Genomic DNA, 105,391 nt, shown 5'->3' on the forward strand with positions numbered 1-105,391 from the left:
ATGTAATTTATAATTTATATATTCTGTATTCAGTTATGAAGGCTCTAATTGTTGCTTGCGAGCTGCAGTTTAGATGCTTGTATGCGCCCGGGGCTGTTGATGGGACTGTATGCAATAATGGGCGTAGCTGCGGGAAGTATATTGTTTTGTTTTGTTTTTTTGTTGATGAGTGAGTATAGGGGTGGGATTTAATAAGTTTTCTTCGTCCCACTCCTTTTTCAGGCAATTTTTGTTTTTTGTTTTGTGCATTTTATGTTCAATATAGGTATTTGTTGTGCCTGGAAATGAACAAATAAATGAATGAATGAAAATGAATTTGGAGTTGTGGTTGCTCGTTTTCCTTTTGTTTGCTTTGTTCATTTGTCTCTTTTAATTCTATTTTTTTTTATACTTTTTCAACATGTTCAAAATAAAGATTCAATCAATCAATAATGCCTCTTTTTTGTTGTTTCCAGAGCTTAATCCAACATAATTATTAACATACAGCTCGCTTTTTTTTTTATCCAAACCATAGCCAATGGTATTTAGTTTATTTCAAAAGATGACTAAATAATAATTCCTCACATTTGAAAAGCTTGAATTTACGCAAAAACAAACACGCTTAAAGGATGCTCATTTTTTTCTGTCATATACTGTTGCAAAGGCAGATGGCCAGTATGTGCCAAGTAATCCCTACTTGCCAAAAGCTCAGGCTTTAGACTGCTCTGTTTCAGATATTAGTGTGAGAAAACCTTAACACGTGCAAAGCTTGAATCAAAGCATTTTTATAATTTTACTTTTATTAAAATTATTAGAAACATGTCCAAACAGCTGATGATGAATTTTCTGTCTGTGCACCAATCGATCAAATCATCAGACCCTTGTGTCAGCTATTTAATGTGCTGTTACAAGCAATGAAAGGAATCAACTACTGGTTCCAGTTAAAACCCGGAACCAATCCATTATGAGTTAAATGCGTGAAAGCTTTTGCACACCAAAGTCACATCCAAGTCTGTTTTTGTACAGTAATTAGAGTCAGGTCCAGGTATTTGAATTGATGATACAAACCTGTGCAAGCTTACTTTTTTTCCTCACATGTAAATCCAATCAGTAAACAACATGGGGATCAATAAAAAAAAATCTGACCTATAGGAAAACTCAGCAGTGGCACTGGTGTTAATAAATTCTTGTCAATATCCATAACAGCAAGAAGTAAAAGGAGAAGCCGAAACCAAGACATCTATCTAATCGAGGTTCACTTTGTACTTTTTACTTACTTTGTTTACCCATTTTTCTTAGTCATCTGTTGCCATTTACTCCCGATAATAAAATACAAGTCTACGGTGTAAACACCAACAGTTGCAGCTGTGTGGAGGGATTCACAGGAATGTGTCAATTCCCATTAGAGCTGCTGCTTAACTGACTGTGAAACTCTAATTGTACCCACCAGCTTGCAACCAAGCAGGCCCGACTCACAGAGAGAGACAGAGAGAGAAGGAAAGTAAAACATGGGCACATGTAATGAACATGTATGAATGCCTTTCTTTGCTTCTGCATACATTTGTCCAAATTACAAACAGTGAAAGTGATCAGGCAGCTGTGAAGCAGGCAGAGCACCGTTCCCTCTGTGGTGTGATAATGAGGCACTCATCAGTCCCAAAATGAGACGAACATGCCTATGACAAGGAGGTCCAAATGATGTCAGTGTGCTGCGCTGCTGTGCGTGATAGCTCCACTGGGATGAAACACCCAGACCGCAGTGACACTAATGGGTAGGCATGGGCCTCCATCATTCCCCAGGGAATTTAGCCTCATCACAGCCGAGCAGCACGGCGTTTCTATTCACAATGGCTGCTGGATCCTCTTCACTCGGGACACGAGAACACGTGTCGCCAGAACTCACTCAATCATTCAGTCAATCAGCTGGAGTGACTTATGATGGTAAATTATTGATTAGTGCGTGTGCACTTTTGCATGAAAAAGAAATTATTGCAGGGGGTATTTATGGTTGGTTTCAGCGCCTCAGTCATAATTTCTACAGGAACTGGAATCAATATCAAGATATTTGCTGAGATCTGGGTATATATATATATATATATATATATATATATAATGTGTGTGTGTGTATAGCATGTGCAGATACCAGATTTTAGGTAAAAACTGAAATAGATGAATTGCCAATTAATTTATTATTGTATTCCTCAATTAATCAGTGAACTCTTTTTTTTTTTAAACAAATGTCAAAGAAACTTGAGATGTTTTCTTGTTCCTTCATATTTTCAGCGCTCAGACCGAGGTCTAAAATATCTTCTGTTCACCATCATATAGCATAAAATATTTCATTTGAGAAACTGCACCCAGAAAATTGTTGTTAATGTTGTAAGCTCTAAAGTTGCTAAGCATGCTATATTTGTATCAAATATCAACTCACTGATGGATTACTGAATCATTTACTCCTGGTTCTAATGCCTAGATTCATGCTCGGTTGGCCTTAATTGTTGTAATGCCTTCATATTCCCATTTCCAGATTTTAGCACTTAGTTAATTCAGAACATACAAACTATGAAATGTCACATAAATGATTGTCAAGACTTAGAAAAAAGAGACACTTCTGATTAACCAGAAGCGATCTTTACACTGACAGGTCCCTCTTTCTAAACGTCTACTGAGACTAGCCATCTCCCACCCTGACTTCAGCTTCACTTTGCCGGAATCGTGTTATTGTTTCATCTCGAAATACGTGCTGCTTCCCTAAACAAGCATTACTCTGACATGACTCAAATGTACCCTTGATGAAATGGCAGTCTCTCAGGTTCAGACCAGTTCCTGAAAGAAATTATGTCATCATTACAACAAGTGACACAGAACAAATCTTCCTTTCTATGAGGCACTTTGTTCTGGCCTGTGAATGTCCACGGACGGCTGCTTAGAGAAGGCGCGTTGATCACTTCTCACAGAATAGCCTGCGTTTTTCTGCAGCCCACAGAGAGAAATTGGTGGCATTTTCCCTCCAACACCCAAGCTTTTCCCATAGCCCCCGGAGCAAAGTTTCCCGTCGCTGGTTTTAGGTCAGCGTGCAGTGTGACTGACTGGTGCTCTCACAATAACTCTGGCCAACGTGTGTCATGATAATCCCTTAGTTATGCAAATCTCCCCGTCTAGAGTCATTTGTGATGAGTTTGAAAGTAAAGAAGGCAGCACAATGTAGGTCGCTATCTTGTCCCGATTTCTCCACATTTGTCAAATGAGGCTGAAATGTCATGTTAGCAGCACTCCAGTAGCTGTGGATTAAAGCCTCTCTGAGCTCAAACTACAACCTGATCAAGAGACTACCACAAAGCACACTAACTGTCTGGGACGTACATTTTTGCCGCCAGTTTTATGAATTAATGTAAACTAGACATAAGGCAAGGATAGAGGGATATTGTTATCGTCTTAACCAGATTAACTATAGTCTGCTTGGAGTGAATAAACATTACTAGAAAGTGTGTCAGGCTTTTCAGAGCAGTAAGCGCAAGGCAAGAGCTTCAGACAATAACACAGGGGTCATTAGCATTGCATTAATTTGGCCAACTGAGCAGGCAGCGAAAGTGTGCAGTCAAGGCATGTGTGTCTGGGTGTATGTATGAGTGAGAGTGTCTGGGGATGAGCAGAGGAGGGGATGAGGAGGAGGAGGGGTGTTGTTGCATGATGGTGAGTTCCCCCTTTACTGAAGCTTTGACCAAGGGGCAGACAGACGGGGGAGGAGGAGGTGGAGTGGGAAGACAGGATTGTGTGAAAATATGTTTGGGGTTTTTTCCAGCAAATGAATTGTTTTGACTGGTGGAAAAATGGTGTGAGATGAATTCTGTGAAATCTCAGGGGGGGCCCTATCATAATCAGATTCAGTCCCATGAAGGGAAATTAGACTCAGCAAAGTGACTGGTCAGTCAAAACAACACAGAGTTGTGACATGAATATGAGGGGAATCAAACATGTGGGAAGCAAATCAGCTTATGGGGGATTGTGCGTGTATCCAGACAGCGATTTCATCAACACAGGACAATAAAAAGCAGCTGTCAAGTACAGTAGAGCTGTCTATCTATCTGTGGGAATATCCACTATATCTACACCATGTGATATGTGATGATCGAAGCAAAAAAGATCAAGTCCAAAGACAATATTCGCAAATAAGTGCCAATGATTTGTTTTTTGTGTTTTTCCCCTCAGCATCTTTAACGCGTCACGGTACGTGTCAACCCTTTGATTTGACAGTCGTTCACCGGAATATGTCCCACACCTTTTCGCTCTCTCTGACGATCACCTAACACGTAAAATATCACCCAGAACAGCGCGGCGTGTTATTTAAAATAAACCACTCCTGCACACTCCCACCCCCCCGAGAAGGAGCTAAAAGAGGGGCAGTTTTTATATCGGCATCCTTCCAACGTGCCACAAAACTCCTGTCAGTGAACTGTAAGCCACACGACACGTGCTTATTATGAATGGTCTAATTTAGCTCACCTTACCTCCTCCCTGGGCGGTGAGAAACACAAAACCCCTTCTGTGTCTTCAGCCTCCCGCGACAGAGCGAAGCCGTGAGCTGCGGTTATTCACGTGGAGTCCCCGCTCAGAGCGCCGAACCTCTTGCACTTGCCTCCGATGCCTCTCTCAGCCACCGGTCCTCTCCTCTCTCTCTCCCACCAGTTCACCGACATACAAACACACACACAGGCGGGGGCGCGCAGCAGCACCCGGAGGCGTGCGCACGCCCATTGCGCGCACTGCAGCGCCGCTGCTGATGTATGGTGGCCTAAAGGCAGTGAACCATTCCAGAAAACTGTCATACAAATACATACAATAGTGCTTTACCCCCCCTGAAGCCTCAAAATCATAGATGGACAACATCTGGACAAGCTTCTTTTTTTAAGTTTTTCTTTTAATATAAAAAAGCTAGACTGTATATTTTAAAGGCCAAACGATGATCCTTTTTATTATTATCTAACAGCGGGGAGTGGCTTTTTCATTTAACTGTTTTCTCGCTGTTTGCTTTAAAAAGGCGCCAAGTACAAGAAAAGCTCAACGCTGAAATACGTACAATTTTTCCATTAATCGGGCTGAAAAAAATAAAAGATTACGTTTAAATAAAAAAAAAAAAACTAGAGTCTGATTCACATATTAGTCAAATATAAGTGCTTTCACCTTTCAGGGAATTCCAGCTGTTCTGGAAACTAATTGCTTAAAGACAGTTTCATGTTCTGAAGCATGACAGTTTTTCCTGCAGGCAGGTTTGCGCTCATAACCATATAGCAGCAGCCCGTGGGATCAACTGAGACCTTTGCCGGATGAGGTCATGTGACGTTAAAAGGCACACTTTTATCTCAGACTGCTCTCTTCTATCACTGCACATTACACACATGCATTATCTGAGGCTTAGCAATGGTATCCATCTGTAGCCGTGGAATCACACAAAGAGTAAGTGACGTAGTTTTTACGCGGATAAGCCCGGTTTTGGCAAAGAGACAGTTTGTGGTCTGCCATGCAGGAGCCGGTTGACTGAGATTAGCTAAAATTAGGTTGTGGCATAAAATGAAAAGGGGTTTATAACGTATATGTGAAATCACCTGAGGGAAAAAAAAACCCCCAATTATGATCGTAAAAAGCTTAAAGAGCTACAGAATCACCTTTAAGCTTGAAAAGCGCAAGTCCCCCACCGCAGTACACTATTTTCCAACTTAGCCAGCATCCCCTCTTTAGTTATATGCGAAGAGTTTCTTTGATTTGCTTATATAGTGTTAGAAAAAGACAGAAAACTGAGGCGTGATTCCCCAGTGGGAAACGCTCCAATATCCTCCCCGTCATCATCTTAAGGGGGCCAGGCCTGGCCCCCTTAAGAATTCTCACCAACATTTGCCTCCCCACACGGGGAAAATACTGTAATTGTCATTGCCTCTTATTTAAAACTGCCTCCAGACATGTCTGCATACGTCTTGAATCTCATTAAAATATTCTCTTAATTTCCCCCATGCACATTATCTGTAAAATACTCAAAGGGATTTTCACAAGTTCAAGGATACAGCACCACAGAGGCAGAGTATATAACACTTTGAAAGTTGCAAAGTGAACGCCGTCAAGGCTTTGTGTTGAAAAGCAAAACCCATTAGAGGAGACGCTGTGTCTGCCTCACTGGCACCGCCAATTACGGTGCCTTTTACTACAGTGGATCCTTGAAGTCCTCTGCTCACTCAGATGCAAAACTTTACGGCACAGATACTGTGCGGGAGAGAAAGTCATCTCTCTCCGTGTTTACGCCACTATTATTCTTTATTCTGTACAGATCAAACCGTGCACGGCACCAACAAGCCAACCATGAAACGATGTTGTCCACATCAGAGGTAATTATTAACTCACACAGCTTGAACAAAGGTCAGCAGCCCGAATCCTATAGGAAAACACAGCAGTTTAAAAAACAGCATCAGACATCAGATGCTCCATTTTTTCCAAAGTTTTCGAACTTATTCACAATTTGTAAGTGTAGTCAGTGCCAGTGCTTCAAATAGGGTGTGACTGAATGCAGTGCAGTGGCATTTGTTTGCACTGGTTTGGTTGTTCTCAGGTTAAAGCTGGGATATTAATATATTATGTGATTGGTCCTTATCTGGGAATGAACGGGGAAATTTATATGATTTGTTATTGCTGAAATAAATGTTACTTATTCATTTATTTCCACTGGATATTTTTATTTTAAATTTCAAGTAAGTTGTTGACCGTCATATAAAGAGCCGATGAACCCCTAACACTGTTCCTCTGCTCGGTGTATTGGCTGTGCATCACTCTATCAGTTGCTTTTTTCCCCTTTCAAAACATTGCTATCATGTTTTTGCAATTGAGCAGCTTAAATCTTATCTTAACATCATTCGTCGGCTCCAAAACTAATTAAGTACTAATGAGCTGGGTTTATTAGCTGCAGATAAATGTGAGGTGTAATTGAGCAGCAGCCACTTGGAGGATAAACTGTTGTTACATGAAAGCAAAGATGAGAGAAGGCAGTATCTGTCGAAATCTCCTCAGGATCCATTTCGGGTATAGACCAAAGAAACATATTCATATTTACAGTCTGGAGGTTTGGCCAAAGGTGCAAAAGAAATCAAATTACTGATGTAATTACAGCTGCGGGACAAGTTCATGAGTCAGAGCTGTTTACATCAGGGGAGGATGCATTTCCTCTCTGTCTGCTGTGTAATTACATTACATGACTTCTCTGTATTGAGAGGGAGCAGCCTTTAAAGCCTGTCTAACCATGTTAATACACAGGGGGCAAAAACCTGATGGGAATTCACAAATACAACATAGGGACAACCTGTGGATGTTAGTCTTCATGTGACTTCATGGCCATTCAATATGGTGTTCTGGATTTCCCATTAGAAAGCTACCTTTGCTCATTTATCACTATGCTCCTTGTAAAATTAGTAAAATAAGTTGCTGCTGAAATAAAAGAAAAAAAATTCTCTTTGTTGTGGTGACTCATTCCAGCCACAGGAATGGGTTTTTTAAACTATCTTAAAGGCTAAAGAGGACTTAAAATGGTTTTTAAAAAATCCCTAATAATAATAACAATCATAAAATTAAACGTAAACTTAAAATTCTTATTCTGGGTGTTTAATCCTTATTTATGTTTTACTGTGCCTACGTGCAGCTCTGCTCATCCTTTTTTATCCTTTTTCCTGTTTAAGGCCACCTTCTTTGCTTCCCCTCTCATTGATATCACACAAAGAGCCAAGAGTACAAAAAACCCTGAGTTTCAGAAACTGAGTTTTGAGCAGCCTAAGCTTCTTCTTTTTTTTTTTCTTTTTTTTTACAGAAATGACTTGTGCATACACTGATCTTATTATCTGAAACTTATTATCTGAAGCATCCACCACTTTAACAGTATACAGTTATGGTCAGTAGTTTTCATACACTCATGGGAATCATGGCATGAATGTCATGGAAAAAAGGCTTTTAATGATTTCTTTAAACTGTTTAAATTGTTATTTTTTTTCCAGGATAGGATACCACATCTTTAATTACATATTTAATGACCTTTAAAAAGAAGAATTGGGTGCACAAATTTGAATTTATTCTCGATATTCCCTAATCCACTCAGGGTCAAAGGTAAACACACGCACACCCACCGATATTTGGTTAAATGTCCTTTAGCAGGTTGCACCTTGACAGAAGACTTTTGGTTGCCATCAATAAGCTTCTGGCATAATTCTGGTTGCATACTTGAGCACTCTTCTGGGCAGAATTGGCTGAGTGTATTTAAAGTGTTTGGTTTTCTGATAAAGATCTGGCTTTTAAGCACATCTACATAATGTCAACAGGGCTGAGGTCAGACTGTTGGGAAGGCAATCCCAGCAGCTTAATGCTAGCCTGCTTTATCCGTTTCTAAACCAGTTCGGAATGTGTGTTTGGTATCATTGTGCTAAATTCCTTTCAGGAATTTAGATGCACTCTAAACTTCTAGAATGGGATTTACTTGTACGAGTCTTCTTGTTTACATACTAGACGTAACACAAAATCCTTGCTTTCGGTAGAATCTGCATAAGGCGAAAGTAAACAAAACATCAGCAGCTGGTATAGGTGGAATAAGCAGCAAAAGGCTGTTTTTGTACACAGGAAAGAACTCATGCCTTTTCCTCAGATTCAGATACTGCAGAATAGCTCGCTCCCAACACTACAAGCAAAAGGCTGAAATTACTTTAACTATTTAATCCAAGAAGCCAGAGATGATTTTCATGATTGTCTCATTTCTACTTGCAGTGAAAAATGTTTATGAAACTGTTTTTATGCTATATTCATTCAGCGCCACCATATTGCTTTTATTTGCTCTGCCCTTTTGCTAAATTCTAGATAAAACAACATATTTGAATGACCTATAAGGTGTACCATTTCAGACTACCAGTGACGCTGTTTGTTGTGTCCTCTACTGTTTTTGGCCACGGATATGTTTTCATGCGTGTAAGCAGTTGGTGGAGAGCTGTGTCAGAGCACTGTGTTTATGCTGCAGGGAAATGCCATCCATCACTGGCCAGAACTTTTACCCAGGTGCCTGAGCACAGCCTTGTACAGTCATCTCGTCTCACATTCTTCTCTGTTATGACAGGCAGCTCAGGGAAAGGCCTTCAAATTATATTCCCATGGAAAATACACCCCTATTTTTTAAAAAAAACAACAACATATATTTGAGAGAAAAAAGCGCACACTCACACTGACCACACGTATATCTCTCCTCGCACTGCTGCTCAGAAGTTTGGGGTCACATAGAAATGTCCTCATTCTTGAAAAGAAAGTGTGTTTGTTTTACCATGAAAGAACATTAAATTGCATTGAATTAAATGGTTAGTTTACAAAGCCAAGATGTTTTTCCTAATTCAAGTTTATCATGCTAAAATACTAGTGGATCATTTATAAAAAAAAAAAATCCAGTTATACTGGAACAACTGCAAACTCTTGGCTGAGCTTCTGGAGCATCAGTATTTCTAAGTTATGACTGTAATCTTGAAATGCCAAAACACAAAAAGCCATCACAATATTCCTGTTAAGTATTCCTGGGGAAATGAAGGCTAATCCATGCAGGAAATTGACATCAAACTGAAGATTTCATACAATGATGTGTGCTCTTCACTGAGCTGTGCCAATTGGCTAGAACAGAATGACACGAATAGAAAAAGAATGGGGAGGCCTCGGTGCACAACTGGGCAAAAATAGACAAGGAACGGGAACCTCAGACGATGCTGGTCCTTTAGGCAGGATTGGAAAGAAAAAGCCATATCAGCGACCGGCCACTGAGAGAAGTGATTAAGGCTGGCCAGCGAGTCCAGATACTGGGAAGAAAGTGTTACTTACACACACAGATCTAACTTAGAGGCATTTGGGCCAAACAAAACACCATCTGTGAGATGCAGAACAAAGGAAAAGATGCTTTAGGGTTACTTGAGTTCATCTTTCAAGCATGGTGGAGGAAATGCAACAATTTGGCTGCAGTAATGTGTGAAATCTGTGCGGGATAAAAGGGATCTGAAACCAGGGAACAGCTTGTGGGAGGCACTTACATGATCGAGGGTTTAAATGTCTCCAGATCTCCTCACCAAACTCACAGCTAGGATGGGAGTGCAGAATTGTGTTAGAACAATTCTTTAAGTTACATGTAAAGAAATAAACTACTCCTATATTAAAATATATATCCTGTTCATGTGTTTCCATGGAAAATGTGAAATTTTCTGTTTGTGACCTGAAACCTTTGAGAGATACTGTATTATGTGCCCAAGTAACAATTTTTCAAATCAGAATGAGCTAATCAAGCCAAGCACCCTGGACAGTGAGCCAAGAAAGTGGGGGGTGAATATCACTTCAGATCTCTGCAGTCGTAATTACGCAGTCGTTGAGTACTTGATAGCCTCTTCCCTCCACCTCCTCACTTCCTGGGATGAAGTAAAGAGAAGCTGCGGCTTTCCTCCGATCACAATAATCTAATCTTCATACAATTAGGAGGCAGAATGCAGCGCAGTTCAGTAGTGGGTTTTAATTACACTCTCAAACATTCTTTACATGGGACCAACAAGAGATGAGTGGAATTATATTAATCTGGGTTATATCTGTGTTGGCTGCAGGCCCTCTGGGAGTAACCGACACAATGTCGTATCAGTAATACGGTACGTGACCAGGTTAGGCGCCGAAATGGACGCCTGCAATGCATTTATGTGCAGCAAAAGTAGCAGCGTACGAAAATCATTTTACATCCCAGCCAATCAATAAGCAGCCATCTGTTTTAATCCAGCCCATCAGATAAACCCTGTGTGATTTCAACAAACGGTACAGTGCAGTAGAGTCGGGACTAAAACACAGCACTTCAAGGTGGAAAGGGTGAAAGAGGCTTTTGAGAACAGGCATCAAAGGGAAAGAGGGCACACTAAAGACAGAGGAGAAAATGTGAGTAGCCTGCAGGGATTCCAGAAAACTGAACAATAAAAGCACACAATGATAAAAGCGCTTGAAACAACTGAACTAAAAATACTCTGCAGTTTAAATAACACATAAAAATTCACGCTTTGTGACAGTGAGGCTCTAGCTGGATCCTTATCACAATTTACATACACGTGACAAAAAAAACAACATAAAAAACCCTTGACCCCTAGGGCCTCTCTGTTAGGCTGTGTTGGTTTTTTTGCAGGTTAAACATACTGCAGAGACTTTGAGATGATGAAGATGGCTGTGCGGATGCAAGTTATCTATGATAAGAATGAAAAACTGTAGAAAATATTCCTTAACAGCCAGAGGACATTTTGGAGTCTTAAACAGCACTTCATCAACAAAATACCAACTGAGTGACATGTACAATTAATCCCAAAGCCCACTGAAGCTGCTGTGGTAGCCTAGCACCTTACTAACACACTGAGGTGTTTTCCCCATAGACATCTTTATTTTTTATCATCATATGTAAATTGTACTGACATACTTTATAGCTCTGTAACGCTTCATGTGGGCCCCTCGTGTATCAGTGTTACTCTTATCAAAATACAATTACACAGTTTAGCAGTAGCTGTATTTGTTGTGCAAATTTTAGTTATTAATTTTAGACTTTGTTTCTTAACAATGCAGTTTTACAAGTTATACATTTACTCAACAACACATGAAGTCCATCTATATATATATATATATATATATTCTTTTTATGTGAGAATATAAATACTGGTTTGTGAGGATGTACTGGTTTTCAGTATTTTAAACAAAAGTAAATGATCAGTAAATATCCACATGGTGGGAAGATCATTGTTAATGCCACCGTTACTAGCTTATCTGCGAAATAAAGTCTTTGTGTTCTATGTTTGAAAGGAACATCAAAGGAGATAAAGTTATCAGAATGTTAAGTTAGAACATCGACACCACTTTTACCAATATTTATCAAGTCCCAGCAGCTAGTTAGCTAACGTTAGCTTTAAGTCTTAAATTGAGAACAGGTAGTTTTTTTTCCCAGGCAGATTCTGGATTTTATTGCCTTTTGAAGAATCCAGACAAATTTCAGTCTTTAGTTCAGTCTTTAACCTAAGCCAATTGTCGGCTGGAGATAACTGAGCATCTGCAATACAAAATCGGCATTCATTTTGGCAAAGAAGTCATTTAAATGTTAAACTAATGCCATCAGCTGCTGTAGAATCTCTACTCAGGGAGCTTCTAAATCGACAAGCCATTTAAAAGATCTTCTTTAAATGCTATGCTAAGTCAAGTGTTATACATCGGATAAATCTTCATTGCCACAGATGTTGGCACATTTAAACTAAAATCACATCACAGTGTCAAGTGAGAGTGAGGAGGTGGCATTTGGCATGTTGTATACATTATCTACTTGTGCACATACATAATGTTCTTCAGAGCTACAGGGCAATAAAAATGACACTTGGACCTCGGTAAGTTTCCAGGTTCGTGTGGACCAGAAAAACGTGGCTCGAGTGGAATCTAAAACTTGGACGAGTAAAAGGGCAGACCATTATACATATCAACCCTGAGCCTGGCCCAGTCAGTCATCTTCTGGGTGGAGCTTTTCTCTCGGGTCAGGAAACGAGCTGCCTTCTTCAGCTTGTGCTCATTCCTCTCTAGGTAACGTAAGCCCTCAGCCTGCAGTGCGTTGAGCTTCTCTTGGCGGTTCTCGTCTAAGGAGAAATCTTCGCTCATGTAGGGGTTGAAGCGAAAGTAAGTGTTTGGAGGAAGGAAGGCGTCGAGCATGGCGTGAACCTCTGGAGGGGGAAGGAGAAGTAAGAGTGAGGTCATATAAGAGAGAATAAAAAAAAATTAAAACACAATTCACTTCATACTGCCTTACGAGGGGCTAGCAAAGTCAAACCTTATCTATCAGCGCTGTTATAGGATTACAAGTGTCACTGTGTAAGCGCTCAGGGCTAGAGTGTGAGGTAACACCAAGTGAAAATGTCTAGCCTGTCTATCACGGCTGTTTTCATCTGCCTTGCATGAGCAGTTTAAAATCAACATCCTACAAATGCAAACAAACAGGCAGCGGGTAACAAAACAGGCCTGAAGCACCCAAAAAGGTTTCTGTCTGAGTTCCCACAGTATTAAAACCAACCGTCTCCAAGGCTCTGCAAAACTCTACAAGGAGTAACTTATCTGGAGGTGATCTGGAGAGTTTTTATAGAGCAAATCAGTGTTAGACTACTGTGTGCTGAAAAGTTATACACAGAGACAAGAACAGCTTACTCACAAGAGATAATGCATGTGGTTAAATCAGAGATGAACCTTGTTTTCATTACTTTAATAAAGCACTCGTTATTCAAAATTTTATACTGTCAATCATAAACAGTTTGGTCTTGTGCAGTGAGCTGGATGCCAACTGCTAAAAAGTGTTCTACTATTTTCCCTCTGCAGAAAGGATTAGTTGTTAGATAGTGATATCATCACCTTCCTAGTGAAAGTCCCTTTTACCTTTCACCTACCAAATATGGAAATCCAAACACAAAACAATAACACAAAGACTCCAGAATTGCTGCAAACCTTTCAGACTCGTTTCTGTGTCTTGTAAGACATCCATGTATTCACCAAACAAACTGAAACATGCAACCTGTTTGCTTAAACACAGGATACTGTGTTTAAGCAAACAGTTTGCACGTATATTGGATGTACAAGGTCTTTATAAAAGGAACAGCTGTTTCAAGAACGAGTGGCCCAAGGTCATTTTTCCAAAACACGTCTGAAGATATATAAAAAGTAATATTCTCCATCCTTGTCACTGAAACCCTATTAGATCTGCTTTATCTGTCCGCAACAACAAACACAGCTAAGCTTGATACACCAAAGACAAACTAGGAGGCTTGCGAGCACTAAAGCTTTTGAAAAAGAGGAAATCTGTGATAAACACTCTTTCTAATCTGCTGTTTCTAAATAACAAAAGCCCGCAAGAGAGCTAGGAAAGGGATTAATCCCAAAATACAGGACGAACAAGTGCAGAGAAGCATCTAGGTCACACACACACTGCACCACAGCAGCAACAGGGAGGGGAACAAGCCAAATTTAGGCACAGCAGAAGTGCCCATGTCTAGAGGTGATAAGGAGACAAAGAGGTTGCCGCTACAAAGGGCCACAGTGGGATTTATCTAGAACAAAGTCGACTTGCGGTGCAGTGTTTTCTAAAAAGATACCATCAAAAATCCTAAATCTCCCCCTTAGAAAAGAAACAGAAACAGGGAATGATCACTGCTAATGTACATTTATTTAATCTTCTTGTGTAGAGGAAATACTATAAACAGACCTGAAACAACACTGCAAACAAAGGCAGTTCAGTTCACAGTTTTTTGTACTGCAGCCATCTTTACACTATGACTTAATCCTGTCACGGCAAGTTTCAGGCTTTCATCACTCCTTGGTTGACACAGGTGTGCTTTAGAATTTAGTTGTACATTTAGCAGCTGTCAAAGCTGTGAAACACTGGCGATCACAATAGGTCGCCATCATTTTGCGGTGCATCCTTACCTTCAGTGTCTGTCGCACTGCTGATGACGTTGGTGAGTTTTGTTTTGAGGCTTGTATATGCAGCGTTGCTTTTGCCAGTAGATTCAAAGCGACCCGTACCGAGCGAGACCACACACTCCAGAGGCGTGTCAGGCCACAAGCACTGGCACTCATGTATAGCAAGTGCTGTGGGGTTGTTAATCAGTAGACCTCCATCCTGTGAAAAAACAACAACAAAAAACCCAAAAGTGCTGTTAGGCAACCTGTTTACAGGCTAGGTTTGGTGTTTCATGCCAACACCAAAGTCAGTGAAACCAAATAATTGGGGTTTGAAACCTTTCATGGATTTTAACAGTCAATAGACAAAATTTCAGAAGAACATCTGATAAAATGAAGAGGAAAAATAAAATCAATCAATCAATCAATCAATCAATGTGCAGCTTTAGTGCTGCTTGTAAGTCTATTAAACAAAGAGTCCCAGCATTTCCCCTCCCCTCACAGTCTCAGTCAGACTTGCTTTGATATCGAACAACTGCCCATGAGTGCTTTCGCTTTGGATCCATATTGTACCCAAGGCAGTGGGGGAGTAACTGGAGAGGCTGCAGAATTGTTGAATAGGCATGAGGCTGAGGGGCCGCAGGGCTGGCACCAGGATCAAACACACAAGGGCCCGTTCTCATTAAGGAAGCCGAGCTTGGGGGGGTTGGGAGCCGCAGGGCCCCAAATGTCTAGGGACACAGTAGAGCGAATGGTGCTTGTTTACATGGCCGTGTACACACATGTTTGATCGAGAGCACATGCTCAGTGCATACAATAATGTGTGCATTTCTGATAGCGTGTGGCATACGTACACACACACACACAGCAATGGGGGAAAACACCTCGCGTGTATAAATTTGAGAGTGCGATATGGAAAACTGTTCCATTAATCCAACATAAAATTGCAAAGCTCTGGCTATTGTAGCTGGACTGGAGGAAAAGCTCCCGTTACAACTGAAAAACTTAATGTACAAGTTCTCTACGAAAACCTGGAGTGCTAAAGAGAATTGATTTGGTATTAGATAACAGTAAAACAAGTTTAAGGGTTTACTGACACACTTGCAGCTCAGCTATGATTTACTTAGACACAGAGTTCTCTGCGTCAACTGCACTGTCAGCAGCTGATAAAAGCTGTGCTGACACAGATCAAGCAAGTCTGTGTCATCAGTTCATACTATAATGAGAAATGCAAATAAATACAATTTAAAAGACACATTTTCCATTAAAAAAAAGAAAGAAAGAAAGGCACACAAAACCTCCCAAAACATTTTAATGATATTTGAGTAGAAACAAAGGTTATGATTGATCTGTTCAGTTTGGACAAAGAGCCAGCTGCCTTTGTATTAATCATAAAGGCATTCATTGACCACAGATATCATGAGTTACAGGCTATAGCTGGTGTTGTAATAATGAATCAGATGGATAAATAACTTCTGGTTTTATTGTCGTAAAATAAAAAGTGAAAAAAAAATCTTCATTGGAAGGTCAAATCACAGAGTAAGGTGGTGGATAAAGACAGCTGCAGACATGAGCAGTCATTCCTATTACACTAATTTCAAGTACTGCACACTGCCTGGAGGATGCAAAGACAGTAGTTTCTACTGTGTTCTACTGTCCCGTGGATGAGTGCATGGATTCCCAAAAAATGTTCAGGCATTTGTTCGTCCACACGGAGCTTAGCTGGGCTCAAGCAGACCCGTGCATACTCACAGATGGGGAAACTAACACTTTGCTGAACTCGCATTACGTTTCATTCCTATCACAGTATTGATATAATTATGATTCTGTTATGATTATTACAGTAGTTTATATATTGCATGCCAATTATTAATGATGACATTGATATCAAGAAAAGAAATCAAGAAAAAAAAAATCCCTATAAAAGCACAAATTGTGTATTTAATCACCATATTATGGTCTCAATTTTTCTGTGTGTTATTTCCATTATTCAACTTGTCTCTTTGCTTAATTGTTGCCGCTCTCCTCGGCAAGTTTCTTCAGTTTCACCAGACTTCAGTTCACTTTATCTTCATTGAAGCAACACCACGAGTAGGCGTGAAGTACTGACTCTGGTAAATCAATCTGGGGAAGGAATTTATTTAGACTACCTACATGATTCAATAAAACATCTTCATTTGACACTAGTGTGTTAAACCCATTGCAGGAGGAAGCTTTACACAATGCTGCTAACATTTTATTCTAACAGTTTGTATAGTTCACTTTTTCAGGCATTCTCTCATAAACAATGCAGGGGGCTAATACCACACCAATAAGCAGATCAAGAGAAAACTGACTAATTTCATGACATCTCCTTACTTTTCTGTGATAGTCAACTAAACTTTTTCAGGTTTTGAATACCTGCTTGGACCTAGCATACATTCTGAAGACATCACCACAGACGTATTTATCAAGGACGAATGGAATAACTGAGAAAATGTGACACATGTTCAGTCAAAGAGCCATTAGAGGTCAATAACATCTGTACAAAAGAATGGCAGGATAACCTTTGCAATAGTTCTCTATGGTTTTATGCACAGAGTAAGTAAACCAGCTGACGTATAACAGGTTAGTATTGGTTACTAGGTTAACTGGTTAAGTCACAGCCCAAGTGAATACTGGACTAGACCATTAACGATAAAAATGGGGGAAGGGGATTTTTTTTCCTTTATTTAAACACAAATTGATTTATATGTCATTATGACCCTGATGAAGGCCACAAGCCGAAACACGTTGGTCAGTTAATAAAGTTGTTCCTCTTTACCTTCCTGCATCCTCTCCATGCACCTTGGAAGTAGGTGAAGTTGTGCCAGAATTTTTTGTTGCTATTTATGCACAGAGTGACAGACATAAAGATAGAAAGACACTGTCCAAGCATTAAACTACTGCAGTGGTTAAAATTTAACTAACATGAAAAACTACAAAGACACGTGTGTCTAATAATCTGTTATGATAATGTGTAATCAATCATTACTACGATGATCTAAAAGTTAGTTGCTGAGATAATAATTAGAGCCAGAGCCTCAGAGAGCACCATTTAACTGGCTGAGATGGAAGTCATACAAAGAAGGCTTCACTCTGTGACAGAGCATAGAAGAACTGCTGAGGTGGCCGTTTGTCCAAAGCACATCATTATGCACCAGTAGGTTGTCTGGCAGACCGAGAAATGAATCACATAAAAAAAAAAAAAGAAAAAAAGAAAAAGAAGAAAATGCCTGGATTGGATGTGCCCGTAATAGAGACTTAGGGGAACTTGCTGCACTGGGCACCAGTCAAACCCAGCTGGTAACAAAACAACTAAGCAGTTTTCTTATCACTCACCCCAGTGTGAGAGGCTCCATTTTCTGAACTCTGCGGCAATGATGGCAACAGTCCGGGTCCAGTTATGGCTTCTTTGTGCTTAATAGCTGGGGGCAAGTTTCAGAGGCGCAGTGGTCGCGCTTGCACACAGTGCCAGGGCATATAACTTTAAAAGCAGACTGTGCAATGGTTGTCTGAGCGAGGGACTTAATGCTTTAGCTTGTCTGCATCTCAGTGCACCTGCTGGACGAGCCCAGAGCGGGTAAAAAAGGTCAAGGCAATTATGAAAAATATGTTTTTGATAGAAAGACCTATTGCACCACTGAAAGACTGCTAGGCTTTCTTTCTGTATTCTCTCTCTTTAAAAAAAAAAAAAAAAAAGTCATTTGTATAGTCATCTTTTTTACGCAGGTGTCCAAACAGGCTGGTAGTACCCCGACTTTCCAACAGAAGCACTATTTAACATTATTACTGCAAAAACAACTTTTTAACCATTTAAAAATAAGTGAAACTGTGAAAAGAATGTTAAGAAGAAACAGACATGACTATATTAAAGACTATAATGTAGTGTGTTGCAGAAAAATCTAATGAAGTTGGCATGCTTACTAGCTACTGCCTGGTTGCATTCTAATGTAATTTTCTCAAGACATCATACATATTGTCCATCTGTCCAACACCAGAGGAGCAGACTTGCCCAGAGATCATGTTGCCTTTTTATATGCTCTACTATTTTGACCTCTTGTCCTACAGTCAAGGGCAGGAAGTCGATAAATTGAATGGCAAAAGCTAGAACCAGAAGATGAGCGAGTCAGCTAGAGTTTGATTTTAGCCTTGCAAAGCTTCCTGTACTTATGCTTCCTGGAATGCTAGGCCAGGTGAGTTTGCAAGTTGAGACTGCATAACTTCTGCAGCCAATCATCACAAGGTTTGGTTGTTGGATTATTTGAATACGACAGTACTGTAAGGCAATGGCAGACACAAACAACAGTTGCTTTGACAATAATTTTACACATTTTTTTTTTTTAAAGTGTTGCTAAAAGAAAAAAGTAGCATTACTTGGGATTTGTTGCATGCTATTGCAGGACAGCAGCAACTCCTGATAGACTAAGATACTCTACACACTGTTTTTATCAAAGTCCAACCGATAGAGGACTTTTTATACTAATAACGAGATCTGGCAATTTAAAAATTCAATACTCCAATGTACTGGACAACAATTTTTTTTCCACAAATTTCCCTAACAACTCTTACACGTATTATTTATTCACTCGTTCACGCTCTGCCCGAGTCTGCTCAGATTAGATGACTGTTGTGTTTGCAGCTTTCCAAACCAACAGTAAAATCGCAGAGAACCCTCTGGTGGACAAACTGTGCAACATCAACACTTATAACATGGTTGAAAGGTGAAAAGTCTTTTTTTTTTCTTTAACTTTTTTCATTTTCATTCATTGGCCAATGCAAATACCAATACTTTACCTTTTTACACTGGCCAGTACTACATTTTCACACAAAGATTCTTGAGGCCAGAGCACATCTGGATGATGAATTAAGCTGAAACTATGATCCACTTGGGACAAACTGCAAATAAGGCTGCATGCAAAATGGCACCACTCAAGCCGTCTGTCAAACACGCAGCATGACGCGAGGCAAAGGTCACTTCCATTTACGAGGATTTAGAGCTGTAATGCTGCTTATACTCGAAATGACTCAATGTCACTGTAAACAGGAATGCCATGTGTCTACAGACTAATGTCCTCAGAGAGTACACCCCTGTCAGTAGCAATCATTTAACCCCCTTTGAGGTTAAATTCTCTATCAGATAAAGAGGAATGCCAACTCTGAATTCTGGCTTTCATAGAAGCTTAATGATTTCCTGTGACAGTGTTTGAGTCTTTCTTCCGGTGTTATGCGTTAGTTACTACTCTGAGGATCAAAGCTCGTTTAGCCTCGCCTTTGCCCTTCAGGGTCTAATGGCTAATTCACAAATGTGCTCATCACTTCTATGAGTCTGTATGCAAATATACCAAGTTTTCACCTAATTGGGGCTCCCACACCCAAGGGGACATTTTATCAAAAAACCGAATGGCTTTTAAAAGATGTTGTTCTTACAGTATATTCTGGAATAAAAATTTCTCTCAGTTAAATGAATAATATTGAGATTTGCATGATTTATTTACACTGCTGCTTAAAAAAAATGTCTCCACTGTCATTAACTTTTGGGAGCTTATCTTCATTGTGTCAGTTTAAGCTGCATTATAGGGGGAAGAGCTGATTTGAATAGCAAAGAGGTGCTATCGTGAGATCACTAAAAGTCATTTCACGCCCCAATGTATGTCAGCTCCCATTAGCAGGGACAGCAAACTTCATCCTATTCATCCAGCCTGTGCGCCTCTGCATCCCTCTCCCTCTCTAACCCGTGGGTAAACCTTCAATACTCATTTGTGGAAGGGTTCATTATGAACGACCACAACACAGAAAAGGAGGGAGCGTCAGCTTAAATCTAAATGAGGTGAACCTTTTGAAATAGAGCCTGGTGTAGCATTCAAATCTCAGCTCCGGGGAGAAGCTTTAGTCATTACACTTTCTTCTTTTGCTCCTCTGACAGGGATGGACTGAGGAGCACTAAGCTCTGTAGTAATTTGTTATGACGCCCCGCCAATGAGGCTCCCTTCTCACAAATGATTAATTAGGGAAGAATTACATAAGTCATGGACATCCAATTACGTCTGTCACAATACCAGAATGTTTTCCAGAGATGGTCGTTCACTTGATAAGCAGATAATTAGGCTGCCAGGAAAAAACAACAACAACTATGAATCTTCCAAATCAATTCATACCATTTGCACACAAAATGAAGCCATCCCAGTCACTGCCTGTGCAATCAGAGAAATAAATCTGCTCATTGACCAAAATGAATTCCCCAAATGGTTTCCAATACACATAAAAAGCATCATTGTGATCTGCAAGGATGGAACTGAAACGGTGTGAGCACCAGTCCTAAATGGCGGCCAGGTCAAGTCAAAGGGCTTCATGCCATATTAAGTAATTCCATGGACTAGCTCTTCACTTGACCTTATAGCTTTATGGGCCCCTCAGGTCACCGTGACGTTCAAATCATCTTCCCAGGCTATAAACAGAAGAAGGACTCATCTGTAAGGGTGCCAGCTTTGCCCCCAGGCAGCCAAAACAATTGAGATATACTGCAGACAGTTACCTTTTCCCACACGTTCTGTGAATACATGACCACACATGAACACCCAATATTGAAACAATGAATCATCCCTATCGACTGCAGCCGCTGAGATTAAACTGTGACAATTCATGAAGTGATATAAATGCCTTCAGAAGCTCTCTTCCATATTTACTCAGCCTAAAGTCACTCTAGGCCTTATGCACATATTTGACAGATTCATATTAAAAAGCATGATTTCAAAACTCATCCCCTGGACAATTTAGACTAGATTCCCCTGCTGTTTTGCTAAGAAGATGATGGAAGACACACCTCCGTGACAATATATTGCAACGCGAGGTTTAAAGCCGTGAATTCTTTCCAGGGTCTGCAGTAAAGAAGTCATCTGAATGTGATGCGCAATTGTGAAAAGGCGAGGGAGGTCAGAGACGAGGAAGATTTGCTGAAGCTTCCACACAGCAGTCAGTCAACATAATAAGTGGACCAGCATAATCCTCAAACAAGTGTGCCAGCTCAATCGAGTGTTTGTGCATGTGAGAAAAAGTGTGTTCTACAGAACAAAAGAAAGGGGAAAAAAAAGGCGATTTGAGGAAACAGAGGTGATGTGACAATCAGAGGTGGGTGCTAACAAGTTACTCAAGTGCACATAGCTCAGAAAGTGTAACTTTCAACTAAAATGCACTTGTTAGAGGAGTTTTAAAGAAGCATAGGTTTCACTCTCACTCGAGTCATTTTTTGCAGAATTATCACTCCTACAACTCTATTATGCTTGACTATGTTACTAATTTTACTATTTATCTCCTGCCCTTCTATTAATGATGACAGAACAAAATAACAGCCAAATTATTCACAACATTGTATAATATTGCATTTAATTCCATTTAATTATAATTATAGCACTTTTGAATTTATCCAACACCACTGGCAGGTCTGATTAACAGATAACTGCAGTGCAGTAAGTGAATGAGTGAGCGCTGCTCTGAAGTCAGTGCATGTGAGAAGTGAAGGAACAAATATGCTGTTTGCAGAGTTTAATAAAATTAACAATGAAATATCACCTTATTATGTCTCATTGAGCCTTAATGAGACAGTAGAAAATAATATCGCCAATCAAAAATGTCAGATTTACTTTCTTATTTGGCTATGAAAGGTTTTCACATATGCCTGCCTATCAAATCAGAATTAAGCAGCTCTCATTGTGCCTCACACTGCTGCGCTCATTGCCATTATTTAGTGTCTGTTTTATGAGTTGCTGTACTTGAATCAAGTGAACTGTGTGGCTCGCATCAGTCTGTGTTATGCTGAAACCTATTCACACCCTTTTTTGCTATTACAATAACAAACTGATTCATTTAGTTTAAAGCTTTATTTTCATATTGTATTTTATTACAGTAGCCGAGATGCAACGTTAGATAATTTTAGCTTTTTTATCGTTGTAATTTTATTACGCTGTCTGAAACAAGACATTGATTCTCAATGGGATTACCTGCATGAATAAAGGCTGTATCAAAAAATAAATAAAAACTAAAGACAATTTGCATCTTTTGAAACGATTACTTTTGCTTAATTATGTGTTTTCATAAGGCAGCTCTACTTAGGTACATTCTTGGAGCCACTCAAGCCACCCCTGTTAAAAATGGGAGATGGGACTTATCCTCAAAGGACAAAGATCCTGAGTCAGTCTCAGAAGAGGAAGCTGTCTGCAGCATGGCTAAAATGTGAGCTCCATCCTCTAACAGTCTGCAGGCCAAGTTCCCAGGGCTTAACATGGGAAGAGCAAGCAGGGATGAGAAAGAGTTTAAAAGCTCTGATTCACACCCTGAATCTACAACATCTCCTCTCTGCTTCATATGAGTTAGTGCCATATACAAATATATCATTTATGACCAATAATTCCATCTCCAGAGGCCTTTAAGAGGGGAAAAAAAGACAAGAACAATGAACTAAAATGTTAGGATCTCTTCAGTCGTGCCATTTAATTAATTGCAAGCCCCTCTGCCTTTTTCACGTCATTCATAGTCACAGATGCCACATTTAATGCCTTCCTGTACTAATTTATGTCTACTCCCTCGTTCATTAGTGACAAATACGTATGGGAGGGCTGATGTGACCTATTCATTTTTGGCTGAGTGAAGCCTTTCGGCTGAGCATGGTGCCACGTTGGGGCTCCAAGGGGTCACACTGGGGGTGGTGGTCCACTAGTCCAATGTCTCCCATCAAATGCTGGCAGGGGTGGGCACAAAACAAGCTCCCATTCCTTCCCATCGCCTCAGGAGACACCATGGCAACTAGGCCAAAAAAAACAAACAAAAAATGGGTCCTCCTCACCATTCCTGGCATGCCCTGGCATCCACTGTGAAATGTCTGAAGTCTTTTACTTCTGTGTTCTTTAGAGTCGAGATAACTGGCGAGCTTTAATGTGGAACATGCGCCTCCTCTCTCGCTTCATCTCATCTATCCTCCACCCCACCTCTTTTTCCCTTGTTCCCCCCTCACTAAAGGATGCTCTCCACGGCTATGGTAGCGAGTGTGAGGCTTTGATAATGCCATGGCTCTGCTTCAAAGGTCTCGCTCCAAGTTACAATTTTCCCAGTGTTGGTAGAAAGAATCTATAGAATCTAGGTGCTTCTCCATCAGGTTTCCATTCCAGCCTGCAGACTCACAGAATCATCAACAAACACTCATCTGTCTTCGAAAGCTGCTTGAGGAGTCCAACCTTCGTTCAGCACATGCCGTTACAACTGTTGCGTTCGCTGTCACAAAAGGTTGATTGTTGGAGGGCTTGAATTAAGTGGGAAAGTCTGTGGGCGTCGGTGGAAAAGAGCGAGATGACTCTCTCTCTAGGGAATCCTGACATCATACACACAGCATGTTATGTTCACAACTGGTCTCAAGCAGGCACCAAATAAGTCATCAGACTGGGTGGCATTTTGAAGATGGTCAAACATTCACATGGAAATTAGAGTGCTTAAAAGAAACCGTATATGAACAGGAGCTTGTTACAAGTCCTGCTCTTGGATTTTACTGTGTAATCATAATTAGAAACTCATTAAAATTACATCTGAACTATCATCACTCAGGTTTCCATTAGCTTGAACAAAGTAGTCTTTTCTTCAGCAAAGAAAACTGACAAATAGATGAGGATAGAATTACTAGCTCTCTATAAAAAAGTCATTTTTTTAAAAAGTATTTCTAAAGTGCTGGTAAACATCTGCTGATCCTCTTCTGCTTATCCTTCTCAGGATTGGAGCCCATCCCAGCTCCCATAAGGCAAAAGGCGGGGTACAGCCTGGACAGACCGCTGTTAAGCGCTTTGAGAACTTTTCCAAACATCCTGGTTTTATTTTGGATGCTTCTATTATTTTTATTTTGCACACACAAAATTTTTTGGTTGGAACAAAATTCCAAAATTCTTAGCCTCCCAGATGCTAATAGTTAATTCTGTACCCTTCTTGCTGGATAATAGCCTGCAGTTATGTACTAGTTTTCAACAAGTTTCACCTGAGTGACCCAGCCCATTCTTCTTTGGCGAACCTCTCAAGCTACTCCAGATTTGTTGATCTTCTGGCATGAACCTCAGGTTTTCAGTTCACCCCACAGATTTTCATTAACATTTAAGTCAGGGCTTTGTGCAGGCCAGTCAGAAATGTTCTCTTTTGTTTCTGGAGGTAGATCTTCACCAGTAGCGGCACATATTTTGTGTCATTGTGTTAAGAGACAAAGCGATGAACTGGACCGCGTTTTGCTGCTGAATGCTGGAGATTTCCCTTTCAAAATCTTCACATATCCTGCATTCTTCTTGATTCATTCATTGAGCAGATTCCTGGTTCCAGATGCCCTGAAACATCTCCACAGCATAATAGTCCCACTACTGTGGGGACGCCGTTGTTTTGATTGTACCCCTCTCCTTTCTTTCTCCAGATATAACCAGTCTACATAATCTTTCTCCAGGTTGTTCTTGGCATACTTCAGTTTGACTTAAAGGTGTCTCTCAGAAGTAGAGTTTTGTTTTTGCAGCCCATTCAGGATTCTAGTGGCTGTCATCTTCGAGACTACAACACCTGTCTCGGTCAAGTCTTTCACTAGTGTGTTGGCAGTTGTTCTGGGGTCTTTAGACACATCTATCACCGTTTTTCTTGACAGAGTCTTTGAAATCTTTCACTTCCTACCTCTGCTGGGCTTGTTCTGTACTGTGTAGCTCTCTTTTGAATTTCTTCATGATACTTCACACTCTAGTTGACATTTGGAAACACTGTGACTGTAACTTCATATAACCATCTCCTGTTTTTCAGGGGGCTAATAATATTGACCCTGGTAATTGAGTTTTTTTCTGATATTGTGTGCAAACAGATATCATTTATTTTTTCTATAGAAACTAGTATGGTGGGAAATGCAATGTTGAAAATCCCTTGCTAATAATTTTGTCCTTATCTGTGAGTCTAACTTCATATGATGCCTATATCAAAATCAACATAATCCGAATTTACCAAAAAGATACCATGAAGCCTTTGATACACTAGGATTAAATTAAATTGACTGATTTGGGCAAGTTATTCTATCCTCTTACATCTCAATAGATCTTAAAATTTGAAATGAGAAATCAAAACACGGAATTCGGGTGAGGTAAATGTCAGCTTAAACAGCATGAACTCAGTGTCTCAGGAACCACAAATAAGGTGTGCTTTAAAATATACACGTTTGGTAGCCAGACATATCCTGGTGTTACATACAAATGTAAGTCATCTTCAGGATAGTAAATACAAGTAAAAACACTCCCAAAACTGCAAGAGCTGTGCAAACGCTCCGTATGCACATGAATTCTCAGTCAAGGCCTTTGAATATTCTTCAGAGATTTATTAGGTTAAAATTAACCCTAGCTCTTCTTACCAAGAGCTCTTTCTAATTTTACTCAGTTCTTCAGCTGGAATTTTCTCTTGACAGACTTGAAATAAAAATAAAACAGCTGTAACTGATTTCATGTCAGATGTGTTAAATATATTAAACTACTGATGGCGTCTCATCTCAAAGTACGAGGCCTCCTGCTGGCCGCCAACTAAGTGATTTTGCAAAAGCAGCTCCATAATTAGATTGTCTGTATTTTCTTTCCAATGAAGCAGATGTAGCAGTCACACAGTTTTGTGTGATGAGGGAAGCTCTGGATTGGGATAATTTATGCATCAGAGGGAGACCTGCTAGACGACATGCTGGGGAAATCTCCCACTACAGGTGGGTTTTCATCATCCAGTCTCTTTCATTCTCTCTGCACTTCATTCACCTGCACACCTAACACAGCTTCCAATTAGGAGTGCCGGAGCTCGCCCGTGTGGGATATTGCCTTTGATGTAAACACACTCTCATTCACGTGTGATGGATCTACACTAAGTTCATCAGAGTCTGTTCATCTGTGTTTTTAATGTAAATTTAAGGAGATTCCCACACTTGTATGTGGCAAATCAAACACAGGCTACGTCAACTGAATACTTAGACTGTAGTGGAACATTATTCCCCACCTTTTCCCACCTGTGTTTTTGCCTTTTTAAAATAAGCAGCATGACTACTCTAAATAAATGAAACAAGACGTTTACCCAGTTTCTGGTGTGACTTTCCTCATAAGGTTTCTTATATCGTCTGTGCTTTCTGCCATTCCATTTGCTTAACAGAGCAACCTCTGTTTTCCATTACAGAGGCTTAATAATTTTGCTGATTTATTGATCAGCAAAATGGCAAAATGGACTGGCGGTTTGTTATGTTGCTGATGGCTAATGCGAACCTGTTTAATGGAGATGGATTTAAGTGCGTCTCACGACGACTCTACCCCTCATTCTTCTGTCAAAATGTACCTGACTGGAAATAAATACTAACAGAAAGGAAATAGAGTTCCTCCCTCTCACTTGCTCTGCAGAGAATTTTTCTCATTAGAATTCTCAAAATCCTTCGAAACTCTCCAGCATTGACACTGACTGTGCGGGGCATGTTAATCTAGAAGACCAAGACTAAAAGCTTTAATACTGCAGCAGCGGACTGCAGTTGAAAAAAAGAATTTGCATGAACACTAAATATCAGCGCAATTCTCAGCTGGCCAGCAAAGGTCTTTCGATATGGCACGCTGTGACAACAATGACTTCTGGCTGAGTGCATGAAGTACGTGTAACACTCTGACTGTCAAAATGTTGCTGAACAGAAGTAATTATAGGATGTGGACTAGAAAAACTTTACTGGAAAAATCTGTTTTCCCTAAAATGACTATAAACCCTGAACTATTGGTCAAATTATACAAACTGTATTCATGTTGAACCAACAGTACAGTTTATATGCCAAATCTGAGGCTATTCGTCTACTAAAACTAAGCTAAATATGAAAGAACATTTAAAACAAAATAAAATAAATAAAAATAAAAACAAAAATACTGGCGGCCACCAGTGGCCCTCAGCCTCCAAGTAGATACAGCAAAAGTATAAATTATAAAATCCTATGTTGCCTCATTCTCGCATTCATATAAAACCAGCTAAATTAAAAACTGACATAAATAAAAATGTCAGTTTGGCGAAATTTGTCAGTACAGCCAGTATCAGGAGGATTTCTCACTTCGTAACAGCTGTGAATGGGACTGACCTGGTGGAGATCATTCCCCAAAGGGAACTCCTGGAAATACCCGGGGGCTGCTGATGTGGCACGGATGGCCTGCCAAAGCTGATGCTGGCAGCCCCCAAGGTAGTGTGAGCACATCCCAGGCAGCAGGTTGTAGTTCCTAAAAACATATGCCTTCAGAGGAGTGCCCCGATTCACAATGGTGCTCACAGCTGCCACCTGTGGGTGAGGGCATCAACATACAGGGTGACTTTCTTTTTCAGTGTCAGGTTGTAGTTGAACAAAAGCAGACAAGAAATGCAGGCATAATATCTAGGTCGACATTCTGACAGATCAATTTTATGTCATCACTGAGCTCTGAGCCTCAGCGGAGACATGCTGACATCTGAAAAGCATATACTCTTCTTTAGGCCCACTTTCTTATGGCTTTAGAGCCTATTTTTATCTGTCAAGCAGAACAGTAAAGAGAGGGAAATGGAGAAAGAAGGTTTCTGAGTAATATACAAGTAAACAAGGTGAGGCAAAAAACACGCTGGGGGAATAATGAGTCAGACCATCTCATAAAGCTCACCTTGGGGCAGTCAGGGTTTCTTGAAGTCTCCACCATGAGGTGAGAGCCCATTTTCTCTCTGTGGAGGTTCACAAAGGTGATGTTATTTTCTAGTGTAGAGGGTTTAGAGTAGCATAATGACTAAAGGTAAATGAGTTCCCTTCAAAGGAATGCTGACTGTGATTAATCATACAGTAATCTTTATTCTGTAATATAGCTTTCAGACTTTTTCAACAAGCAGCTTTTTTTGTTGTTGGTTTTTTTTTTAGGCATTTCTGTATTTTAATTGCTCCCATGGCTGTCGAAGATCCATTGTTGTTGCATGGCACCACAATAAAGGAGAAAGACAAGGTGCTCATCTAGACACTGATCATGAACTATAACAGCAAAACTCACTTGAGGATGTTCTCCCACGCTTCACTGTCGTAGAAAGCGTGGTTCCAGCCCATCTTCATGGTGCCGACAAATACATTCTGCTTGAAAATATCTGAGCCCAGCTTTCGGTACAGATCATCACACTCTTTCAGAGGGATCTGGAACATGCCTAGCATGAACCCGAGCACAGCACCTGAGTTAAAACAACCAGAAACATTCAAATGAGAGTGACTGAGATGTACTGTTAATTGAGCTGCTGTAAACAGGAGGTAGAGGAGGTTCAGACAATCCTTTGAGAAAGCATCGAGGAACAGCTTGTTCTCGTCCTCAAAGATGATGTTCATACAGTAATGAACCAGGTTTACTGGAAGGAAACTTACTGAAGGATCATCTGTTATAACCAGATGCTTTGGAGATCAGTTTACAGGATGTGAATAGGAATAACATGGTTAGAAGACTGATCCAAGTATTGCCAACAGGATTAGGGAGTCACAATGGCACAATGTGGGCAAAAGTGCCAGATGTGGCCCCAATAGGTTTCTAAATGTGTGAGAACACCATTTGATTTAGGAGGCGTGTTGTCACATTTGACAACTCTCACTAAATCTGAAAATGGAGTATAACCAGCTGGTGGAGATTAAAACATATAACTGAGAGAATGCTGGACAAACAGAAACTTCTAACAGTGATTAAAGCCCAATGTGCTTTGCAAATAAACAGCAGGCTTTTAATGTATTTTTAATCAGTTTGAGGTTGGTCCACAGCTCCCCCTTGTGGTGATTTAACATCAAGGAAGCGCCTAATGTACTTGACTGTAAAATACTTGTAAATTTTATGAATTCATTTTATGAATTTAAAATCAACTGTAATGAAAGCAAAATTTATTGTGCAATTGTACAATATTAGTTCTCACCCAGACTGAGAGGAAAGGGGCTGCTGGTGAAATTGAGGTCGAAATTCAGAGCAGAGCAAAAAATAGGTCAGTGCTGCCTGTACTCTGCTAAGTGTTGCACTTTGTTCAGATAATCCATATACATGCCTCTGACTATACAGAAGTAGGGCAGGAGGACAGCGTACCTGTGCTGACACCACAGATATAATCAAACAGTTTGTAAGTGGGTTTCCCAGTCAGGGCTTCTAGCTTCTGTAACGTCTGAAGGGCAACAATTCCCCTGAAAGTAGAAAGCCAGACAAATACATGGATACATGCATGAGACGTTAGTAACCAACTCATCATCAAGAGCACAAGATTTAAAGACTAATAGAAGAAGTGTACAACCTTTGACACTGTAAACTTGATATCATCAACTCATATCTTAAAGTAAAGATGAGTGTGGGGGGCAGGGGAGTGGAGCCGAGCGTGTACCTTAAACCTCCTCCATCTATGGACAAGATCCTTATTCCTCTGCCTTTGACAGGTTTATGATAGCCCACCAGAGCGAGTGCTTCTCTAACGGCTGCTCTCAGACCCGGATCGTTAGCCTGTTCCAGACGGAGGAGGCAAGGGATAACTTTCTCCTGACAAATACAAACATAGCATGACAGTCAGCACCGGAAACAGAAAATGCTGTCAATCCACCATGAAGTGGTGTGGAGTAGAAAATAGGAATGTAGAGGTGAACCGTCTCTCTGTTACGAGACGTAGCTGCGCTCTCAAAACCAAAACTTCAACATCATAACGGGTGAACAAATATGAAAACAAGCAAAGTTCAGGCATGCATGAATAAACAGTCTTCTTTTTGATCGTATATTATATTCTCCTTGTTTTGATAATGCATCATGATTACTTCCTGTTAGATTTACTCTTTCCTTGTATTTCTCACCCTGCATCCCATCTAATTCTGCTGCCTGATATCAGTCAGCACATAGTTACATAAACCAGGGCACAAACTATCGACGCTTACTGAATCAGAGGTCATCCCCACTGTTTCCATGAAAAAGGCTGAAACCAGTTTCGCTCGTTCACCGGTCATTATTTATTCAGACTGAATTTAGCGAAAAATACACAGTGCAATCAATTTGCAATGAGAAATTAATGTTGACCTTCGTTGTCATGGTTAAAAATGGATGGGGGTCGATACTGGTGTGACCACTGCACATCTGTAAAACCTTGATCATAAATAAAACATGACAGCTAAAGGTACTGCAAACAGACTGAGCAATGTGACCGAAATAAATGCCGAAGATGTCTAAAGAGATTCTTTTTTCCCCCCTCACAGCATGAGTGCATGAAAACTTAAATATCATTACATTTATTTCCGTGCAAAGTGAGGCTCTCAACAATACGAGAAACCAAAAACTGGATTTACAGAGAAAAACAACCTTGGTTTAAAATACTCTAGATCAGTATTTGTGGTATCACTGATGTGACATAAATCTATGTAACAGTCTGCAGTCTGCATTTAGAGCTGTGTGTAACCTGCTGAGCGCAGCTCACAGACTGACATTTTGCAAGCATCGGAGAATTCTCAAATACAATCAGAAAGCACAACGTATATGATTCTCATGCTAATGCTGCAGAAGCTCAGCAACTGACCACACAGCATATGCAGACCGTACATACATAACGTGGAAATTAACATGTAAATAAAAAGAAACATGCTGCTGAAAACTGTTTTGACAACTCCGTCAGCTCTCTATAAAAAAAAACATCACCCACGTGTGGATGTTAATCTGCTGGAAAATGAACAAGAAAAACCATCTTTACTGTGTAACGCAATTGGCTGCTTTTGCTGCGTGTACGCCGCACACACCCACACAGTGTTTCTGTGTTTTCAGCTCTTTATTTACAGTTTTGCCTTTTCAGGTTGTTGTTGCTGGCTGGTTCGCACAGTTGCTGCGACAAATGCGCGCCCGCAACTGTCTGCTTTCAGTTCCCTCATCCTCTCGGATCCTGGCGTGCCGCCCAAATAGGGGAGGCATGATCTCCAGCTGTGTTGGTCAGTCTCCCCTGGCACTGCCCCATAAACCCACTGCACCACCCCTCCCCTGCAGCTGAGCCACAGACCACACCTCGCCACATACTGCTACATTTCTCACCTTCACTGCAACGCCACGAGTCTCTGGAAACTCCAAGAGGTGGTAACTTAAGTCCTCCACCCTGTTGATATAAACCTTTACATCTGATGCCCTGTGGAGAGCCTGAACCAGTGCCCGGGTTCGATTGTCCACACTCACTCTTGCAATAATCTGTGACATAAAAGCAAAAATAAATAAATAAAAAATACAGTACATTATTTCCTCACTAGGCAGGTATGATGGTTGCTGTGAATATTATGTATGTGCTTGATATATTATTTAATATGTTATAATAATATCTAAGACCATGTATGTTATGCACATTTAAGTCAATCCAGCATTGCCACAAACTAGATGTCAGACTTGCTTACATCTCCACAACATAAAGGCCCCCGTAAGCCTATAAAGCGCCCTCTCTCTGTGGCCCTATAACTTTTCAAGGGGGTTATTTTTGAATGTAGCTTCCCAGAACTCCCAGAACAGCAAGTCAACATCCTTCCAATAGACATATAGAATAACAAGTGCGCTGGTCTGAGTTTTAATTGTGGACACTCTGTTGTATTACACTATACTATACTGGATCATTTTAATATGCATATAATGTTTCACTCAAACACAGACAAAAAGCGTAAACCACAAAATCTGGGACTATTGAAAAAAAGTTTATATTGAGTAGAATGAAAGCAGAAAGTCCTATAGCATGCCCGTAGGATTCTCAAGGAACAGGTTATTAAAAATATATGGCTTACTACAAAAGGAAAAATTTATGAAAGAAATACTGCTGTGCTGTAAGCCCTACCTTTTCCCTTTGGTGCAGAAGTTTCTTGGCTTTCTCCTCCGCAGCCTTCTGCTCGTTACTAACCTCAGCCTGTTTCACTGACACGTCCTCTGATTTCTTTTCCTCCAGTACAGCGCTCGTGGACTCTCCTGTTCTGAACTTAGGAACAAGAGGTGCTATGTAGTTCCCAACAAATGCCTGCACAGTTGGAGCTGAATAAGACAGGTACTGTCCTAAACCCCTCTTTGGGGGAGCAGGGTCTTTCTTATCAGACACCGGCATGAGGTCTGAGGTTTGTTGATCCTGAGAGTAAGTGGAAGAGATTTCAAGATGCTCTTCTTTCTTGTCCTGAGTGTTTATGCTGCTGCCAAAGTATGAGTTGACGTGATTTGCTACATAGGTGTAAGTCTCACCCAGGTTCACTGAAAAGGTGCTCGGATGGAAGAGGTCTGTGGATTGTTTGGGCATTGTGCTCTTGCTCTCCAAATCATTCAGCGAAGGCTGGAGCTCCTCTTGCCTCCTGGAACGAGTAGCTTTGACGCCAGGAGCAATACGTCTCAGTTTTTTCTCCCTCGGTTCCGTTACAGTTGGGACTATAGCAGTGACAGTCTCTTGGGTAGAAGTCTGAGCATGAGTGGAGGTAATGGAACTTGTATCACATGTGGCAGAAGTGGAAAGGGACGGATTGGCAGAAGATCTCTGAACAACAGGTTTCTGAGCAGTTGATGCTAGAGAGAGAGCAGCATTAGAAGGATCATAAGTGGATGTGACTGTATTCTCATCAGGTTTGGGTCTTGTCTCAACACTGGCTTCAGCATTTTTATCAGCCTTTAAAGCATTAGGTTTGAGTCTGGAGATCTTTGACATCAGCTCTGTATGTGTCCCACTCACAGCTTTGGAAACTGTGTCCAGCGTGTTCCTGACACGAGACATATGTCGGCTCAGGCCAGCAGACCACTTTGAAGCTGAAGTGTTCAAATACAGGGTGCTGGTGTGGAGGCCAAGCCGATGTCTAACTTGGTTACCTTTAAAGAACCCCACCTTGCGACCCTTGGCCCTCAGGTGGTGAATGTGCCTCCAGCTGAGATAGCATTCCTTATGGAAAACGGGCTGCTGTGCATGACTCTTACAGTGAAACGCACCACACAAAGGCAATGATGCTGCTGGTTTGTGAGCATGGGACTGCCATATAAGCAATGCTCTACTTATTTTCACCCAGGTATTTGAAGCCCATCTGTGATTCATATTCTTTCAGTCCACAAGGGTTTAACCCATTCGAAGAAATATCAAGAGTACACCCGTGCTTTCCCCATTCATTAACCTGGTAATGAAAAAAAAAAAAGTTTACATCACCACTACATACACCCAATAAGGGAAACACTGTATAGAATTAATAACCACAGAGCGTAATGCTATATCAAATCTATCATTGTATCTCACACTGTTTATGGTAAATTGTTGACTTAAATTTGCAAGTCAATAAAGCCCTTTGGAATGAATAGATTTAAAAATAAAAACGAGAAAAATTATTTTTAACAATTGCATAACAGAAAAAAATACCAAAAGAGTTCTTGTTAATCTGGTGTTTGAGTATCGCTCAACTTTTAACAAGCACACTATTTCATTAACTGTCACAGGTGAGAGGACAACAGGTTCACTGTTAACTATGTCAACATCAGCAACTAGCTAACAGAGTACCGCTAAACGCTAGCTTTTATACAGGCCGCACACAAAACAACAAGGCATACCAGTCCTTTGTTTTGCTGTTTCACGAGAGACCAGATTCACTTAATCCTTCTATTAAACGGCCATCCTTGATTAACCATAACACAAAAGAATAACAGCTTACGGGAGTGTAATAGGTTGCTCGACCCGATGCCTAATTTCCAGAGTGATGTGCCATCAACAGTCGAAAGAAAAACAATGGTCACATGATCCTCCATCTTCGCTGCGATTGGCCAGTTGTCCTTTGGACAGCTGCATAGGGTACCCTTAATATGCTTTACGGTGTATGCCGAATGTGTCTAGGGGAAGCGGAGTCAGCATTTTCTATGAAGAAATTGTCCCCACACGTTTTTTGAAACTCGGGATTTGCTGTTAAAAATTGAAGCGCTGCAGGTGGAATTAAAGAGATGCTACCCAAATAGTTCAATCACATAAACAGCAAAATCTTTTGCATCAAAATTAAATAAAACCACTTGTGCGTATTCAAATAGTTATAGCGAGTTTAGTAACTAATGCGAGTGCCTGTGGGACTCACAACACTAATTATGGACATTTTAAGAAGGAATATTTACGGCATTGACCGACAGAGGGCAGATAAGATAGAATTCGTCAGGTCTAAAGAGATACCGCAAAACTAGTGAAGAAGACATGGAACTAGTCTCATTTCACACTACTCGTCTATAACACCTACTAATAACAACTTAATACCATGATGTTTGGTGTTGGTTAAACGGTTAATGACCGCTTGTGTAGAAAGGAAGCGGCAGACGACACCCAGACAGGTAATTGATTGAGTCGGAACCTGAGTAGACTGTGATGGGGACCGCTAGCATGTGTTAGCCACGGCAGGCTAGTATTAAGAGAGGTTGGTGCCGCCGTTTAAAAATGTAAAAATTTAAAAGATAAATTCTAATTCAAACAGCAGTAGCCTGTACCAGTTCTTTTCTTATTGGCTAAGTTTTCATTCTCCAAATGTAGGTTAAGACAGATGTTGCGTTTAAAAGGCGGTGGTTCTTCAGAGGCTAGGACATACTACCAGTTACACCGTGCTGTCTGGCTTGAAACTCACTAATTGTGCTGTACTTTTCTCTCTTGAATGACAGGACACTGGAGCCATGGCAGCTGCACATTCTGTGCTAACGTTTGCAGTGTGCGTCCTCGTGATAACAGAGCTGATACTTGCCAAGAAGGACTACTATGACATACTGGGAGTGCCTAAAGGGGCCACAGAGCGCCAGATAAAGAAGGCTTTCCACAAGCTTGCAAAGAAATATCACCCAGATAAGAACAAGAGCCCTGATGCTGAAGTGAGATTTAGGGAAATTGCTGGAGGTACAGCTGATTTGTTTATTTTGGCGTATTTTGGGAAAATTAGTAGTTATCTGGCATGTCTTGGATATGATTGTTATTGTAATGTAGCGTTTTAATTCACTATCAAACAGGAAAATTGATATTTAGACTGTTAAAATTTATATTTATGAGTGACAAATGAAATGTGAACAGTACAATGTGTGAATCTGATATTACTACTACTACTAATAATAATTAATGATAAGGAACACTGATGCATGTTGGGGTTTTCTTGGTGGCACATGTTGATCCAATGGATAAGTTTGTCCTTTAATTGATCACCAATTACCTATATTACAGTTTGGTTAGTCATGCCTTTAGTCGGGGCTTTTTCAGCCACACCTTTTTTAATGTTGAGATAATAAAACTCCCTCACTTTGACTGAATTTTGTGTTTCTGTATTTTTGTGCAGCTTATGAAACTTTATCAGATGAGGCAAGAAGAAGCGAGTATGATCAGTTCAGGGACACTGACGCGTACTTCGATGGGGAGACGCAAGGCAAACACAGACAAGGTGCCCACCAACCTTTCACCTTCAGTTTTGATGACATATTTAAGGACTTTGACATCTACAGCCAGAACAGACACGCCCGTCACCGAAGACACTTTGATGAACACTCCAGGTCCCACAGCAGACATAAAAGACACTTTCAAGGTGGTTTTGGAGCCGGGGTTATCAATGATATGTTTGATGATATTGAGAGAATGTTTACTTTTGACAGACACACCAAACAGACTGAAAACCGGTTTCATGGTACGTCGAAACAGCACTGTAGAACAGTAACGCAACGCAGAGGTAATATGGTAACTACTTACACAGACTGCACTGCATCATAGGGTGCAATGTAAATGGCTTAAAAAAATGCCTTAAAAGCATACAACATATTTGTATTTTTCAAGTTGAAGAAAGCCAGTTGGTTCAAAATACTGTGAAGCGTGAACATTTGTGTTAAGCACTGACATTCAGGAATGACAGGCACTGAATAAACAGGCAATTTAGCTTAGTTTTAAAATGAAATAAGCTATCTTTTTCCAACATATTTCCAGCATATTTTCACTTGTGAGTGATTGTTGTAGTTTTTTGCTTAGTGGTGAAGTAAGCAGTTTTGTCAGTATTTTTTCCAAGCACCTTCTTTTGATAATGAAGTTTAAAAACATTATCTTGTTACAATTGTGGAAAAATAAATAACATAAAATTTAAGAAAAAAATATATGTTGCTCAATATTGCACAGAAATGTATGTGTTACGAGTTCGCCTACCACTATTTTGTACAGGTTCTTTGTAAAGGGTTTGTTATTTTAACTCCACAATCACATATACTGGCAGAAACAGTGGCAGCCAGCAGTGTTTTGCTTGCAGCTGTCAAATGAGCAGAAACAAAAAACCTGTAAACCTCCACATGTTGGTTTGTCTAACTTGTGTTTTGGAGTTTTTACTTGAAATAATAAAATATTCTTGTACTCTACAATGCTGGACCTTTTATGAACACTATGATCATGAAATTACAGCCAGTTCAACATGAAAGAAATTGGTTGATAGCTGGAAAGCCAAAAATACAAGTAAGAGGATTGTTTGGGACTTGGATTTAAGTGGAAATTGCTTCATCTATGTTAATGTTTCAAGCCTCAAGATAATTTGTCAGATACAAATGATGTTGATTCAAATAAAATATGTTTCACAAAGGTTTTGCAGGCCTAGCAGTGGTTCTCTGATTCACTGAGACCCACAATGTTTCTGACATGTATTACACAACATACCACAACAATGTATTGCCTCCAATATTCATTAATCATTAATAACTAAAGTTTATATTTAAAGAAGTCAGCACAATAGTATCAGCAAACGCTAGTATGCTGAACTTAACATACTCATTTTTTTTTTATTTGAGTTGTCATAAATTAAAACGCTTCCTTATTGCTTAAAAATAAATTGTCAATGTTGCATCAGTCTGGTTGTGTTATTTCCATTAAAAACGTGTTGTTGTGTTAGGGTATGTGTAAAGTAAATTGTGGAAGGACTGTTAAAACTGAACTGCCTCGGAAGCATATAGGCTTTTAATGCCTCTTGTGTACTACAAGCATCAGTGCTGGTTGAGTTTAACACTGTTAATATCATTAGTTCGCTCCTGTATGAAGTGCACTTGACACTCTGCTATAATGTAGTAAAATAAGCAATAACCAGCGCATAATAAAATGTCCAGACAAAACTTTGAATTAGAATTAAATTTTTGTCTGTGTTCCTATAAATATTTTGACGCTCACCGTGGTTACTGTTGCGTTGCGGGAAAAATAATTATTATTGTGGGAGTACGGCTCACGATGTAGCCTCTAGGAAATGTAGTTCGGCAACAATCGAATCCCGAGAAAGAGGCGTAGCTGCGTTTGACTGTCGTGAACGTCAAGTCCCATAATGCAACTGTGACTAACTACGTGCGTAGATGTCCGATCCGAAGACAAACCAGTAGCTTTTAGCTGCGGGACATTGAATGACTTTGTACCCGTGTGCGTTAAGAAAGTTCTTTGTTTGACAGGTTTAGAATCGGCGCTAATGGAGGCACTTATACCTGTCATAAACAAGCTGCAAGACGTATTTACAACTGTCGGCGCAGACACAATCCAACTGCCGCAGATAGTTGTTGTGGGAACACAGGTGAGAGACGTCACTTTGCGTGAAAGCTAACTTTTAGTTAGCCTGCAGCAACTTATTGTTTTGACTCTTTGTTTTCACCGCAGTTTTTCTTTCACTTTCACGCAGACACAGTACTATTAACTGTCCATAAAAGCATAACGTGGATTTTTAATTGTTTTAGTTTACTGCCATAGTAAAGTAAGCAGGGTTACGGTTGACAGTTTACAGTAGTGTTTATCCACATGTTCTAGCCTTGTGGTTAGTCTCCAGAAAACAAAATCAAGTGCTGTTTTTCTTAATCTAGTTACATAAACAATTTGACCAGCCGTCTGTCGTTTTTATGGAAAACACAATTTGTACTTACGACTTTATGAATAACCTAGACTAAATTTAAGTTTGCCAATTTCTGAAGAACACCTATCTACAACTAGTGCATCCCATCAGTATTTTATCTGGCAATTCTTTAGAGATTTAATATACTATTAGTTATATTTATCGCATCTTTGTTAATATTACAGTGGTGAACAATTAATTAAAAACGTCTTTCACCCTACTGTACCCAAGTGCAATTTAGCAGCACCACAAAAACTATTACTGACATGAAGTCAACATCTATAATACAGTTTCTCACTACCTTGTGGAGTAGTGAGACATTGAAGCCTAAGTGGTTTAAAGTGGGAGGTTTTGCCTAAGGCTAATGGGATGTGACTGTCTCAGACGTATTGGCAGGGATGTGAGGGTGTTAGAGTAAAACCAGGCAAGCCAAAGGATGTTTTTGACCCATTAAGACCGGATGCAACGTGCTTGTGTCTGTTCTTTTAATCTTTGTCCTTGTCAATGCTCTGCTTCAGTTAAGAGCAGCTCAGAGATTACACTGAAGGTTTTAATAATTGTTTTTTGTGTGTGTGTCTTGTCCATCATTAGACCGACTTATAGCAGTCAGATCAACTTTAGGTTTACTGCTACAGCTACTGCTACAGCTGCTGCTCCTACTGTGGAAGATTACCTGGCCGTTTATGTGCATTTTGTATGTGAAGTATTTCACTTTACACACAGTTTCGTTAGAGATGACTCAACTACAAACTGAATCAAGCCTACAGCGCTATGCAAGTGTCTCCTTAAATATTGAAGAATCTGGGCAAGTGGAGAATAAAAGAAATCGTCACAGGCCTAAAAACCTACCTGTAGCAGATGCACAGTATCTGAAAGTCATGTCCTTAAGAAATAGGGTAAAAGTCCAGCAGTGACCTGAGAGATGCATCTGGCTCTTCAGTTGATACATCTAGTGTTCACCAATCAGAAATGGTGGCTGCCAAGAAGCATTTCTTAAGGAACTGAAAAAGGTAGAAAGGCTGAGCTATGCCAACATTACACAAAAACTGAACTGAAAATCAGCAGGTCTTCAATTTCAAATCATTCAAATCCTACTCCTGAAGACTACTTAAAGAAATTGCAAGAAAGTTTGCCTTAGAGAGTTCAGGCTGTGAAGAAGAATAAAGGTGGTCATATGAAAGTTTGACTTTAAAGCTCATTAGAATTTTACAAATTCTGTTTCTGCCTTATGTACTGTGTTTCCATATATTTTTGCAGGTTTAAATAATCGTTGCATTTATTTCCCCCTTTCCATGTAAAACATAAAGGAATGAGGGGTGGCTTGAGACTTTCACACAGTCCTGTATCAATAGAAACACCATCCCTTATACTGGTGTTAATGCATTATAGCGCTTCCCTCCTGTGTAGACAAAAATAGTGCACAGGTTAAAAAACTTGAATGTTTGTCAGAACTCCAAACTTTAGTTCCTAAATTAATACTAGTTCCTCTACTAATGCCTGAAAACATTTGTTCAGCGAAAATGGGCTTTAAAAAATAGTGTAATGCTAACCTCTCATGGGGCTTCCTGTGTGAGAGTATTGGTTCATGTACAGCAAAGTGAATCAGACCAAAGTGATGCTTTTTGCTGTTTCTGACCATGTAATTAAAAACGATGTTCGATTAAATGAAGCCCTGATTAACCACACCGGTAAAATACATTTATTATGGTCGGGAGGTTTTTCTTTTGTGTGGGGCACCAACATCTCGTCTGTGAATGTAAAACTCTGTGTCAGTTAAGAGTTTTTTTCTGTATGCTGAAAACAACTTTTTCTGGCCAATGAGGGAGTGTGTAATTGGGTTTGTTTGACTGTTTGTTACCAGTCTGGTGTCCACAGTTTTCTAAGTACTGTGTTTAAATTTTGCATGGTGGTAGATACCAATAAAAGCTCGAGCTGATTTAATTTTGGTGAAAATTGGGTCAAGATTACGCCCTTTGGGGGGAGTTTTGTTGTTTATGATCTTGTTGTTGTTACTTTCTACAGAGCAGCGGGAAGAGTTCGGTTTTGGAGAGCCTGGTTGGCAGGGATATTCTGCCACGAGGGACTGGTGTTGTCACACGCCGGCCTCTCGTCCTCCAGCTAGTGCACATCGACCAAGAAGACCGCAGAAAACCCACAGAAGAGAATGGTAACATAACTGTCCCCTCTTCTAATTTTTATGTCGAAAATGAACATTTATATTTTTCTAAATAGTTCGTTTTAAAGTCAACTTTTTACACATTTTCAGCCTTTGGTGTTTGCTAACGCATTTTTCAGACTGGCATTTGTTTAGTAGTTGGATTAGTCCACTATGCTTCCAATTTTCTGACAAAATTTACAGCTTTAATAAAATGTAAAATAAAGGGAGCTCTTTAAACAGATTCTTAATTGCTTTTTATTGTTAGAGCAGTTAGAGTGACTTCGTATTGATGGTGTTATTATCTCTGATTTAGAACAGATGCCACCCGCTTCTCAGTAAAAAACAAAAACAAGGAACTGAAATGTGCCAAGATCCTGCGTGTAGTTTGTCCTGCCCTCTGGGAATGACTGCAGAGTGACTCTGCATTACTGCAGAGTCTCATGCAGGGGCTGCAGATTGCCGAGTTAACTCTTTTCTCTCCTGTCGTCTCTCTTTAACTGCAGAATCCAAGAAAAACGGACGCCTTTACAAAGGTCTCCTTTTCCCATGTTCTGTATCCCACTGTGTTTGTATCTTATGTAATCAGCCCCCCACCGAATCCAATGCTCCCCACCACCCATCTCTTTTCCGTATTTGTCCCCATCTTGCTTTGTATTTGTATAGCTTTTCCAAAACTGCAAAACCATGTGGCTTCATCTCATGCCCTTCCGCCCAAATAGGCTGGTGTCTGTCATTTGAAGTTTGTTAAAGAGAGTTGGTATATTCTGGTCAAAAAATATACAATTGTGTTGAAAATAATTATAAGGGCCTCATAGAGCAGCTTCCTTCAGATGAACAACAGACCCCAACCTGTTGATTATTGCATCAAAAATCAGCTTACTTTGATTTGTTTTGTTTTTTTAAATAGCCTTTCTAGGTTTCTGCTTTCCAGAATGCACTTTATTTTTGCTTTAGGTTATTTACTTCCTTTACTGTTATGTGAGAACAGCTCTTCAGCTGTGGCGCCTTCTCCTCTGAAGAGTTTATCTTTCACATCCTTGCCGGCAGAAAACACATTTAAATCAGGGATGTAATAATAGTAACGTTTGTCTCAAGGCCACATCTATCACGTAATCTGTATTTAAAACATCTGTCCTCGACTTTGTATTTCTGCAGGCATCGATGGAGAAGAATGGGGCAAATTCCTACACACCAAAAACAAGGTAGACTTTTCAGCCTATTCTCCACAAGGTTAACACTCTCATGCCCATGCTGTACTGTGTATTAGAAACATCTGAATATTTCAAATACAAAGGTGAAAAAAGACACATCTTTGTTCTTTGCCCCATATTTACTTTGACACATATGCATTGAACAGGGCGACATTTTCTGGTTTTGCGGCATGCCTCAAATGTAAAACATGTTACAGGATCAGGCACACACACCCTTTCAGCTGCTAAAAATATCTTTTTGGCCACAGGGCTAATGTCCTCCAAAGCTACATTGTGTCTTTTTCTGAGTTTCATTTACTCTAGTTCTTCATGTTTGAACAAATAAGCTCTTATGAGGTGCTGAGAGCCTCGTGATATCAATTGGATTTTCTCAGGATTTCTTTGTAAGTGTTCCCTGTCATGTACTTTCTGCTCCTCTCGGCTGTCCTTGTCTTTTCAGTGTCAACAAATGCTTTTTAAAATTAATGTTGCTCATTCTTACCCCCTTAATATTCATGGTTAAATCATCTTTTCAGATCTACGCAGATTTTGAGGAAATCAGACACGAAATCGAGACAGAAACGGAACGAATTTCTGGCAGTAACAAAGTGAGTGTCAAACATGAGTGGAGAAAATGGATGAGCTTTAAATGTCCACACCAACCTGAAAGGTGCTTTATTATGTTTGCAGGGAATTAGCGATGAACCCATTCACCTAAAAATCTTCTCTCCACAAGTTGTGAATCTCACATTAGTGGATCTTCCTGGCATCACCAAGGTAAGACAAGTTTGCTTCTCCAAGTCTAGACCTGTGTGATCTAAGAAGATAAAACCATCTAGCAGATACATTTCATACAGGGTATCTCTAAGTTTAGAAAAGGTTTAAAAACCATGAATAGTTCTTCCTTTAAAAAAAAGTCCTTAAAAGCAACTGCAAGTCTTGACTTTGTGCTGGATCTAAGTTATTTGTACGTTTTATAACAGGAACTAGGAAGCATATTGATCCATATTGTACATTAGCTGATTTAATGATTTTTTCTTTCTCCTTGCTCATGTATCTCTGTCCAGGTCACATTCATTGATTATTCAGATGAAAGCTAGTTACATGTAGCTTGAAAGGACTGATAAGTGTTAAATAAATGTGCTTACATGAGTAGTTATGTGGTTGTAGGCTTTAATACCCCACTGCTATTTATTAATCAGCTGTGGTCATCTGCCATGGATAAAGTCTACTTGTATTTGTTAAAACAGGTACCAGTGGGCGATCAGCCAAAAGACATAGAGATCCAGATCAGAGAGCTGATTTTAAAGTATATCTCCAACCCCAATTCAATCATCTTGGCTGTGACTGCTGCCAACACAGATATGGCGACATCAGAGGCTCTCAAGGTGGCCCGTGAGGTTGACCCTGATGGTAAATGGCATCCCTGTTTTGCTTTGGTTTCCTCTTCTCTCCTGGTTGTTTTTAGTTAAATCAGCACAAGCCTTTATTTTCATTTCTCCCTCACGTGCTCTTTGCTTTTCTTTCCTCAGCAGTGGTTTTTTTAACATTGGGTTTGTGCGTTCTGTGTTTAGGTAGGAGGACGCTAGCAGTGATAACCAAGCTTGACCTGATGGATGCTGGTACGGACGCCATGGATGTCCTGATGGGCAGAGTCATCCCTGTTAAACTGGGCATTATTGGAGTAGTAAACAGGTATCGGTGCAGTGAGTGGTCACACAAGGCAAAACTGCGCCTTTTAAGTTCAACTCAGCCTCATAGTTATTTTTGTTTGTGCACTTGATCAGGAGCCAGTTGGATATCAATCAGAAGAAGCTGGTGGCAGATTCTATTCGAGATGAACATGCATTCTTACAAAAGAAGTACCCCTCCCTCGCAAACAGAAATGGAACCAAATATCTGGCTAGAACATTGAACAGGTATGAAAGTGATACATTATGTATGTATTTAAATTTGAAATATTGACCTTTTTTTTAGCCTAATTGTTTGAGTTTTAGTCCCTTCCTGACAAGATGAAACAGCACTGGCTACACTAGTCCGTAACAAGCCTGCCGACTTCCTTTCTTATTACCACAGGTTACTGATGCACCACATCAGAGACTGTCTCCCTGAGCTGAAGACGAGGATCAATGTGCTGGCAGCGCAGTATCAGTCTTTACTCAACAGTTACGGTGAACCTGTCGAGGATAAGAGTGCCACGTTGCTGCAGATTATCACCAAGTTTGCTGCAGAGTACTGCAACACAATAGAGGGCACAGCCAAGTACATCGAGACAGCTGAACTGTGAGTTACACAACTCTAAACTGCATTTACTTTGTTATGCCACCAAGGGGCGCTAGCATCATACTCTCCTTAATGAAAGCACATTCTGCATCTGAGTGTGCTTTAATGTGGTCCTTTCTCCTCCTCAGGTGTGGTGGAGCACGGATTTGTTATATATTCCACGAGACGTTCGGTCGCACGTTGGAGTCAGTCGATCCTCTGGGCGGTCTGACAACCATTGACGTGCTCACTGCAATCAGAAATGCAACGGTTGGTTTCTGTGACATCCGTTGATTTGATTGTCTTAAAAGGCACTTTTTTCAAAGCTTACACTTTAATTGTCTTTGTCAGGGCCCGAGGCCGGCTCTGTTTGTGCCTGAGGTTTCGTTTGAGTTGCTCGTGAAGCGGCAGGTCAAGCGTCTGGAAGAGCCCAGCCTGCGCTGCGTGGAGCTCGTTCACGAGGAGATGCAGAGGATCATCCAGCACTGCAGTAACTACAGCACGCAGGTCAGACACGCCCTCACCAGCGACTAAAGCACAGAGGTGTGCTGTAATTGCCGAAGGTTGTAACATTAGGCTTTCATTTTGATTGATTGTTCATCATCTCTGCAGGAGTTACTGAGGTTTCCAAAGCTTCATGATGCTATAGTAGAGGTGGTCACATCCCTTCTCAGAAAAAGACTCCCAGTCACAAATGAAATGGTCAGGAACTCCTCACACTTGTGGTATTTATAAAGGAAGTTAACAAACAGCCCCTAATCTGAAAAACCTATTTTCTGAATCGATTTTCAGGTACATAACTTGGTTGCCATTGAGCTGGCGTATATCAACACCAAACACCCCGACTTTGCTGATGCCAGTGGCCTTATGAACAACAACATCGAAGTAAGAGATTGGCCACTACTTTCATTTACATTTATTTAATGCAGTGTTTGTGTAATCCTCTTTTGTCACCTCACACTGATTGTTTTTAATTATGATTTTTCTTTTCCAGAAAAGGGAGAATTTTCTCTTCTTCTGCTTGTGATATTTTTCAAAATTTTGTTTTTGTAGGAGCAGAGACGGAATAGACTGAGAGATCTGCCCTCTGCTGTTCCCAGAGATAAGGTACAGTTTGTCTGTCTGAGAGTAACTGCTTTGTGGTAACGCACTTTAACTTCTTCTTTCCTGCATATGTAGATTTATTTAGTCAGGGCAAAACCAGCTGTTCACGTATACATGCATATATAAAGTTATAAGAATATAATAAAATATACAAATAAAAAAATTATGTGCTTTCAGTCTGCTTAACTTGAAGCTGCCCAACTTGTATGTCGGGCATTTCTTCTATCTTACTGTATGTAAGGCTCATGCACACCTTCCGCTTATAGCTCCTGTCCATGCTCCTCTCCTTTCTTCCTCATGTCTTTCTTTAGTCCCTTAGAGGTCCTGGGGGGCAGTCTCTCTCCCCCACTGAAACTTCTGCCCATGAGGGCGAGGTCACTAAGGTGTGTCTTGTTCATTTCCCCTGCCTGTGTCTACATCTGCCCACCCCCAGACTTTCTTTGATTCCTTTAAAATCAGCCAAGCTGTGTTTCTTTGGCTCTTACACTTTGATTTGCATCCAACCCTATTTTCTGCATGCTGGTTGCACGAATAGAAAAAGCACAATTCCCAGCTCAACTGAAATGACATGAGGTTTTTGTTTCTTTTGGGGTTTATTTTAATGGGGAATTGAAGAAAACCTTACTAGCACTGGTAGACTATATGATATGGACACTCTTTGTAATTTTATTATATATTCACTCCAAAGAAAGATATTCAAGATCTGGTTTAGGTAAATCTGTTACATTTTGTGCCAAGAGCAATTACACTCAGGATTTATATCAAATTTTATATAGTTAAATAACTTTAAAAAGCCTTTGTGTCATGATTGCTTCACCCAGTCACACACTGCCTGTCATTTTATCCACACATTCCCTTTGCTTGCTCAGTTCACAGTCAGGACAATGAGCACCAATCTGGATGAACGTCTTTGTACTGAAGTCAAAGAAGACCTATGGCATGCTGATATTTGAAGCATGTCAAAAATTATCAGGAAATTCCTTCTGGATGTGCTCTGTTTTTGTTTGTTTTTTTCAATGTTGGATCAGCTGATGATTTTACTTGTTTTCATTACCTCTTATATCTCTCCCCTCTGTAGGGAGCAGCCAGTGTTTCTCAGAGCTCTTCTGTCAGTGACCAGACAGACAGTGGCACGGGCAACTGGAGGAGCATGGTGAGAAAGGGCGAGGAGGTTCCAGCTGGTGACAGGGCCATGCCCCAGCCTCTTATCACTGCAAGTCCCCAGAAGGGCTATGCTGTCAACCTATTAGATGTGGTGAGAACTCTGCATTTGTATAAGCAGGTTTAAAAATTGTTTTTGCTCGATGGCAATATCTGGTATTGGTAAAATGTTCTGTAGATGTATTGTAAGTGCACTAATCTGCCGAATATTATAGCTATTAGAGTTTCTCTTATTTCATTGTCAGCCTGTTCCAGTATCAAGAAAGTTGTCTGCTCGGGAGCAGAGAGACTGTGAGGTCATCGAGAGACTCATCAAGTCATATTTCCTCATTGTTCGGAAAAACATCCAAGACAGGTAAGGATTCACGGTTTTTCATCTGCAACAGAGTAAACGTTAACATCGTTAATCCTTACTATACGTTTTACTGTGTTTGGCCTCAGTGTACCAAAGGCAGTGATGCACTTCCTGGTGAACCATGTGAAGGACTGCCTGCAGAGTGAGCTGGTGGGTCAGTTATATAAGACGACGCTGCTGAGCGACCTGCTGACAGAGTCCGAGGACATGGCTCAAAGACGCAATGAGGCTGCTGACATGCTCAAGGTGACAGATTCATCACAAAAAAGCATGAGCCAATGTCATACAAAGTTATATTTTATCCAGTAAATATAATATTGTGGCGTGTTGAGGGAGCAGCTAGTTCTCTCTCATCATGCCCTAGGACATGTGCTGCTGTTTAGATGTTCTTGTTTTATTGTTTACGGTTACGTTACTTTTAACTATTATCTTAAATGTTGTGTTTGTACTGCGGTACAAAGTCACTGACAGTTATTGTTTTATAGAAAGAATGCAGTACCATAAATGAGTTCTGTTACGCTGTTATTGACCCTCGAAGCACAGTGTAGCACTAGCAAGTGTTTAATAAAGAGCTCCCCCTACCAGCTTGGGGTCAAACAGCAAGCTCAATCTGTGTGTGGAGCTTCCTTGTGAAGATTCCTCTGCATGCCACAATATATAACTTCTTTTTCCAAAGACAAAGAAATGTCTTATGAATTAGGAAAAGCCTTAACTATTTAGCATGCTTTGTTATTGCAACATTAGAGATATACATGGTTCCTCAGTGCTCTGAAGTTATTGTTGCACTGACTGTTCTGTGAACACAGCATCTTTCTGTACAAAAGTTCATTTAGACATTTGTTTGAAGCCAATATGAGGCATGAGAAATGAATCAATCTAGCAGATGACTTTTCAAATCTTTTTAGCATAAAAATCCCTCTACTTACCGCAGTAAATCAGACTTATGATTCTCTTGTGTGACTTGATGGAGAAACTGTACATCCCAGTATGATCCTAATGCGGTGTGATGACGACATTAAAATCAGTTATTAGATTACATCTGTCTTCTCATCTCTGTGTCTAGGCGTTGCAGAAAGCCAGCCAGGTGATAGCAGAGATCCGAGAAACCCACCTGTGGTGAGGATGAGCAATCTTCAGCAAGCTCTCTTCATCCTTGTGGGGACCCTCACTGTCTTCATGTGGACCATCCCACCTCCCTGTCGAGTCATGCAGCAGCTCAGGCTGTAGAGACAACTCAGAAATGCACTGGTGTGGATATGTGTATATGGAAACATAGTTTTAATGTACAGCAAGGAAGTAATAATCAGGGGAAGTACATTTTAGTCACTCGCCATCGGCATCACGTATACTTCTGTCCTAGATTATTATATTTTTCTTAATGTAAGTAAAACAGTACATAAATAATATTATACATCACCACTATGTGGAGCCTTGCTGAGGAATATGTGCTCCAACTGTAGATTTTGATTAAAGCTACAAATGAAAACTCATGTGACACCATGTATATGCCCTCTTTATTGGATTTTGAAGTAATTTGTGCACTGCAATGCACTTTTTTGTAATTGTTAACATACCCCATACCAATACATCATACATTCATTATTTCTTTATTTTTAAAGCGACACAAGAACAATGCAAAATTAGACACATTTGCTGTTCAGTGTGAATTTTTGTGTAAGAGTTGTTATAGTGGACAGATTTACACAGAAACACTTGTTTTGTACTTTTATGACCATAGCAACTGACACATAACCTTACACAATAGAAGAATGAACACATGGACAATAGACACCAGGGTCCATCGCTGGTGTCACCGTTTGCCTCGACTCTATCTTGTAGCAGCTTTATCTCACACGGCCCATCTTGCCTTTTCCACGACCTTTGGCACTGAAAAGGTTCGGGATACCAATGAGTTTAATAAACACGGATATCATATAGTTTCATTATTTAGCAATTCAACATGCCATTACCCAGGGTACAGATGTTAAAGACGGAAATACAAAGACTGTGGGAGTCATGAGATGATGTGGAAATGATTAAGTTGGTAATATTTTAAGTGCAGAAATTTTAACCGCAAACATTTAAGGCTTTTGACTTTATGGGGGTATGCTGTCAAGCTGCATGCTGTTTGTTTAACAGAAATAAATTCAAACTATAAGAACAGGGTACGTGATGTGTTTTTCTAATAATGTCACAGATGATAGATTTCTCGAGTATCCGCTGAGCTGAGTGACACTGTTTTTTAGAACATAATACACTCATAACTGCGGTCTCTGATCTATTTTCTGATTGTGAGTGGTGAAATCGTATCTTAGAAAAGTGTGAAAGGGAGAAACAGAAGCTTTATGTAAGACAAGAAACCTTAGAAGGTCATCAAAATAGGAAGAGATCCAGCGGGGGAGCTGTGCGCTTACCTCTGGTGATCCTGAACACGAGAGAGAAGCAGGTTGATCTGCAACGGCACATAAACATCTCCTCAGTGTTTCGAAATAAAAAGGCTGATAATCTTACACAACGGGGTCTAACGTGAATCGTGAAACTAGCAAAACACACCAACAAATATCAATAAATGATAAATGCAGGATGGTTGCCTTCAGGTGTTTCTCGTGCTGTTGGTCATAAATACTCAATGTTCTATTTTGTCTTTTTAAATAATGACAGTAATATCACAGAACGGATTAATAGTTCATGACTTACATCATATTTCTGTCTTTTAAGTTTCTCACTGAGGTCGAACTTCTCAGCCTCCAGCCCCATGAGTGACTCCCACAGTTCTTTGGCTTTATCCCTAAAGAAGAACCCAACTGTCATTACAAAGAAATTCATACCAAAAACGTATCAAATTACCTGTTACTATTAAATATGTTGCAGTATTAACACGAGTTATCTGTGGCCAGTATTTAGAAACATGATGAACTATGAATACTGAAGAAGCCCTGCATAGTGTTGTCATACTTGAGTTTATCCTCGCTCAGGTGATCAACGTTAAGAGGTTTCTTGCGTTCAGCCAGAATCTTCTTCTTCTTCTCTCTCTCAGTTGTTTTCTTGCCTCTTCTGGTGTCACTCTGCGTAACATAACATAAAGAATGAGCATGAGTTCGCCTCAACATTCTCTATGTATTATTATTATTATTAACTTATTTTAAACTGCATTCCAGCATATGTACAAGTAATCCTAAAGTCTTCAGAGAGCTGGGAATGCTCAGTTTCAGACATTTTTTTCCACCTTCAAGGCTTCTGTTTATCAGAGACAGCCAATCAAAAGAGAGAGCTTAATGGGAGAAGAGTCGTAAAGGTGGAGTAGATAAAACCAGCTTTGTGGGTAAACTGAGGGGCCCAGTACTTTTAACTGTAAATCATGCAAAGCTACTGCAGTAGGAGCATCACAGTGGACTATCCACTCAGGTGATCCATTCTCATTAAGTCAAGCAAGCAGATGTCTGCTTCATACTATTCTAATTCTGTCATTCACAGGAAACTGAGAGACCTTCTGTCCAGCACCGTACTGCTGAGACATGTTTGAGAGGGCCTTCTTCTTCTTTGCGTCCTCATCCATCTTCTTCCTTTGTTCCTCCTGCTCCTTACGCTCCTTCTCCTCCTGCACGCAGCACAAGCCAATCATTCAGTACTGTTTTAGCTGCAGGTGGAATAATAAACAGTAGACTGAAGGTGTAAATCCACGTCCGTACCGCAAGTCTGTTCTGTCTCTCCTTTTCTCTCTCCGCCCTGATCCTTTGCTGCTCGGCTCTCTCAGAACGACGCTTCTCCTAAAAAAACAACAACCAAGAAACACACAAAGGTGCGCGCAGTCACGGTGAACTTCAGCCGGGTACAGACACTGTGACTGCTCTGCAACCAACTCACAATTCTATTAACGAGGGCAATGAGTTCTTCTTCCTCTTTCTTCCTCTGGACGAAGTGAGCCTCGATCAGAGACTGCAGCTCAGCTAGATCCTTCTCCTGACGTTTCCTGTAGATATCCTGCGTCAAAAAACCAAACATTGTGAGAAATGTGTCTGGTCAGTTTCAAACGGAGAGACGTTTGATGAGGCTGACTCACATCAAAGTCCACCTTTTCACCATCAGGGATCTTCGGGGCCGAAATGTTTGCCATAAACCTGCAGGTGTGAACAGTTTATCGTTGAATGATTCGTCCTAAGTGAGGTTTAAACTGCTCAACGTAAGGAAAGTTAAGAAACTTACTTAGGCTTGTGCTTTGAGTCATCTTGTGCTGATGACCAGGAGCACACATGATTAGTAAACTGGAAATGAAATCAGGTGTATAAAATAATGGGTAGATGCAATTTTCTTACCATCTTCTTCCCTGGAAGAGAGCAGAAACATTGCCACAATTAAAAATGTCCTCTTAATTAACTTCCTGCTGTGACAAAACAAATTTCCCACGTGTGGGACTAATAAAGGTTATCTTATCTTATTACACAATAAAGAAATGTTGCACTCATAATAACATCAAGATAAAAAAAGTGTAAAATTGATCACATACTGAACTTCTTCCTCCCCGACTTCTTCTGTGTCAGACATTTTGTTAAGGGTGAGCTCTGCAAAATGGACACCCTATTAGCCTATATTTACACCAACAACTATTTCTGATCATTAAGCAGCATAGTAGATCCTGAGATAGCAACCGTTCACACAGTTTACAATGAGGGTCAGCGTTGGATCAGATATCTTAGCCTGGCCAGAGTTGAAGATGTCTATTCTGATCTTTAACTGGACAACAGCAGCAACACAATAACTGGAAAACACTCCTACTCAGTATGCCCAAATAAAACACTTCTGTATGCGTATTTAAAGGGTACACATAGTTATTCAACTAAATGTGATCAAAGTCCTGTCACAAGTTTGAAATTACTGACGACAACTATAAAAAAGTGTTTTATTACTGTGCAGATGGTGATGCTGTAGGCAGAACGGCTTCAAATGTAAAGTTAATATCTCCAGTTAAGTTTGAAGTTTGAAGTAAAACATTGAAATTCTACTCATGTATAGAATGTGTTATTGTCTACGTCTGCTTATTATTCTGCCAATAACAAGTTTTTATTATAACAAAATGTAAAAATAAGTAAAAATGATGAATTTATCAATAGTGTCTGTGGGCGTACATGTTCAAGCTGCTGTACAGTCACAGAAGATGTTATAAAGATGCCATGGAGACAATTTTGTTGGATTTGTAATGTGGCTTAAAAAGATTTCAGCATGCTGCGAAAACAATCCAAGACCAGATTTCATTCAGTGATAAACTAACTGATCGATTAATTCAGTTCAATATTTAAGGTTAAACAAGGCTTTGATTTATTTGATAACATTTCCCCACACAGAGCATGCGTGCCCTTACCTGTGACCCAGACAGAGGAGCTCAGAGGCGAGCGACAGACTCCAGCTCCTTGAACTTAACAAACAGGTTAAGCATCAAGGATACATAGTCCAGCCCTTCTGACTCATGTGATTGCAACACCCTATGGCTGATCAGTCTATTGTTAGAGAGCTGGACATTACAGACACACAAGGAACTAGATACTAACACACACACACACACACACACACACACACACACACACACACACACACACACACACACACACACACACTCATACGTGCTACATGTTTTGCAGGTAGATTCCTGCCTTGTCACCCTCCACTGTGTTTTCAACACACCATAATTTCACAAATGGTTACAAATGACAGCATTTCCTTTCATTGGTTAAAATTAAAACAGAACCAGAACTTTTTTTCCTCCATTTTTTTTTATTGCTGAAGCCATACATACAATATTTGTAAACAACTCAAACAAGGCAATCAATAAAAAAAAATGCTGAAAGTGTCACAATACATTTAGGCAGAATTGAACGTATGTGCACTGCTGACAGGAACACCGGGTTACATTCACTGTTAATTACAGGCTTTTTTTAAACAGAGTGCATGTTGCGATTGTCTTGCAGGTCTCTAATGTTTCTGCAACGCATAAAAAGCTGAAGTAGGTGGCATGTAAATGCACAATAGATAAGCAAAGCAGCCAGACTATAACCTGTTTGTTGAATACAATAAGATTTGTTCACTGAACTGTTGTTACAGTAGATACTTGCATACACAAGTATTCATAGACTTTTTTTTGCAAAAAAAAAAAAGCCATAACAGTAACAAAGCTGGATGTTATTCGTGAAAATGTTTCACGCTGCTGTAGCAGGCCTAGGCAGGATGTGCCAGTGTTAACTTATGATTTGAGGTGTGGATCCTTGTGTGTTTTTTAATTAGAATTTTAATAAGAGCGCCTTTATCAAGGCTTATCGGCTTTCTAACTATTATCGTGCATCATCCATTTTGGAGTTGTAAATTTGACTAAATGACGAGTGAATGAACTAAGAGCCAGTTGCCTTTTGAAGTTAATCACGAGGTGAGTGATCAGATAGTCTGTGTTTTCTCTGTGTGCTCTTCATACTACATCCGAAGAGTCACACTGATGCCATGCTCACAATAGGAATAGAAATTACAATGTTCAGCAGGTAAAAATATTTATCACGTCTTCCATTTTTAGTGAGTAAGTTTGCATGACAAGGTATTTAAAAATGACTAACAGAACATGAATGTCTAATAGATTAATCCATCCAGTAGACCAGGGGTTGGGGAATCCAGGCCTCAAGGGCCGGTATCCTGAAGGTTTTAGATGTGTCCTTGATTCAACACAGCTGATTTAAGTGGCTAAATTCCTCATCAACATGTCTTGAAGTTCTCCACAGGCCTGTTAATGAACTAATCATTTGATTCAGGTGTGTTGACCTAGGGTGAGATCTAAAACCTGCAGGACACTGGCCCTTGAGGCCTGGCGTTCCCCACCCCTACATAGATGTTGATATATTTCTCTCTTGAAGAGCTGAATCACTCGGATAGTTTTGCCATCCTTTGCGAACATCAAAGTCATTCATTTAATGGTTTATTTATGAGTGTTTGTGCACAACTTATTATTGTTAAAAAAATATTAAAAACTTTTATCAAAATTGTAAACATTAGCCAAAGAGATTTCTTTATTGCTTCAGAACCACAGACTTGTTAATTACGTCTAACTGATCTATATTAAGTACATGCAAAGGCCTTATTAAATACGTCAGAAACCCTTTATGATGGATGCCTTAGTAGAAACTAAAACCTACAAAACAAGTAAATTATATACAAGCTTTTCATACAATATCCAGCTGTGGAGTACAGTATACTTTCTATGGAATCAAAACCATAACTTTCATCACAAAAAGCAGTGTGCATGTATCACTATAAAGCAAGAATACTAATTACTGGGTATAAGCTATATGACATAATGTCAAAGCCCAAATGCACCATATGAATTATAGACCTGCTAATGAGAGCTGAAAGCAAAATAACCGACTTGCAGAATGCTTGAATGAAAAATAGTGACAGCAACAGCTAATGAACAGTTTTAGTTTACTACTGAGTATTAACCATGTAAAAACAATTAGAAAGTGTAATATTCTTTTAAATTTCTTATAGTCACATATCAAGTCAAGCCATCATCTTTTCATTTTTGATGAAACTCTTGAAGCATGGCTAAGTCAAAATAGGTGGCAGTGCAAAGGTACTGATACTGTAAAGCTAGAGCTGGAAGACTTTGACACAGGAATCCCATTATGTCATTCCCTTCTCCCTCATTGTGATGCGAACCTCATGCAAAATACAGGCGTGCTGAAGGGGAACAGGTGTGAACGTAGAGCAGCAGAAGTGTGAGTTTGAACAGGTGTAACTGGGATGTCAATGGTTAGGGTCTCACTCCTGCTATAAAAGAAACAGAAAGACATTAAAGATCAGTTTCTCATTGTGTCCATTGCTGATAAAGTCATTGTTAGAGTAAGGTGAGACACCACAGGTGAATATGTGAATATAAACAGAACAGATATCACCTTGATAAAATCCCACAATATTATTTACATTAAAAAATTTACTTTTTCTTCTGCAAGTTTCTGAAATTTTATCGAAATAGACAACAATGTGCATAATAACCAATACACAATATATAAATCTGAACAATGAATAAATTCCAAATGTTGTAAATTTTATTTTGTTGGTACAAAAATCTTCTTTGATGTTGGAAATCTACTTTTATCCCTTAATGAATAAAAAAAATATTTTAAAATAGAGAAAAGTAGAAAAAATGCCATGTTTTTAAGGTATAAACTATTTTATATATATCAGCCTCTAAATGGTATTAAAACAAACTTAAAAGAAACTTGAAAAAACTTTAGTAAAATCATTGAGATTACAAAACTAAAAAATGCTTTCTTGTTTCCAACGCCACGCTTCATGCTTACACTGTACTGAAGTAACGGTGCACGAGTCATGGTCATAATCGTTATTTTTGTATACTCTGCCTTAGTGGTGTGTTTTATAGAGCAACCTGAAGCAATTTCTACAATGCTGTGAAAAAGTATTTGCCCCTTTCAGATTTCTTCTTTTTTCTTTTATTTCCTTTTTTGCATATTGTCACACTTACATCTTTCAGATCCTCAATCGAACAATTTTTTTACACTTTTTTTGGAAAGCTGTGTTCACTTTAGCTTGCCACACTTAGGCCTGATTCTTGGCAGATCTGTTAAGTCAAACAAACAGAACCTGTCAACAACCTTCCACAAAATGAAGGAGCCTAAAAGATCTTAAAGAAAGAAAGAAACTTAAAAACAATGAGAAACAAAGTCACTGACATCTATCAGTCTGGAAATGCTTACAAAGCCATTTCTAAGGCTTTGGGACTCCAGTGAACCATGACGAAGGCCTTTATCCACAAATGGAGAAACCTTGGAGCAGTGATAAACCTTCCCAGGGGTGATCGTCCACGAAAATTACTCTGAGAATGCATCTACAAGTCATCCAGGAGGTCACAAAAGAACCCAGAACACTATCTAAAGAACAGAAGACTTTACTCGTTAGATTAAGGTCATGATTCAACAATACAGAGTTCCAAGGAGAAAACCACTGCTGACCAAAAAGAACACAAAAGCTCGCCTCACATTTGCCAAAAAACATCTTGATGACATTTGGGAAAATATTCTGTGGACTAAATAGACAAAGGTTGAACTTTTTGGAAGGTTTGAGTCCTATTACATCTGGCATAAAACTAACACAGCATTTCATAAACAGATTATACCAGCGGATCATACTTCAGGACCTTGACGAACCATAAATTCTGCTGTCTAGCAGAAATCCTGAAGGAGAATGTCAGGCCATAAGTTCATGGCCTGAAGCTCAAGCTCACTTAAGTTATGCAATAAGACAATGATAAGAAACACACCAGCAAGTGTCAAGTCTGAATTGCCCCCCAAAATAAAAAAAACAAACAAAATGAAGGTTTTGAGTAGTCTGGACTTAAATCAGATTGAGATGCTTTGGCATTATCATAAGCAGGCCGTTTCCATCCAGTGTGGCTGAACTAAAACGATTCTGCAAAGAGAAGTGAACCAAAACTGCTCCACAGCAATGTGAAAGACTCATTGCCAGGTATCACAAACACTTAATTGCAGTTCCTGCTGCCAGTGGTCACACAACCAATCATTAGTTTTAGGGAGCACTTACTGTTTCACACAGGTCCAGGTTGGTTTGGTTAACCTTTTCCCTTAATAAATGAAATTTTCATTTAAAAGCTGCATTTTGTATTTATGCTTATTGTTAAAATTTATTTGAATATCTGAAACATGAAAGTGTACCAAATATGCAAAAAAGAAAAGAAAAGAAAAGAAGAAAAGAAATGAAGGAGGACATACTTGGCCATGTTTGATATAGGCCTCAAACATTTTAACAGACAATTTAACAGACAATGCTTCCACAGATACAAGAGGGGAAAGCAGCTTAAAACTGATCAGTGCATATTTTCCTTCAAGTGTGTCAACTTTAAAACATAAAGATCATCAGCCACTAGCCTCAGCATCATTAATCAATGCTTTCACGACCATTGTTCTCTATAAATACAATATAATGCATGTTCAGTGCCGCTGTTGTTGTTGTTCAGAGTTAGGACACTTTGCTTTGTGACTGAAAGCTGTAACTTGGTCATTTGCCCTTTACTTCATTGCTCAGCCGTCTATTTCTGATGAAGAAGTTGGAAGGCTACAAGCAAGGAGTGCTATTTAGAGTTGAAGTTGACACTCGACAAACACTTTTCCACTCCTATTGTTCACACTTTGGCCCAAGCACTGATGCCTTCATGTCAGAAGAAACGTGATATTTGAACACGAAGAAGCAAGGCAGCTTTATTATGCCAAAGTCAATATCTTTTTCATGATTTATGTTGTAAAGTCAAACGTTTTAACTTGTCCTATGTAGCTGTGGTAGCTCATCTTAGGTTTTTATCATTAGCGCTGAGTGAATAAGCCTGGTGATCGAGCCCGATTTGCTTCTTAAATGGCTAGTAATCCTTTTCAGCAGTCAGTTGTAATGTGACAATCAAGCAGCTGCACTCTGGTATGTCTGACAGCTCTCTGACACTCCGCACGGTTCCCCAAGTCCAGGTGGAACTTGGGGAACAGCCCACAGCAAAAACATGACAGTCATCCCAGGAGTCTGGAACTTTCTTTATACTGGGAAACAAGGTCAGGGTGAGGGTTTTTTTAAATATAGATCGCAGTGCCACAGAGCTGAGCCCGTGCCCAAAAATCTCCAGCAGCAGATTTGATTTACAGTGAGCAGCTACGCTGGTAGAAAGAGGAGTTGGTGGGTAGTAGTAGTTACGAGCTCCTGCTGGGCTATAAATCAGTCAAGGCTTATTGTACTTGTCCAGTACATGTTTTGAAGAGCAGACACACTTCATCTCAAGTTTGCTTCCCCCAGGACTGACCAACATAAAGCCCTGGTTTAACATGTACGATGTTCAGCTTTACAGTGTTAAAAGAAGTATTCACTTTGCCCGAGTGAAAGTAGAGCTAACCCCAATGTAGAGACACTAAAAATATCTCCAGCAAAAGGACTAATTTGATATTTTAGGAAATGTGTGTTGTCATTCGCCCTTTACTTTATTCTAGGCTGTCTATTTCTGATAAAGGAAGTGGTGACCAATACCACACTTAAGTTTGTAAATACAAAGCTACAGCTATGTCTGTGAAGGAAGAAAGGAAGGAAGAAAGCTACAGCTAGCAGTTGGTTTGGTTACCAAAGGGGTTCTGGTCATTGGAGACTCCATGAACAGGAAGTCACTGGATAAAGACAAATAGTCTAGAATTTAACCCACTTGAAATCACACGCAGATTTATTTTCTTTTAAAGTTTCTAATGACCTTTTAACTTTTACCAACTCGGGAGATTCTGTTATTTTAATATTATTAGACCTCAGTGCTGCTTTTGACACAGTAGATCACAGGATTCTTATCTCTCGACTGGAACAATGTGCCGGAATTAAAGGGCTTGCTTTGGAATGGTTTAAATCCTACTTATCTAATCGTACTTTCTCTGTTAGATTCAGAGACACATTGTCTCCAAAGACGACCCTTTTTTGCGGGGTCCCCCAGGGCTCTATCCTTGGTCCAGTCCTTTTTTCAATTTATATGCTCCCGTTGGGATCTATTTTTAAAAAATATGGAATTTCGTTTCACTGTTACGCAGATGATTCTCAGATTTACCTTCCACTAAAATGAAAATCTGTGAATCCTCTGAAGGGACTGTTTGATTGTCTAGAAGATGTCAAGGCATGGATGGCTCTAAATTTTCTAAATCTAAATGAACAGAAAACTGAGGTCATTGTCTTTGGTCCTTCTGACCATTATGACCTTGGCCCCTAAGAAAGTGATAAAAAACCATTTGCAAGAAATTTAGGGGTGATTTTTGACAGCAATTTAACATTTCATAAACAGATAAATAATGTAGTCAAAACCAGTTTCCTTCATCTTCACCTAATTACAAAAGTTAAGCCCTTTCTCTGTTTCAGAGATTTTGAGAAAGCGATCCATGCCTTCATCTCATCTCGCCTCGACTTCTGTAATAGTCTCTAGTCTGGTGTCACCTCTTCATCAACTGGCCGACTGCAGCTAGCTCCTAACTGGCACACACAAGTGAGATCATATATCTCCTATACTTGCATCACTACACTGGCTGCCAGTCAGCTTTTGAATTGACTTTAAGATCTTAACACTTGTTTTTAAGTCGTTGCATAGACTAGCCCCTACATATCTTGCTGTCAAAGGAGCTTGCAAAGAAAGCCCCTACATATCTTGCTGATCTCCTAACCTGGTATTCTCCCCCAAGATCCTTGAGGTCTGCAGACCAAATGCTTTTGGTTATCCCTAGGTCCAGATTAAAACACAGAGGAGACCGGGCATTTGCTGTGACTGCCCCCAAACTTTGGAATACATTGCCTTTGATTATCAGATCCTCCCCAACACTGGATACTTTTAAAAGTCGTCTAAAGACCCGTTTTTATTCTCTGGCTTTTGATTCATCATGAGTTTGTTACTATTATTCTTTTTTATGATTTTATTCTCTTTTTATGATTTTATTCTCTTTTTTTATGATTTTATTCTCTTCTAAAATACTATTCTGTTTTTTTTTTTATATTTATTGCCTTGTCCATGTTATTGGACAGTACTTTGGTCAACACCTGTTGTTTTAAAACTGCTATATAAATAAGTTTGAACTTTGAACTATTTTTTTAATGATTGGTTGTTTGCCCTAATTTCCCATCTCTGTAAGCTAGCTAGGTGTCACTTCATATTAACTCTACCATAAGAGAGTCTATCTGTTTAGTATTTGTTAAACTTTTTCTCTGACATTAAACAAGGAACAACTATTAAACTCTTTTAGTGGTATATTATAGTTATGCACAAGTGTTACTGTATGTTAGACTATTTATTTTTACTTGTGCAATGATAAATGTTCAGTATTGAGTAAGGGTACTTAGTTACATTTGACCACTGCATACAGTCACTTCAGAAGCTTACCATTAACGAGAAAACTTGCCTCCCACAGCCACCTGTGCAAGCAGAAGGAATAAAGGAAACAAAATAAATGAGGGAAGACAAATCATCTACTGGTATTCAGGCAAATTATCATCTAAGTATTCACAGTGCTTTCTTTTTTTCCATATTTTGTTCCAGATGGATCAAATTCATTTTTCACCTCAAAGTTCTTCATACAGTGCTCCATAATGAAGGTGAAGGTGAAAAAAAAATGCTTGATACATTCTCTGACATGTATTAAAAAATAACAAAATAACATGTACATAAGGATTTACAGCCTTTGCTCAACACTTTATTGAAGCACCTTTGGCAGCAGTTACAGTTTCAAGTCTTTTTCAATATGATCTTAGAGGTTTGGGTCATAGTCCTGGTGGAAAATGAACCTTCGCCCCAGTCCAGAGTGCTTTTGTGCAGCTTATCATCAAGTACATCTCTGTAAATTGTTGCATTCATCTTTTCTCTGACCCTGACTAGTCTCCCAGTTCCTGCTGCTGAAAAACATCCAAAAGGATGATGCTGCCACCACCATGCTTCACTATAGGAATGGCACTGGCCCGGCCATGAGCACTGTCTGGTTTCCTCCAGACATTACTCTTGGCATTCAGGCCAAAGAGTTCGATCTTTGTTTCATCAGAACAGAGAATTTTGTTTGTTGTGGTCTGAAAGTCCTTCAGGTAAGCATTTGGCAAACTCCAGGTGGGCTGTCATATTCCTTTTGCTGAGGATTGGCTTCCATCTTGCCACTCATACAGGCCTGATTGCTGGAGTGCTGTAGAAATAGTTGTCCTTCTGGAAGGTTCTCCTGTCTTTATCAAAGTCACCATCGAGTTCTTGGTCAAGTCGCTGACTCGGGCCATTCTACCCTAACTTCTCAGATTGGCCGGGCAGCCAACTGTACCAAGAGTCCAAAGTTCTTCATTTACAGGTGATGGCGGCCACTGTGCTCCCTGGGAGCACAGTGGCCTCCATCACAGTGGCCAGAGAAATTTCTGCACTTTTCCCCAGATCTGTGCTCAATGCCTTAGACTTCATGGATTGGTTTGTGCACTGTCTAGTATGGGACCTTATATAGACAAGTGTGTGCCTTTCCAAATCATGTCCAATCAACTGAATCTACCACAGGTGAACTCCAGTTAAGTTGTAGAAAGATGTGACAGATGCTCAGGATGCATCTGAGCTCAATTTTGAGTATTTTTATTTATTTATTATATTTTGTAATAAATTTGCAAGAATTTCAAGCAATCTTTTTTCACTTCGTCATTATGGTGTATCGTGTGTAGAACTTTGAGGTGAAACACAAATAAGGCTATAACATGACAAAATGTGGAACGAGTGAATTACTGGAGCAGCCGTGTATCTTATGTTTTTACTTAAGATTCCAAATAAGTAACATCAGCTTGGAGTCACATTTTCACAAATGACCACTTTCACTCATGTATTAGGTAGACTACATCAAGAATAACAACTATTACCTCATCATTGTAAATCCTTTAAAACACTAACATTGCCCCTTCAAAGAACAGTGTCTGTGTCTTTACCTTTCCAGGCGTAGAGCCCTTCTTTGCTTCCCACATGCCACGCTTGTTGCCCACATCAGCTGGTTTCACATCCTGTCACAAACAAAATGCACAAAAAGATTGTTAGCCCTGGGAAGTGCCAGAAGAAATATTTAGACCAGCTACTTAAGCAAAAAGTATAGAAAAGAAGAAGCTTTTATCCAAAGAAATTTCTCAGCAGAAAGCACAGAGGTACTATGAGGGAATTGTCTCAAATGTTCTCCTCAACCTACTTTAAATGAAACCAGATAACTGAAAGTGTGACCATTTTTATGGTGAGGAATGAGAAAAAGTAGCAATAACTTGGACTGTCTGTAAAACATTGGAGAGCTTTCCTTATCGGTCCTCTAACAGATTTGAAGGGCTTTATAGAACTGCTTTCATCCTGAGAAGACAGTGATTCCTTAGTAAAGGGTTTAAGTGACATGTTTAAGCAAAGGAGAACTAAAAACTAACATCACATGAAGTATGAAGTCATCAATGTCCAGGGAGTAAATGTACCAAATGATTTCCCTTCAATGGATGCAAATACAGTTCCCAAACATATTTATTAGGCTTCTGGTTATTACTGGTGATATTGGTGAAGTATATGCAAAACCTTTACCAGTTTGACGAGCAGACAAAAAGCAGCAGGAAAAGCTTGAGTGAGGATAGCTGAAGGAAAGAGCACAATTAAAGAGGACAGAAAGGCTGAAAAATACCACTAGCACAGTAAAGACACAGTAAAGATTTAATGCTAATATCCACACATGCACCAGACTGCAGGTACAGCTTCAACCCATCAGGGGGAAGTGTTACTGCAAGAGTAACAGCAAGGTTACAGCACTTCTCTGGCCAAGATATTTGATACCAAAGTTATCTTGCTCATAAATTTTGCTTAAGAACAATGTCACACGTCATCTACCAACCTTACTCCCCATGAATGTGTCTCCAGACAGTTTTTACTAGCAGCTGGTGTCTGACTTTAAGAAGAGGACACAGTGCTCACTGACTACCCTAGTACACATTTATTTATGCTATATGACCATAAAGAGAACAAATTAAATCATTAAGTTTCCATCTACTTGTTGTGACATGTCATAATATGTGATAGCTATGAATAGATATGACCCTTTCCTCCTTTTCCAAAGGACACTCAAAGTACGGACTCATCAGTAGGACTAAAACATGCATTTCAGGGAGAGTTAAATGCAAACTGAGATTTCTGTTTGAAAATACTGCAGTTTTCTGGAATATAGGATTTAAATACAAAATAAATGATGTTAAAAGGAAAGGTGTTTCACGGCTCTTCTGTTGTCTGCAATAGATAAATACTTTTTTTGCTTCTGTACAAAGATTTCTCATGGGTTCCTGGTCAAATAAATTAATTGAAGCTTTTCCCATCATGTGTACAAGAACTCAGAGAAAGCCATGACAGCATATGCTGTTCAGTAAACTCTCCATGTGGTGCTGCTAGACTTAAGACAGCAGCACCGTCCAGCCCTGGAGTGCAGACCCAAAGGCTGCAGCCAACAAAGGACAGGCATGTTGATGTGCAAATGAGCACATCAGCATGTGCAGAATATCAAGGGATTACTCTGCTGAAGACTGGCGTCTGATTTACAATAGTGTGTGGATGTGTGATCACGGCAAGGATTTATCAGGTCTTACTGCGGGCTTTGCTGCTGCTGCTGGTGCTGGCTTTGCAGCTGCTGATGGCGCTGGTGCCGGTGCTGCTGCTGCAGGTGCTGGCGCTACTGTCTTCTCGCCTTCTGCCGGCTTTCCCGTCCAACTGTTGACACGTCCGGTCACACTTCCTTTGATACCGGCCACATCCTGGTGAAGAAACACTTTAAATATGCAATCACATACTAAACCACACTAAGCCTCTTTCTGTCTCATTCTCCGTTACCTTGTTTGCAGGAGAGGGACTTTCAGAGGTGCTGCCCACGTTGCCTTTCTCCCACATACTTTTGATGCTGCGTGTTCCCCCCGTAGGAATATCTGCCACTGGAGACTTGGGAGATTTTACATCTTTGTTTCCCTGTAAAAAGATAATAATAATAATAATGGACTGCATTTATATAGCGCTTTTCTAGGCACCCAAAGATGTATTTAGTTACATTTACATGGGCAAACACAGGAGCAAGCTCAGGGACACAAATAACAACATAGATTTAAATTTACCCAAGAACATTAATGTACTTAAGCACAATTTTAAGATAACTGTGCTTCATTTCAATTTATCAATTTTATTCTACTATTTACTGAGATAAAAAGCCTCAAAATGATGATCGGCACTTTTCAGAGCTTTGACATTAGGTCTATGTTGCAATACAAATATAACTAACTGTAACTTTTAATCATTTAGTAACAAGTGAAGAAAATACAGCTTTTTTAAAAAAAAAAATTAATCTACACATATTTAATTTGAAATATACACCCTTCATATGTGTATATTTCAAATTCACAGGCTAACATTGAACATTTTATCTGCTACATTTACTTAGATAAGATTTTAAATCTTATCTAAATTTAAATCTTGATGGCTCCTCAGTCTTAACAAATATTTACTGTCCAGCTTTTTTTTCCATTACCATTTTAGTCAGACTCACATTAGTTAAAAATAATTATTCTTTCCATCTACAACCTATATTTGGAAGTATTGCTCTGTTCTGGGACCTACCCACCCATCTATGTGCATACATGGAAGTGTGGGTAAGAAAGGCCTGGGACAGGAAGACCACCAGCAAAGATCTCCCAAAGGGTATGGAGCAAAGGAGGAAAAAATTACAACAGACAAACGCTAATCAAGTCAGACACCAGGATGAGCTGGGCTGAAGGTGGGTTGTAAAGCACAAGTAAGCAGGATAAGCAGCTTAAATAGTGGCTGCAATGAGATTTGCCAATAGAACTATTTCCAGGTAATCATTTTGATTTGAAATAGTAAATAAACAGGCATCGCTAATTAAATATGTGTAGATTCTATTGTATTAGGTGGAGAATCTTAATTGGTGTGATTAATAATACCTGTGTTTACCTTCTATTTCATATGAAATAGGTCTACTGGATGTGCTGAATGTGAGTCATTATGAACCGTGGGTTGAGCTTGACTTTGTCATCTGACTGAACTAACACTACACTTCACCTCTCAGCCTGGTTTGATTTTAATAGAGATGAGTCGATGACACTTAACCATACATATAATGTGAGACTTGCTCCATTTAAACCATTTACACCAGGAAAATGTGTTTCTCGTGTAGCTGATGCATCATACTCTGACTTCAAATGGACCATCTTAAGGTTGTTGCATTGGTTGCAACTTAAAGAATATATGTTCAAATAAAACATGACTATTACTGCTACCTTTATTAAGGATGGTGATTAATATTTAACATAGAGATCAGCTCTCACCTGGATGGCAGAAGTGTATTGTTCCATTCTGTTGCCAATCTTGGAGACAATAGGAGTGTGTGACACTCTGGCTGTGGTGCTGCACAGATGAACCAGGCACTGGGCATTAGTAAAAGCCACCAACCACTTATTTATCGTTTTCTCTTGTACTGGAAAAAAAATCTTTTTTGTGGCTTACCTTTTCTGGGCTGATTTACTGAGGAATTCTGCCTTCTCCCCAATCTGCACAAAACAATGTGGATTTTTACACCAAGTAGCGTTTCAAAGCCACAAATCACATTCTGCAACTCAATTCAATTCTATTTATATAGCGCCAAATCAGAAGAACAGTCAGGAAGGGGCAGCAATCTGCCATGACCGGTCAGTGCTGTGAGGTGGGGGGACACGAGAAAAGACACACTCTACAAAAAAAGCTATGGTAGCGTTGCACCACAAGGTGTCATTATTTTTTTTAATCAATAGCATACAGCTTATATCAGTGGAATTAAAACCAGAACTTGATAAGGGAATGCCAAATGAACAAAAACAGTAGTCAGGAAAAAATGTTTGACCATAAAGGGAGAACAACAATATCTGTGCTCCACTTCGCACAAAGCATGGAAACAGGGGGAAACAGCTTGGCTGGCTCTGTCATCAAGTAACAAAATGAACCAGGCAGCACTCCAAATCATCTCACAGTATGTGATAAAAACCTAGATTTGAAAATGAAACAGTGTGCTATTTGCTTAGTACATGTCGTTGAGTCTCTGGTTGCCTTCCAACCTCATGGTGACAAAAAAAAAAACCTCAAGGAATTTCTTTCAATTACATAAAAGTTTATAAAAACCAGATACATTATTTATACAAGACAGCTATATTTTACAGCCTGTACTATTACAGTGTCACTATTTTTAAGAGTTTACTCACACAAGTTATAATAAAAGCATTTTTCTCCATTCAGCTGGGTTTTCAGATATCTGGCTATGACTTCAAAGTTTGTTATTATTATAGTGCTCAAAGTATAATAAAGCATTTATTTAAATTACTCTAAAAAGATACACAGACACTTTTTGTTTCTACTGTGGATAAGTGGCCATATGTTTAGCTGGCTTTGCAGGATCTGGGCAAATACAACCGAGACTGTGTGTGTAAACTCAACTCAGTGAACCTTGTGTGACAACTAAGCCGTACGAACCAATTCTCAGACACTCACCTTAGAGGAGCCTTTGGGACTGATAGTAAAGGTTGGTTTTGTAGACCCCTCCTCCATCTGTTTCTTCTTCTCTGCAGCCTCCGCCCTCCTTTTCTCTATTTCCTCCTTCATCCTCTTTCTCTCCTCCTGTTACAAAAGCCCCATTTTGCTGTCACATTTCTGTAGCCACACATATGATAAATAGCACATATCCAAACCCATGCACTGTCTTAAATTGGTATATTTAACCCCTGAATGTCAAATAACACATCCTCGCCTGCTCCTTGGCTTTCTTTTCCTCTAGCGCCTGTTTCCTTTGCCTCTCCTCTTCCTCGAGGATCTTCTTCCTCTCCTCTCTCTTCCTCTTCAGCTCCTCCAGCTCTGCCTCGGCACCCTGCTGCTTCTGCTTCATCTTCTCAAACTCCTCACTTTCCGCATTGTTTCGTCTGCGCTTCAGCTCTTGCAGTTTTCGCTCAGCCTCCTGTCGCTCCAGGTCTTCTGCTTTAGTGGAGGGCGGATTGTCCCTGCTCGCAAACAGGCACAGTTTATTTAATTCACATGTTAAAACATGCAGATTAGACTTAACAGTGATCAAAATCATTGACTGTCTATAAGCAGTGGTCCCATTACATTGTGGAGACAGTTTGCCAAGATTTACCTTGATGTCTTTTCTGTTTTCTTTAATTTACTTTCAATGACAGCTCCATTCTGTTTGGTTGGTTCAATCTTTCAAAAAAGACGGGAAAAGAAAAGTTTTTCTTCCATAAAAGAAAAATAAACACATATTGAATATTGACAGCTAGTATTGTTTTACCTTCTCCTTAAACCCAAATCTCTTCGGCTTCTCCTCCTTCACACGAAGATGTGAAAATAAGAGAGAAAGAAAAGATCAGCAAACACCCAGTGTTTCACACACACACACACACACACACACACACATACACACACAGCACACACACACACCCGCCGCCACAGCACACCACACACACACACACACACACACACACACACAGGACAAAGGCCATCAAACAACAGTGGAGTACTGGTAGTGAATGCAAAGCAGATGTAAGCTAAAGAGCTATGACACTGCAGCATCCTTGATATCACCACCTCCAGCAAAACACTGCGACTGCACTGTGATCTGTGACCAAACCACGAAACCACATCACACAGCAAAGCAAGAACAAACCCACATAAATAAAGAGTGTTTTTTTACTTTGCAAATAGTTACATTAACACAAAAGTCCCACAAATCCCATCAATACCTCCTCTTTCTTCTTCTTCTCTTCCATCTCTCTCTTTTTGCGCTTATCCTCTTCCTCTTTTTTCTTCTTCTCTTCAGCCTCCTTTTTCCTTTTTTCCTCCTCTACTTTCTTCTTCTCTTCCACTTCCCTTTTTCGTCTCTCCTCCTCTTCTTTCTTCCTTTGTTTCTCCTCTTCCTCCTTTTTCTTCTTCTCTTCCATTTCCTTCTTTCGTTTTTCCTCTTCTGCATTCTTTTTCTTTTCTTCCATTTCCCTTTTCAGTTTTTCCTCTTCCTCTTTCTTCTTCTTTTCCTCCAGCTCCTTTTTTTGCCTTTCCTCTTCCTCTTTTCTCAGTCTCTCTTCCACCTCGGTGTTCTGCTTCTCTTCCTCTTCTTTCTTTTGTCTCTCTTCCAGCTCTCTTTTCTGTCTTTCCTCCTCTTCTTTTTTCATTTGTTCCTCCATCTCTTGTTTTTGTTTTTCCTCTTCCTCTTGTTTAAGCCTCTCCTCAGTTTCCTTCTGTTGTTTTTCCTCTTCTTCCTTCTTTCTCCTTTCCTCCTCCTCCCTTAGTGTCTTTTCTTCCTCCTCCTTTTGGAGTTTTTCCTCCATTTCCCTTTTTTGTCTTTCTTCCTCTTCTATCCTCCGCTTTTCTTCCATTTCCTTTTGATGCTTTTCTTCTTCTTCTTGCCTCTTCTTTTCTTCTTCTTCTTCTTTGTCAACACCAGGCGCAGGCTCATCTTCAGCATCTTTATTTTCTAAACCTGGCTCCTCAGTGTCCACCTCTGTTGCTGCAGCCTTCTCCTCAGTCTCTTCCTACAAAAACAAATTAAATTTACTTCCCGTCAGTTTTATGGAGTTGGATTAATGAGTCTAAAAGAGGTAAAAAGACATAAAACTCTACCTCATTTTCTGTTGTTTGTGTTCTTGATTCTTCAACAGATTCCTGACAATCACAACAAAAATAAATCAATTAATCAATAAAAAAAATCACAATATAAAAACTTTTTTCCCCAGTAAATACATTATAATTTATGAAACAAACAAAAAGGCTGAAACACATCTTACCTTCTCGTCCTCCTTTGTGTCTTCTTCTTCTTTCCTCCAAGAGTTAGTATCAGTTCTTGTCACCTCCTCCTGGGCAGATTCCTCCTCCTTCTTCTCCTCCTCCTCCTCCTCCTCTGTATTTTGTTGCCTGCTGATGCTGATGAAAGTCTGCTCTTCCAATGTGACGTCTGTGCCATTGGTGGTGCCAATTGTGGGATCGAGCTCCTTCTGTCTCTCCATGGCCTCCTTCATCCTCTTTTGCCTGCGTTCCTCCCTTCTGGCGAGGCGCTCCAGCAAAGCTTGGTCATCATCTGCCCCTTCGTTTACGGCCGTGGAGGACTCCGTCTCTGTCACGCTGAAAAATTAAAGAACAAAAACAAAACACCAAAGATTAAATTCAATCAAAGTCGAACCTCAAAATCTTGGCTGCTATCAAATGTTTTGGTCTGATCAAGTGTGATGAACCCACAAGTCTTTCTGAGTGGAATTTTCTCCTGTGGCTAACCAGCGAAAACATCAATCCAAGAACCTCACAACCGCTGGAGCTTTCCAAATATTGAGGCTGGAGGGCTTTATCAATACCAAACACTTAGATAGGCTGTAGAGCTGCTGCGTTTTTCTTTTTCTCTCTCTCAGTGACGCTTACGCAGGAACAAAAAAGCATTTGAATAAAATTAAATGAAAAAACACTTTTTTGTTTTTTGTGACACAGTTAATTTGTGCAATAGGCCAAGGTAATAAAATGTGCTGCTTTTATACACAACAATTCAACTTGTGTGTAAATTTATTTTTCATACGTCAAAAAAAACAGTTTTTTTCATTAAGACAACCCCTAATGGGAAGTTACTTATTTAACCTCATTCTAGATGATGGCTACACATCTTACCTGTTAGTGTCGATCACCTCAGTCGTACCAGATTCCTCTGAGTCTTTCATCTTCTTTCTCTCCTCCCTTGCGCGTCTCCTTCGCTCCCGAGCCTCTTCCTCATCATCATCATTGGTGTTACCTGTCCTGAAAGAGCACATGTGCAGAATTACAGTCTTTTGTTTAAAATGCATTTTAGTTTTTTGGGTTAAACCATGAAAACACATCAATCCACGTGAAAGCTACTTTGGCTTATTGGCAGCTTTTGTGCTAAAATATCACTGTCTAGTGATAATGGCTAAAACACCCAATGAATCCAAGGTCCACTACTGATGATCTATCTTTAAAAATCATACTCTAGATCAGATTTCTAATCCCTAAACCTAACCAAGGAAGTTAAAAGAAGCAGAAAATAAAATTGGTATAATTTGTGATAAAAGGCCCGAAACACCCTGTGAAGTTAAGCCACAACTGATGATGTGTCCCGCTGGTAAAGCTTTCAGGCTGCCTTTCTTCATAGTAGCCATCCCTCAAGACTTTCTTCATTTGAAGCAATGCATTATCAGAGATTGTAACATCTAGTCCTTTATTGAATCTGTAAATGCCTTGGTTTGGAGTTTGTGATATAGTTTCGGCTCATGTTTTGTTTTTTGTTTTTTGCCTTTCACTTTGCTTGTGTATGTCTATTAGTTTAACTTCCTGTCTTTGTCTTTTTACTACACGTTTGCCTACGTGAGAACTCTGGATGGTTCCCAATGGTACTTTCCTTTTCTAGTATTTGTACTAGCATTAAAAGCTGACTGCAAATTCACTTTGACGCTGTATAGATGAACAGATGAAAACAAATTATGGACCTAACTGTAAATGCTTTGAGCTCCATGGACCTCGTGGTTGTGCCTACTTTACTTGTGACACACTATGACATGTTATGTAAGGCTTTAGTGTAGAGTGGAGTTTCCCATACACATTTTATTTAATGTTTTTAAGAAACCTAAAGTGACAAAACAAGTGTTTTTCCTGATAAAAATTTAAAAAACTTCACATAAATCAAAAACACAATTTCCTCCAAAAGAAATATGTGATATGTGACATTTTTATGTTGACCACATGAGAAGCTACAGCCATACCATCTAAAGCTGATTTTAAAAGACACGATGAAGATTTGAGATACCACAACTGAGAGGAAAATAGTCTATAAGAAATAATTATAAACACACGTGCTACACATGCAAATGTCACATCCAAGAAGATGCGTGTACTTCAAAAGACTGGCTCACTTGGGACTTAATACTACAACATGTAATATATGAAAAAGGGAGAAAAAGCAACAGAATAGGGATGCAGAACAATGCTGTTCCTCTCCATCAACCCCATATCTCCTGTCAGTGACTTTCATCCAGCTTTGAATGCTTCCACAGTTAATCTTTCAGCATGCCTGGGAGTATCTTTTTAAGTATTACCAGGCTTTATGAGACAGAGAGGGAGCTTGAAATGGTCCATTGATAGCGCACGGGTATTATTTCCCTCTGCTCTTCCTGAATCTGCGAGGCAATCTTTTACAGATGTTGCGAGAGGTGGAAGGCAACCGCAAGAATCCTTTCTGTCTTTAAAACAGCAACAAAGACCCAAATGAGGCGGAAATCCAATAAATCCACAGGCAAAGATTTCTCCAAGTGGCACGGATCACCTAGAGAAATCAGTGAGGAAGCAATCCAATTAGAGAGAACCCCAGCCAAAGCTTGAAGCTTCCTGACTGAGTGCTGTCAAAATGTCACAGTTACATTTCCAGACAACCAGCCCGAGGGACACGAAGCATAATAAATGAGGGGAAATATGATGGGAGCTACTTGGCTAACAGAGGTGCTGAGTGAAATGAAGGAAAGAGGCTAAAAAGCTCAGCTCAAGCAGTGTAAGTCTGAAGCCCTCGGAGCAGGCTATTATGCACTGGAATAAAAATGACAGTCAAAACATTCCAGTGTCGGCAGCGTTTGGAGAGGAACTGGAAGGCATAAAAGGAAGGGCAGGCTGGTTTGGCATGGCCGGCTGTGAGAAAATTGCAAGGAATGCTCTTCGTTGCTTGGGCACTGATGGCACATCTGATAGGACAGCACCCGACTGGAAAAAGCACAACATGCTGGGCTATGTTTGGACATCTTGATTATATGATCACATAAAGGATTAAAGTGATCATAATCTTTTCAAATCCATTCAGAGAGTAAAATGCAGTGACCGCAGTGTTTGATCATCAGTTTAATTAGCTCTGCGATTAAACACTTCTGACATCTTTAAGTGTCAGCATCTCTCACTTTGTTTCTACTCCACCTGAGGTCACAGCAAGTACAAACCTTCTACTTTACACCACTGGGGTGGATATCAGCACCATCTTTTAAACATTATTGTTTAATTTACTGAGCACATGAAAGAGACTGAATGAAACAACAGAGAATGAAAGGTAAACCCAAACAGCAGCACAGATGACGGTCCCCTTAATGAGCTCAGGATAGTGTGGAGATCATTGGGCCATTATCGGCTCTTCCTTCTGCTCCGTGTGGAGACAAAAAACTCCATCATGCATCCTTCCATACATCAAACCACATATAGTATGCATATATAGAAAGGCCTGCTCACTGAGCATGTGTCCATGAGACGAACCAATCATCGGAGGGCACAGAAGAACGATCAGAAGAGGAACATCTTGTTTAATGTTTTCAGAATGGTTCACTGCACCCAAGGGTTTAAAAGTGTCACCACAGATGTGACTGGGAAACAGCTGCTGTTTAAAAACTAAAAAAAAAAGGTGTGTGTGTGTGTGTGTGTGTGTGTTTGTTTGTGTGTGTGTGTGTGTGTGTGTGTGTGTGTGTGTGTGTGTGTATATTTCGGAGTGAGTGAGTAGGCCCTGCTAATCAAATATAAAAGCTATCCGGTTTGTTTTGTGAGCCGACACAAATACTTTGCATGCTAACAATGCTAATGAGGCTTTAATTTAAGATGATGTGGTGTAAGATGTTCTGATATTCACAGTGCATTCACCCTTTTTTTGTGAGTTTTCTCTTGTAATTTTAAGTCTGCATGCTCAGGACTGTGTCTTTTGTGTGTGTGTGCATGTGTTGTTTTGCACAGGTTTTACAGGATTACTCACTTTTCAGCTTCAAGGCGCATCTGCTCTCTCCTTTGCCTCCTCAGCTCCATGCGGCGGTCAAAGTCGTCATCCATGGTGGCCAAAAGGTTCTCCTTGCTTTCTCACTAAAAGACACAAATATAATGTCAGCATGAGTATCCTAAGTTAAATGAAATGGACATTTACTTTTTAATGCACATGTAAAAAAAAAATGTTTAAACTCAATTAACAGCAGCTTGTAGGGTCCAGATTAACAGACACACATTGCAATATAACAAAGGGCCCACCCAAACTTTTTTTAACATATGAAAAAATCAATAAAAACTTCTGTCTGCTGGTTTACAATACCTTAGCAATAGCGAAAGTTTAGTCCACGGACAACAGAGACTCCTCTCCTGTCATATATCAGCTCCCACAGTCTGGTTTATATCTTAGTCCTTCTGCAGCGCAAAAAGAATTCCTGCTTGTCTTTGCAGTGACTACAACTACCAGAAAAGGCAAAGCCTGCCTCTCTGCTCTCCTCTTTTTCTTTCTCAGCCTCCCTCCTCCTCAGGCAGACTCCTGCTCGCTCCCTCTGACTCTCACTTTTCCCTCCCTGATCTCTGAATTTGGACTTAAACTTTGTCTTATTCTGCTTACTGTACCTTGTCTGCTTTATCTAGCTTATGTCAGATGTGTCGGTTTTAATTTATAAAGGTTTCCACAGAATTATTCCGTGCTTCTAAAACGCTATTCACTGCACAACACTTACTGGTCACAGGACAGCTTTGCAGTGCGCAGTGGTTTATATTTCAGCAATTAGCCTGGCATGACGTTGGTTTTCATTTGCCAAAGAAAAAAAAAATGCCATTAGCCTTTTAATTACTTTTTTCCAACTAATAATTACTATAATGAATAATATTTGTAATTACTGGCTCTGTACTGGACCCCATACATTTGTTATTAAATAGAGGAAGAAGAGTGCAATTTTTTCCTCTCTCATTAAATTATTCAAACATGTTTGACTCCTCGTGTTTCCCTATGCTGTTATTGTAGTTTAATTGAAAACAGATAAAGAGATCCAGTGGGAAACGCAATCTACAAACAGGTTTCTTTGAACTACAGAGGCGGGGCATTCCTGTGCATTTAAAAGGTAATTAGAGTTTCCAGCATCACAGATAAAATCATAGTTCTTGTAAAAGGTTGCCAAAGCTTATAATCTACAATCAACTGTTCAGCTAGATCAATCAACTGAAAACCAAAGCCCCCATTTTAGTAATAATAAAGCTGTAATCTGGCCTGCAGGGTTTCCCAAAGCTCACTAACGTCATACAGCCTGTGCCCAGTAACTAATTGCTAGTCTTTCTGGCTTAGAGAAAAGAACTGAGGGTTCATTTAAATGCACAGACTTAGATAAAATGGCTTCTTAGGCTGACACAAAATCCTTCATTTATAGCACTTTAACAGCTTGCCACCTTATATTAACATCTGGAACACTAACTCCAAACAGCTGCCAATAAATCAAAATTCACCGTTTTTTCCTCCTCATGTAATTCTAACAAACTCATTCAGCATAATTTAAATTCATTACTTGATAATGTACACATTGTATAGGCTTTCAGCATTAACAAAAACAACTGTATAAGCCGTGCACAGTTTTTGTGTCCACAGTGTCCTCCCACTAAAGACATGGATGCTAAGGTAACTGATGGTTCTTAGCCAAAAATGTGAGTGTGAGGGGGAACTTTTGTGTGTGTGAGTGTCTGGCAGTCCTGTAGGAACCTGTCTAGTGAAATCCTGCTTCTACTCCACTGTCATCACATCCCTGGCTGGTTAAAATAGCTGAAGGACAGCAAATTATTGAAAAGTTAGGGAATAAACCAAAGTATATATTTATAAATGGGCTGCTGCTGATCCCACATTTGTTATTGGAATAAGACTGCTCAAATCCAGTGTTCAGCATGCAATAAAATTATAGTTTTCCAAATGTTTGCTCTTTCTTTGGATGAACATGAAGTTGTGCAACTAGCCAATTGCTCCTAGGTGCCCTCCTACTGCTAGTAGTGCAAGCAGCAACACTTAGTCGGTCGCTGGGCCGTGCTGATTTAGAAAACATCATACCAATTTTTTTGTGAGACTGCAGCTGAAAGTCATGCACCCTGTACTGAAAATAGAAAATAAAATCAGTTTAGTCTTGAGCCAAAAAGACTGCAACTATCTTTAGGAAGCTCTAACCCATGACGAATAGGCATTCCTGTCTTTCACAATAGAAACAGAACAAGCGCCAGCACTGGGAGATTACATCACACTTTTTCACTTAAGGTCAAACAACTCTATTTTCTAGCCTTAGAAACAATCATACAATACATTATAAGGCAGTTCAAAGAAAGCTTAACCCGGCTAGCTTTACTTTCATTCTTGGTCATATATGGTTATACTAAAGAGGGCCACTTCACTCTCATTGCTGTATTTTTGTTTCAAGATTTTTCAGATCTGCAGAGGAGTGGCAGCACGGTGGCACAGTGGTTAGCACTTCCTCCCACTGTCCAAAGACATGCACTTAGTGGGGATAGGTTAATTGGTTAATCCAAATTGCCCATAGGTGTGAATGTGCGAGTAAATGTGAGTGCGAATGGTTGTCTGTTTCTGTGTGTTGGCCCTGCGACAGACTGGCGACCTGTCCAGGGTGTACCCCGCCTCTCGCCCTATGACAGCTGGGATAGGCTCCAGCGCCCCTCGCGACCCTGAACAGGATAAGCGGACGCAAATGGATGGATGGATGGATGGATGCAGAGGAGCCCACCAACAGTAAGCAGTGCATCATAATGGGACATAAGCATGTCACAGTTTAGTTTGTACTATGACCGGTACCATACACAGTCATTTAGACTTACAAACAAAATGAGCCAAAAGCGTCCCTTTCCCTGAAACACCCAAATCTGTTGAGTTTCCCAGGAGATGGATGGCACTCTTTTAGACTTTACCCTTGTGGGAAACTGAACAGAGATTTATTGGCACCGAAAAACTGACACCCCCGTTTTGATGCTGGACTGAACCACCACTTACAACCACTGGCACTTTATATAATTACTGTATAATTTATCCATATCTTACTGATCTTGATTGCACTACTGTAAATGCTGTATAGACAATCATACTGTACAATACAATAATTATAGTTTTACAACTGTTTATTAATACTTGCCTTTGTATATCTATAATCTGCTATAGCTTTTCATATTTATAACCATACGTATAACCTGTTCATAGCCTGTATATAGCTTGTACATTCACTTCAGTTATAGCCTGTACATACTTATTCATAACATACCTTCATACCGTGTACATTGTATCATAGCTCTAATAGATCTATATTCTGTAATATAGCTATATTATTGCTAATGTACTTTCAGGATGGATGCAAACTGCATTTCATTGCCATGTACTTGTGACGTGTGCAATGACAATAAAGTTGAATTCTATTCTATTCTATGCTTTTCTAATAGATTGCTTAATATATACATATAATCGACGGTGCTCTATAGAGACCAGAATTAAACAAGGACTTTCTCTAAAATCTGGAAGAACGAGCTAAAATTCAGCATTGGGGAAAAAAAGCTAAAATGAACATTATGTTCTCTTAATAACACATGCAAGTGCAGTTATTAGGAAATGTAATTCAAACAGCATAAAACACGTTTTTGTTGGGGACTATTTTCTGTCAGCACCAATGCACAATGATTATATTGTATACTACACATTAGCAATCAAGCAAAAGGCCTTGTATTTGTTTGCAACTACAGTACATTGTAGTGTTTTGCAAACCATGTGCTATACAAAGAAATAAATGATGGATATTTGGTCAGATCAATGAGTCATTCGGTCAGATGCAGCATGAAAGGGAGTGCAGGGGAAAAGGTGGGTTGCAAAGCAGACTGGAGATTCTCAGAAACTGTGGCCTGTCTAAAGAAGTGCCCTTTATTAGGATTCACCTATTGGATGCACATCAGGGTATGAGTTGGGCTATCAGCTGATGTACGCTGACAATGACCAAAGCTTATTTGCCAGGATTGTGAATGAGGATGACTTTCTTTTCTGTGTGAACTAACTGTTAGACTCACTTGTCACTTGTTCACTGACTTAATCCTTCTCAGGGTCACAAGTGACAACCTGTTCATCACTCTCTCACAGCCTCATGGGATGAGAAGAGGTCTGAGCATCATAAAAGGTGGTCTGAATTATGGATTCTATGGAGCATCACGCAAGGACTGACTGAGCTGAACAACTCAGAGATGTCTGAATGGTGAAGCAGGAATGTTTGGATGGGCTAACGCAAACATTGCCTCACTGGTCCGCTGATGCCAGTGAAGATCTCTATTTATAAAGTTTCAAATCTCTTGAGAGTTTTTAGACTTTATAATGTTTAAACTTTCTAATGTGATTGCCTTTCTTCCCAGCTTTTGTCTACACTGAGAGACATGCACTTAACAGCACAGACATTATTCTCCGAGTTCCCCATAACAGTGCTATCTGCAAATGGACAGATGATTTGTATAGTTCAGATTACCTCTAGGAATAACTTTTTCTATATTTTGTTATATATATTTTGGTTGAAGGCCCAAAAATATGTGGAAGCACTGATCACACTGGCACTTTAATTTAGATATATTTCTCCTGCTACTTGAGCACACTGCTTTCATGCAGCAAAAGAATCACAAAAAACACACTGTTCATGAATATTTAGCCTTATATGACTGGCTTGCATTAAGTCAGATGTAAAAAAATCAAACTCTGACATTTAAAGCTAAACAAAACTGTGACTTCTGAGGGAATGCGTTTACTCCAATGAAACCAAAGACAGGCAGAATATGCAGGTACTTAGCCTAACTTAGCATAAAGACTGGAGGTAAAGGCTAAAGCAAGCCTGGTTACGCCTAAACAAAAAAATCCCTTCTCATCACCTGTACACGTCACTAACTATATATTTATATGTCACTATTCATCTGTTCAGTGTGCATGTCATATCTGTCTATACTGCTATTATTTATCCCAAAATGTCAACGGCGTCAAACCATGTATATTTGTCTATAAATTAAACAGAAATGTCTATTAAACATTTACAGGTGTTGGTAGCTAACAGATTTTTTTACAACTTACAACAGCTCCTACCTTTCCCAGCCTTCATCTCAAACTAAGCTAATCCTAATTTGGGTTTTTTCTTTTTCACAAAAAAGTCCCCCCAAATCATTATTAGGTACCCTATTGCTTTAAATGATGACAGCACGATCTTCTGCTACCCTGCAGCACTATGTCATGCTGCCACCTTACTAGTTCTAATATATAAAACCCAAACCAATAGTGGGAATTCAACCTGATAACTGGAGAGCTTTCTGAAGCAGCAATGAATGGCAAAACTTCACCTTTAAAGGAAGCCAAACAACCAGCTGCAGATCATGAGGAAGCACATTTTGCAAACATGGCATAAAGTCTACATCACAATAATATTCAGTCAGTGCTAATGTACTAAGTACATTAAAAGAAAGCCTGCAGGTCTCTGGCATATTCAGATAGATGTGACTGAACACATGTACCTATATCTACGCAATAGTAACCCATGCCAGTGTCCCTTATCCAAAGCGGTTAATTCACAGTAAGCCCACGTTTGACTTCTTCGTTTCTGAAAGCCAACTTGGATTTAGCCCGAGAATCCCTCAAGTAGTCCATCGAAGCTTGTAATAAGTCTTATAAGCCTTTCACTAAAAGCCCCATAATTACATCAGCTACATGCTTCTCCTTTGGCTCTCCAGTTTTGTGTAAACACCATGTGCTGTTTGTATATTGTCGGCCTTTGTGATTACTGCCTTACTGATGGTGTCTTTACAGAGTGTCTCCAAATGTATCAGTCAGACATCAAAAAGAGCCTGAGACAGAGACTCTGTTCTGTTTAACACTGTTCCTAATGTGTGATTAACATTTGGTTTGGCATGTAAGAGAAAACTTCACATCTTCAATCAGGAAATGTTCACCACAGACAGGCACACAGCTGGATACTAGTAACTGCACAGCTCTGTCTCTATTGCAATGAGTCCAGCAATAACTGTGGATGCAAGAAAAAAAGGAAAATAAACTTTTCCAGCATACTACTCTTCTAAATTATGATCATTTTAGAGAAACATGCCAGCAGACTTTATAGCTACATGTCAGTTACTGCTGAGATTGTTAACTCTGAGGGTGACAGATACTGTAAAGTAGCCGTTTCCCATTGTTTCCAGTCTTTGTGTTTTAGGTGGGCCTACAGTCACGAGGTCAGAATAACTATACATGAATATTTCTTTAATCGATTCCTTTGACTTGTATTCTGTCTGACTGGCTAATTGTAAGGTTGGTAACTGACATCATATGACTGTTTAATACCTGCCCAAAACTGCATCAGCTAAATATCTACAGCACATATAGGACGCGCGCTGCAGAAACTAAATCAAAAAAGACAGACAAGTTTCTCACTGAAGGATAAAAAAAAAGTACTTCAACACATTTATATGTAGATAAACAGCTGCCAGAGAGGCGTTTGCAATCAATCAAGAAGCCACAGCTGCTTACTCCACATGACCAAACATGGTCACATTCAAAAAAGTCCATCACCAGGATACAAATCACACACAGTTTACAAGCAACAACATACTGTACTGGTGACCTTTTCTGTTGCTCATTAAAATATTTGTAAAAAGAGCCGAAAAGGAGTCTGTGCTGTTTTGTGGCTGTTGATGTGAAGATTTGCAACTATCTTGTCAGCTTTGCGCAAAGCGACAGGGGCCTTTAGTAAATTCGAGCCCTTCAGCTCTTGACTCTGCAGCACCGATTGGTTTTATTAAACAAATGGTTTATAATAGCTTATAATCAGCTGATGGAAATTGTTGTTTGATTGCTGATAAAACATTGCAAAGTGGGAGCGATCATTGACTGGAATGAAATATGTGTGGTGACACAATTCAATAAATAATCCTAATTCAAAGCCAAGTTATCGCTTCATCCTCAGCCGGGCACTCAATGGAAATAGATGCAGCTACGTGCACTCCCTGCTCCACATCCCATCAGCTCAGATGGCGTACTTGGCCTCCTTTTAAGGAAGTACACAGGCAGTGTTAGTTGTAATGTCCCTGCCATGGACAGAGATCGTGGTTTACTCAAGAAAATACCTGCTGCTAAACAAAGTGGTAACCCAGGAATAACTTATTTCCATTGTGATCACCGTGAATAAGCTTTCCAAAAATAGTGCTGGGAGGCAAAACCCAAACTGTGATTATTAAAAAAGACCATGAGAAAAAGCAGGACCCTTGAAATGATTCCTAACTCCAAATCATTCTTCTCTTGGTGTTGGGAATGCTATTTCTCCTGTATGGCAGACTGATCGCTGACAAATGACTTCATTAACATTAGTGCCACTAATGTTCACCCTTTAACCTCTTGTAATTTGCTCATGTGGAAAACCATTTCCTCTCCCATTTAGAGTGCCCCACCTGTACAACCAGAGACCATGCGGTGTGCTTTTCTTTCAAATCGCTCCACTGCTGAGGCACAAAGACCCGCTTGTGCTCGCATTAAAACACCAGCAGCTGAATTTTTCCCGTATCACTTTCTCAGTTGGCAAACTTGATTCACAACTTTTTAAATGGCTGATTTTCAACTCAAACTGCAGCAGCTCCCATGTGTTCACGCTCAAAAGACATTTTGTATTTCCATCTGTATCCAGACACAGTTGGCACCATGCAGACAATAGCGTTTGGACTGTACTAATTAAAAAGGGGGGAAAAGTCATACACAGCTAAACATTAAACATAAATATCTGAATTGCTCTACTTTCTGAGAATGTGTTCTCTTGTACTTGTGCATATTGGATATGAAAGACTGGAAGTCCAATGCGTTAACAATATCTTTTACATTTTGTGCATACACAGCTGTTTTCACTTTCAGGATACAAAGTCATCCCGATTTCTGTAATCAAGATGGGTGAGTGAGAATGCTCTTCAAATCCAAACACATTTCCAGTCCCAGACTAGATCAGCCTCCGGTCACAAACTCGCACACTGCAACCGAGTGTGGTCCAGCCTTTATCTGCAATACCATCTAAGGAATAGGAGGCCGACTTGGCATGTCCACTACACCAAACAGTGTGTCCACAGCCAGACGTCCGCTTAATATATGAGCAACAGAAAACTAAAACTGAATTATGGCTTCGACTTCTGTCGTTCTGTTGCACAGAAAGATGCAAGTATCTAAGCTTCATGAAAGGAGGGAGGAAAAACAAGAATATGGGCAGCTGAAACCACTTATTTGCAGAAGTCCCCGCCAGCAAATTGTACATGATTAAGCTCACAATTACTTCATGAAAAGGGATTGTGAGACTTGTTTTGTTTCTGTCACTCCTTGTTAGAGTTCTTTTTCTATGCAGCTTGGATCCAGTAGAATCAATTTTCTTTATAACAATGAGATTTCCTTTCTAGTATTAAAGATAAAAATATAAACACAGTGTAAAAAGATATTTCACATCAACTTCAGTTTTCATGATACCTCTTTCCCACTCTTGTCTCTGCTTGAGGATGTTAAAAACTTGTATTGAGGGAACACAATTAAGTTCTCCTAATATCTCTGTGTGGAAAGTCTCCCATAGAGATCTAAACATTTAGTTTCTTTAACAATGAATGTCGTGCACTTATATTTATGTTCTATTTCTTCAGTTTCATCTCTTTTCAAGCAATCTAGAATGAGGATGGCATGCTCAGATGTAATAATTAGTACTACAGAAGAAGTACAAAAGTGAGGCATCCATATAAAATATAACCTAACAAATCTTTTCAAGAGTCTTCTTTGGGGTGTTTCAAAATCTGAACCAGCCCGTCTTTTTGTCCTCACATCAAATGATACATGAAACCACTGCAAATTCAACAGTCATTAGCATCTGTAAATATGTACTTCACTCTGATTATACAGTTTTTTCCACACAAGTCAGTCTAAATACAAAACACAACATCCCTATATGCCTGCGCTAATGACCTTGTGAAGCAACATCACACATTATGATTAAACTTACCAGGCCTGCAGACCAAAGCGGCTGGAAATCAGCAGGCACAGAGCGACCAGGGGTTTATAAGCAGAGCATGCAATGTGCAGCTCCGCCTGCTCAAGCTGCAAACTCACTGAGTTTCACAGGGTTGACATGAGTATGCACACAGGTTAACTTTAGGGATGTCTTTAAATTGCAGTGCAACTGATTCCTCTGGTTGATAAAGGTTAAAAATATTAAACATATTAAACATAGATTCAATTTTCTAACTTGCGCTTTCTTTTCTATGCAGTTTAGCAGTGCTGCATTATTGTGTGTAAAAAGCTTTCTGACTGAAGTGCAGTATTTGGCTTCTAGATGTATTGGGTTAAATGACAGATGTACTTAATGAGCCTGTCTGATTGTTAAAGGATAGATATAAACACGGTGGTCCATACATTAGCATATCAGTTAAATACATGTATTGCTCCTGCCACATAAGTTGGAATAAAAACAATCACATTGATCATTTCATTTAGGAGCATTTCCATCCAATTAGAGGGTTTCTCCCGGTCTCAGCCTCAGTGGTTTGGCCAAATTACAGAAAGGGTTGAGAAATGAAGAACCACTCTTCTGAGTCCATGTGCGGTAGCCAAACAGACTCAGTCGTTTATTGATTCCAGCGGGCTCGAGGCGACCGGAATCCAAATTGCGAGGATGTCTGCACTTCCAAAACAAGCATTATTGTTTATTTTCCCGATTTGGTTCAGTTGCTCCATCACATAATTTATATAGTTTACTGTATATCAGGGCAACATCTGGAACACCCTTCTCTTCAATAATAAAGAGCAATCAGATAAAAACAAAGCTGAAAATGAAACATAACACAGAAATAAGTTTATGTTTTTGGAAAGTTAGAATTCCATTTTATTCATCTTGAGAGTTTTTATTCAACTCTCAAATGGCAAGGTGAGAACAGCAGGGAGGTCATTAAGCTAGCTTACAGGAAATATAAATATATCAGTGTTTCTACCCTTTAGTACCTAGAAATGTTCAAAATGTATCCATTTTGCCTGTTGACCTAACAAACCGGTTACGCCTTACAGTGGCAGCGAAACGCAAGAAACTGAGAACAAAAAAAAAAAAAAAGAGACAACAATTACACACAAGACACACTTTACAAAATATTAAAAACATTAAAGCAGTGTGAGCCACATATAACGGTAAAATAGTTCTGCTGTAAGACAATGTGCAAACAGTAACATCTTCTCTCATTACATAACATCAAATGGCCCATGTAGGACTGTAATTAAGAAATAAAAATAGCTAGTTGTCATACCAATATATCCATGAGTGTAAGTGTTTTGAACTCAATCTGTTATCTGTCAGAGTTGATGTACTGTTTAAAGCAGATTCTGCTGCATTGAGTAGGCCATTAAAAGGTATCAGTAGCTTATCCACATTCAATTTCAGCATTTCACAGCATTTGAGTGGCTTTATTACCCAATTCTTGGAATGAATGGGCTGGTTTGTAATTTTTCTGAGGTAAGATTTCTTAATGGAGTGCTTTTATTCTTAAAGAGAACCTGTTCTGCTGATTTCCAGCTCCATATTCATATTTTTGGACTCTACACGAGTAGCTTTGCTTGATTCACAGTTCAAAATAATCCCAGTTTATCTCACAGCTGGCCTTTGTGCCACACCTCAGTTCATCCACTGTATGAAACAAGACGTTTTAGTGTTTCTCCCTTTAAACCAAGTAGTCAGCGCTAGAGCCGTCCGCCTGAGATGGCTGCATAAAGAATATCCCTTCTCAATGACATCACAGAGAGGCCAGAGAAAAAGAAACTGTTTGAAACCAAGTGTTTAACTGATTTCAAACAAGTGAAGCCTGAGCTTTTTCCATCCATCCATAGCACAGGAACCATTATTTCCCTCCTGTTTATTGTATATGACAGTTATTTGCTGTTATTTTTAGTAGTAATGTACATGTTTAAACTCACCATCTGTTTAGAACTCATTTCAGTTCACATAACAGCGCACACCTGAAGGTAAATAAGGAAAAGCATAACAGGTCCACTTTCAATAAAAGACCTGTTTCAGGTGCCGAATAAAAACTGAAGGCACAGGTTAGAAACCCTGTCACACAAAAACACCTTTAAGAGAGGAAATATATTTTGCATTTTAATATTTTGCCACATCAGTGCAACCTATGAATCTGTAAAGTAGAGTTACAGTGCAAGAAACCTAATAACTAAATAAATACATAAATAAAACCCTTAAGTGTTACCCAGCTGGCATTCACAGTGGCATTCAAGCTACAGACCAAATGTCTTCTCAGTGCTTACACAAAAACATTTAGCACAACATTAAAACATTTACACACACACACACACACATCTCTGAACTTCTCCGTGTCCCAGTAGAATGACAATCTGTTGTTGCAGTTGTCTGTTATTAAATAAGGAGTTATTCAAGTTTGTTGAGTTTGGCATTTGCCATAGCTAATAAAAAAAAAAGTGCTCAGAGGCAGCAAGAATGAAACTATATTACGTCTTACAACTATTGCAATGCGTTCAAGTTGTTGTTTTGGCTTTTCCCTGGTCTTCCACCTTTTTAATGGCTGCCTGAATCTTTTCCTGGTCTCCCAGCAGTTGTCGAGGTTTCACCGGCTTGAGGTTTTCATCCAGCTCGAGCAGCACAGGTATCCCTGTAGGTAAAGTCACGCTGGCAATGTCCTCATCTGATATACCTGGAGAAAGGAGGAGTAATATTCATCCAATACAAGCCATTCACAATAGGGCTGTTCGATATAACGATATATATCGGATGACGATATAAAAACGTCTATCGTTTCATTTTACGCTATCGTTTGTTTCGTGGTGTTGCAAAATAAACTGTTTACGGTAATATTTTTTCATCGTTTTGATGGTCACTGTAGTGGTTATATTAATTTCTTGAAGTTCTCTCTTTCTCTTATATTTAATATAACCACACTACCGACGGACAAGCGCCTGTTTTATGCGTTGTGGTTAGCAACAACGACGGTAACACCATCGCGTGTCCGCTTGTTTATGTTCCACATAAACCTTTCACAATAAAGCTCAAGATCCTGTTGAGACTTTTCAAAATAAACTGAATCATGTGAAAGAGCAGATTATTTACGAATGAGAAGTAAAAAAGAGCCGCCAGGTGCTAAAAAATAAACCTTAGACTCAAACGTTAGAACAAGCTTTCCCCTGCAGCACGCCGTGTAATAAATACTCACAAAGAAAACGGCGGCCGTTACAACTTATGTCTAAAAATGTATCGTTTCATGCATAGGTTAAAACACTCGACACCAGCTACATGACGCACAGCTGGAAACACTTCCCGCAAGACAAGCTGCCCGAGATTCACAGAATTTACAGAAAATGTTACATTTTTGTGATTTATATCGTTATCGGACGATAGAATTCTTATATCGGGATATGAGATTTTGGTCATATCGCACAGCCCTAATTCACAACCATGACCAATTACAGTTTGCAGTCTTTTAGTTTGAATCACTGCTAGAGAATGAGATCATATTTAGCAAAGCTGTAATGTTAGTCTGCTCCAGCCTGCATGTATCCTCTGCTTCCTGTAATTATCTACAGGTACGGTAACACCCAATATGTGTCAAGTTACAGAGCGGGCAGTACAAGCAGGTTGATAAAAGGTCATAGTCACTGCAAATGTAACACAAACTCAGTGGCCTTTCGACAAGAGGTCGACCACTTTCCAATTCTGGAAGTGAAATAGGTCCTTTCCAATTCATTGACTCTGATGACCAGAAGCAGAAGACTGTAGAGTTCAGAGGCAGCTGCTGATTTCAACTACAGTATTGCAGGAATGCATTCACCCTACAGAGACAAAGCCTCAGCGAGCATTGTTTATGGCAGGTTATGGTAGCATACCTTCCAGGTGTTTCAGCAGGGCCCTGCAGCTGTTTCCATGAGCAGAAATGAGGGCAGTCTTGCCCTTCCTTATCACTGGCACCACAGTGCTGTCCCAGTATGGCAGCAGCCTGTCCAACACCTCCTTCAGGCTCTCAGCTCGGGGAAGCTTCTCCTTCGAGACATCACATGTGGTGTATCTACGGTCATTGTAGATTTCATGGAAGTAAGGGTGGGATTCATCAATCGGGGGTGGAGTGATGTCATAGCTCCTTCTCCACAGCTTCACTTTTTCCTCTCCATGTTGCTGAGCCATTTCTGCCCGGTTGAGTCCAATCAGAGAGCCGTAGTGTCGTTCGTTAAGCCTCCAGGACTTGACAACAGGGACCCATTCCTGACCCATAGCCTCAATCACCAGCCATGCTGTCTGGATCGAGCGGCTAAGTATGGACGTGAACACGATGTCAAACTTGTATCCCTGCTCCTTCAAGAGCCTTCCACAGTCCTGGGCCTCCTTCACCCCATTCTCACTCAGCTTCTGGTCCACCCAGCTGCAGAATCGGTTCTCTTTATTCCAGGCCCCTTCTCCATGTCTCAGCAGAAACAGTTTGTACTTGGACATCCGGAGAGTTTGCTGCAGGCACCTGCACAAATTCAACAGAAATTAACAAAGAGGCAATGTAGAGAGCAAAGTAAAGATTTGACACAGATGCAAAAAGGATCTGTGTCCAGCTTGAGATGTACATCCTAATGAATCACACGTTTTGTGGAGCAGGGACCTCTTTTAGAGAGAGCCAGCAAAAGGTCACAGGTTGTTTTTAGCCGGCTGAGAGTTAGCTACAGCAGATGCACTCATTAACCCTTACTCTTTATTTGCTGAAGATAAAACAACAATTAACGATAGCTAGCCAGCATATAAGCACTTTTTTGTCATGTTGCTGTAAAGCTTTAAAGCTAACCTCAAAGGATGGGCGACGATACCTAAAAGAGCCCTAACCCTGCCTGTTATGGCCGCTAAAACCGACATAAAGAGAGGATTAATATATTTAAAAACAGAACTGTAAACTTTGAGGTTTCTCATCCCAAACTGATGGGAACATTGTAAAAAACGTCGTCTTACCACGTTAGAATATTATATCCGGCTAAATGTAGCTGGTACACCCGTTAATGTTGACAGCAGTACACCACAGGCCAAGCACGGTAGCGTCCCCTGGACGTTGTCGATTGACAGTCCAGCCGTCCAATAGGAACGTCGAATATCACACACAGGCGGTACTACTGCTGAACGTTATGTCTATATAAGGAGCAGCTGCAAGCGTCAGACTCGTTCACTGTGGATAGAGAAGCTGGGAGAAGGCGTTGCCTGTGTCACAACCGTAGACGTGTTTCGATTACCGTGTGAAAAAACAGACCAAATTTAAAATTACTCAAGAGCAACGACATTGTTCTTTGGTCTATCCGGTTCTTCAAGCTCTATTATATAAAGTAAGCTAGCCTACTGGGAAGCTGTTATGGTTCAGTCTGGATTTTGCTAAGAAGTGTAAGTTGTCCTCTGCAGGTTGCAGCCAGGGACAGATTATGAAAAATACAGGCACTGGGTACAGATGGATAAAAGCCCTCCCTGCTCATCCTACAGGGCAGACACACCTACAATGAGGAAGTTGAAATTTGTATTTATTTTGTGCATTCACCTATACATCATATAGGTGTTTTCCATTATCTGACATCTCTGTATGCTAGATGTTTTTTTGTTTTGATTTTTGCATTTTAGTCTTTTTGTCATAATTGTGTGTTTCAGTGTTGTTTCTTCACATAGTTTTTGTTACTTTTCCTGTCATTTTGCTTCTTTTTGGTGCCTTTTTCTCATTGTCAATAATAATAATAACATATACTTTATTAATCCTCATGGGGAAATCCCTGTCTGCATTTAACCCATTCACTCTGTGAAGCAGTCGGCAGCCTTTGGGCGCCCGGGGAGCAGTGTGTAGGGACGGTATCTTGCTCAGGGGTACCTCAGGGTAGTCGTTCAGTGGATTTGATTCATGGGTATTAATTTGACTCCTGAAACAGTGTCTGATAATGGTTAAATTGACCAAAAATTATTAGCCATATCTCAACTCATGTTCCAAAATGTAATGACTTAGCTTTTTGGGACCAAACAATTAATGTCCCTGATCTGTTTCCTGTTGTTGATAAGCAAAATGCTTATCAACATTTGTATAGGCCCTTTAACACTCTCTGTCCACGTCATTAGATGTAAATGTTTGACTGCTTTTGAATGCAAATATTTAATAAACATATCAGCTGGCAGCAACTCAGTATGTAGTATGTATGTATGAGTATGCAGACATGGTAAAGATGACCTGCTGAAGTTCAAACAAAGAGAAAGGTGACATAAATTATAATGTGGCATCCTCTGTACACCACCACAGTGGATTCTAATTTAAACAGTAAAGTTGTGATTAATGTGCAGACTTTTCACTTTGATTTGATAAATGGTTTTAACAAAACTTTAACTAACTTTGACTGGCTAACAAAATTTTAAATACAAGGGCTGTTTTTAACATTCAGATTAAAACTGTTTGCAGTCATTGACTGCCTAAAGTCTAGAAGCCATTGACATCACCGTATGCTGCATTTCCTTCAATTCATTTGCTTCAATGGCAGTTGAAACAATCGAGTTTCTTTGCAACAGGAAACAGTTGCTTTTGCAGTATGCTTTGGTAATTTTCCATTTCCACTGTGATGAGTTTTTTTTTTTTGCTGCATTTGACTGAGTCTGAGCAGAGGGTACAACACAACTTTGCTAAGTTGAATTCATTCAACTTAGCACGGAATCAACTTTAAATCAGAATCAGAATCGTGTTTATTGGCCAAGTATATGTGCAGACACAGATGGAGGCTCTCAAGCACAGCAATGTAAATCACACGCACACAACACACACACACACACACACAACACACACACACACAACACACACACACACACACACACACACATTCATAATCATACACATGCATACACATACATACACAAAGCTGTGTAAACCAGCTATAAATAACCAATCTAAACTTATATACATAGAATACAGAAATGAAGTGGAATGAATACTACAGAATGTGCATAAGGTGCAGTTTCAGTGGGAGCAATGTGACAATGACCGCAGTGTAGAACTGGATCAGCAGCTTCTTGGAGGTGCAGTCATTAGTGTAGAGGGAGAACAGTAGTGGTGAGAGGACACATCCTTGAGGGGCACCAATACTGAGAATAAATAAATGTAAATGGCCTGTATTTATATAGCGCTTTTACTAGTCCCTAAGGACCCCAAAGCGCTTTACATATCCAGTCATCCACCCATTCACACACACATTCACAGGGAGTTTGGAGGAGAGATGTTCAGGCAAAAGCTGAACTAAAGTCCACAAACAGGACCCCGGCATAAGTTCCCAGGTCGAGGTGTTGCAGGATGTAATGCAGCCCCATGTTTACTGCATCATCCACCGGCTGGTGGCCTGTAATGTCCTTCAGATGGGCTAACACCAGTCGTTCGAAGGATTTCATGACCAAAGACGTCAAGGCGACAGGTCTGTAGTCATTCAGTCCTGTGATGGATCTTTATGCACTCTATTACTTCCAGTCTGATGGAAAAACATAGAATTTGTTCCAATTTCTTTAGTTGGCCTGGCACAGGACCTGAGACATCCATCTGTACAGAGGAAGTCAGGAGCAAAGTACAACAGTGAGTGCCTACAGCCATCCGTACGGTGGACTCTGTCATTTTTTCTAGCTGCATTTCAGCCAGTGGTGTTGGGGATCTTCTCAACATTGAAGGAATAAGAAATGCAGATTTTGAACTGCCATTAATATCACCTAGAAAGCATCTCATTGAGAACAGGCTCAACATTATTGAAGCAGCATAGGATCAACATTGACAGAGAACAGATCAAAAGTCAGCCAACATCCAAAGAAGAGCTTTGAATGTCCTTCAAGCTGAGGAAGTGTTACCAATGACTATTTAAAGAAATTAGAGGAAAAGATTTTTGCACATCATTGCATATGAATAAAAATGTATTTTTAAAGAAAAAATAAGCATTTGATGAAGTTTGGATGCTATCATGCTGACCTTGGGTTCTTTTCTATTGTTAATGACTGATGCAAATTGTTGGGTGTGACGCATGAACTCGGAGAGGAGCCTTAGAGTTTGAGAACCATTAGGCTAATACAATTTCCAGAAAACCTTGTTAAAAATTATGAGTTGCACGTGACGTCTTTTTAACACTACAATAAATTCTGGATAAAGCAAATGTCTAACATTTCAATTCACTTTTCTGAAGTTTATGTTGATAAACACACAGACTATAAGCCTGATTCATTCTCAAACAGTACTGAAAGGACAACAATGATTTCTGCTTAATGTTAAAGAGATTTTATTATTTGATTGATTATGACAATGCTTTGCTCATTAGTTTAATTAATACCACATTCATACAAGGACTTCATGAACAGTTGACTCCAGCATTAGCTGCCCCTGGAATGTGCATTCACGGTCTTAATCAGTTCAGTATAGCAAAAGAGCACAAGCTTTTTCAGACAACATGGGCAGAACATAAGCAGGACACATGAAAGATTTCTTGTCATATGCTCATCTGGTTTTCTGTAAATATGGGTGATTTTTTAAATAAATAAACAAAGTCAAAAAGCAGGGCGATATTATTGAAGTGACACAGGCAATCAATATTAATTCAGATATAGGCTAAAAAACTAAAAAAGCAATGTAGTGCTCTAATATGTTTAATACACATTTTTTCATTATGGGAAAAAATATATATTAAGAGACAATTGTCCTAAAGACACTACTGATGCCTCACTACTGTCTGTATATTCACAACATGAGCTGTGTCAGAATTATAATCATTATAAAGTTAATGCAGTTCGTTGCATCCACCTGTTTCTTAACAGACATCTTAACCCAGATATTCATTTTAAATCTATTGTCCAGCATTGAACAGCTTCTTTCTGCCCTCCATACCAGACATGGCATCCACGTTCTTACGCCAGTCAGTCACTTCCTCTTTCTGCAGGGTGATAGTACAGTTAGTGCAGTTAAATTCATACTGAGGTGGGGATACATGCTTTTTAATATCAAACACTGCAGGTATGTCTTTATTTTCATTGCACTAAATCTTAGTGCCTAGCACACTGTTGAACTTTGTAGCACTTCACATGCACTAGTTTCAAAGGCAGAATATGGGCATACTTTAATAGTGTCCCGAATGTAAACAACAATGTAAATACATTGTTGTTTACATTCAGGACTCCTAAAAAATAGTGTGAATTAACATATATATTGCTCCACTTACCTTCTCCTCCTCTTTCTTCACAGTCTTGAGGTTGGCCTTGAAGTCCACAGACTCTTTGACCTTGGAGCCCAGCAGAGCTCCCAGCATTGCATCAGCAGACACCCTCACCCTCCTCAGATTGGGTCTCTTCATCTTGCCTTTCAAGTCAAAGATCTTTTGAGACAGATCCTGTATCTTTTTTCCAACACAGATTTTTTTTTTAAAACAAACAAAAAAACCATCCTCAGGATTAATTTATTGAACTTTTTATTGTCCGTATGCATCCTATAAGATTGTACTTAAAATACTTGGTTGGTTATTTGCAAATAATACTTACCTCCTTGTCATTTTTTGTCACCTTAAGAGCAATATCATAGCGCTCCTCATCAACCACGTCAATCTTCTGATGTAGCTGCTTGCAAAAATTCTGTGAATAGAAGATTTAAGTGTATTAGACCTGATGTGAAAACAAGTTTTTATCTAATTGGTTTTAATAATTTAATGGGAAAAACTGACAAGAAACGATACAAAGAGACACTGGAACACATATATGTGCAATGCCTTGGTGATAAAATACAAAATAAATTCATCTATATAAGTTTGTTTGATCCACAGATTGATATAAACAGTCTGTGTGAGTAGTTTTCACTGGGAATACTTTCTAATGGTCATAATGGTAAACTGTTGACATTGAGGTCTGTGGATTCTTCTGCTAAAGCGAGGCATTGCTTGAATTGCTGTTGAGGTTTTAAAATGTCATTTTCCAATGCCCTCAGTACCACAAACTAAATTATAAACACAGTAACTGAATTTGTGTGCCAGCAAAATTCTTGGTTATAGATATCACAAGACCTTAGAAAATAAATTATCAGTAATTCCTTGTGGCCAGATATTACCCAAAGTAGGTGGGAAAAAATGACCTGAGTTTTTATAGTTTCCTGATTTTATGTCAATTTTTGTTATGCCACAATCCAAAAAAAGTTCCTGCTATTTGACACATGTACCTGTAGGTCCTGCAAAGACAGACCGGATATTTGGAGGTCTGGCACTCTCTCAGCAAGGATCCTCTCTCGTTCATCTTTTTTGAATTGTTTTTCGTTCTCCAGCATAGTCATGGCCTTCTTTAGCAGTTTTGTCTGGTGCACATACAGGATGACACCTCAGTCAAACACACAGTAAATGGTTTACAGCGCTTCAAGAATGTGAATTCCTAAGATTAATAGACAGTTAGACATAAGATACCTTCAAGAACAGCCTGCGAGATGCAGAGATTTTTGGCTTTGGTTTCTGGAAAAGAAGACAATGTTCATTTTATTCATTTGGCCTTGAATGTATTGAATGAATTGTTGTTAAATGCTCAGTTTTGCACTTATTTTCATTATTTTTTAATATTTAGATTAGAGAATTCACTCATTAATGTCAGCATTCAAGACAGGGTTAAAGTGCTGAAGGCATAGCTGGTGTGTTGCCTAGTTTTAATCCAATTGATTGAGCCATCCCATTGACAACTAACATTACTGACAACTGAAATCAACTCACCGAAGGCCTGTAAAGTTTGGAGCAAGGATGCAAATAGGTGGAGAGGAGATGCTTTGGTTAGATTAGAATCTCACATAGCAAATGCTAACGTGTATTGAAACTTAAAGGTTATACGTACGCTTCAGACATGGTTGCAGTCTTGTGTTCCCCCTCGTTTAATCTGCAAATATAAGAAAAACAAAGTTAGAACAACATCTGTATTTTTTTTCCCAGAAGGATACTTTTCATGTTTCAGCCCATTGGCTGTTGTAGCTACTGTGGGTTGGGTACACATAGAAGGAACATAAACAGTGTATGACATTGTCAAAAGGTCAAACGTGTGACTTAAAAAAATCCTCACTCAAACAAATCCAAAAAAGGTTACAATAACCTGGCAGGTTATTTCTGAAAAAAGGAAACATACACAAAGACTAAAGAGGAGAAGATTTGTAAAAGTAAAACACATAAATCAAATGGACACTGTTGTGTGTTAGTCATAACTTCAACTCGGACATCTGTGAGAAGCCACAGATCTTAGATTTAGAAAAAAAAACAGTCCCCTCTTTGACTCACAAGTATATTTGTCGTTTTAATAAAAAATATGAAACCTGGTCTCAGTAAATGACAACATAATATCATAACGTAAATACTGTTTTAGAGTAAAAATTATTATATCCATTTTTAAAAATACTGATAAATTCAGAATGGCAAGAACAGTTTGAATATATTGCAACACATGTTTTTTATTTCCTTATCCCTTGATTCTCCTGTATTTCAAAATAAAATCCTTACCTTCTACAGCAGGTGACAAACACTCACAGGCGTCTTTTTCTGAGACTAGAAGGAAAGAAAGAGGGTAGATATATAGATTCCAGTGCTCATGTGAGTGGCTCACTAAAATAGATCCTCAGTCCACACCATTCTTGCACTGCGTCTCTCATATAACATATGTAAGAGGTGTGAAAGTTCTTGCAGGGATTGTCCGTCTGTGATTTCCTTAGTGGCTACATGCTAAGGAGGGGAGTGAAGTTTGAAGGAGCTTTAGTCCACTGTTATATGTGTTTAGTAACAGTTGATCCCATTTCCAATCCAAAGTGGACATTTAGGTAAACAGTTTAAAACAAGAATGCCAGAATTTCTATCTGGTATTGGAGCCAATAAACCAAAGACATATAACTTTACACCCCCAGCAAAAACATTAACAAACAAAGAGGGGATACTTTTGCATTTGTTTTAAGATGTCTCTAATAACCAATGCATTTCGATCATCTAAGAAATAACATGGTCTCTCATGGTAACAGCTAACTCACTAGCAGGTGGTAGTTTATCAGGGACAAGCAGCATTTCTCCACAATCAGCACTCTATTATGAAGCTCAGGGCATTGTGTAGATTTCAAAGAATTATGCTGCCATCACAAGGCTGCAGAGAAGAACTGCTGCAAACAGTCGCATGCCTCACTAATACACAGCGGTCAATAGAAAAACAATATGATTTAAGCATATTCGAATGAGCATTATGTTACAATAAACTACTGCCTTAAAACAACAGTCTGAACATCAAAACCTATGAGAAGTGAACTTTGGATGAACTTTTGGCTTTTGTGTGATTGTTACCTTGACCTCTACTATCAACTTAATATGGGGCAGCATTCTTCTACAGCAGGGCAATGCATCCCAATGCATGGCAAAAATAGCAGTAGAAACACCAAGAACCCCAGGCTCTGAGTCTGGCCTCCACATTCTTCAGATCCCAAACCAAATGAATATCTACAAGATCTGCCAGAGCACACTTCATCATCGGTGGCCCCAGCAAAACTCAAGCCAACCCACAGGATCCAAAGGAACCACTGCAAGTGCTCTGGTTCCAGACATCACAGGATAGTCTAGTGGTGTTGTGTCCATGCCCTGATAGGTCAGAGCAACACAATACTAGTAAGGTGTTAATAGCTGATAGCCAAGTGACTTCTTCAGTCTCTTCTTCTCAGACTGAAGAAGTCACTTGGATGAGTGACGAAACGTTTCTCCCAGAAAACGCTACGTCCAGATGAACAGAATCAACTTTTGGAGGGTTACTTTAAAATCATTGCTGGAAGTTAATACTTTGCTTTTGAAATAGTTTTATGTTTATGATAATTGAATTCTCTGCCTGACAGTGTTGCTCAGCAAACAGAGAAGTTGCTGCACAGTGCTAGTAAGTGGATCTGGACCTGAAAAGCTGAAGCTGCATCTTTTTGCTGAATAGCCTCTGTTCCTACGGTAACTATTATTATGGGTTGTTTAGATTCCCCATTGGCACATTTGTTACAGTACACTGTACTTTTCTCATGCTTTTAAACTGTCCTAGACTTTTAACAAACCATCTGTGTTTTTAGCACACACACACACACACACACACACACACACACACACACACACACACACACACACACACACACACACTTTAATAAATACATACATAAAAAAACATCCAGCAAAAATGATTTTAATTGTTACTTTAACAGATTAATTTGTGGTTAGGAAATAATATCTCTTTTACTGGCATTCAACCTCATGATTAAGCAACACCCCATTTTTGACATGTAACCAATTTATTATTGTTCCAACTATAATTTAGAGTCTACAATGTCTGTTATTTTGAGTGTCATTATATCAGAATAATAGCTGTTTGGCTCCAAACTAATAAGATGTCCATAATTTACAGCTGTGTTGTATCTTGATTTAAACCAGCTGAATAATGCAACCTTTGAGTCACATTTAAAATTCCCATGGGTTACTGAGGAAAAGGCCACAATCTCACAGCCAAATTGTTTCCAATTAGCTCCCAGCTTTCTGTTGATCTTGCACACCACAATTTTTAAAAGTACCGAGGCCAAAATAAATAGAGACACTGTACGGTGCTATTCCAAAGTCTGGGAGAGAATAGTTGGAACGGCAAAGATATTTTATGTCACACATGAAAGCATTTGCTCAGGATTATACATTTGCAGAATTTTCTGAATCATTAGCTAATACCAATTTCACAGAATCTGTTGTTTCATATTGTTTAACTGCAGGCTGTAAACCTGCAGTATTACAGTTTTGTTTCAGTCTCACCTCTTTCAAAGCACTATTTTTGGCTGCTTTTATTTCCCTCGGGAATAAGACCACAATGAAGACTTAAACCAGAATTCAAGGAAGATGAATATAGGGAATATTGCTGTATATTAAGTCATACTGGAACCTATGAAGCCAGGACCAAGTTTTTAAAAAGGGGCTTTATGCTTCTATTATATGTGGTTAAGTTGTTAGAGCCGTGCTGCCACTTGGAGGTAGCATTTATTAATTTTGCCTTCATAACAGAGTAATTTTACAGTAACCTTTAAAACATTTCGAAAAACCCTTTTCTGTCTATTCTCCTTTTTGACATTTAAATTTTTATTTATTTATTTACCTATGGACTATATAAATAGAATAGAATAATAGAATAATTCTTTAATTGTCCCACAAGGGGAAATTTGGTTGTATTAGCAGCAAAAAAGCACATATACAAACAGAACAGGACACAGAACAGAAACACAATTTTTACATATTTTACATCATGGACAATAGTTACCAAAGCAGAGTACTGTACAGTTATACAAATTAGAGTACAGATAAGTGGAAAACCCAGGTTGTAGTGTGCAAACAGAGCAGGATACTGAAAGATGTTTAAATAGTTAATGTTACGGTCGCTGACCTCTAGTGGCTCTCCCTCTGTAGAAGAGTTTTTTTCTCCTTTTCTTGTGTTGCAGGTCTGCCTCATGAGCCACAGCTGAGGTGTGTTCCAGCTCGTCAGCCACGGCATATAGTCTGCCATCCTAAACTGCCACACCCCTGCCATTCTTCCCCATTTTTGCCAGAGCTGTGAGCTGTGAGTTTTGGGCAGCGGGCCTTAGTGTGTTGTGTGTGGTGTGTGTGTGTGTGTGTTGTTTGTGTGTGTGTGTGTGTGTGTGTGTGTGTGTGAGAGAGAGAGAGAGGACCCTTAAACTTGTGTTAATTAGTTCGTCGTTGTGGAAGCAGGTAGGGGTTCTCTGCCATTTTTGTTTCAACTGTTTTCTCCTGTTTTTGGTTAGACAGGGAGCTCAGCCATTGTATTTTGTTTTGGTTAGAGAGTACTTGGTTTGATTTTTAGCTAAAGGGGGTGTTTTGTTTGTTGTTTTGGCCTTGGAGACCCTGAAGAAAAGAGCTTCCCTGTGTTTATTTTTACTGTAGTAGTTTTGGGCAATAAATCAAGTTCAATGACATCTATTCTCCAGTAGTTCATGTTTTCTCTATCACTTTGTGTTACCCCTCACCCCAGTCAGCACTTCGTTTTTAAGTGGGGCGTAACAGTTAACAATATTTAGAATAATCAGAAAAGTACAGATTGTGTATTGTACCTGTGCATTAAAAAGTAGGCATGTAACTTCCAATAAGTTAGTGTATATGTAAACTGAGAAAAGTAATGTGCAAGTTATAACAGCAGAAGTTGTTACAGCGCTGATGTAAACATCTATGTTTGTTGGGAGCAGTTTTGATTGTAGTCTGACAGCTCAGGGAGGAAGGACCTGTGGAAATGCTCCTTCATGCATCTAGGATGCAGCAGTCTGTCACTGAAGGAGCTCTGCAGTTCAGAGTTTTACCAGACGGATTTGGAGGAGGAACTCTGTCAGAGCAGCTTCTCTCTCCTCTTCAGTTGATCACTTTCCCCCTGCTAACAATATAATCTGAATAGGGGAAAATGCATCAAGCGTGATGCATTTCATTTTTAAAATATTAAATATAATTCTTATATATGATTCTTACACGCAACATGACTTTTCTCACATTATAGGATACTATACACATATATTATGTTATTATGTTTAAATATTGTAAACAATATTTACAAATGTGATGCTGGGACGGATGCAAATATAGTAAATTCTCTGCATGTTTAGCACAGCTGGGCTGTATGCTGAGTATTGGTGATATGATGTTTATATACCCACCCCACACATTAATTGTCCTGTTAAAGCAGATCAATGAATTTGAGCATTTTACTCAAAGCTTTTTATTATTCAGTTTCTCTGTTGTAATATAGAGGTGGATCGACATACATGGAAGACAACAGTGTTTAATTTGCTCTTAGTGGATAACATTATGGAAGGACAAGACAGTGCTCTATGTTAGTGACAGTAGTAGCAATAACTGTGTATCCACTGCACTGGATATTGATCAGGAATCTGTCCCTATGATGCCAGACAGTTCGCTTAGATGCACCTCAAAACTGCATGCATGAGTCAGTGAGTAAGACAGACAAGCACTAATGACTATTTGACAGGCAGTCAATCCATTTTATAGTGTTGTACTAACGACTAACTACTGAACGAGTGTCTAAAATAGAGTCTTGTCTGTGCTGCTGCTACTGTTTGTTCACCAAGAGAAGAATTTAATGTTGTGCAATGCATCAGTACAATTTTCGAATAGAAGACAGTTAAACTTAATTTCTTGGCTCAGAATTTTGGGTGTCCACCTGTTAGTGGATGTGACAGGAAGTATTTAAAGAAGTTATTAAACTTATGTCAGGTCAGTCACATTCACATTATACCAGAGTCAGATCAGATCCAGCTGTTAAGAAGTCAAACAGCAGGGAGAAATCAACTAAGAATGTTGTCATGTATTTGCTCTGCAGCTTTATTTATCAAACTAACGTGTCCATCTATAGTGCCACTATCAAAAATACTTTCCTACAGCGTAGTTTCTAGTGGGCACAGCTGATACACATCATAATTGCTTTATTAGGGTTTTAAAATCTCATTGCAAAAAGTCAGAAATAGTATATTTAGTGCACATCATCTGCAAGTTGTGATAGCACATTACAGGAACAGCTTGGAGTTAGAACAACACCAAAGGTTTGTCCTGATTTATTTAGGGGAATAGAGAAATGAGGACAGGTGCTCGTCAGGGGTGGTGGTAAACTGAGCCAGTGTAGAGTTCAGTTTGCGTCAGTGTTGTAACCGGGAGTTATGTTCACTCAAAAGGCTGCCATTCACATCCTCACACAAGGATTGGTAGACAGCAAACAATTAAATAAGAATGCTGAAGTGCAAGTCTGAGATAGTTAAATGCTATATTTAGACTCTTAATATTTGTTTTGAAGTAGTATCTCACTGATTTAGTGGTACAGTAACGTTGAGAGTGGTACACTAAAGTTCAAAGTGGTCCTTAGCACAGAAAAAGCTCCAAAATCCTTCATTCTGCACTTCATATAATCTGATCAGTGGGATATTTTCTGTAAACTCTCTCTGCCTGGCCGACCAGAACAAAAACCTCTACATTTACATTTACTTCCACTTTCTAATGATGTGAATATCAGGCTAGCAGACAGTGTGCTGGTCGCATGAATTGCTGCGATCTTCACCACACTTAAAATGTTTATTTACTTTCCATAATCACAAAATTTCCCTGTCCTCATTTTAGGTTCTCAGTGCATTAGTTGTAGAAAGTGAGAATTAAAACGACATTTTTGTTAGATTTTTTATTGAGGTTTATAATAATAATCCTCCCACTGTCTTTTTGAGTTTTTATTTAATATGTTTTATGTATCTTTGCCATCGTGCACCACCTAATCTACAATCGTACTGCATTTGCTACATTAAATTTCTGTCGAGTTAGGGAAAATTGCAACCCTGCGTGTTTTTTCATCTTGCAAATCATTTTTTTTGTAATATTTGAATGAAATAGTTAAAAATCGGAATGAAAACAGCTTTACTCCAATTTCTCACTCAGTTAACAGACTCTTTTCCCCCCAACTCTGCAGGTGCTGATGTGTGGCAAGGGTATGTGCTATAACAACTTCTGTGGCTTTAAAAAAAAGTATGTAAAAGATGTAAAAGAAAAAGTACAGTGGCAGGTTTCTGCATCAGAAGTTTATTGTTATTATAATTATTGTTGTTGTTATTATGATGATGATAGTATTTTGCAGACATTTTAAGATAAAGAATTAAAGCAAATTCTGCTGTTTTCTGACTGTGGTGAACATACAAACCAGATAAAACTTCAACAAAGTGCAATTTGTGTATTTACAAAACATACTTTTTCACTCCAATTAATATTTTTGCAAGTCTTTTAACACACTGACACTAAAACATACACTTTGTAGTTACTCATTGTGCACCGTGACATTAAGATTTTATTTTAAGTGCTGTCCAAAACGTGAATCTATTGTCCGGCATCAAACAGCTTCTTCCTGCCCTCCATACCAGACATGGCCTCCACATTCTTACGCCAATCAGTCACCTCCTCTTTCTGTTCACAGGAAGAAAATAATTCTTAGTGAAATGTTTCCCTAAAATAACCCTGAAATCATTTGAGCAATACTATCAACTTGTTGTAACTCAAATGTAACCATTATTTCAGATTAAACACTTTAAGCCAAGGGGTCAAGTTACCTGAAGTGATCTTAACACACTGACTGTGGCACTTACCTTCTCCTCCTCTTTCTTCACTGTCTTCAGGTTTGCCTTAAAGTCCACAGACTCTTTGACCTTGGATCCCAGCAGAGCACCCAACATGGCGTCAGCTGAGATCTTCACCCTCTTGAGAGCAGGCCGCTTCATCTTTCCTTTTAAGTCAAAGACCTTTTGAGAAAGATTTTCAATCTGCAGGAAACACATTAAAATGATAAGAATGAACTATGCTGTTGTGCAGAACCTGTTTCTAAATAATGATAACATTTGAGATATAATGACAAAAAAGGACAAGTAAAACATGTAATGTTAAGAAAGCCATTTCTGAAGGTCATAAAGAATGAAAAACCTCCTTGTTGTTTTTGGCAACTTTCACTTCAGTATCATACCGTTCTTCATCTACCACATCAATCTTTTGGTGCAGTTCTTTGCACAGAGCCTACATAAACAGAACAATATCAAATTGTTAAACAGAAGAGCATGAGCAAAAAAGATTCCTGCTCATTCCAGTGTCATAAATTACCAAAAATAAGATGGAGAAAACAGCACACATGAAAATGGTGTATATGCATCGCATCTGTACACATTAGAGAGTTACTTATGTGTGGGGCATTTCCACTGTGTTATTTCAGTGATGCTTCTGCAGTGATCTGCACATACCTGAAGGTCCTGCAGAGACAAACCAGACAGCTGAAGTGGAGGGACTCTCTCCCTCAAAGTCGTCTCTCTCTTCAGCTTCTTTTGCTCCTTTTCATCCTCCAACATCACAGTTGCTGTTTTCAGCAGCTTGGTCTAAGTTGTAGAAAATGCACGTAATGACTCAAATAACTGATAATAAATAACTAATATGGACTCCTGAATGAACAGCTTTCTAGTTTTGCTATGCATATTTCATCTGTTTTAGTAAAAACAAAGAAGAAAATACCTTAAGGGCAAGTCTGCGGGCTGCAGAAATCTTTGATTTTCTCTACAAATAAAAAGTAGACAAAAATACATTTTTTCAAATAATAATGTTAAACAAATGTTTAACTTCTTTGGAGATGTTAAGAACTTAGAAGAACTCACAGATCTGTGGTGGGTATGATGGTGTGGAAAAGGATAAGAAATAACAAGAGTTTGTTTCTACATGTTAAAAATATTTTTTAAATGCCTGTGGAAAAAAAATATCACTTACGCTTCAGCCATGGTTGACTTTTGTCTGTAAAATAATTAATACTGAAGTGAGAAAATCTACTTTTGGTAAGAGAAGCATTATTAGCAGCGTATGAATCCATGATCACAGTATTATAACGTTTTAACAAGCTTCTAGGCTATGGTTCAATTTTGTAAACTATTTTCACTAGCCTGTTTTTTATACTTCTTCGCATGCTGTCACATCTTTTTACCGAGACAAGTCAAAGTAATCCAGACCTCGGACTGCTTTTTTTTTTTTTAATATAAATGTTATGAAAGTTAAAAGTTTTAAATTGCCAACACTGCATGCTTGAGGGTCACAGATACTTTGAATGATATTCCTTTTTTAGTCCCGTTTGATAAAACCCAGATCAGAATAAAAATATAAATCTTTTAATCAGTTTAATTTAATTTTTAAAATGATAGATCTACAAAGATGGATTTTTGTAGAAAATGTATATAGCTGCTACTCAGTATTGCAAATGAATAAAAGACACATTAACATCGAAATTACTTAAATTAGTTTAAACACATTGATGTGACCCAAGATTAGATATAAATGTGGCCAGTATTCTTATAAATATTGAACTTGTGAAAATACTATATTTCTTATACATTTTTTCATGATAGCTTTGTGTGTGTCATAATCTAATAAGGCACCTGTCAGTAATAACATCATAATAGAAAAAGAAACCCTTAACCCACACTACCATCACTCATACACATATATTAAACATACCTTTTTTAATCTCTGCAGAACACCCAGTTGGTGTGATCAGTCTCTGTCTTTAAATGACTGCAAGAAAACTCAAGTCAAATTTAATGACTCCTATTGCCTTCTCTGAGTGGCCAACCCAAAATAGCCTCCTCTATCCTGACAGCCAGTATATTGCATATCACTACACTTCTATCCCCCAGCAGTAGAAATATGTCAACACTGAGCCATTATCACTGATGAATACTTGTTAATCTACACTGTGCGCTTATCTTGAGCCACCTCTCGTTTTTTTGCATTTTGCTTAAAGAAGCCTGATCTTTTTGTAATGTTTTCAAAAGTGGTCTTACGCAGTAGTTCTCTGAGCTTTCTGAAGGTCTGTTTGTCAAAGTGTTTCTTTGAATATTGGCTGCTTTTTCCCTCATTCTCAGTCGTGGCCATTTTCAGAAGAATGTTTGTTTGTTAATTTCTTTGATAATCATTAATGATTCAAGTATATACCAGGTAATTAACTCAAGGAATGAACCAACGCTGTGTCTACAGATGACAGGCTGCTTAGCAGATGATCTGCTCACATTTCTTTAGTTGAATCTACAAAACCTACAAAACATAACGCATTTCACAGGTGTTGTAGTATTTTTGCACCAGCAAAGTGATTCCCAAAAAGTATTAGCTGAAAACTTGTTAAATCCCAGCATGATGTGCAGTGTGCATTACAAATAAAAAGGAAATTGGACATGTAGAGAACAAAATAAGGAGTGGCAGTCTTAAAAACAGTAGATGAACAGTACCTGAAAGTCATGTCCTTATGAAATAGAAAACAATCCGACAAAGACCTGACACAGGACCAGAGAGATACGTCTGGCCCTTAAGTTGGTACATCAGCTGTTCACTGAGGTCTCATGAGAAAGTGCATCAGTTGAAGGGTGGCTGTCAAAAAGCAATTCTTAAGGAAGTGAAACAGAAGAAAAGGCTGAGGCCAAACTGCACCAGAACTGGATTGAAAATCAACGAAAACTCTCACGAATCCACATTTGAAATTTTTGGTTCAAATCATCATCAGTATGTACAGAGGAGGTCAGGAGAGAGGTAAACCAATAAGTGTGTACAGCCATCTGTAAAATACGATGGAGGCTCTGTCATGGTTTGGGGACGCATTTAAGGCAGTGGTGTTAGAGAGCTTTAAAAATTGATGGAGTCATGAAAACAGAAAAGTACCATCAGATTTACCTACCATGCAATACCACGTAGAAAGCATTTGAGGCAACGCTTCATTTCAGTGATCCCCAACACACTACCAATGCAGTAAAAGCATACCTGGATAGAAAAACACACAGTGGAGTCACGAGCTGGCCTCCCCAGAGCCTGGACATCAACAGTGTTGAAGTAGTCTGGGATCATCTTAACAGAGAGTGGAATGAAAGGCAGCCAACATCGAAAACAGAGATTTAAATGCCCTTTAAGAAATCTGTAAAACTATTCCTGGAGACTACTTAAAGAAATTACCAAGAGTGTTCAGGTTGTGTTTAAGATTAAAGGTCAATATTTGGTCAGTACCACATCTACTTTCAAGCCAATTAAAATTGTACAAACTGCTTTCCCTTATATGCTGTATTTCCATGTATGTTTGCACACACCTGTCAGTAATTCACTTCACCGATTTCCCATTTTCCAGGCAAAAATACAAAAAATTTAAAAATAGGAAAAAAATGAAAATCTATTTAAAAAAAAGGCAAAATCACTTATACAGGCACATTTGTTTAATTGGCATCACACATACTGCAGATATTGGAATAGCGATAAACATTTAAAAACACTTTGAAATCAAAATCCAGATAATCTGGATTTTCTTTAGTGCAGTTTTAATGTGCAAATATTAGAATTTATTACATAATTTGTAGGGGTGCAACGATACACAAAATTCACGGTTCGGTTCGATACTTTGGTGTCACCGTTCAATATTTTTTCGATACAAAAAAATGTTCCTGCTTTTTTAATTTGTCATTTATTAATATTATAAATATATATTTTAACTCAAATTTAAATTTAATGTTGCTGAAACAACAAAGGGATAAAATAATAAATCTATCTCATCGAGAAATCACTCATTTTTGGAAAAGAGAGTTTATTACAGAGAAATGGCTCTTTCTGAAATAAAAGCTATACTATACTCTTCTTCTGGGCTATATTCTCAGCAGCATATTAAAACATATCAGGTCCCCATAAGGAGAATCATGTGCTAACGGCTGTCTAAATGACTCGGGTAAAGTTTGTAGCATGCGTGCTTGTTGTTTTTGTCTGCTTCCACTTGTCTTTGCACTAGGATGATGTCAGCGTAAATATGCAGTCATATTCATTTTGTTCCCACTAGTGCTGTCAGCGTTAATCTGAAATGACGTTAACGCAACAACACGGCAAATCTCCGTCAACGAGCTACCCCTGATCGCCCTGTGCGTGGGGCTGGACGGCGTCAACACGTTAACGAGCAAACTGCGCTAATGCAGTAGTTCCCACCAATGTAATTGAGCATTGTGTGGCACATCCGACATACTGTTTTACTTTTGGCCATGACGCGCTTACCTTCAGGGTCATACTTCACATGAAAACCAAAATAATTCCAAACGCCAGATCTGAATGAGGGTGGGGGAGGTTCAATTCGCCATGTTGCAAAGAGCTTAGCTTCTGTCATGCTAGTTTGTGCTGCGCTCAGTGGATCTGCGCTCGACAGTGCAGCCTAGGCGGAGTAGTCGAACGCAGATCCACTGAGCTCTCAACACAGACAGCATCGTCAGAAGAAAAGTTGATAAAATAAATAAAAAATGTTGTATTGTTCGATGCATATGCGTACCGAACCGAAAGCACTGTATCGAACGGTTCAATATCGATACGAGTGTTGTTGCACCCCTAGTAATTTGTATTATTGCATTCAAAGCATACAGGGTTTTTTTCTACTTACAAGTGTACATTAAGTCATGTTGACAAGTTTTGATTCACTCAGATAAAAACTCACTCACTTCAGCTTATGTATTGCAAACTAAAGCTTTATTTTAGCAAGATGTGTTGCTAATATAGCTTTATTTTTAACATGAGCAAAATTTTTATTGTCCAGCATTAAACATCTTCTTTCTGCCTTCCATGCCGGACATGGCTTCCACATTCTTCCTCCAGTCCGTCACTTCTTCCCTCTGTTTAAATATTAATTATGATTATTAAAATAAAAATACACAGATTTTAAATTACTCATTAATTTAGTTTAATTTCGTTTTTTGTGTAATTTTTGTTGCCATTTTGAAGTTTTTACCTTTTCATCTTCTTTCTTTACTGTCTTGAGGTTGGCCTTGAAATCAGCCTTTGTTAGTCTGGAGGTCTCGGTGCATGCACCCAGCATATCGTCTGTTGTTTTCTTGACCCTTTTCAAATTGGGCTTCTTTATACCCTTCAGCTCAATGATCTTCTGACTGAGTGATATAATCTGTGCAGCAAACATCAAACATGTGTATAACGTTTACACTCTGACAATGAAAGTACCTGCTGTTATTAACCGCTGTAGGTTTTAACCAACCCGTTCACCACTAGGGGCAGCATTTTACCACCATTTTTTACACGCAGGACTATACAAAAAGTACTTTTACACTGTGATTCAAAATGTTTGTACCTCTTTCTCGTTTTTGCCTGCTTTGACCTCCATATCATAACGTGTTTCATCCACTACGTCAATTTTACGATGTAATTCTTTGCAAAGTTCCTGTACAGAAGAAAAAGAAAGATGTTTAAATGACATAAATTAATTAATTACCGATCATTTAAAATTTGTTTGGTCAGTACCTGGAGCTCCTGGACTGACATTCCTGACAGCTGAAGTGGAGGGTATGACTCATTCACAACTCTTTCTTTCTCCCTTTCCTTCTCTTCACCTTCTACCACCAGCATAGCAGCAGCCTTCTTCAGCAGTTTGGACTAAAATATAGTAAGGATTGAATCACTCTTTATAACATTAAAAATAATGGCTCTTTTGAATAATAATGATGATAACTATAAAAAATTAAAATGATAATAAAAAACCAAACACAACAAATGCAAAACACAAGTTCCTTTGAATCTATAAGACCTACTTTCAAAAGGAGTCGGCGTGTAACAGCAAACTTTCGCTTTCTCTTGGACTAAAACCAAAGGAGGTAAATTAGTGTAGATGATAAATATCATATGAAGTGTACAAAACTTCGAATTTGGATTAGGGATCAATTAATCGTTGTGAACATTGGCATTTTTACTCACCGGTCTTCATTATCAACATGGTGGTATGAGTACACACACACACACACACACACACACACACACACACACACACACACACAC

At 39.3% G+C, this 105,391-nt stretch overlaps 10 protein-coding genes across 30 annotated transcripts in view; 2 read left to right on the forward strand and 8 right to left on the reverse strand.

The window, feature by feature from the left end:
- Positions 1-4,723, reverse strand: part of LOC102314107 (neuronal cell adhesion molecule) — a 75,992-nt gene extending 71,269 nt beyond the window's left edge. For 7 of the 17 annotated variants that reach the window (XM_042227628.1, XM_042227633.1, XM_042227631.1 and 4 more), the window contains exon 1: positions 4,488-4,722. The gene's annotated coding sequence lies outside the window, so the exon portion shown is untranslated. Of the gene's footprint in view, positions 1-4,482 lie in introns of all 17 variants that reach the window. The other 10 variants (XM_042227635.1, XM_005939748.2, XM_042227637.1 and 7 more) reach the window with 4 other exon arrangements.
- A 5,784-nt stretch (positions 4,724-10,507) lies between these two features.
- Positions 10,508-34,249, reverse strand: LOC102312672 (calcium-independent phospholipase A2-gamma). 2 transcript variants are annotated; one of them, XM_005939731.3, is made up of 10 exons: positions 34,145-34,249; positions 32,317-33,616; positions 31,539-31,688; positions 29,866-30,017; positions 29,577-29,671; positions 28,521-28,692; positions 28,146-28,203; positions 27,599-27,793; positions 14,482-14,677; positions 10,508-12,734 (listed from the first exon to the last, which is right to left on the reverse strand). In XM_005939731.3, the coding sequence occupies exons 2-10, from the start codon at positions 33,538-33,540 to the stop codon at positions 12,457-12,459; spliced, it is 2,520 nt and encodes an 839-aa protein (XP_005939793.1). In that variant the 5' UTR covers positions 33,541-33,616; positions 34,145-34,249; the 3' UTR covers positions 10,508-12,456. The 2 variants fall into 2 exon arrangements, with proteins under 2 accessions (XP_005939793.1, XP_005939795.1); XM_005939733.3 differs by having other exon boundaries at positions 34,044-34,211.
- Positions 34,250-34,497: 248 nt separating this feature from the next.
- dnajb9a (DnaJ heat shock protein family (Hsp40) member B9a) lies at positions 34,498-37,056 on the forward strand. Of its 2 annotated transcripts, none has more exons than XM_005939736.3 (3): positions 34,498-34,885; positions 35,124-35,352; positions 35,783-37,056. In XM_005939736.3, exons 2-3 carry the CDS (start codon positions 35,136-35,138, stop codon positions 36,205-36,207), a joined length of 642 nt encoding a protein of 213 aa, XP_005939798.1. In that variant the 5' UTR covers positions 34,498-34,885; positions 35,124-35,135; the 3' UTR covers positions 36,208-37,056. The 2 variants fall into 2 exon arrangements, with proteins under 2 accessions (XP_005939798.1, XP_005939796.1); XM_005939734.3 differs by having other exon boundaries at positions 34,506-34,802.
- A 703-nt stretch (positions 37,057-37,759) lies between these two features.
- dnm1l (dynamin 1-like) lies at positions 37,760-48,052 on the forward strand. Of its 3 annotated transcripts, XM_042227620.1 has the most exons (20): positions 37,760-38,020; positions 40,355-40,499; positions 40,994-41,023; positions 41,646-41,692; positions 42,217-42,288; positions 42,371-42,457; positions 42,931-43,093; positions 43,255-43,375; positions 43,468-43,599; positions 43,757-43,963; positions 44,092-44,212; positions 44,294-44,449; positions 44,555-44,644; positions 44,735-44,827; positions 44,996-45,049; positions 45,358-45,429; positions 46,125-46,301; positions 46,453-46,562; positions 46,649-46,808; positions 47,626-48,052. In XM_042227620.1, the coding sequence occupies exons 1-20, from the start codon at positions 37,919-37,921 to the stop codon at positions 47,680-47,682; spliced, it is 2,196 nt and encodes a 731-aa protein (XP_042083554.1). In that variant the 5' UTR covers positions 37,760-37,918; the 3' UTR covers positions 47,683-48,052. The 3 variants fall into 3 exon arrangements, with proteins under 3 accessions (XP_042083554.1, XP_005939785.1, XP_042083555.1); XM_005939723.3 differs by lacking the exon at positions 45,358-45,429 and having other exon boundaries at positions 37,762-38,020; XM_042227621.1 differs by lacking the exon at positions 40,994-41,023 and having other exon boundaries at positions 37,762-38,020.
- A 12-nt stretch (positions 48,053-48,064) lies between these two features.
- tnnt2d (troponin T2d, cardiac) lies at positions 48,065-52,046 on the reverse strand. The gene is made up of 12 exons (XM_014339209.2): positions 51,919-52,046; positions 51,067-51,121; positions 50,876-50,886; positions 50,766-50,793; positions 50,623-50,680; positions 50,427-50,543; positions 50,252-50,329; positions 50,050-50,160; positions 49,518-49,627; positions 49,260-49,350; positions 48,977-49,014; positions 48,065-48,449 (listed from the first exon to the last, which is right to left on the reverse strand). The coding sequence occupies exons 2-12, from the start codon at positions 51,102-51,104 to the stop codon at positions 48,407-48,409; spliced, it is 723 nt and encodes a 240-aa protein (XP_014194695.1). The 5' UTR covers positions 51,105-51,121; positions 51,919-52,046; the 3' UTR covers positions 48,065-48,406.
- Positions 52,047-52,331: 285 nt separating this feature from the next.
- Positions 52,332-81,711, reverse strand: cald1b (caldesmon 1b). The gene is made up of 18 exons (XM_042227617.1): positions 80,973-81,711; positions 71,927-72,030; positions 68,809-68,934; positions 67,944-68,277; positions 67,780-67,821; positions 67,500-67,691; positions 66,906-66,938; positions 66,455-66,490; positions 66,299-66,366; positions 65,918-66,164; positions 65,662-65,787; positions 64,648-64,691; positions 64,470-64,548; positions 62,968-63,099; positions 62,727-62,891; positions 61,059-61,130; positions 59,503-59,534; positions 52,332-54,362 (listed from the first exon to the last, which is right to left on the reverse strand). Exons 2-17 carry the CDS (start codon positions 71,998-72,000, stop codon positions 59,505-59,507), a joined length of 1,800 nt encoding a protein of 599 aa, XP_042083551.1. The 5' UTR covers positions 72,001-72,030; positions 80,973-81,711; the 3' UTR covers positions 52,332-54,362; positions 59,503-59,504.
- A 1,721-nt stretch (positions 81,712-83,432) lies between these two features.
- On the reverse strand, positions 83,433-86,086 carry bpgm (2,3-bisphosphoglycerate mutase). The gene is made up of 3 exons (XM_005939722.3): positions 85,962-86,086; positions 84,863-85,485; positions 83,433-83,676 (listed from the first exon to the last, which is right to left on the reverse strand). The coding sequence occupies exons 2-3, from the start codon at positions 85,461-85,463 to the stop codon at positions 83,501-83,503; spliced, it is 777 nt and encodes a 258-aa protein (XP_005939784.1). The 5' UTR covers positions 85,464-85,485; positions 85,962-86,086; the 3' UTR covers positions 83,433-83,500.
- A 3,166-nt stretch (positions 86,087-89,252) lies between these two features.
- LOC102309977 (troponin I, slow skeletal muscle) lies at positions 89,253-92,610 on the reverse strand. The gene is made up of 8 exons (XM_005939721.2): positions 92,492-92,610; positions 91,839-91,880; positions 91,721-91,727; positions 91,424-91,468; positions 91,186-91,317; positions 90,519-90,608; positions 90,203-90,376; positions 89,253-89,917 (listed from the first exon to the last, which is right to left on the reverse strand). Exons 2-8 carry the CDS (start codon positions 91,847-91,849, stop codon positions 89,831-89,833), a joined length of 546 nt encoding a protein of 181 aa, XP_005939783.1. The 5' UTR covers positions 91,850-91,880; positions 92,492-92,610; the 3' UTR covers positions 89,253-89,830.
- Positions 92,611-96,623: 4,013 nt separating this feature from the next.
- On the reverse strand, positions 96,624-102,638 carry LOC102308219 (troponin I, slow skeletal muscle). The gene is made up of 8 exons (XM_005939713.2): positions 101,060-102,638; positions 100,322-100,345; positions 100,213-100,216; positions 100,073-100,114; positions 99,808-99,939; positions 99,497-99,586; positions 99,166-99,339; positions 96,624-98,986 (listed from the first exon to the last, which is right to left on the reverse strand). The coding sequence occupies exons 2-8, from the start codon at positions 100,330-100,332 to the stop codon at positions 98,900-98,902; spliced, it is 540 nt and encodes a 179-aa protein (XP_005939775.1). The 5' UTR covers positions 100,333-100,345; positions 101,060-102,638; the 3' UTR covers positions 96,624-98,899.
- A 1,417-nt stretch (positions 102,639-104,055) lies between these two features.
- LOC102307912 (troponin I, slow skeletal muscle) overlaps positions 104,056-105,391 on the reverse strand; it is a 3,647-nt gene continuing 2,311 nt past the window's right edge. Inside the window, exons 3-8 of the mRNA XM_005939712.3 lie at positions 105,311-105,314; positions 105,148-105,195; positions 104,861-104,992; positions 104,691-104,780; positions 104,337-104,507; positions 104,056-104,220 (exon numbers count right to left, since the gene is read on the reverse strand). Of these exons, the coding sequence (XP_005939774.1) occupies positions 104,134-104,220; positions 104,337-104,507; positions 104,691-104,780; positions 104,861-104,992; positions 105,148-105,195; positions 105,311-105,314 (532 nt within the window). The 3' untranslated portion in view covers positions 104,056-104,133. The remainder of the gene's footprint in view (positions 104,221-104,336; positions 104,508-104,690; positions 104,781-104,860; positions 104,993-105,147; positions 105,196-105,310; positions 105,315-105,391) is intronic.

The sequence above is a fragment of the Haplochromis burtoni genome, unplaced genomic scaffold (assembly GCF_018398535.1).
Source record: "Haplochromis burtoni strain Fernald_Lab_line unplaced genomic scaffold, NCSU_Asbu1 Contig_272, whole genome shotgun sequence".
NCBI classification, from domain to species: domain Eukaryota; kingdom Metazoa; phylum Chordata; class Actinopteri; order Cichliformes; family Cichlidae; genus Haplochromis; species Haplochromis burtoni.

Bases quoted from the DNA above. Each gene is read 5' to 3' on its own strand.
- LOC102312672 (XM_005939731.3), bottom strand. From the start codon at position 33,540: ATGAATCACAGATGGGCTTCAAATACCTGGGTGAAAATAAGTAGAGCA. The intron at 29,672-29,865 runs GTACACGCTCGG...TTCTACTTTCAG, and splicing joins ATAGATGGAGGAGGTTTAAG to GGGAATTGTTGCCCTTCAGA. The intron at 27,794-28,145 runs GTGAGCTTTATG...CCTCACCCACAG, and splicing joins GAAACCCTGACTGCCCCAAG to GTGGCAGCTGTGAGCACCAT.
- dnajb9a (XM_005939734.3), top strand. From the start codon at position 34,758: ATGACCGCTTGTGTAGAAAGGAAGCGGCAGACGACACCCAGACAG. The intron at 34,803-35,123 runs GTAATTGATTGA...CTTGAATGACAG, and splicing joins GGCAGACGACACCCAGACAG to GACACTGGAGCCATGGCAGC. The intron at 35,353-35,782 runs GTACAGCTGATT...ATTTTTGTGCAG, and splicing joins ATTTAGGGAAATTGCTGGAG to CTTATGAAACTTTATCAGAT.
- dnm1l (XM_042227620.1), top strand. From the start codon at position 37,919: ATGGAGGCACTTATACCTGTCATAAACAAGCTGCAAGACGTATTTACA. The intron at 41,024-41,645 runs GTCTCCTTTTCC...GTATTTCTGCAG, and splicing joins AAACGGACGCCTTTACAAAG to GCATCGATGGAGAAGAATGG. The intron at 43,600-43,756 runs GTATGAAAGTGA...TTATTACCACAG, and splicing joins CTGGCTAGAACATTGAACAG to GTTACTGATGCACCACATCA.
- tnnt2d (XM_014339209.2), bottom strand. From the start codon at position 51,104: ATGTCTGACACAGAAGAAGTCGGGGAGGAAGAAGTTCA. The intron at 50,681-50,765 runs GTAAGTTTCTTA...TCACACCTGCAG, and splicing joins GACTCAAAGCACAAGCCTAA to GTTTATGGCAAACATTTCGG. The intron at 49,628-50,049 runs GTCTCTCAGTTT...TATGTTACGCAG, and splicing joins AGTACGGTGCTGGACAGAAG to AGTGACACCAGAAGAGGCAA.
- cald1b (XM_042227617.1), bottom strand. From the start codon at position 72,000: ATGGATGACGACTTTGACCGCCGCATGGAGCTGAGGAGGCAAAGGAGA. The intron at 66,491-66,905 runs GTATTGATGGGA...CTTCGTGTGAAG, and splicing joins AGAAGAAGAAGAAAGAGGAG to GAGGAGAAGCCGAAGAGATT. The intron at 64,549-64,647 runs GTAAGCCACAAA...TCATCTGTGCAG, and splicing joins AGTAAATCAGCCCAGAAAAG to CACCACAGCCAGAGTGTCAC.
- bpgm (XM_005939722.3), bottom strand. From the start codon at position 85,463: ATGTCCAAGTACAAACTGTTTCTGCTGAGACATGGAGAAGGGGCCTGG. The intron at 83,677-84,862 runs GTATGCTACCAT...TCCTTTCTCCAG, and splicing joins CCTGCTGAAACACCTGGAAG to GTATATCAGATGAGGACATT.
- LOC102309977 (XM_005939721.2), bottom strand. The intron at 91,318-91,423 runs GTATCTTATGTC...TATGTGCACCAG, and splicing joins CTCGCAGGCTGTTCTTGAAG to ACAAAACTGCTAAAGAAGGC. The intron at 90,609-91,185 runs GTACATGTGTCA...TTCTATTCACAG, and splicing joins TGTCTTTGCAGGACCTACAG to AATTTTTGCAAGCAGCTACA.
- LOC102308219 (XM_005939713.2), bottom strand. The intron at 99,587-99,807 runs GTATGTGCAGAT...CTGTTTATGTAG, and splicing joins TGTCTCTGCAGGACCTTCAG to GCTCTGTGCAAAGAACTGCA. The intron at 99,340-99,496 runs GTTTTTCATTCT...TGTTTCCTGCAG, and splicing joins TTGCCAAAAACAACAAGGAG to ATTGAAAATCTTTCTCAAAA.